This window comes from Phaseolus vulgaris, chromosome 1, assembly GCF_051622355.1.
Source record: "Phaseolus vulgaris cultivar YP4 chromosome 1, ASM5162235v1, whole genome shotgun sequence".
In the NCBI taxonomy this organism is placed as follows: domain Eukaryota; kingdom Viridiplantae; phylum Streptophyta; class Magnoliopsida; order Fabales; family Fabaceae; genus Phaseolus; species Phaseolus vulgaris.
The window spans coordinates 46304542-46448720 of record NC_143498.1 but is presented as its reverse complement, the minus strand read 5'-3'; the positions used below and the strand labels follow the sequence as shown (position 1 = coordinate 46448720).

The following is a 144179-nucleotide window of genomic DNA, read 5'->3' as shown; positions in this document are numbered from 1 at the left end:
AAAACACTCATTTTACAACCTATTAAAATGTATTAAAATGGAATGTTTGCGTATCTTCACCTCATGTTAACAAGCAATTGCTTCACAAAAAGGCTACTTGCAATATTTTTTTTTTTCACAGTACACCTACCTACGAGTTCAACATCAATTCCATTCGCGCACAAATACTTTAAGAGCTGGGTTATTTCACAACTATATCAGAGTGAGTTAGTTAAACCTTAAAGAGATAAAGTACATATACTCATTCAAACTTCACCCTGCATATTGAAATATGCAGGTTCTTGGTATCAGATAAAAAACTTTCACACACAGAGAAGATCAAAAGCTTCGATGAAGATGGAGTAATGTAGTAGCTAGAATAATCTAAATTGTTTCTAATATATGCACGCAAAACATGAGATTGTGATGGTGCAAGGAAGGAATAACATAAACATATATAGAAGAAGATTCTGATTGATATGTGTGTTAAAACTGACCTGTGATAATTGCAGTGAGGTTGGCAGCATCAATTCCTTGGGTAACTTGTTCTGCAGTGGAAGCTGATCCAAAGCCACTTGGACCAGCCCTCCCTGTTACTAACGAAAGACCCACCATGTCTGAATAAAATGTGAAACCGCAAGCTATTCTGTTCTGAGTTATGACACAAATTGAGCATTGTCTGAGAAATATATATAGAGAGATGGAGGTAGGGTTGTATTAAGCAATTGCAGACAATAGTTATAAAAAGTTAAAGCTATAATGAAGTTGGGGCAGTTGCCAAACGTAAATCCTTCTCTAATTTAGAACTGCATTTAATTATGAGCGGTGAACACTGTTCACACATTCAACCACTTTCCTACCAATCAACTCTTCTTCATTTATGGTCAAGGTGCCTCAAAACTATTATAGTTACTTCTTTTTAAGAACTTGTTCAACACGCCATATAACACTAAAATTAAAAAACTTGTTTAATCAATATACCTGCTTAATTACAGTGCTCTATGACATGCTTTTTCAAGGAGCGTCTAGCTTCCAAACTTCTTATATCTTATTTTCAAAATATACATCAAATTACATTGTATTGTTTACTTTTCTTTAACTTAAGGTAAGGGTTTATTTATTTCTCTTTTATATTTATTTTTGTCTAGTCGAGTTTTATTACTAATGTCAAAAGTAAAAATTCATCAAAAAACTCTCGCATCAACTTAGTCAAAATATAATAATATATAAATATTAAATGAATATAAAATATTGAGTTTATGAGAAGTATTATCTGCAATTATATTTATAGACTCGAAAGAAATTATTATAACGTTATTTGTAACCAGTTGAATTCACATTAGTGTTATTAGCCGTAACACACAGGTGTGTTCCCGCGACGTTGTGTACATCTGCATTTTTTAGTTTTTATTTTTATTATTATTACTAATGGGAACACAGCGCACTGTGTATGCTTTATACGCATTGATGATGTAAAATTAACAAACATACATAAATAATGTTGGATGAGTCGAAATTGAAAAGTAAAAATTAATATGTAAAAGAAAAATGATGAATTGATTAAACAACCTGTTTTTTTCTTCTTCTCTAGTTTAAGTCTCTCTTCTTCAAGCTTTTTCTCTTCTTCCACTGATAGTTTTGAGATTGGAGAGTGTGATGATGTTACGTTGAGGATTGACTTGATGGTAGATATAAAAGAATAATGGCTTTACCAAATAATATAGTTGCTTGAAATAGAGTGAAAAAAAAGTGTTTGGAACTGAGTTATTTTATTTTATATGTGAGATTTGGTGAAATTATGCTCTCTCTTTCTTCTTGTTGTTACTTTAAAATAAGAAATAAAGGGAAGAGTGGAGAAGTTAGTCTCTGTATAAAAACTGTATATTAATATTAATTTAAAAATTAATAAATAATTTTATTTTTCTACCAGTAAAGTGAAAACAAATAAAATAAAATTTTAAAATTAAAAAACTGCTTATTTAATAAAGAAGAATATCAGTTTAAAACATAAAAGTAATCAATGTCTCCACCCTCCTACTAGTTAGGTGACAATAAAATAAAATCAACGTACCAATCTCTCTATTCCTCCTATCAGTTAACTGAGAACAAATAAAATAAAATTAAAAAATTGTTTTATTAACTTCTAAAATTACAAAATGTCCAAATAACCAAAATAAATTAATAAAACAAAATATTAAGAAAGGACAAAATAGAAAAGCAATTTAGAGCAGTTAAAGAGTGAATTCCCTTTATATAGGTATATAAGGTATATATATATATATATATATATATATATATATATATATATATTTAAATATAAATTCAGGTGTATTCTTATGTAGGAGAGATATGTTATTGAGTTTCAAGATATTTGAAGAATGAGAGAGATTAAATAAGAGAGAAAAAAATTTAAAAACTGCTCTACATTCAAAACTGTTTAACTGTTTTAAATAGGAGAATCAATCTCTCTACTCCTTTTCAGTTAAGTGACCACAAATAAAATAAAATTAAGGTACCAACTTGCCAGTTAAGTGAGAACAAATAAAATAAAATTAAAAAATTGTTTATTTAATAAAAAAGAATATTAGTTTAAAACAGAAATGTAACCAATCTCTTCGAGTTAGTTAGATAACAACAAAATAAAATTAACTACCAATCTGTTCACTCTCCTGTTAAGGGAAAACAAATAAAATAAAATAAAATTAAAAAATTGATTTATTAACTTCTAAAATTATAAAATGTCCAAATAAGCCAAATAAATTAATAAAACAAAATATTAAGTAAAAATAAAATATGAAAACAATTTAAAACGTGGAAATTTTAACTCCATTTATATATAGGTATAATAGGATTATTATTTATAAAATATGTAGTTAACTGCAAGTTATTAATAATCATATTGCTCATGAATACTAACGGCTACCCTCATTCAGGATACATAGTACAATATACAAATGTAATAAAGTTTTAGTAGTATACTTTTTATTTTAAATTTAGTTTTAATATTTTACAATAAAAACGAGAAAAATAATGGAACGTAGAATAATAAAAAAGGTAAATAATTAAATTTACTAATTGAAGATTATGTTTAAAAATGACATATAGTGTTTATTTTTCTATTCTGGTAAAAGAATTATATGATATTACTGAAATTTAACGTTTACAATATAAAATGGACAATAAGATAAGTTTCCTAAAAAGTTTTTTCAATTCATTACGAAATAGTAAAATCAAATATCTAATCCGCAATCATATTAATTCAAATCCATTCAAGTTGAAGTTGATTTTAATAGATTAGTTTCAAATCAAAATTCATATTTTTAAGATTTTAAATTCAATTTAATTAATTGAAAATAAAGAAAGTAAATCTTCAATGTAAAAATTATTTGATCAAGATAATTATTTGTTCGTTTGAGTTGGCACATTTATACCCACTTTATTAGAAAATATGTCTTTGGTTCATTCATACTAAGGCCAAGTTAAATATATATGAATTTTATTAAGAAAGCATGGCAAAAATAAAATGGAGATTTGGAATGGAAAACTAAGAATTGTGGAAGAAAGTGATAGAATCCAAATATCGGTTTTGGAGGGACATGACAAACACAAATAACAAGAAGTACGTGCCTTGAAGGTGGAGAGATTTGTCCCATATTTGAGGAGAAAGGAAGGAAGGAAAGTGGTTGATGGAAAACATTTATTGGAGAATAGGGAAATGATCAACTATTGAGGAGTGGAATCTACAATGTAGGAGATTAGTTTGGATGGGATAAGAATTTATACAAGTATTAATAAGAAACAAACCAAAAAGAGAGAAATAGATTTTGTTCAACAATGGAAGAGTTCAACTTGTTAAAAGCAAAACCATTGTAAAAGCATCAAATTCTAAAGCTAATAATATTTCAAGTACTATATATTATAAACCCTTTCATTGTTATCTAAATTAATTTAAAATTCAAACAAATTTGATTTAAAATCTAAATTTTAAATTCAAATCATTTTGTTGAATTTGGATGGGATATTATATGAATTAAATATTTAAAATTTTAATTTTTTTATTGTACCCATTCTACGAAAATTTAACCTTTTTTTATTTATCTATAATTTAATTAAACACTTGTTTACTTTATAAAATACTAGGGAAAATACAGACGCAATCGGACTAATATGTCCATATTTTTCTCTTTTATTCAATTTTTGTGATGATAGAAGTATAACATACATACATAAATAATTTTGGATAAGTTGAAATTAAAAAGCAAAAAATGAAGTGTAGAAAGTGATTAAAAGTAGAAATTAGTTGATTTTATATATGAGATTTGGTGTGAAAATGTGTGAAAATATGCTCTTTTTGTTGACTTAAAATAAGGAACTAAGAAAAGATGTGTGTGAATCATATAAAGATTGTATATTAATATTAATTTAAAAAATTAAAAAATAATTTTATTTTTTTAAGTAATTTATATAAAATAACAATATCTCATTGTATTAATAAAATGAAATATATTAAATAAAGATAAAATCAGAAAAAAAAGTTATGTATACGAAAAATGGTTATTATAAGAAATCCCCTTTATATTTTATATATATAGGTATAAATATAATTTAGTAATTTTTGGTAAGCAAATTACCTTAAAATTATTTTTGTAAAATGTATTGTATTAAAATATAAAGGAAAAAATAGATATAGTATCATAAACACCATCATTTTCATTCAATAATTAAAATTGGAAACCATTACCGAGGCACAATAATTTTGTTGAAAATAATATCAACAAAATGGTTATAGTAATAAATTAAAATTTGATCCAAACACGTTATTCCACATTTATTGTTAAATAATTTAAGATATTGATGATCTCAACACACATGGTAGTAGTCACTTAGGTCGGCTAAAACAAATTACAATATTTAATGCTCTCTATCTATCCTGCTAAAAGCTCCCTTCCCAAGGTGAAAGAAAACTAATTAATCTCATAAATAATTATTTAGTTTTTAATTTCATTTTCACTTTAATTTTAACTTATATTATTACATTTATTTTTCAATGAATTATATTGGTAGACTTCAATTTTATGTGAATTGCGACCTATACCAAACTACCTTAAATTTAAGCGTGATACATATAATTTAGAAGTTGGACCACACAATAGAATACGGACCAAACAGTCTAGAATACGACAATACAATGAAGTCAAGTGAAGATAGTTGGTGTTGTTTTTATTTGTTTTCCCTTCTGGGAAGGTAAATAAATGAACCACACAAGAATCCTCCATCCCAAAAACTTTATCATTCAAATTTTGACATAAATTCACTCATCATTCTTATTCACAATGCTCCTACTTCATCCAAACTAGATCATGGTGCCATATTTATATTTAAAAAAATCACATCCTTGAGATTGTCACCATGTTTATCTAGATCAAGAGGAACTTAAAAGGAAATGTTTTAAAACCATATAAATAATTCATTCAAATTATTATAATTTTATTAAAAACAAATACATCTCAAAAATACATTTAACTATTACAATACAAATCCTACGTGTTTATATACAAATTTAGAGTTTTTCAAAGCATTCCTAATATATGATTAGAACATATAGAAATACAACTATTTACAATATAAGTTTCAAATCAACACCCTAAAGCTCTTCAGATCCTCCGACACCTGTATGGTCATTTGCTCGTGTACGTAGTACAATTATCGTAGTTCAAACACAACAAAAAAATTAAGAGTAAGCTAGTGAAAATATAATTTCATAATATGCACAATTAAATCAAAAGAGAAAACTAAATTATATTAATCAATTTCTCAATTATTCAATCTTCTTGAAATTCCAACGTAAAACAATCACATAGATTTCACATGGATCTATACATCCAGGATATTCAACAAACATAATAACATCTGACGCCTTCAGAAAGACACGTATTAAGTAAGTCCTACCAGAGACTAACATTTGATCCAAAGTTACCAGCATCTCATATGTCACAATGTGCATGAACTCACACATCAACTTCTTACCACTTGATATCTTAGTCTATTTAATTTAGATTACCAGTGAAGCTTAAATATCTTTGTTACCACATAGGCATCAATACTTAATACACAACACACATCAGTTCATACATTATCGCAAATGTATGAATTCAATAATTCAATTTCATACCATTTTCATCATACAGTATCATTCAAAACATTATCCACAACATTCAAAAGTCTATTTAACATGAAAAACAACACTTAAATACTATACCATCAAAATATAATATTTTTACAATTTTAAATAATATATAAACAAACAACACAATATATAAACACACAACATCCCTACAAAAGAAATTGAATATTGGGACCACATCCATATCTTCAAAATTTAAGGGCCTAATGCAAGTTATCTAAACAGAACAGAAATAATAAGTTTCATATAGGTATATTTTTAGACTCTAAACACTAACCCTAATATGTTATATGTACTATCTTCTCTAAGATCAAAATCTTCACCATAATTTTCAAATCCTAATTTAGAATTTTAGTCATTCTTCTCGTGCATACTACTACATAATTTGTGGTTATTATTGTGGATCGTGTTCCATTTGTACCTTTTTCTCACCTGTTCACGATTTGTCGCTTGTGTCCGTGCTCGCATTCGTGGTTCATCGTGATTCCTAATGAAGTTTGTGTCAACCATCTGTGTTTTCTTCTAGGTATTAGTATTTGTTTTGCTAATGCAATGCCTCATTATTTTAATATGAGAATAACTTTCAAATTTAATAAATTGGAGATAATCGATGATTGTTATTCAAATTGTTTGTGTATATTTATAGTGATGGATTACTATTATTATTGTCGTGGTGTGTTGTGTTGTATAGTTTGGGAGAGAAGTTATACGAATTGTTTTTTCTTATTTTTGAGAAAATTTATAGTATCGCAAGCGCAAGATTGTGACTACTTGGCTTTTTTCTTGGTTTGTTGCCTTTGTAGTCATACTTTTTTTTTGTTTTATCTCTATAATCTGTTTGAAATAATGTATGTGTGACTTTAATGCATAAAATAATTCTTGTGGAGGCTAAGTTTTGCTTTAATTGCATTTTAGGCTGGACCAAAGTAGTTGTTGGCAAGCACCATTCTTTCCTTTCTTCTATAAAATGCCCATTTTGTAAGGTTTAGTTAAATAAATTTCATTTTCATTGAACACCAATTTTTTTTTTAACAATTATGTTTATTATCTCATCCATCTTATTATTTTGTTTGTTCTTTTTTAGATCCCTAACAATCTTATTCCTTGTTTTGATACAAATGAGTTTATTAACACGATCAATGCTAAAATGAGATTGAAGAAACGCCTTGCGGGAGATGGTCGTAGGCGTTGTGGCCTCAATCCGAACGGTGCAAAAGAGAGCTTGTGTAGAGGATCTACGCACTTGCACTTTGGATTAAAGGAGGAATTGCAATATCGATTACTGCAAGCAAGCAAACCAGAATGAACAAGAAAGGGATCTTGATGAACCCTAAAACTAAAGATGCATAAGAAGAAGATAAGCTGTTAAAAACAGATACGAAGGTAAGGTAAAAATATTATTTACTTCAGTCAGTAAATGATGTAATTACAGTGGTACCCTTATAAAGGGAGCATGGGCCAAAGGCATGGGCCAATGAAATAAACTAAACCTAACAACCCAAAGTAACTACCTACCTACTTTATCACCCCCCCTCAAGCTGGGAGTAAATATTTTTCATTCCCAGCTTGGATTTAAGTTGAGTAAACAAAGTTGGAGCAAGAGGTTTTGTGAATACGTCGGCAATTTGCAGAGAAGATGAAATTGGAAGGAGTTTGAGGAGCCCAGTAGTGACCTTTTCTCTGACAATATGACAGTCGATTTCAATGTGCTTGGTACGCTCATGAAAGACTGGATTGGAAGCGATTTGGATAGCAGATTGATTGTCACAAAAGAGAGTCGCTGGTTGAGTGTATGGAATTCCAAGATCTTGGAGAAGGAAAGTAAGCCACTGTAATTCACAAGTGGTAGTGGCAAGTGCCCTGTACTCAGCCTCGGACGAGCTCTTGGAGATAGTCTGTTGTTTCTTCGATTTCCACGAAATGAGAGACTCTCCCAAAAAAATGGAGAAGCCAGTTACGGATTTTCTGGTGTCAGGACAGGTAGCCCAGTCCGAATCACTGTATGCACGTAGATGTATGGGGCTGTTGCGGTGAAGGAAGATACCAGAACCCGGATTGCCTTTGAGGTAGCGGAGAACACGAAAAACAGCTTGTTGATGAGCTTTAGTTGGAGATGAGAGAAACTGGCTGAGGTTGTTTACACTGAAAGTGATGTCTGGTCTTGTGTTGGTAAGATAAATAAGTCTGCCAATCAGACGACGATATGTGGAAGAGTCTTTCTCAGAAAGGAGAGTGCCTTCAGAAGATTGCAGTCGAGAGGAGTGGATCATTGGAGTAGGCACTGGAGCAGAATCTAACATTCCTGTCTCATGGAGTAGATCCAGAACATACTTTCGTTGACTGAGATGTAAACCACTGCTGTTTCGAGCAACCTCAAGTCCTAGGAAGTACGTGAGGTCTCCAAGGTTCTTGATCTTGAATTGTTGATGTAGTGTGGCAGTAATGTGATTGATTTCCTCGATATTGTTTCCAGTAAGTACAAGATCATCAACATAGACAAGGATAGCAGTTAGTTTGTTTGTATCTCGTTTCAAAAAAAGGGAATGATCGGCAGAGGATAAAATATAGTTATGGGAAATGAGAAAAGAGGATAACTTAGCATACCACTGTCTTCCGGCTTGGCGAAGTCCATAAAGAGATCGCTGAAGTTTGCAAACATGTTGAGATGTAGGGACAGACAAGCCAGGAGGGGGTTGCATATACACTTCTTCGTGTAGATCGCCATGTAAAAAGGCGTTGTTGACATCTAGTTGTTTTAAGTACCAGTCATTAGCAGTGGCAACCGCAAGCAAGAGTCGTAAGGTAGTGAGCTTGGCGACAGGAGCGAATGTATCGAGAAAATCAAGACCTTCGAGTTGAGTGTAGCCCTTGGCTACTAAGCGTGCCTTGTAGCGATCAAGAGTGCCATCAGATTTGTGTTTGATTTTGTAGACCCATCTACAACCTATTGTTGTTTCCCTTCAGGAAGAGGAATGAGCTGCCAGGTATGATTGGTCGTAAGAGCATCAAGCTCTTCTTGCATCGCTTGCTGCCAACAGTCATGCTTGGAGGCCTCATTATAATTGCGAGGCTCCGTGTGTGAGGATATAGAAAGAATAGTGTTTTTAAAAACAGATGATAAAGCTGAGTAAGAAAGAAATTTGTGAATAGGGTATTTAGAACTTACATTGCTTGCACTTGGTATTTGAGTGTGGAAATCCTCTAAGTACGTGGGTGGTCTGCGTGGTCTATTGGACCGTCTAGGTGGTGTTCTAGGTACGGTTTGAATTAAAGAATTATCCTCATGTGGAGTAGTATCCTCATGTGGAGTAGTATCCTCATGTGGAGCAGTATCCTCACGCAAAACAGTATCCTCAGGTGAAGTATTTTCATATTCAAAAGTAAGATCGCAATTGGTATCATAATTTGAAGGTATAGGTAAAGATAAACTGTTGGGACTGTCATTTTTATCATTTTTCGACATGTAGGGAAAATGATTTTCGTAAAAGATTATGTGCCTTGAGATCTCAATACGATGATATTTTAGATTTAAGAAAATGTATCCCTTTGTATGAGCAGGAAATCCAAGAAAAATGCCATGCACAGACCTATCATCTAACTTTTTTCTATGTGCAGTAAGTGTGCTAGAGTAACAAAGGCATCCAAAAACACGTAAATTAGATATATCACAGGGTTTATCATGTAGTTTCTCATATGGGGCAATGTTTTGCAGCAAAGGAGTAGGAGTACAGTTAATAAGAAAAGTAGCATGTTGAACAGCAAAGTCCCAAAAAAGAGAAGGTAAATGAGCTTGAAAGATTAAAGCACGAGTGATATTTAAAAGGTGTTGATGCTTGCGCTCAACAATGCCATTTTGTTCAGGCGTTTCAATGCATGTTGTTTGGTGAATAATGCCTTTCGAGGAAAAGAAATCTTTCATAGAAAATTCAGGACCATTGTCCGTACGAATGATTTTAGCAGTAGTATGAAAATGATTTTCAATGTAGGCAATAAAACTAACAATCTTTTGTCTAACTTCAGATTTTGCATGTAAGAGAAAAGTCCAAGTATAACGAGAAAAGTCATCTACAACAGTCAAAAAATATCTGAAACCTTGCATAGAATTTTTAGAACAAGGACCCCAAATGTCCATGTGTATAAGATCAAAAACAGCGGTAGTTTTCGAAGTGCTTAAAGTAAAAGGAAGTTTCTTTTGTTTGGCACGATTGCAAATATCACACAAATGTATTTTTCCAGAAGAAATAAAAGGATATTGAGTTCTCAACACACGTAATCTTTCATCAGAAAGATGTCCCAGTCTATAGTGCCACAAATTAAAGTCCTTAGAAATGTTATGAACAGAAGGAACAGTGTTAAGTGTGGCAGAAAAAAGGAAAATGGCAGAATTAAACATGTACAAGCCAGCTTTGGCACTAACTAAACCAATCTTCTCTTGAGTTATGCTGTCCTGTATAATACAGTGGGTAGAGAAAAATATCAAATGGCAGTTCAGATGCAGACAAAGTTTGGAAGTAGAAATCAAATTGAAAGAAAATTGAGGTACATACAAAACATCTTTAAGAAAGAATTTTTTATTGAAAATGACAGTTCCAGAATATTCAGCATACACATGATTTCCATTGGGTAAGTTAATGAGAATAGGTTTGATTTTCCTATAAGCAGTAAAAGCTGATAAAGCAGTGCATACATGGTCTGTTGCTCCAGAGTCAAGAATCCATAAATTTTCAGTTTTAATTGCAGAATTTAAAATGGTATTACCCGTTGAAGATTGCTCAAAAGCTTTGTGATTTGAATCTGCAGAGAAGGATCCCACTTGATTTATTTGGGCAGCACCACTGTTGCTATTTTGTTTGAACATCTCAGATAAGATCTGATATTGTTGAGCTGTAAAAGGACTGTCTTTGTGTTCCTGTTCTTTTGCACAATGCTCAGAAAAACTATCATCAGCAGCAGCAACTATCATATTATTAGCTTGGTTATTTTGACCATTACCATAAAACCTATATCCAGCAGGATAGCCATGTTTCTTGTAGCAAGATTCAATGGTATGGCCACTTCTATTACAATAGGTACAATGTTTTCTATTTCCACTATTTTTTAGGGTTCTATTATCTTGACTGGGAAATCCAATTTTTCTAAAACATGTATTCTCAGAATGTCCAAATTTACCACAGAAGGTACAAACAGCAGAAGTATTCACATGTTTAGTGTTAGCACTATTGATATTCGAAACAGGATAACTGCTAGCTAATTCTTGTTGAACCACAAGGGAGAAAATTTTCGTTATAGGGGGAACAGGATCCATCAGCAAGACATGGGATCGAATGTTGTGATATTGATCATTTAGACCCCTAAGAAACTGCATAGCTTGATCCTCACATTTTCTTTGACATATGATAGAGGCAACAGTACATGTATCTTGATGAGTACACAGAGGATTAGGCCTAAAGTTGTCTAATTCATCCAAAATAATCCTCAACTTAGTGAAATAATCAGTCACGGATAAATCACCTTGGTTTAAAGAGGCAGCCTCAAATTGTAAATCAGAAACCCTAGACAAATTACCCTGAGAATACCTAACTTTCAAATCATTCCAAATATCCAGTGCTTTTTCCATCCATACAATACTTTGTCTAATAGGTATAGAGACAGAGTGGACTAACCAAGATGCTACCATATTGTTACATCTGTACCAGGAAGGGTAAGAGGAGTGATCCTTCGCCGGACAAGGGTGCGTTCCAAGAACCAACTCAATTTTGTTTTTTGCACTCAACGCCGTCAACATGTAGCGACTCCAGGAATGGTAATTCGAAGGTTCCAGCAGCGGCGACACTAACGGTGTGGCTGGATTTTCGCTAGGATGCAGGTACAGGTAACTTCCGATTGATGGGGTCGACTGTTCCGTTTGAGTGGGAGTTTTGTTTTGTTCTTCCGCCATATCTGTAAGGAAAAACAATAAGAAAAAGAAAAATAGAAGGGCGTGAAGCAGGAACCGATTGCGAAAGAAAAAGAGCAAAAACAAGAAATTGAAACAAGAAAATCAGAGTTACGCAGCAGAGCTCTTCAATCGAAGAGCTCTGATACCATAACACGATCAATGCTAAAATGAGATTGAAGAAACGCCTTGCGGGAGATGGTCGTAGGCGTTGTGGCCTCAATCCGAACGGTGCAAAAGAGAGCTTGTGTAGAGGATATACGCACTTGCACTTTGGATTAAAGGAGGAATTGCAATATCGATTACTGCAAGCAAGCAAACCAGAATGAACAAGAAAGGGATCTTGATGAACCCTAAAACTAAAGATGCATAAGAAGAAGATAAGCTGTTAAAAACAGATACGAAGGTAAGGTAAAAATATTATTTACTTCAGTCAGTAAATGATGTAATTACAGTGGCACCCTTATAAAGGGAGCATGGGCCAAAGACATGGGCCAATGAAATAAACTAAACCTAACAACCCAAAGTAACTACCTACCTACTTTATCATTTATTACAAAGGAAATGAAGTGCCTACTAAAGTATCTAATTATGTTTGTGATTATTTTGGATGTTACATGTAGTAAAGCATAAGATATAAATGATAAAATAAGTTGAAAAACATTTTTTCTAATCGGAGTTATCTCTTTGCAACATTGTGTCTCGTTACCAACATCCTTCTCAATTTTCTATGTGCCATTAAAAAGATATTTATTATGAACTGATGGTGCATATAGAGTTGTAACTTTTTTCTATATATGAAAGTAATATTTTCTATTACAAGTATAATTTTAGCCGTCATAAAAAGAAGGTGCAAAATTAAGAATATGACATATTTTAATATTTTTACTATGATATATCTTTTAGAGTTGTGAATCTGTCACAAAAAATCTTCAAATTTTCTATAGTATCTAAAACCGTCATAAAAAATCTATTTTAATCGTCATAAAAAATATATATTTTTCCATTAATAATGAAATAATTAATTTAAAATTTAAACAAAGTTTAGAAAAATTCAAGAAGAAAATGTTTTTATTATTATTTACATAACACTTTAATACTATATTTTATATTTTATTGTTTCATTAGGAGTAAAATATTTTCCCACTAATTGAACTAGTTTTAAATAGTTATAAATACTATTTAATTTTAAAAAAAATACCTACATAATATATAAAATATTTACAAATGTGAAAAACAGTTTAATTGAGTTTTTAGTCATTAGAAGTGTGTCATTTTTTGCAGCATGAATATAATACTATTTTTAGTCTCTTATCAAAGTTTAAAATCACATTTTTATGTTTAATAGAAACTAACTAAATGTAATTTCAATCCCAGTTTCATTGAGGGGTTTTTTTTACTACTGTGTCTTCATGCTACTTGTCCACCACCATGATCCAAAACTCAATAATCAATGATGGAGATGGAGGAAATAAATGTGAAATTGCCATGAAAACATTTTTATAAAAAAAATAAAAGTGAAAAAAATGCAGGATTATGGTGATGCAAAAACAAAGTATCTGAGGTTGGGAGTGACCACATATTAATGGAAAACGGTGAGAAAGCTTTGTTGCATTTTGGCACTGACGAGTGACTATGACTACACTTTAGCTACTTGCAAGAATAGTAGGAAAATTTATGATCTTGGTGTATTTTTATAGACAAATCATATTCCAATCCACAGTTTTAGTTATTATTTTAATTAAATTAAAATCGTATTAAAAAAGTTGACTTCATTCTTTTTACTTTATGCTTGAAAATAAGATTTTATTTTCAGTATGATGTCCGCATTCAATGTCTTAGAGTGATTAAATTTTAAATATTAATTAATTTTGAAGATAATTTTTAAATATTTGTATTGAAAATTGAGTCTATATTTTTTTAATATAATAATAAATCATATTCAGTTTATAATTGTTTATATAATTGAGTATCTCAATTAATAATGGATTATCTTGATCAAAATTAGTTTTTATAAATAATTGATTATGTTAAACTAGTTGAAAAATTAAAATTTTATAAATAATTGGTTATGTTTAACAACCCTAATACAAACTGTATTCTGATAAAAATATTTTCTGATTTACATGAAAAATATAATAATTAATTATATTTAATTATAATAAATTATTTGAGTCAATAATAAAAAATAATAATATTTCAATCTTCTTTAAAAAGGAAACTATTTCATTATTTAAAAAAAACCTATTTTCAACTAATCACAAAAGTTTTATTTTTCCGAAAAGATTTCTTAAAGAACCAAGATCATTAATTAATATTGAAAATATTAAAAGTTTTCTATTATAATTATTTTGAGGAATGTTTGTATTTCAAGTGATATTTTTTTTCTTGTTATAATTATATACACCAATAAAAAAAAAAATCTTGTTATAATACACCAATGAAGCGTGGTTATAAGTACTTGAGTCTTTTAAATATGTTGTGTTCTTTTTAGGGGAGTTTTCAATAATACTTGTAAGATTTCATGTTTTAACTGTATAAAAGTTCTTTTAACTAAATAATTTAACAAAATAATGGATCAATGATGTTTGAAATAATTAGGACGTAAATTTTTATGGAATCAACGAATATAAAAATTTATATGTTTTTTTAATCTTAATTAATTTTGTTCATTGTAACTATTATTATTGTTTATTTTTATACTTTCATAAAAAAATTTAAGAACATTTTAATAAAAAAATGACAGTTTTTTAAACCACTTCAGTGCTAATTGTTGTTAGTTACACTTTATTTTACAAATTATGCATTAAAACATGACTTTTTCAAAGTTATACTTCTAAGGACAACTTATAGTGTAAGTATATTTTTTAATATTTATTATATCCATACATAATGAGAAAATTGACACCAATTTTTATAAATTGTCATAGGAATGTTTAAATTTTAGTTAATCCAAAAGCTCTTGGAATGGTTGAGAGAGCAATGTTGCAATGGGCACCCATGAAGTACAATAAAAAAAAAAACTTACAATCACACCATACTATAATCAATCATGCAATTCATTTAATTCTCCACATGCTTATGCGTTTCCTTCAAATACCACCAACACCAGAAGACTCCAAGATACATTAAACATCCTTTGTATTTGAATAAAAAAACAAAACTAAAGCTAACTCTATTAAATATGATTTTTGTCTTATGTTCTCATTTTAACATTTAGAAAGAAAGACCCTCTTTCTTCATGTTGAAGAAAAAGGTTGAATAAAAAAATTATAAATAAAAATAAAACTAATTTAATTTTTTGTTTTATAAGTTATTCTCATGTACAAAGATAGAAATATCTTATTAACTAAAAAAAGTAAGATGAGTTATGTTTCGTACTTTGTAAAATATGTTAAGTACCGTCATAATCTTCTTTGTCTTTATCAAATATCATAATAGAAAAATATTTTTAAGATGTCTCAATAATCAAAAGTTTTATATATAAGCATTTATAAATGAGAAGAGATAATATTAATCCATTAACTTTAGCTAACAGATGACGGTTGGACTTTGTAATCGAGCGGATACTTGTTATTAATGATTATCATAAGTAAAACGGCTTAATCAATTAATTTTAAATGATAAACGATTATTTATAGAACACTGAATAACAATTATATGACTAATTCAAATGACTCGTTCACTATCTCACTTGATTAATCTATAAATACATACTCACTTCAGGAAGTACAATCTTATCTTCTCATATTCTTAACTCCTACACTATTAAGGACTTACCATCTTTGTGATCCTACTGACTTAAACATCGGAGAGTCAATTGTCAATTTTAGGTGGACCTCCCTCTCTCCAACTAAAAGCTCGTCCCCTGAGAAACATCTTGTCCTCGTCGAGTTGCACTCTCAAATTCATTTTCGATATAAATAATTTTTAACTTACAAAAATCTCCATATTTTTTTTTTGTGAAAGCAAAAAATACAAGTGTTGATTATTAACGACTTTGTCATTGACTTAACTCTTCATCTGTCGAGTATGTTTGGATAAGGGTGTCTAGTATTTGTGGGGATAGAAATGCAATGAAAGTTTGAAAATAAAATGAAAGATGCAAAAGACACAATTATATAGGGATGGTTTGTAAAAAAAATATACTTTTTATAATTTATATAGTGTGGATTTGTGAAAAAAATATACATAATATTGTGATATTATATGTTAAATATAAAAGTATTAAATTTTTTTCTAATATAAAAATATAATAAAGTAAATAATTTAAATTTTAAAATATATTATTATTTTTGAAATATAATTTTATTTATTTATTAATATTTTATAATAGTGTTTTATTTTAACTCTAATTTATATTTTAATTTTTTTTATATCAAGTTATTTTTAAAATTACTTTTTAAATTCTCTTCTCTTCTTTTCTCTCCTTTTCTCTCCTTTCCCAATCTCTCTTTACATTTGTTTTTCCAGTTACATAACATTTATTTTTCTATTTGCAAAATTTAAACTCAGTATATTTTTCAATATCATCCAAACCTGTTGATAATATATTATTTAAATTATTTTAAAAAAATATTAATTTAAAGAACTTTAAACTATAATCTCCATTGCACCATCATTCTCACTTATCTAAACTTTACAAAAAAGTTAAAAAGACCTCGTTATTTAATTTATTAGTATAGTTATATTAAGCGTCTGTTAAATAATCTCTTTAAAGTCATTTTTTCTTCTAATGGTACCATTCTCACTTATTTATAATATTTGCTTAATGTGATTTTTAAAGAATTTAATATATATACACATGTATATACTAAAAGAATGTATATTATAATGCGATTTAACAAAGTATATGTGTGTTTCTTTTCATCTTTACCCAATCTTTTCATTAATTAAAATTTGACTAAAAGGAAATGTTGAATTCATGTTCAATAGTCTTTTTAACGAAAAATCAAACACAACTCAATTCACTGAAATAGTGAAAGAAAAATAATTTCTTAAACTATAAAAAAATAAAGTACAAAGCTTACAAATATACTCTTATTATATAATTTTTTAAAACTTAAGACATTTCAAAGGTGTTGGAAATATATGTGTGCTCAATATTCTATTATAATGTAGCTATTATAATTTTATAATACGTATATTTTTTAGCATAGTATTTATTTAATAAAATCATTAATTATAGTTTAAGATTTATTAACTATGATACTAGGAAATATAGTTTTTATAGTTTTAATTGAAATCGTTTTTAGGGTTATTAATAATATAATATTAAAAATTACCATAAATAAATATGTGATCACATTTATTAGACAAATATTAATATATCTCACTTATTAAGTTATATATTTTTTCCTTAGTTAATAGAAAAATCTTAATAAAAATATATTTTTTTAAACTAAGATTGTCATGTTAATCAACCAGTTGTTTTTTTTATATATATTTTAATTTTATAATACTATTTTCCTTAATCATGGTTTATAATAAATTTAAAATCTTTGTCATGATAAATTGAATGAAGAAAGAAAAGTATTTTTAAATTCAAAATTATAAAGGATAAAAGAAAATATTATATTTTTTTAATAGTGATGGAAAGTGAAATTACTTCATACAATTTGAATAATAAAAAATATTTTTAGATTTTGACTTTAATTATTAATTTAATTTTAAATATGTGAAATCATACAGAAACTAGTGTTATGAATTTTGTTAAAAATAATAATTTTGATATTTAATTATTAAATTACAAAATTTAATGTGATAAAATACTTTATTAATTTTAATTTAAATATTCTTATACTATTTTCTAATACTAAATTATAATATGAAAAATTATAAAATATTTTGATTGGAAGAAAATCTATAGATTTTGTCAAAGTTATTTAAATTTTGATAAGCTAAATTACAACGACAAGACAATCGAAAGTAACAAATTGAGTTACATATAAAGATGATTAAAAAATATATTAAGAAGAAAATATTTATTCATTAATGAGTCTAGTGATTATATATTTAAAATCATATTTTTGTTTCATCTGTCCCTAATACTTTTATATTTATTCAATAACATAGCTTATTATATTTCATACATATTTATTTAAATCAATATCAGTAGATTAACTTTAAATCAATCTCAATCTTATATCTTGTTTTGTTCACTATTTTTCTATTAATTTATTAAAAATCATTATTTACTGTCATTATTCTCAACTTTTAAATTAATTAACCACACTTTAAAAATAAAAAAAAATGAAGTAAATTACTATATCTCGCAATAGATCTTATTTGAAAAGACAGTCATTTTATTCTTCTGCATCAAACTAAAGTTTATTATACCGAGAACATTACATTTTTTAAAGGGCACATGTTAATTTGAACTTTTTATAAGAATTAATTGTATTTTTATCATTTTAAATATTCTTCTTATTTATATTTATTCCCGTATTTAACTTGAATTTAAATATATTTATTTCATACACCGATTTATACTAACAGTTTATTATAAATATTTCAAATTATTTTGATACATGTTAGTATTTTAAAAAGGATATTGGAGAAAAGAATAATAATTAAAATAAATTTTTTCTTTTACAATATCAATAAAAGGGTCCATAGCTCAGTGGTAGAGCATTTGACTGCAGATCAAGAGGTCACCGGTTCGAACCCGGTTGGGCCCTTTAAGTTTATTTTTATATTTATAATTTTTAGAAGTATTCTTAAGTTAATTATTATTTTGGAATATAAACATATATATTTATTGTTTTATCTAGCAATACAGGGTTAAAATGTGTTGCGCGTATGTAATATTTAAAATAAATTAAATAAATATTCCAATTTTTTATTATTGTGTCTTCAAAATTATTTAATTTTTTATTAACAATAAAAATAAATGAAAATTGGAGAAATTTACTACTACTCTGCATTTTTTATATGATTTTTTTCATCAATATTAAAATGGTGTTGATCAACACGATTTCACTTACAAAATAACTTAATTTTTTAGAAGTAAAATTGTGTTTGGCAAACACGATTTATATTGATTCTATTATACAATTTATTTATTTCATTAAAATGAAATAAAGATTCCACCAATTTAGTAACTTTCATCGAAGACGGGAGTAGTTTTAAAACATGAATTTTACAATTAACTGTAGTTTTTGTTACATGTATAACTATTATTATGTTAAGATTTTACAATTCATATAAAATTTCATTTAATTTTATTATGACTAAGAGCTTAAAATATACGTTTAAATTTTTAAAATACTAAAAAAATTACAAATTTATTAAAAAAACGAATCTCATATTTTATAAATTTTACATAGATACAAAACTTATTTTAAAAAATAAATAAATATACTAATATATGTTTAATATAATATACAACGCAATTAAGAACATGTGTTTAGTCAAATGAAATCATTTTATCCTAAAAGATGATATGATTAACTAGGGTGCTTCTCCCCGCACCCAACAAATGGCTTTTTGCACCCGTCAGTTTTGGAAAAGACCTCTTTATCTTTTTTAAAAATATTTCCAGATTACTCTTTCCAGAATATGTTTGGAAGATACTTTCTAAAACAAAATGTGTTCTGGAAAGAATATTCCAGAATGGTTTGTTACCTAATGGATTTCCTATTTTGGAAACACACTTTCCTTACAAAAAAATCCTAATCTGAAAACAACTTTTACTTAGGAAACTCCTAATTTTGGAATCACAAAAAATTATCAAAAATAATTCTGATATTACGAAGAATGTAAGGGTGCAAGAAGAAAAATGTATGGGTGCAGGAAGAAATATTCATAACTATTTCACCCCTACATTCTTTAAAATACCAAAATTATTTTTTCACAGTTTTATGTAATTATGGAATACATGTATCGTAAGCAAAAAGTGTTTATGGAACAAGAATTAGTAAGCAAAAAGTGTTTTTAGAATAAAAAATCTGGAAGATAAAATAACATTCTGAAATATATTTTTTTATTCTGGATTGATAAATCCAGAATTAATAAAATATGTTATGAAAATATTTCGTATTTTAAAAGGGGTAAAACAATCTTTTTTAAAAATAATGCGGTGCAGGAAGAAATTTGCTATGGTGCAGGCCAACTATATTTCGGATGTTAGCCCATCAGACCCAACTTCTTTGGTGCCGTCTCTGCCCAAATATTCAAGCTCTACGAGGTTTAGGAGTTCGGTTGGTGTGGCTTTGGATGTTGTTAGCGTTGGGGTGGACTTGTTCTTCATTACTTGGGCTAGTTTTCTTATTTGTTGTGGATACACCCACTTGGTTTCTTGACAAGGCAGATTCTCCCTGCACCATATCATTTTTAACTAGCACCCAATCACACATAGTAAAAGTCCAATCTACCCTTAATAAATCATAGGAAAAGTCCAATTTACCCTTAATGAATCTTAAAATGTGATAGACACCCAATCTTATGCATCCAACCCTATTCTTCTTCTTGTTCATTTGTGCTTGAAGCAGCAACTGCAGCCACTCTCAGCCACCGTCATCCACCGTCGTCTCTCTTGGTTTCCTTCACCATCAGTGAGCTTCATCATCGCTGGCAGAGCAGCAGCCGCCACCGTCAGCTTCTGAAGTCGGAGAAGAAACCATCGTCAGAGAAAGGTACTCTGTCATGCCTACCGGATATTTTTATCCGTAATTCATTATTGACTTCCGCACGTTTTTATCCGTAATTTACTATTACATTTCGGATATTTTTATCCGCAGTTCAGGACTGGGTTCCGGATATTTTTATCCGCAATTGAGCACTTGACTTCCGGATTTTTTTATCCGCAGTTGTGGAAGAATGACTTCTGGATATTTTTATCCGCAGTTGAGCACTTGACTTCCGGATATTTTTATCCGTAGTGAGCACTTGACTTCCAGATTTTTTTATCCGCAGTTGTGGAAGAATGGCCTCCAGATATTTTTATCTGCTGTTGTGGAAGAATGGCCTCCAGATATTTTTATCTGCTGTTGTGGAAGAATGGCCTCCGGATATTTTTATCCGCAAGAGACATTTGACTTGCGGATAATTTTTTCTGTAGTGTTATTGTTGTTCTGCGCAAGACAAGGGCATAATGGGATTTTAAAAAGTTTGTCGGGTGCCAGTCACAATTGATCGGGTGCAGGAAGCAATTGCTCTTGACAAATCTGTTTGGGCTTTTTGAATTTTGTTGAGTCTGTTTTATTTTTCTGAAGTAAAAATATTGTTTTTTGTTTTTTAAAAAAATGTATATTATTTTAATGACACAAAATCAAAGATAAAGAGTAATTAGTAATTATTATATGCAGACTTATTTACTCTCACATGGGCAATTTTTTTAACCACACAGAATATTATTATTATTACCTAAGGGAACATGTGTTATGTCATATATCACATTTTATCATGCTATCTTATATTAGTAGACTAATTAAAATTTTAATATGTATATTAACTTGTTATATATTTTGTAATAAGTAATATATATGTATAATTTTTTTTATTTAGTTATATATGCATATATTTATTTTTATTTTGTAATAAGTAACATCACTTTACAATTAACCAAACCACCTCCAAATTTGTAAAAATATCAAATTAGTAATAGCAAATTTTCTATACCTCCAAATTCTCCCTTTAACAAAATGAACCTAAACAACAACCCCTTACGAACGTCCTATCAATTGCGAACCTCTTACAATTTGTAACTGTTTTTTAAATAACTAATAAAATAGCAACTAGTTGTGCATTTTCTACTATAAACCATTTATCTCGTTGGCTTTGAACATCATCTTCATAATAAATTTTTAAAAGAGAAAATTATAAAAAAAAATTAAATTAAATTTTGCTTCTACGTAAGTTAAAAATAAAAAATTTGAGAAAAATAGGAATATGTTTCTTCATAAGAATTTTTAGAAGAGAAAAAGGAAACAAAATTGATATTTATATAAGTTAAAATTACTTTATGCATAAAATAATATATAAAAATTCTCATATATTTATGTAGATTTATACATTTAATCGGTTAATAAATTGTTTAGATCTACATCGACTAATGATAACTTAGTGCAAATAAGTCAATTTTGTAAAATTGAGTTAAACTTTACTTCTAGAGATGGTATCAAAGAGTGATATAAAATTTATCCTAGTTAAAGTTTGTTAGACTTATCAGACTACCTACTATCGGATGAGATTCTCATCGGATCACCCATAAATATATAGTTTTAAGAACGAGTTGACAATATCAACGTGAGATGTGTGTTGGAATCCCACATCAACTAAAGATTAAGATATTTCATAGTTTATAAGTGGGTGCAAACCTCATTTATAAATGGTGTTGTAAAATTGAGTTAGATTTAAAATTTACTTCTTAATATAAATTAGTTAATTTAATTTATAAAAAAAATGATAATTTTAGTTACTTTCATACTTTTCTCTTCAATTAGATTTTATGGAGAAATTCTTTAAATATATATGAAACAATTTCCATAAATTAGTTTGTGTTAATTGTAATTGAAAAAATATATTTTCTCTCTCAAAATATTCTTAAGAAGAAGTTTGTACAAAATATCATTCCAAACACAAGGGACAGCTAGGTATCATGTGTTGGAGATGAAAATTCTGAAGGTTAAAGAGTGTACTAATAACACTGATGATACACTCGAGCATTGCAAAAATTGATTACTCATTTTCTATCCATATACATTGTAGTACCAATGAGAGTTTATGACCTATTTATAATAAAAAATTACTACACATTCCCTAAACCCTAAACACTCCCAACATTTTAGATTTGAAGTTAGCAAAACATTAGAAGGATTTAAGCTGAAACTTATCTCTCTCGTATCACTTGCTGTTGTACAGAATTCTAAGGCATTTGCTTAATTTATACGTCAAAGGTTTCGATTGATGTTTCAACCAAGTTATTTTCACTTTTGATGTTACTTTTCTTTAGGTTGTTGTGGTTTGGTGTCAAGACTTAAGACTCATTACAACAGAACTTTCAAAACAGATTAACATTATTATCAAGACAAAACTTTAATTTTGATTGAAGGGCACTAACATATTTAAAGAATAACAAAACTTGGATGTAAAGCTTTTGTATATTATTCTTTAAATAAAATTAAAATTTCATTTATGTATGGGTAATGATTAGGCTGAGTGCATTCGGATCTAACATGACCAATCAAATTTTACTTAAATTCAATATTTTAAAATTTTACATTCAAACATTTGACTCATCGGATGAATTAGACAAGGATTATTAGTTGTAGATTAATATTAGTGAGTTATTAAATTTAATTTGTCAGACAATTTTATTTTATTTTAAAAAGATTTGATTTATTTCAACAAAATTGGCTAAGATCACAACATTTTGATTGGTTTGAAAATTGAATTCAAACCCAATAGTTTATAAACCCAATTTTGTTCACCCAAAAACTTGTTTACATGATTTAATTCATTTGTTTCTAAAACTAATTGTGGATGCACAGTAGAAATAATAAGAGAATCAAGATAATAATTATATATGTTATCTCATAATAATATTATTATGATAACATATTTAAATATATTTATTTTTTTAAAATAATATAATAAAAGAATTAAATAATAACAATTATATTTGTTATTTTCATAATAGTATCACAACAGATATTTAAATGATAATAATCATAAATGTTATTTTCAGAATAATATTATAACAAATTTAATTAACAACAATTATATTTGTTATCTTAAGAATAATATCACAACACATTTAAATAATAATAATCATATTATCTTTAGAATAATATAATAATTATTATATTTATTAAGCTCTGATAATGTTAAGAATTAAAAAAATGAATATAAGATTGATATATAAAATATACATATAACATTGATTATAAATAAAAATAATAACATAATAGAATAATAGAATAATATAAGCTATGGATTATAAACAACTATGGGTTATGATTTTAAAAAATCTTATTTGTATGTAAAAGGATTTTGCAAGAAACTTGATTTTATAAGACAAAACTAAATAATAAACAATTAAAAAAGTAATTGTTTAATATTTTGTTGCATATATTAAAGTCCATAGTATATATATATATATATATATATATATATTTGGAATTCCCTAATTATATATTTCTAATTATTCAATTTTGAAAAAATTAAATACAAAATAATATAAGTTAGAATTTAAACAATTGAATTAAAAAAATGTATTATATAAATTATTAATATAGTATAATAATCGGTCTTTGTTACTCAAGAAAATCCATGTTAAGTTCACATTAGACAAGACAACATAGAAGCAAATGCAGGACAAGTAGGCAGAGAGAGTACCGCGCTTTCTTTTTACCAAGTGCAAGACAGGTGTGTTTATTTCTTTTAAATTTAAATAGTTTTCATCCTTCAATATTAATTATTATTTAGTGCGTAATTATTTTATTTGAATAATTTTTGTTGGGCGAAGGGTATAAGGAAATAAAATAAGACTTAAAATATTATAAAAAAATATAAAATTAGCAAAGAGGGAATTGCAAAAGAATTATAGCGAGTCAGCATCCAATAATTCCGTCCCAATTTGACGGTGTCGGTGATTCACCAAAATCAATCTTCCGTTCTTTCTCTCTCTCTCTCAATTCCCAACGCATTATACTCATTCATTCATTCCTTCCCAAACTTTCTTTTCTTTCTCAAATTCCGTTTCAATTCTCTGCACCCTTCAGTTAAAAAGCAAAATAAATTCCGATGGCTTCGCGGCGGCTCCGGGACCTCCAATCCCAAGCGGCGAACAAGATCTGCGTCGACTGTTCCCAGAAGAATCCGCAATGGGCGTCAGTGTCGTACGGAGTCTTTATGTGCTTAGAGTGCTCCGGCAAGCACCGCGGCCTCGGCGTCCACATCTCCTTCGTTCGATCCGTCACCATGGATTCCTGGTCCGAAATCCAGATCAAGAAGATGGAAGCTGGAGGCAACGATAAACTCAACTCCTTTCTCAAGCAATACGGCATCGCCAAGGAAACCGACATCGTTGCCAAGTACAATTCCAACGCCGCCTCCGTCTACCGCGACCGCATCCAGGCCATCGCCGACGGCCGCCCCTGGCGGGATCCCCCCGTCGTCAAGGAGACCATTCGCTCCTCAGTCTCCAAGGGAAAGCCGCCCCTATCCACCAGCAACAACGGCGGATGGGATAATTGGGACGCGGACGATGGGATCGGATCGGCGCGGGCGGGCTCCGATCTGCGGCGGAACCAATCCACCGGCGATGTACGGGGGTTCGGCGGCGGCGGGAGCGTGGCGAGATCGAAGTCGACGGAGGATATGTACACGCGCGCACAGCTTGAAGCCTCTGCTGCCAATAAGGAGGATTTCTTCGCGAGGAGGAGGGCGGAGAATGAGGCGCGACCGGAGGGGCTTCCGCCTTCGCAGGGTGGCAAATACGTTGGGTTCGGATCCGGCCCCGCCCCGAGCCAAAGGGTTAATCAGCAAAACGATTATTTATCTGTCGTTTCTCAGGTCACTATGGGAACTGTTTATTTTTTTAATGGGAAATTGTCTGTTAATAATATTAATATATATCGTTGAGAGCTGTTCCATTAATGTATGTATTTTGTGTGTGTTTAGGGATTCGGTAAATTGTCGTTGGCTGCTGCTTCTGCGGCTCAGTCCGCTGCCAGTGTTGTTCAGGCCGGGACAAAAGAGATCTCTGCTAAGGTAATTGTTTTGTTTTTCTGCTTAATTTATCGTGGAACGAACTTAGATATAATTTCATGTGTTAGACATATAGGCATTTTTGCTATTGTTCGCGTAATCAAGGGTACCCAGTTCTTAGTTAGCCAGATATTATGGAGAAATACCTTAAGAGATTAAGCGGTATTCAGAACAATAGGCAACGAAGGAATTTCTGACATGCTGAGATTTAAATCATAGCGTAAGACAATTTCCAAATTCTTTCTAGCAAGTTTCATGCAAATATATTTATTTGCAATACAAGAATAGGCTATTATTTAAATCCTACATCTATGTTCTTTATTGTAGGGGATAGGATCCTGTTATTTTGTTCAGGAACATATTTATGGAATCTTTAAAGTTTATAACAAAAATACACAATTAGATAAAAATACTCTTAACTTTTCCGTGTTATTATTTTTGTGTCATTTTCTCAATGTAAGTAATACTGTATTAATCACTATTAATTATATACAAGAGTATGCAAAAAATAATTTTAAAATTTGAAAAATTATTAGTTTGTAACAGAAATAAAAAAATTAAAATGACTCTTATTTTGAAAGAACGGGGAAATTAAATATTTTGTCCATACTCATGTTCAAGGATTTTTCAATTATGAAAATTAAAATGTTCTGGTAACACCATACCATGTGAGAGGGCCTGCAACATGCCTCTGAAAGTAGACCTTTCTCTCTCTCTCTCTTCATATTTATACTTCAAGCACGTTTGAGAAATATTACATTTGCTGATTTCAGTAGTTTTTGTTTTGGGATAAAGTTGTTTGCAATTTCAGTTATATGTATGGGACAATAACTTAAGTTTATAAAAACTTTTTTTTTTTTTTCTGAAAAAAAGTTGTTTTCATGAATTTAAAAATTGTAGCTTATGTTTATTTTTCAATGGATTATTTTTCCCTCTAAGCTTAATAATTCTTTTTTTCTTGTATAAAACCTGATTTTTTCTTATTTTTCTAAACGAGATTAATGATCTTAAAACCACTATCTAACAATTTTTCCTAAACAAAGTTTAATTCTCACTATAATCAATTATAGCACTAATTAATTATTGAAATAATTTATTTTTTACAGTCATCCCAAACACTCTTATTATGTATGTGGATTGATTCTAGGAAAAATGATATTGGACCCTGCCAATTTTAAAAATGGTATTATTGTTATTGTGACCCTTCATACTTTATGGGACACATTTAAGTAGCAGCCAGCTGTGGCCCTGCTTCATACTGCTGAAAATGGTGGTTTCACATTTCAGATTTAAATCATTCTGTACTCTTACTGATAAAAACAATCTATCTACACTTGATTAATAAAGCAATACTAATGGATGATTAAAACTTAAAAATGTGATGCACCTTAAACCTCGTTATTACCCTTTACCAAGTACCATGTATCAGAAAATAAAAAACCTTTCCATTTCCATCTGTCAATTCTTTTATTTTAAACTATAACTAAAATTGACAACAGACTTTTCATTACAAATTCACTACATTCTCCCCCTCCCTCCCCATTTCTGCAGGGGAGCTTTTCTTTAAAAGTATTATCTTTATATGCAGTTTAAGTTAGTTTAGAGCTTCATCTGGTTTTAGATTTGGGAAAAGAAAATTGTCGTGCCTAATAAAGTTGATTTTTTTTTCAACCTACATCATGGATGCCTTGTGAATAAAATTGATTGATAACTGCTTTTCACTCTTATTGACAAAGTTCTTTTAAAAAATTGATTGATAACTGATTTACTCTTTGGGCAAAATGTTATGAATATAATTGATTGGTAACTGTTTTCACTCTTTTGGAAAAATTTTATGAATAAAATTGATTGGTAACTAATTTCACTCTTTCGGAAAAAAGTTAAGAATACAATTGATTGGTAACTGTTTTCACTCTTTTAGCAAAAATTTCTGAGGGCTGCTGTTGCAAATGGTTCTAATAAGACTAGTATGTAGAGCTTTGCTTAAAGTGGCCTAGTGATGCTGTTTGTGAGTGAATGTTCGTAGTGATAACAGAAAGTGCCGAGGGAGTTAAAATTTTGGATTTAATGTGAGTAGAAATGTGCTTTTTGGATAAGTGCATGTAGAAATATTCTGTTATTTATTGGGTGTCAGATTAGCTATATGCTAACTAGATTGGCATTGATGAAGATGGTAAACAACTCGTTAGATTTGCAATGTGGTGTTGTAGTTTGCTTAAATCCTATTTTCTAGGCTTTCATACTGCTGTCATTTATTTCCATATGGGGATTGAGTCATGAAGTTTGGACTTTTTGGCATGTGTCATTGGGCCAAGGAATTGTGTATAATTTCATTCTGTGGTTTATTCTGTTTTAAGAAAGGTGGAAAAAGGCGGGAATCTAATTACTTATCAAACTTCTCACAGCAATTTTGTTCTTTGCATTCCATGGTTATTCATTTCCCGAATTAACTGTATTTCTTGTTTCAGGTAAAAGAGGGTGGTTATGATTACAAGGTCAATGAAACTGTCAATGTTGTCTCTCAGAAGACATCAGAGATTGGACATAGGACATGGGGTATAATGAGAGGGGTCATGGCAATGGCTACACAGAAGGTTGAGGAATACACTAGAGATAATCCAAATGGGACATCTGATAACTGGAAACGAAATGAAACTGATAAAAACGGTTTCTATCAGGAGTTTAATCAAGAGAACAAAGGCTGGAATTCTTCTGGCAGAGAAGGACAACACTCAACGGGTAGACAAACTAATTCAAGCTCTTGGGACGATTGGGACCACGAAGATTCTAGGAAGGAAGAACCTGCAAAAGGATCGTCTCATCAGTCATCAGGCGGGCGATCTGATACTAACAACTCTAGCTCTTGGGATGACTGGGACCATGAAGATACAAGGAAGAAAGAAGCAGCTAAAGGGTCAGCTGCCCATAGCAGTGATGGGTGGGCTGGTTGGGATAATAACAAAGATGAAGGATTTGACGATTTCTATGGGAATGCATCTAATAATAAAGCTGCTGGTCATAATGATAAGGCGGGTGTTGCCTGGACAGGAGGAGGTTTTCTCTAAGGTTTGTATCACACGGTTCTACCGAAGTGGGACAGGTAACGTAGATAAAAGAAAAAGATCTATTAAAAATTTACAATTTTGTCTGAATGGCTTGCATTTGGAAGCATTTTTATTAGCCCAGTACGGTTGTTTACTTGAAAAGTAATCTCAACACAATCCAGAATTTCTATGTGTGCCATTAGAAACATCATCTCACATGGCCAATTCATCAATGCTTACCCTTTTTAATTTTAGCGAGCATCACTTCCGAACCTTTTCACTTTCCAATTTGTGTTACTTGTTTGCGTTGTAGAAAATGAGGTTTTGTATGTAATAATGTCAGCATCTTTATATTTGAATTTGTTATTTTTTATTTATTGTGTTATTATTTTTAATATTTAATATCTTTGTTGTATCTCTGATTTAAAGCACTCATGTACTATAATTAGGCTTACTATATATATATATATATATATATATATATATATATATATATATATATATCTTGAACCAGGTTTGACCTTATCTCTATCATCAGGATCAAAGTTTTGTTGTAAGTGACAACAATACAGTACCTATTGGATGATGGCATGCGAGCCGAGCAGGGATGCTGTTTAACCTATTGTTGTGACCTGATTGTCAACTATAAGTTTGTTGGTCACTATTGAATTCATGCCCCATTTGTGCTGGAAGAATGATATTTTTTTGAGGTTAGCCTATTGTCTTGCAAGTCTTTCTTTTTCATTGTTCTCCCACCCTCGCTTGTGTAATTTTTATGCATTTTTTTGGGGACTTCTGTACGGTTGGAAACGTAGTTTTATATGTACAAGTGTCTAAAGAAAGGGCAAATTGCCCAAATTTATAATTACTTCGACCTGGAAGTGTGATGAAACATTATTGTGACACGATAATTTCATAATTCTGGAGTTTATAACAGCTTAATTTGCCTTATTTGTGCTTTTACTTGCTCTATATATGAATATGTGGTTCTTCTTAGTTATTTCCACATAATGTGTCATTATCCATCGTATAAAAACGCCTCCACTTTCGGGAGCATGCCTAGATCTTAAAGCATAAGTGGCGAAATGCTTCCACATTGCCTTGTTGGTTTTCAGTACTTTCTTTTGAAGGTGGAGCAAGAAGATTGATTTGCAGGCTACGCTGCTCAATTGTACACAGATAATACTTTTTTGAAAAGAAAATTAATTATTATACTTTTTAACAGATTAAGTTTATTTATCGAATTACGTAGTTCTTAGATGTGTGCTATGGAAGAGAGGTATTGCCAGTAATCCATTCCTTTGTTGCACATGGTTGATTCTGTATACATATTTGATATCCTTTTTGTTCCGGTGCTTAGAGCAGATATCCAAAATATGTATTATGATAATTCAAGATTTTTTTATGAAAAAGTTAGGTGTTACTATACGTTATCATGTTACAATCTCTTATCTCCGTAGGTTTCTTCTATTAATTCTATACATTGGAAAATAATTTTAGGGTGTATATTTCTCCTAATTATTTCTGAGCGTGATGAAATGAGTTTAGATTTGTTAAGAATTTGTTTCGATATATTGAAAATCCATATTTCAATAACAGACAAATAATATATTTATGATTGTACTCATTTTTTCTGTCTCGAACTAAGATTAATAGGTGACTTAGTTAACATAGAGTAATCCAAACTAGTCGAGGATTGAAATATTTTCGAGAAATATGCAAGATCAGAGACGAGGTCTTAGGTTGATGAGGTTAATAAGTGACTTAGTCAACATAGAGTAATCCAAACTAGAAGGAAAACTATGACATGTTGTAGAACATCATGTTTTTTACAAGGTGACAATATTAAATCTATTTTACACAAGGTTGAATTACTTAATTTGAAGTTAGAACAAATTTAGATTGAGTCACTTGTAATCTGAATAAATATGAGGCTGGATATTGGAATGATGTACACATCAAGATAGAATCACCTTTAATTTTTATAAGTTTAAAAGACCAAGACTTGTATCCTTTATAAATTTTATAATCTTGAGTAAGTTTAAAAGACCAAGACTTGTATCCTTTATAAATTTTATAATCTTGAGGCATGATGTTGGAATGCTTAAAAAATCGAGACCAAATAACTTGAAATCTTAATAAATTTGAGCCTGAATGCTGAAATGTTGTACAAATTAAGACCATGTCATTTAAAACACTAGTGATTTTGATTCTACACTTCGATCATATGATGTATAAATTAAAACTAGTTACTTATAACTATAATAAATTTGAGGTTAGACATTATAATGATATACAAATAAAGAATGAGTCGCTTATAACTTTGAAATGATGCACAAATTAATATCAAACTACTTGTAATTTTAGTAAACTTTAAGGTTTAGATATCGAAATAATGTACAAATGGTGAATTCATATTAGATGGCCAATGACCCAACTCTAACTCCATAAAAGGTTTCTATTTTTTTCTTCTAGATCCACGGCATTCAATTCTCTAGGATGTGTTTTATCATTTCTTTGTTGTCAAAGTTCAAAATCAGAAAGAACATCAAATTTAACATTCAAAACATAAAACAATTAAATTTAACACAATTGTAGTACAAGTAAATTATAAATTAAAATTTTACATTACCTGGACAATATTCTTTAACTATATTTTTTTTTATAATCATTAGGAATCTTCCTCCAACTCTAAAATGTCACTTCCGCATTTTCTTAAAATATCAACGATTTATTTAAAAAAGCCATCAACACTTAACATGTGTTTGAAAACCCAAGTATGTGTTTGGAAACTATTGTAACATCCGTTAAGAAACCTAGTAAAATTTTAAAAAAAAAATTGTAGTGCTAATCCGTTTACTTCTTATATGTTCACATATATTGTGTGAGAGTTAAAATCCAAATTCTAAAGACACCGACTTGCATCGTATATGCTGATTAATTATAAAATGGTTGGATAGGAAAATTCTCAACTGATGTAAAGTCGTTTTCCTGTATAATTACGACATAATATTGAAATTAATCTTGTGTACTAATTTGAAATCCTAAAATTGTGTGTCAGAAAATCGCATAGAAACCCTAAAAGAATAGCTTTTTTTATTGGATCTTTTGCAGCATCAATTTCTTTGACTATAGGGAATATTTTTGTTGGATGTCATGCATTTACTAAATTCTTATCAAGTTGCTTTTCATGCCATGATCGCTTATAATGCCTAAATTATTTTGGTTTAGCACTTTTACCGATAATTCCTTCTTTCGTGCCAAAATAAGAATTTTGTCAATGATTTGACGAATTTGAAAGAGATGCAAAAAGAAGGTATAGCAAGTTGAAAGTTTTCTTATCATTATATCAACATTTATATTTCCAGCTTCAAAACCTCTATCATAATTGTATGTAAACTTTGTCCCATCATTATTAATTGATTCTATATTTATTATCCAAGTCATATACACATGGAACCTTATCAAGATAGCATTGTCTAAGAATATCTTTAACTTTGTACGTATAAGATTGAAAGAAAAAAGATGTATTGTCTTAATTCAAGTCGCTAGACCACACTAACAATGTTTAACTATGGTTAGCTTGTAAATGGACTCACTCTTATTTGAATTAAATTATAAATTATTGTCTAATATATATTTGACACATTTGCTATTCTTTCATTACTAGTATAATTTTATTATTATTTTTTTAACTTCAAGTCTTTTAAATGAAATGACTAAAATTAATTATTATATTCAGTGTCTTGTTTGTTTTTAATTCAAAGTTTCATAATAGTTTTGTATTTAAATGATGTCTCACAGAATTTAAAAAAAAATGTGTATATAAACGGTTATTGACCTAAATTCTTAAATAATACGAGACTATATTAAATGTACCAAATTATTATTATTATTATTATTATTATTATTATTATTATTATTATTATTATTATTATTATTATTATTATTATTACAATTATTTATATTTGTATTATTTGTCATATCCCTTATTTTACCGCTCCCTAAATACTTACAAGTTTATAAATAAAAATTACATACAAGTCTTTATAACATAATCAATAATTAGATATACAATTACAATTCAAAGAATGTTTGTCCTGCTTGACGTGTCAATTGGCTTTAGGTAAAAACTGAGTTTCTTGATAATGGTCAACAGTACAAGATTTTCAACTCAGATTGATTATTTCTTTTTTAATGTTAATATATGATATCTAATGTAGTGTATATATCAGAATCAATAAATATATATATATATATATATATATATAACGTTTATTTTAATATTAATTATTACAAATTGATTTATTAAGAGGTAACAAAATCATTAAATAGAAATCCATTTTAGAAAAAATAAATTAATTACTATAATAACTAAATTAGAGATCATTTTAGAGACTAAAAAAATTATTGGTTTCTAAATTAGTTTTTATTATTTATAAATAGTTTCTAAATTGGTACCTAATTAGCTATCAAGATTTTAACTACTAATTATTTAGATTCTAAATTTGGTAGCAAAAATCTTGGTAGTTAATTAGATACCAATTTAGAAACTATTTATCATTAATAAGAAACAAATTTAGAAATCAATAATTTTTTTAATCTTTAAAATAGTCTATAATTTAGTCATTATAGCAACTAATTATTTTTTGTCTCTAAAATTAGTTTCTATTTAATGATTTTCTTGTAGTGTAAACAAAATATATATAGTTCATATTATCATTCTTTTGAAAAATATTAATATGATAGGTATCAACATAAAAAATAGTGAATGCAATATAATGTTAACGTAAAAGAAAACAATTTAAAGAAAAAAAATACATTAAAAATAAAAAAAATATTTTTTTAAGAAGCACAATGAGATACATATTAATTAGAAACAAAGAGGGTTCACAATATATAGATAAGTGTACATAGGTCAAGTTTAGTTATTGATTTAAACTTAAAATTCACATTTTAATATAATAATAATAATAATAAATTGATTTTTTACTATTATATTTTGGAGTGTGTTAGAATGAGTATTTATGTTACAAATGTGTATGAGTCTATTAAATCTTATTTATGGGGTTACAATACAACAATTAGTACTTTTTAAAAATAAATTAACTTTCTCTCAACGATAATTATGTTATAAGCTTTATCCAAGTATGATATGTTATTTGTCTTTTGCAACTTTCACGTAACTACTTTAAGGAATTGCTTCATTTATAACTCTTTCTTTTATTTTCTTGTATAAAAACTATTTCACAAAAACATCCATTGAGATAACTTATTCAAAAAGTGTTGAGACTGATTTCATCTTTTCAAGATAACTTATTGAAAAGTGTTGAGAATGATTTCATCTTTCAAGATAATTTATTCAGTTTAAAGTCTCAAAACATATAATTTTCTTAAATCATAAGTATAATGATAACTTATCTTAAGTTTTATAAAAAGAATCTTGCAAATAAAAGTGTTCCAGATCACAATTTCATAAATTTTATAATAAAGTATCTCATATTTTTTACATTTCTCTGTTCTAGTACCATTAAAATAAAATAAAAATATTCCAAATGATAGTACTCTTTATAGTCTCTCGAGTTAAGAAAATCGAATAAAAATCCTAAAAGTATTGCATTCTTTTTTTATTGGATCTTTTGAAGCATCACAGAATTTCTTTGACTATATTTCGGTATGTTTAGGGAATACTTTTGTTGTATATCATACATTGCTAAATTCTTACCAATTTAACAATTTTAGTGATAATTACTTCTTTTGTACCCAAATAAGAATTTTGCCAATGATTTGACGTATTAGAAAGTGATGGAGAAAGAAGGTTGGAGTAAGTGATGGTCACAAATGATTTGTGCACTTTTTTATGGAAAAAAGGAAGAATATTTTTATTTGTTTTTTTTTATTGTTGGATATCATGATTGATGTAGAATCTTTGTTATGCGTGGCTAGATATTATGATGGTTGTTCCTTTTTGTGTTTACTCACATTTTTTGTAGTTGAGATTGTGTAATGCTTCGGAGTCCGTAAATCTCGGATTGGGTAATATATGGATAGTTATGGTTAGTGAAATCTGGCGTCATAGAAATAAGATAGTTTTTAATGAGGAAATTCTGGATTTTTCTGAAATTCTTTCTTTGACTCAGTTTTTGTCAGGTTATTGTCAAGATAAGGGATAAGATCCAATCAAAAAAAGAAAACTTGACCTTACTTTATTTCTCATCCATGCTCATGATTGAACTTGTGTCATGGTAAGGATTTCCACTGCATCTATCTTTGCTTGATTGAAGATAACCTTGTTTCTATGCTTTCAGATACACCATATCACAGATACCCATAAGTTTTTCCACAATCTATTTCCTTCTTTATTAAAGAAGATACATGAGAATTGTTCAAAATGATTAGTCAACTCATTGTGGTTCACCGAGCTAATTCCAAGTCAATTATTGCACAAATTACACACTGTAGTTGATACCTTACATTAAACAAGAATGTGTGAAGTTGACTCCTATTCCCTCCCACATAACACACATAATGTATCCCTCAACCTCAAACCTTTTTTGTGCAGGTTCAACTTAGTTGCTATCCTTATAAGGCCCTCCATACATAAAACTGAGCCGATGACATAACCTTTAGATTCCAAAGATGTGCAAACAACTCGATTACACCCTCAATTCCATGGTTTGCTAACTTTTTATAAGCATATTTTATTGAGAAACTATAGGACGAGGGTCGTTCCATAACCATAAATCCTCCTTCTCTGAAAGTAGGAAACTTGTGACAAGCATGACATAAAATCTTTTGCCATAGGTGTTTTTTCATTCGAACCACTCCCTTCTATAGCCAAAATCCCACTCCCACCTCTCACTAGACCACCTTCCGAAGAAACCAATAGGGTTATCTTTAAGCAAGGAGTTATTGTAAATTATGGAGTATCTCTCTTTTGAGTTGGGAATTTGCTAACCACTCATCTTCCCAGAATTTGAACTTTTCCCCGAATCCTACTTGCCAAACCAGATTTAATTTGAACCATTTGCTTCCCTGATATGAGAGGCTAACTTTGTATAAATCATTCCACCATCTAGATCTATACTTTTTTTGAACCAGTGTACTTGAGTTTACCATGCTCCAAGATCTATATTTGAACTCTAGAACATCATTCCACAGTTCAGACTCAGGGGATCCCATTCTCTATAACTACTATTAATCCTCCACTACCACATCTTTCTCATCCGACATTAGGATTAGGTTTACTTGTATAATAACTTTTATTTATTATTAAGTTCTTATTTTTTTCATGTAATACCATAAAAATAATGGTTTTTCTTTATTATGTTTGTCTTATATAGTGGATCTAATAGTAGTGATCCATTTGTTGACGGTGGTGTGATCTCATTTGGTGTAAGACATTCATCTTCTTCTACCACAATTGTTAAATAAGGGATGAATTAAATATCATCCACTTCTCTAATAACCAACAATCTACTCTATAACCTTCCTATAAAAATTCTAATGTAGAAATAATATCATAACTAAAATTTAAATTCTATGATTAATGCAAATTAATTTGTTGTTTGTTATTGACTGAAAAATATCACTTTGACACCTAATAACAAACCACGTCTACTCGACAACCAATTATAATAATATAATAATATTTTTAATAAAATAAATAAATTAAATATAATTAAAATATTAATTTATTAGGTTGTTAAGTGAATTTTTTTATACGTGTGGTGTCAACTTATCATTACTATTAAATTACATTGTTTGAATTTGTTTATAAGAAAATTTCTCGATAAATATAGTAACTTATTATATTAGTTATAAGAAGATTTCAAGAATGTTTTATGTTGCAAATTGAAATAGTTATTGTTGAAATATGAAAGAAATATTCATTAATTGTTTAGAATATTATTATATATAATGTATAATGATATCTAAAACTATTTAGTTGTGTTGTTGTAGAAAAGGTATAATTTTAAATCAAAGTATAATCGAGTCATACGCTAGGAAAGTTTAACCTAATGTATGAATGACTACTCCAATCAATTGTGTAAACTTAGGGGAATAAAAGCTAAATTAGAAATGACTTGATTTTTTTTGATAATAAAGAATTTTAATAAATGAAAATATTAAAGAGTAGTTCAACGTGTATACAAAAAGCTAAAATAATTAAATCATAGGCTCATGCTCATAAAAAACATGTATCTAAGTCTAGATATACGTACACCCCATTTCTCCAAAGATTAAATGTCATTGTATAGGTAGGAGAATTTCTCAAGCTAAAAACATTGGCTAAAAAACGTTTCTAGGAGCACCTCACACCATAGCAAAAACAAAATTTATATAAAAAATCTTCTAGGAGTGTCTCACTCCACACCAAAAATAGAAATTACATAAAGACAAAAAAAAAAAACCAAGACTCATTCTGACAAGATTCCACCAACACATATATTACAATAAAATCATTAAATATAAACTAATTTTATATACCAAAATAATTAATTACTATATTAACTAAATTATATACTATTTTATAAATTAAAAAATTATTGGTATCTAAAGTTGGTTATATTATTAATAAAAAATTATAAAGTAATTTTTAAATTGGTATCTAATAATTAACTATGAATGTTTAATCACTAATAACTTTATATTTTAAATTAGTCTTTGTTAAACTTTTAAAGACTATTTTAGAATCTAAAATATTTATAGGTCATTATTTTTCACTTTCATACGAAAAAATTAATATGTAACGTTTATTTACATACTGAACTAAATTCGTATATAATCATTTTTAACTTACATACGAAATTTTTTTTTTATATAATAACTTTTATTCTTTTATACGGAAAAATCCATATATAATAATTGTAAATAAACACTTTTTTGTAATGATGAGACCGTGATGAGTTTGGAGTTATTTTTTTACTTCTATTGAAAACTTAATTTGTGAGGCCGAATAAAATTCACTGATTCTAGGATGGTATTTGATCCTTAACATGTTTAGCGAGGGTCAAATCCCCTTTAAGTTTGTTCGTGTTTACTCAAGTTAGAGCTTAGCTCTTTTAGTTTGAACTTGGTCCTCGCTTTTTAATTTTTTAATGTGCAGTAAGCGAGAGCTGAGTTAATAGAAGATTCAGCCTTAAGCGCCCACGGTGTATGGGACGTTATGCCCACACTAATTATAATATGGCGTCTTTTTTTAGTTTTTCATCCATTTTTATTGTTGTGATATTAGTATAAAAGACTTTGTTATTTTATATATAAGGTAATGTGGTTTTACTTAAACAAACATCCTTAAGAGAGAATGTTTTTTAGATGTTGTTTAAGATTTGATTACATTTTTTGCCTACAAATGAAAATGCATATTACACTGGACTGTCATCTCCAATTGAAATTCCTACTCTACGAGATGATTCATGATTGTTGATCATGCGATGCTCATCATGCACCTTGCATACCGGAGCATCATCTACCAATGTCGCATCATGTTGTTGAATAACCAATATAGATGACAACACCTCATGTTCTGAAGAAGATAAAACATCTCCAATAGGACCTAACTCGGCATGTTCTGGTTTCCTTTCTGCCAATTTAGCAACCATATTCGATGGGAATCGACCTTTTCCAACAATTATGAGATCATAATCCCCACTTTTTCCTATTACTAATACGTCTTCCACAACGTCCTCGCTAAACTTCTCAATGTATTCCACCATGTCATTCAACTTGCTTTCAAACTCTTTAATTGCCTCCTCATCCAACTCCTGTAATTCATCAATGAGAGTAATACAATGTTAAGCATATCTTCAAAAATCTCTTTTTATCTCCATTATAAAAACAGAATGCAATTTGTTATGTATAACTTGAGCTTGTTATGCAATTTGTAAGTGTTTTAGAGCGTTACCCTTTCTTTCTGGTGATTCACTTTGGCAGTGGAGAAGCTGTAACTTTCGTCGTTGTTTTGGCCAGGTGAGAACCTTAAAACGATGTTGTTCTCATCCAACCCATCCTTTTCAATAAACCTTACAACACTTACTTTAACTGTTGGGTGTTCAACCATCTTCTTCCCCAACTCTAGAGCTTCACGATCATCTGGGCCACCGAAGAAGATGATGCACACTCGTTGGGAAACATTGGAATTTGGGATTGGAGTTTGTGGCAAATTACCATATCCACGATCCACAAGCACGACCACTGAGCAAGGTGCATTCATAAGTACCTTCTGGTTCGTCACTCTCCATTCGTGGCCTGCGTTTTCTACCACTTGATGTTTCTGGTTGTCCCCATTCACTTCTGTCCTCCAGTGTTTGTGGAAGGGCAAAATAATCATGGTCACCGTTTTCTCCTCCGCCACGTGGCAGATGTCCTCATGCATGGTGGAGAGAGAAGACACGGTGGTTGTGGAGCGAACCATGACTCGGCCTAGTTGACTGTAGGCTTGAAAGGCTCCTGCAATTCGGTCATGCCACTGGTCACGATGGGAGCGGTTGAAGAAAGGGAAACCATTCCTACGGGCACGATGAACCATGACGATAGAGGATGAACGCTCTGTGAGCTCAACAAGGTGCATCATGAACAACTTTATGAAGGACTTTTTTATGCTTCGAGTTGATTCAATCAAATTTATGATAGAAGGGATATTGGCTGGTCCATGGAGACATGCCAAGACTCTGAACTTCTTAATCACTTCATCCCTAGAACCCCGGGAACTGTCACTTAGCTTCCGCGGGGCTTTCATTGAGTTCCCTCGAGCTGGTTTATAGATGGCCATCACTATTGGTGTTGTGATGAAGGTAGTGAATAGAGCCATAAGAACTAAAATTGCAAACATTTCAGCATTTAAAACCTGAAAAATTAACACCATTTATCAAAATTAAACCATCTCCTTCTCCAACTGGACACAAAATAACTCTTCTTACTCTATGGAATCAACTAGGAACTCGAAACTAATTATTAATTATCTCCACCAATATATCTACAATATGTGAAAAACTATTTTCTTAATCCTAAAAATAAATAAAAAGACTATTAATGAAGATGACAACATGTCTACGTGTTGATATTTGGTTAACCATTTTTACTGTAAGTAAAAATTAAGCATAGTGAGGGATATTGATAAGAATAAAACAGATAAAGAAATAAGTTGAAAATGTATAAAATTTGGTGTGAACAAATAAAATTGATTCTAGCAAAATGATTACAAAATGGAAAGCTAATATAGATATAATCATGATGAAAATATGTAACGTCTAAGAGATATTAATCAAAGCATTCAATATGTGGTGTCCTATATGTTATTTATTTATAGATGATATTGGATTGATTGTCTCTTTCCTTATTTGGACTATGTACTGCATTTCTTTATTTACAATTTCACATTCCTTGATAAGATGTTCTGACTCCCATAACTTTACACCTACTCTTCTCAGAGAAGTAAATGATAAAACATTAATAGACTGTGCTAACTAGTTTTAGCATCCTAACTTATCACCGAATCTTGTCTACTTTTTGAAAGGTAGGAGTGGCAATGCTATATTTGTTTTTATCAAAATCAGATATAAATCAGATGGAATTGAATTGAGAATAACAGGTTTTATAGGACAAAAAACCAAATGAAGTTCTTCGTTGTGCCTAAGGAACTATAAGGTAATAAATGTCACGAAATTTATTGATACCATGTTCTTTTGGGCCCACGGGGGAATCAAGAAAGTCTTAGTTCACAAGATTATCGTTTCAGGAATCACGAAAAAAAGTTTAAACGTAAATGACATGCCATTTAGACCAGTCACAATTTTGATCTAACTTCCCATCTTATACGACTTGGACTTGGCTACTCAACTGCAACAAAACTGTGACGGCTGCAATAAAATACATTTCCACTTTGAAGGTAACGATGTTTTGAAATATAGTGATGATACACAAACACCCCATTTTCTACAACACCTAATAAATAACATTTTCTTTTTAAAATATTTAATAATTCAGGATGAATTAATTAGAAAAAAAAATTATTAGGTGTTCAAAGAGTGTAGGAAAATTGAAAGGCTTACTTGTAAAAAATTCCTTTGAAATATTTTACTCAAGTTCGTCTACTTTGGCTAACCTATCTTCTTAACCCACAAAATCCACCATGTAAAAGTCAAACAAATGACTTGTACAACAAAGGGGGTGACTATTCAAAAGAATTTGGTATAATTATTCTAGTTCTATATCATGTGTAACTAATCTTCTTCTTTATATTAGAATAATATTCAAAGATTCACCCTAGGTTCTCGATTAAAAGAGACAGGTGTTGGAAGGCAGTGGTATTTTATTCTGCCACGTGGTATTTAATCAGCAGCCTCCTATTGACATAGAGAAAGTTTTGATGTTGAGAGATTTATATTATCTGCAATAGGTCTTATTTAAAAGCAATATAATATTTATAAGGAATATAGAAAAGGAAACTTCAAGGAGAGTGAAAGATCTCTCCTAAAGTGACAAATTTTAAATTGTGATTGAAAGAGGGGTTTATAATTAATACGTGAACATGTGTATGGAGCAAGATTAGTGTATGTGAACATGAGTATATGTAAAAAAGTATGAAAAGAAAGAAAGTGACCTTTTTTTCCCTTCCAATGTTGAGTACGATGAGCTCAACGAGGCCTTTGGTGTTCATGAGAAAGCCAAGTGTGAGAGATTCTCTGGCGGGGATCTTGCAGAACATGGCGACGGCGAAGGTGCCAAGAATTTTCCCGGCACAAGCCGTGGCTATGACCAGAACCAGAAGTCCCCACGCGGAAGCGCCACGTATGGTGGTTACATCGGTTTTCAAGCCACTGGAGGCAAAGTAGAGTGGGAGCAACAAACCTAAAACAAAATCCTCGATCCTCTCCATTAGCTTCTTCGCGAAGTTTCCCTCCTTTGGAATCGTTAACCCGAATACGAAGGCCCCGAATATAGAGTGAATCCCGATCAGGTCCGTCATAAACCCCGACACCAACACACCCGCCAGTGTCAAACAAACATAAAACTCGTCAGTCGCGTCGTTTTCGCCCTTCCTTGCCACAACCGCCATCGCCGGTCGGACAGCCACCATCATGAAAACCACGAACGCCAGCCCCGAGAGCAGAACCCACACCGATATCAGAGGACTCTTGTGGGACCCGCTGCCGTTGCCCGCCAGAGCCACCGCCAGCGCGAGTAGGATCCACGCTACTACGTCATTGAACGCCGCCGCCGCCATCGCGGTCTCCCCCACGCGCGTCGTGAGGAGCTTCAGCTCCGCCAGGATGCGCGCCAGTACCGGGAATGCAGTGATGGAAAGCGCCACGCCCATGAATACAATGAACTGCGCGAAGCCGGGCTCGTCTGCGCCGTCCACTGTTTTGCGGAGGACGACGGCGATGCCGATGCCGCTGACGAAAGGAAGAGATATCCCCACGGCGGCGATGCTGAAGGCTCTTCGGCCGCTCCGGCGAATGGAATTGAGATCGAGCTCCAAACCTACAAGGAATAGGAAAAAAAGAAGACCTATGCTTGCTACAGATTCCAGTGTTGGCGTGCTCCATGAAGGGAACATACGATGCAAATAAGTTTTGTTTCTTCCCAGTGCCGATGGCCCCAGCAAAACTCCACCCTTCACATATTAACAGTAATTTTAAAACTAATCACATCGAAAAAAGAAAGCATGATTGAGTACGAAGTGTTTCAAGTGCATTAGCGCAAACTTTGTTGAATTTAATAATATTAATTGGAATGAGTGGGACATACCAGAATCTCTGCAATGACTTTGGGTTGTCGGAGAGGTTTGAGAAGTAAAGCGAGGGAGCGAGTGACGATGAGGACTAAGATGATTTGAAGTATTAGGAGTGGGAAGGCATAGTCTAAAGGATTATCACCTTGCCACGCTCCATTAGAGGATGTCTTGATAGATGTTATGTTCAACGGCATGGTTATGCTTATTCTTCAAAGCTAGTTGTATATTCAGAGCCTTGTGCTGCTATCACAACGCTTTGCATGTGCGTATTTATAGATGAAGGAGAAGGTGACAGCTGCTGTTCGGTTTATATTACCTGCTGTTCGGTTTAGATTAAGGGTGATTATATCTTTACACCCTGTTTCACTTTACCCCTACAACAAACAAAATATTAGTATTTCTAACAAAATAAAAAAAAAACATCTCATACAAAATGTTAAAATAAATTTTAAAATTAAAAAAATTATAAATAATTATAAATAATTAAAATATTAATATTTATTGAATGTATTTTCTTAGATTAAACCTCTTAAGTCCTATCTATTTACGTAACTCTCATTTTTTCTCCTCATTATTATTTAGTTGGATGAAATAATATTCTAAAGATAAAAGATATAATAATTATTATTTAATATGTTATAATATTATTTTGGAGATAAAAGATATAATTGTTATTATTTAATTTATTCTGATATTATTTTGAATATAAAAGATAGAATTGTTATTATTTAGTTTATTATAATATTATTTTAAAAATAAAATATATAATTGTTATTATTTAGTTTATTTTAATATTATTTTGATGAAAAACTTCATAAGTAAAGGATGATCCCAAAAAGTAAAGAAAAATATTATTCCATGCAATACAGACTACACTGATATTATGATATTTTATACTCTCAATGACTTGATCATCGGAGTATTGTTAACCGGTGAAGTTCGCCTCATCTCATTGTGATCTTCAAGCATGTGACCACTTCCAAGCGTTCGACCTCAAGTTTTGGCGAGAACATTTGATGTCCGCCATGGGACAAGTAACACTGGTCCTGCTAACCACCTGAAACACTTATACACAAACCCTAATAGTTAGACAAGAAATGCAGATAGCCGATGGTCGTCCTACAACAAATAATGGAGACAATGCGAGCTTTCCAATAAGCCAACGAGAAATATCGCCAGGGACGAGATCGCCTGCGCAAAGAAGCCCGAACGAACCATGAGAGATTTGTGAGAGAAATAGAAACTTCCAGAAAGATGATGGAAGAGGTCGCTTGAGTAAACGAGGAGCTACATAAAGCAAACGAGGAGTTGTGCAAAATCATGCACAAACAAGGGTGGTGAAATGTTTGAGCCCGTTCCCCAAACATATCATCACGAGACTACCCCCAGCCATTCTCGCAGGAGATTATAGAAGAGCTGATCCCACATCACGCCAAAGATCACTATTTTCCGAGAGCCATCTGAAGGTGTTTAGGGCTCAAATGATCATCTCAGGTGGATCGGGCGTCATCCGATGCAAAATGCTCATGGGCACGTTCGCAGGGACAACCCTCCAATGGTTCAGCGGAGTACCGAACAACTACATCACTTATTTTCAAGAATTTTTCAGACTTTGAATGAAGAGATGGTAGTCGCCACATTTGTAAAGGGACTTTGGGTCAGTCCCTTTAGTGATTCACTACTTCAAAAAAAGACGGAGTCCATGGCTGAAGTACGAGAGCGAGCAATAGCCCACATTGAGGTCAAAAAAGCAATTCAAAGAAAAAATATGAGAGAGCAACAGGAGGATAAGGCCAAGGAAGAAGACAAGAACAAAAAGTGTTTTACTCCTTATGCTCAATTAATTTTAGCATTGTCATTTTCATTCACATGGTTGATCTCGCAACATACTATACACTCTTTTCAAGTAAAGTTATCTATTATTACTCTTTATTACTAATACTAGTTTGAGAAATTTTATTTAATTTTCATATATTTAATTATTAATCCTTAATATATAAGAAATAATTTTTACTTTTGAATTTTTTTTAAAAAAATCAGTTATTGGTATTTAGAAAATAATCAAGTAACAATAATTCAAATTTATAATATCATAATAAATTTATTTTTAAATTATACAATCTCTTTAGTGTTATCTTCCATGAAGATAGCAACATCCAGAATAAGATTTTGAGTATCTTGTTAAATTTATTGATTATGAGATATTACTAATAAATTTATGAGATGTTTTTATTTTTTATTTTTATCTCCCTTTCTAAATTATAAAAAATCACTTGGGAGTAATTATAGTAAAATATATTTTTTATTCCTTCAGTTTTCTCGAACCATAATTTGTATGGTACTCATTAGAAACTAAAATGTTGCTTCATCATCATTATCATAATGGACCTCTCAATCGTCTATTATACTTTTATTGCAGTTGTAGTATGATCTCTTTCATCATAAAGAAATTATTTTTGTTACTAGATATAAAATGTGGTAGTGTAAAAATGCATGTCTAGGAAAGTTCTGGCAAGAAAAAACTTTGTATTTAAGCACGTCCATTAGTGACTCACCTCTCCTTCCTAGGAATTGACCTGGTGTACTAGTTAACGGTCCACAATCATTGTTTCAGTAAACACTATTATTCATAGTGCATAATCCGATTTTAACTCTATGGCAACAATATGATATACATATAGCAAAGAACTTGATCGGACACTTTGATAAATTTTCCATAACCCATGTGTCAAGAATGGAGAAATGATTATGTTGATGTCCTAATGTAGCTCAGCAATAAAAGGCAGTGCACCACCGAACTTTCATACAGGATCGTAGAAGTGTTGAGCAACAAAACATATTGACTAGAAATTCTCGCCAAAGGAGCTATCCCGAGGACATGAAATGTGTCAAGTATTAAATTCTATTTTAGAAGTTTCTATTAAGTTATGTTTTGATTAAATATTTTCAAGGCCACACTCTTTTTATCCTAAGAAGTGTTTTTAATGAGGTCGTCTTTTAAATAAAGTGATTATTATTGGAAAAATATTTCACTCTACAAACGGACCGACTTGGCTGAATCCTAAGATCCGACCAACATGGTTGTCACAGCTTCTACAAACAGGCTGACTTGACCAAATCCTAAGATCAGACTAACTCGACCGTCACGACTTCTACAAACGGATCAACTTCATCGAATCCTAAGATCAAACCAACTCGATCGTCAACGGTTACTACAAACGGATCAACTTGGCCGACGACTTCCACGATCGGACCATCTTAGCCGACGATAACCACAATCAGACTACTTCAGCCAAGGTATGTTCAGTAACTGCTATCAAAATTTTACTCTGACGATTCACGATGGATCTGTTTGATTAATGCTTCATGTCAAGTTTATTTCACAAGATATCAATTAAGTTTCACCCAACTATTTTGATAGAATCCTTTCGAAGAAAGTAAAAACTTAACAAAAGATTGGTGAAAGCTTTGCAGAAGCCTGGTAAACAACTTGGTCGACGACTACAATCGGACCAACTTGGTCGAAAAATTATGATTATACCGCATTTATAACTGAAAGACTCACGTCTTGTCATATAGTGTCTTGAACCATGTGCAAAACTGCTTGTAATGCAAACATTGACTATAGCCTCATCGCCTCGCTCGGCTCGACGCTGGGGAGTTGTGTGTTATTCGGATTATATCGGTAAAATGACCAATATGATCTTAATAGAATATAAACTCGATGTGAGGTAATCGGGAAAATAATTGTTATTGTTTAATTTGTTTTGATGTTATTCTGAAAATAAATTATATGATTGTTATTATTTAGTGTGTTGCAATATTATTCTAAAGATAAAATATGTGATTGTTATTATTTAGACTGTTGTGATATTATTCTGAAGATAAAAGATATTATTGTTATTATTTAATTTGTTAAGATAATATTTTAAAGATAAAAGATAATATTGTTATTATTTAGTCTGTTTTGATATTATTCTGATGAAAAACTCTATAAAGCTCGGAGACCACCTCCAAGCGTCCAACCTTGAGTTTTGGCAAGAACAAATTACAAACATCATCAAACTTAAAGGAGACAACTAAATTTCTTTTATTTACAATATCTTTTCAAATTATAAACATTACGCTAAAGAGTCAAAAGATGCAAATATTTTTTTTATTAATGTAATTGTATAGGGCATCTCTCCCCAACTTAGAATCTTGCTTGTCCTCAAGCAAAGTAAATGAATATATTTGAATTTAAATATCAAACAGCTTAATTCATTAAACAACAGATCAAATTAGAAACTTATGATGCTTCCAAATTCAAATATAGAAAATTATAGACACAATCAATTTCCAGGATCAAATCAAAACAAATAAATGACAATTCATCAAGGAATATCTTCTCATATGCTCACGGGTAAGTGTTTCTCTATATTTTCACTGAATCATAACAAATCACAGTTGCTTTTCATTTCATCTTCAAATCACAAACATATTAGAAACATGAATCTTGAGGTCTTTTCCAGGGTTGTAATGAGGCTGGGCTTCCAAAAAATATTGGTTTTTCTTAGATAACAAAAGCACATCTTAAAGAAGAACATACCTACAATTCAATTATAGAGAACATATATGTTATCTAATTACCACTTTCTTTTGATATCACCTTTTTCCTCATTTTTTTTTTCATGATTTTCATGAAATTTGTCTATCTTTCTTTTCTATTTCTTTTTCTTCTTATGTTTCTGTTTCTTGTTTTTTTTTTCTTTTTTTTTCAATAATAGGAAAAAATTCTTCCTATTTTAAACTTTTTGAACTTTCACAATTAGAACCAACCATTCCCTTTTCTATATGTATTGCATCTATGTTCTCCTTCCTTAGACATGCTAAAGGGTAGGAAATTATATCAATAAAGGTTAAGGTGCAATATTAACAAAAAAATTCTTGGCCCAAAGGGGATAAAAAAATGGAATACTAATATAAAGGTTGGCTTTTTGGCCTTGGCTCCTACTTAACACAAACAAATGCCTCAATCATCTTCATGCTCTTTTATGATGCAACAAAAATAAAAATTAAGCAACCACAACTGTCAATTCATCAGTAAAACTCTCAAAAACTGTTTCAGGTTCACACACTCACTTGGTTTAAATGGTCTCATTCCTTTTTGTCTTGTCATTATTTGTCCTAATCAATTATCCTGTTAAATTTTCATGTATCATAATTTTAACTACATTTAAATAGGGATTCAATCATATTTTCTTTTCTAACCTGTGTCTAATTCATCTCACTACTTAATATTTAAACACAAATTCTTTTTTCCACAATTCAAAATTAATATTCTAGTTCTTTTTAATTTGAAAAAAAAATAAACTAGAAAAAAAACAAATTAAAACTGAAATTTAGTCAAGAAAGATAATTCAAGACTTAAAATTACCAAACTAATAAAACAGGAAATTTATTCAAAATAAGCAATAAAAACAAACCAAACAAATAAGCAAATAAACAGAAAACAAAATAACCGAAAAATAAAATAAATAAAATAAGAAAAAATTCAAATAACTGAAAAGAAAAGAGAATTAGAAAGATAAAACCATATTTTTGCTCAATCCTCTCTTCTTAAGAAATCATCCAGCTTTTTGTTAAAAAATATATCTACAGTCTTGCTTCATTTGCTGGATCTGCCCCCCTGAATAATAGAACCTGTCCCTAGGTCAAAAATACATAACCTACAAAATGATTAGGAGGCATATAGGATTTTTTTTTTATTATTCTTATTTACTTTTATTTTTTATTTTTTATTTTAAATAAAATCAGCAAAGGTAATAAAACAACATAAAACTAAAATGTGGACTGGGTTGCCTCCCAGTAAGCGCTCGTTTAACGTCATCTAGCTTGACGCCTGTTTATTTCAAGATGGACAACTCTCTTTGTTGCATCATGTTGTATGCATTCTTCCTCGTTACAAGAACATCTTCAACCACACGATAAGGATCTTTGATGGATCTTTTTGCCAACTGCATCTTGGTGGGTTGAACCTCCAAATCGCCTAAATACAGTGCAGCCTTGTCCACAGATAAAACGCCTATAGACACGGGAAGATTAAAACCTCCTAAGTTCTTAGAATTTTGAAGCAAGTCCCTTTGAGTCATGATACTGCATCTAGCCTCCAACTCTCTATTTCTCTCTTCAATATAGCTCCTATTCTTCAGAAATCTCTCAAATGTTGAATCTTGCTTCAGATTTCCTGCAAAATAATTCCTAGGGAGCAATTTGTCAAAGAATTTTCTGTCCTTCTCTGTTTTTGAAGGAGGATGAGGATATGATAAATCTTTTTCAAGAACACTTCTCTCCTTATTTTTAATTTTTTCTTCCTCACTTCTTTTCATTTCTCTCTCTAACTCCTCAGTCTCATCTTCTTTTTCAGCTATTACCTTATTGCAATGCTCTTTTGGGTTGGTTTGGTTGTCAACTAAAAACTGACCACTTTGTATTTCTTCAAATTGTTTAGCCACTTTTCCCATTTGGATCTCTATATTCCTGATTGTTGCCATGCTATTTTCTTCCATTATGACAAGCTTTGTTAGGGCTTCTTCAACTTTACTCATTCTTTCAAGCATGAATGGATCCTCAACTTCAGGTGAATTGTTCAGATAAGAACAGTGTCCATTAGGATGATCACCTCCACAAAAATCACACATGATTGAGTGACTCTGGCTTTGAGATGACTGCACAACATATAACTGTTGGGACAATTTAGCCATTTGTGCGGTTAGTTGCTCAATCTGTTGTGTCAGAATTTTATTTTGAGCCAAGAGTGCATCTTCTAACGAACCTTCCTTCTGAGTATTTTGTTTATCATGTTGGGATTGATAATCAGTTGACGCCAATGCAGCAATAATCCTTGTCGCTTGTTCTACATCAAGAGTCATCGTTGTGCCGCCAGCTGCAGCATCTAGGAGCATCTTTGTGTCAGATCTGAGACCGGAGAGAAATATGCTCAGTTGAGCAATATCTTCAAACCCATGATTTGGGCATTTTCTAAGTAACATTTTAAATCTTTCCCATGTCTCACAGAATGATTCATCTACTCCTTGTCTGAACACAGAAATTTCAGACTTTGCTTTGATGTAGCGAGAAATTGGAAAAAATCTTTGCAGGAATTTTTCCTCTACGTCCTTCCAACTAGTGAGACTCTGATTTGGAAGTGATCTGAGCCAATCCTTAGCCTTTCCTGCCAATGACAAAGAAAACAAACACATATAAGCATTTTCAAGATCACTTGATTGAAAGCCCATTGTTCCCACCAATTCATAAAATGTAGACAAATGTGAACATGGATCCTCATGATCCATTGCTTTGAATTGATGAGTAATGATGATAGTGAGAAAATTAGGATTTATTTTCAAGGCCTTAGCGGTAGCAGGTATTGCGATACTAGAATAATGCCTTGGTCCTTGGTACATGACATAATCTCCAAGTGTCCTCTTAGGAGGTGGTGCTTGCTCTTCTGCCATGTTGCTTTCTTCCTAAAACATATTAGTGAGAAAAAAAAAACAGAATATTTTTTTTTAAAAAAAATAAAATAAAATAAAATAAAAACAAATCTGCAAAATAAAATAAAAATAAAAATAAAACACTAAAATGACGTTAAGAGAAAAATAACAAAAATATTAAAAACAATATATACAGATAAAACCAAAACTAAAAACAGAATAAAAGAAAACATAAAAACAAAAAATAACGTACATAAAAATAAAAAATAAATACTAGGAATAAAATAATAAATAAAATAAAGCTAAACCAGAATAAAACTAAAAAATATAATTGTAAACAACTAACAAAATTTCTAACTAACTTACGTAAAAATAAAACTTAAGACTAGTAAAAATAATAATTAAAACAAATAAATAACAGTTACGTAAATCTAAATAAAACTACGTAAACTAATCTTAAAAAAAACTAAAATAAAATATAATAAAACAAAATCAAAATCAAAACAAAATAAAATAAAAATAAACTAAATTAAATAACGTAAAGAAAAGAAAAGAAAATAATATAAAATCAACAACTTTCTTTTTTTTAAAACAGCAAATCTATAATAAAATAAAATCAAATCTAATTTTAATAAAATAAACAAAATCAAAACAAACAAAAAAAATAAAAATAAAAATAAAATATTTACAATATTTAGGAAATTATACTCAACAAATCAAATCTGTTCCCCGGCAACGGCGCAAAAAAACTTGATGACTTTTTACGGCAAGTGCACCGCGTTTATCAGAAGTAATAATTGTCCCTAAGGACGGATATCGATCCCACAAGGAACAGTGAATTATCAAGTACAATAATCGCTAAATATAGAACAAAACAATTAAAAGTGTATTGAGAGTGGTTGTGTTGGCGATGCACTCTCTCACTCTCATGTATTTTGATTAACATGTCAATATTAAGTTTTTTAATTGAAATTGATGCCCGTATAAAAATCATTTATATCGATTCCTCGCATATAAATCCTTAAGAATGTTCCCTAACTATCGATCCCTCGCATAATTATAAGAACAACTTAGAACGAAGCTCGGACGTTTAATAGCAATTAACATTTCAAGTCTATTCCTAGCACTCAAATATGTTAAGTATTGTTGTTTAGGTCCGAACCCTAAAAATACCTCCCGGTCAGATTTAAGATTCTCAATTTGTCACGGAAAATTAAAAGTAAAACAACAATACCTACCAATAATCAATCAAGAACTGAATATTAATATATAAAATATCACCTCAATACATAAGAGTTTGAGCAGATTACTCCCAATCCCAAAGGGTAGAATTAGCCACGCATACTTCTATCACCTTCCATTCTCCCAATTGGGTTACAATTCACTCTATGGTGTTTTCTTCTCAATCTGCCACACTAAGGTTGAGCCTCTAGCCCTCTATTTATCCTAGTTTTCTAGGGTTAGGTTGTTTCCTATGTCGCGCTAATGGGCTAAATGATAAAACATAAAAAAGGCCCAATCTTTCTTTGCATCTTTTCCATTCTGGGACCTTTTATCTTTATCTTTTTAGCTCAAATCATTCATCTTTAATCCAAATCTCCAATCTTCCTTAGAAATCTGCAATTAACACCAAATTTGGGAATAAAATACTCTTATTCAAATAAAGATCATAAAAAATGTAAAAAGGTATAAATTCATAAATTAGGGATTATTTTATATGTAAATTAGCAATAAATCCTCATAAGTGCCTATATTTTAATATGAAATATTACTGAAATTAGACACTTATCAGGCATATACACCATTAGCTATCGATTGAACAATTGATTCTTCTTCTTTGATCGAGCTTTCCTTTCTTCCTCTCTCGTGCTCGGTTTTCATTTCTTGATCGGAGCACACCTGTAAAAGGTTCTTCGATGATCAAGTAAGTACTCAGTGTTTGAGTGTAGTTAATGCATTTATAGAGTTTGTAGTGAACTCTATCATTCATAGGTCGTATTTAATTTGAATCATAACTTAAATGGACACTACTAGAAAATTATGAAATAGAAACCAATTTTAGAGACTAAAAATAATTAGTTGTTATATTGACTAAATTAGATATTATTTTAGAGACTAAAAAAAATTGGTTTCTAAATTAATTTCTATTATTGATAAATAGTTTCTAAATTGGTATTTAATTAGCTACCAAAGTTTTAACTACTAATTATTTAGATTTTAAATTTGGTAGCAAAAACCTTGTTAGCTAATTAGATATCAATTTTGAAACTATTTATCAATAATATAAACTAATTTTTTTAAAAAAATAGTCTCTAAAATGGTCTCTAATTTAGTTAATATAACAATTAATGATTTTCTCTCTCTAAAATTAGTTTTTATTTAATGATTTTCTTGTACTGAAAATTATCTATCGCATATCTTCTTAATTTATCTTTGTGCTTTAACTTTAACTAGTCGAATGACCTCCGACATCGAGTGATGTAATTTATTTGATTCGACCATACAATTAATAATATCTATTTAAGAAATAAAATATCATCATTATTAAAAAAAACTAACATTAATATATAATTATTACAATAAAGTACATATTTCATCCATTATCAAACAAGTGATAATATCGTAATTATAAAATTACTACTGTGTTTTATTTTATTTTGTTTTATAAAAAAAAAGTCAATGTAATATGACGTAAAACACTAGTAGTATTTTTTTCCATTATTGGTGGTGAAAATTATTTCCATTATTGGTGCTAGAGTAATGACTTGAGTTCGAATAATTCAAACTTTAATTGAATTGAAAACTGTGTATTAATAAATTGAGTTCAATTAGAGCTGAGCAACACATTTTATCCAAACTAAATATGTTACATCACGTATCAGTGAATTATTGTTCTATTAAATCAAATTGACTTCCAATTAGGGTGCAACATGTTCTATATTTAAATTAATTTATATATGTTAGGGTATTTTGTTATCTTTAATGTTTTAAAAGGGTAGAGGAATGAATTGTAATACTTATTTGACTAATAAAATTGTCTTATGTAAGACTTTTATAAAAAAATTAACATCTAATACAATTTCAAAAGTTTAAAATAACTATTAAGAATATTGAAATTTTAAAAAAAAATTGTTCATTAGTTCTTTTATAACTGAGGAAGAGGTTAAAGAATAACTAGAAAAATAATTAAGAAATAATGTAAGAACTGAGTAAATTATGTTTAAAAGTAAAATTAGTTTTAATAGTATGAAGTATAATATTTTATTAATTAAGTTAAATAAACTTATAAATAGAAGAATTTAATTATTTCAACTTATTTTATAAAAACAATCATCTTTCTAATATTTATTTTCTCTACTTTCTTTTTTAAAATTATATTTTATCCAGAGACATTATATGGTTGAAGTTTATTTGATGTTGTGTGTGGATTGATATATATTATCAATAAAAATTCTTTTGGATTGAGTTCAAAAATATTAGATAAAACTATGTTGAATTGTTGTCTTAATTGACATTTGAAATTATGAGAATTGTGTGGAAGATAGAAGAGTTGTGGTCATATTATAGATGGACGAAAGATATATTTAATTTGTTTACAATTTTAAACGACTTTTAAATTTTATATTTGATTGTATTATGATTAAATTAACTTGGGTTTTTATTTGAAAACTTAATGAAAATAATTGTATAGTATGTTTTGAAGTGCAATGGTTATATAGAATTATATATACGTTATGTTATGATATTAGGTGCATAAATGTTTTATAATTGTTGAATAGATTAGGGTGTCAATTTGAGATGTTTAAGTACTTTGGAATTCTACAAAACTTACAAGTTGGATCTTAGGCAAAGAGGAAGTGAGTTTTACTTTCAGAAATTCACTCATCAAATGAAAAAGTCACTTAGTGAATTTTGACCGAAAGTGAGTGAGGAGAATTTTTTTTGTTAAATTCACTCAATAGTTTTATAGGCACTGAGCAAATCAATGTTTTTTCGAATTAAGTTTAGTGTTTCCATAAAAGTAATGTTAACTTTACAATGGCTTTTGAATCATTTAAAAAAAAGTTTAGAACTCTAGTTATAACTCTTTATTAATGAGTAAAGTTTAAGTGGTCATTCAGTTGAAGTTTTTGTATGTTTTGAATTTTTAAGATAACTAAAAAAAAAAATTTATTGGAATTTCTCATAAAAGTTGTAACTTATTCTCTTAACTTTCTTATAAGTTATATTTGAGTATAAATGTATTGGTAGAACTTAGCATTAGTTTTTATCTTTAACAATTGTTGCAAAATTATGGGTATATTTTACATCTTTCTCTTTAATATTTGAAATTATATAAATTTTAGAATTACTAATACTTTTTTGTAATCGATTCAGATTGATAGGTAATGATAGTGTGATGGTGAAATAATATATACCAAGGATGTAATAATTTGTTGTGTAGTGGTAAACTGCATTGAATTTGGTGATATCGGTAATGGATTATCTTGACTCCTCTATTTACTGGACTCATCAAAATACATTAGGTGATGAGAGTCATTAGAGGTTTCAAATACTTGACTTTCAATTTGAAAGGAAATTGGATCTTGTAAGTTAAAAGAAGTGAATAATGTTATTTGCCTCTTTCAAGTGTCAAAGAAGACAATAGTGTGATAGGTGTAAAATCTCTAAACTCTAAATTCAACGCATTATGTATCTTTCGAAAATCATAAATGTTTATGTGATGAGTTGGATGAGATATGAATGTGATTTTAGTGGGTTTTGACAAAGTAAGATTGCATGCTATGTGATAGGTGATAGGTGATGCCTACACATTATATGTATAGACTTGATTTAGTGAGTGTAAATGAATATATATTTGTTATAGATGTTATAAGTGTTTATTAAATGTACAGTTTGAAAAATAAATTGCTATTATTTATTGTCTTTATCATTAATTTTTTTGAATTACTAGTTTATATTTTGTTGCGTGATTTGTGTTGTGATCTTAATGTGATTGTAGTATTTTTACACATGTGAAAATATTTTGTAGGATAAACTAAAATACGATATAGATATTATTGATGGATTAATTTTTTTTAGTAATATATATAGATTATATGAAAAGGAAATTAAATTGTTTTAAGTAGAAAGTATGAAAATGTTATAGATAAATATAGTAATTTTGTAACCTCCTAATTATGAAAATGTTAGTCTGCATTGAAGTTGATAACTTATCAAAATATATCATATTTGTAGTGTGGGAGGTGATTGAAGATAATTTATTGATGGGAATCCTTAATTTAAAGTAACGTGTAGAGAAGGGTTTTGCATAAAAAATGATTAAATTATAGTGATGACATTGGTTGCGGTTGCGGTTGCAGTTGCGGGTGTGAGAATACATCCTCTTGGGCTATTAAATGGTTGGAGGAGAGAGAAATTAAAAGTAATATATGACGGTAATGACTCATCGTATACTGTGTGTTGCGATTAAATAATTAGTGGAAAAACCCACGATGCCTACCTCCTAATATTGGAGATATAGCTTATTTATCATCTAATATTTATTATTTATTTATTATTTATTTACTATTTATTACTTGTTGCCTATACTTATTAACTACGATTGTATTATTTATAATTTATTATTTCTTATTTTGTAATTTATTATTAATAATTATAATTTCAAATTATTATTTATTACTTACCGTTTGTTATTTATATTTCATATTTATTATTTATCAATTACTATTTATTTTTTATTATTTATCATTTACCACTTATTATGCATTATTTAACTTTATTATTTCCCATTGCTTATTATTTATTATTTACTATTTTTTTAAATAAAAGCTTTCATGTTAGGTATCACTATGCCACTTAAAATCTCAACTAGGCTTACACCTCAAGTAACAACAATCATTTACCATCACATGGAAAAAAATATTATTAAACAAAAGAAAAAAGAAAAATACAAAAATACAAAAATACGGGGGGACTAGACCAAAACCCATATGTTAACAAAAACGATACATAAGTAGACTATACCTATTCATAAAGAATTCTAAGAACAGACAAGGTGGAAGCCTATTATACCAAAGAAAAGGTTCTCTATGAAAAAATCCTAAATTAGCCAACTTATCAGCACACGCATTTCCTTCACGAAAAATATGAGTAACTGTAAACCTAATTTTCCCACAGTAATTAAGACAAGCATTCCATCGATTACGAAACATCCAAGGAACATTTGTCCTAGCAGTAAACGCAGCACAAACCAAAGCAGAATCACATTCCAGCCAGACATTAAGCCCCATCTTTTGAGCTTCCTCCATAGCATGTATAACCTCATAAAACTCAGCAACCAGAGCAGTATGAACTTCAAGAAACGCAGAAAAAGCTCCAATAAATTCCCCCATACTCCCACGAAAAATACCTCCGCAAGTAGCAAGACCAGGATATCCCCTAGCAGCCCCATCAATGTTAATTTTTACCCAGCCTGGTGAAGGAAATTCCCATCTAATAGGAAGAGGACATAGAACTTTACCAGTACGAGTGTTAATACCAAAAAACTTTAGCACATTGAAATCAAACATATCATTCTTCATTGAAGCTTTAGACGAATTACCCACTAGACAAGTTAAGTCTTTAATAACCAAAATAGCCCTAGAAACCTCAATCTTATCCTGAAAGCGAGCATAATTCCTCATACGCCATATCATCCAAATAGAAAAACTTATCACAACTAGCTTAATTAATTTAACCAACGGACTACCATCACTCTTAATAAAAGAAAGAAGATCATCCTTATTAGAGAAATGATAAGTAGGAAAAATGTGTTGAACCCAACTCCAAATACGCAAAGCATTAGCACATTCAAAAAATAAATGTTGAATAGATTCATCGTGTACACATAGAACAAATATGCAAACCTTTATTTTGAATATGCTGATCTGTAGGAAGCCGCCCATGAAAAACTTTCCAAAGGACAAGAGTTTTGGAAGGCGGAATATATGAAGACCAAATAAATTTACTATTTATTATTTACTATTTACTATTTAAGATTTATTGTTTCTTTTTTATTATATGTTATTTTTATAATTTACCATTTAAACTTACAATTTAAATTTATTATTTAATATTTATTATTTATTATATATTATTTTATTATTTTTAATAATGATTTATTATTGAAAATTTTTATTGACAATAATATATTATTTTCTTTTACTTTTTATTTATTAATATTTTATTTTATTTTTTATTATTTATTATTTATTATTTATTATATATTATAACTTATTCATTAATTATTATTTTTTATTTTTTATTTATCATTTATAAAAATCTTGTAAAAAGTAATATTATTTTCAATTATTTTTATTATTAGTATTTAGTATTTCATATTTATTTATTATTTAATATTTTCCATTTCTAATTTTTATCCTTATCATATTTTATTTATTATATATTTTTATTCCTTTTTTCACTCATTTACAATATAGAATTTATTTTTTTAACATATAATATTTACTATTTACTAACTTTAGTTAACTTGTTGTTCATAATTTATTATTTGCTGTTTATTACTTATTGTCTATTAGTTACATTTTATTATTTATAATTTTTTTTATTTATTTAATATGTACCATTTATTATTTCTATTTCATATTTATTATTTATTAATATCTTTTTTTTTATCATTTACTATTTTTTTTATATTTACTATGTTTCATTCATTACTTATTATTTATTATTTGTTACGTATTACTTATTATTTATTATTTATTATTTTAATTATTAAAATAAAAATTTAACTAAAAATGATAAGCAAAGATATATCAGTTTTTTCTTATTTTCTGATAACTTTTTTAAAGCACAAGCAAGCCTATCAATGATCTCTTAGATAAATAATATTGGTGTACTGTTCTTACTAACTTTTTTATTACAATTAAAGGTCACTAGATTTATAAAAAAAAAATATTCGTATAATGCATTATATTTTAATATAAGTTTATAGTAATTATACACTAACAATTGTTTTAAAAAAATCATATTTGATTTAGATAACTACTGAACAACTTATTTAGACAACGGTAAAACTTATCAATATTTTTGGTTGAATTTGTAAAACTTAACATTTCTTATTGCCAAATGATATTTTTTTTTTTTTGCAAATCCATTTTTTTATTATCCGATTAATTTTTATATTTTAAATTGAAATCTAATGTAACATTATTTTAGAATTAATTTAATCTTATAAAACTCACTAATAAAATCGAATTATTTATACATTTATATTATAAAATGTTTGAAAATTATTTAAAATAATAATTTTCATCATAGTAAAAGAAATTAATCTCACATTACTAGAAATATAGTTTGAAAATATGTCTATTAATGAATAATAATTCTCACTACAAGTCAACTTTTGAATTAGTTTATTTAAAAAGATTAAAATATTATAAAAGCCTATCATAAATCTATTAAAGGATTGTTTACTATGCATCCTACCTCTATAGTTTGCAGTGAGAATCTCAAGTCTCCTATTAATTTAAGTATAAGTATGGGAAAAGTCTTATCTTTCACACTATTCTCTTTTTTAATTTATTATTCTCAAGCTTTTATTTATTCCATCACATGATATATATTAAAGAATATTGAAATATATCTTTTATTTTTGAATAATTTTTTTGCCGACTGTGGTTTATAAAATATATAATTGTTCATTAAATTCTTCTACATCAGTATTTCTATGTTATAAATTAAAATATATAATTTAAGTTTTGAAACTCTTAGAATACGTTTTCGTTCTTCGTTGTCTGTATAAAATATTTTTCCAAAGTAATTTGTACTGCTCAATATTTAATTTTTATAAAAAATGTATTGAGTATTGAAAATTATTTCAAATATAATATTATAAATAAATGGTCGAAAAACTATTTTCTCAATTTCTTAAAATTGTAATATACGTGATGGGGAATTGCAGTGAGGGAAATACCGTTAGTCTAATAGTAACTTCTTCCAGAGTAAACGATAATGGAAATCCTTAGAAGGATGAAAAAAAATACAGTTTTTTAAAATAAAACTCAAACACATTCTTACTATTTCTATGTTTATTTGGATCTTAAAAGAAATTTATTTCCATAATTTCAAATTACATTTCTTTCAATCTTAAAAAAAATATTATAGTACCTTGTAAAAATAAATAGATTTTAATAGTTATACTATGAATGTATAAAAAATACTTTTGACATTCATATCTGTTGGAGATCCCACATCGACTAGAGATTAGAGCATTTCATTGTATATAATTGGGTGCAAACCTCAACCTTATGAGTCGGTTTTATGGGGTTGAATTAGGCTTAAAGTCCACTTCGTAAGGAGTAGAGGCACACGGTTTGTATATAAGTGGGGTGCGAAATTGATGTAGTAGACAGTCTTTAACACCTATGACACCATAAAGAGATTTGTTGTGTCATGTAAGAATAGTCGACACGCTGCCATCTGAGTTGTACTTTATTTTATAGACCCATTTGCATCCGATGGGTTTTTGCCCAGCAGGTAACGGTGTTAAGGTCCACGTTTGATTTAGCTGCAAGGCGGAAAGCTCTTCGTTCATTGTTTTTTGCCAATTTGGATCAAGAATAACTTGAGCATAAGTGTGAGGTTCTTTTTGTGGTTGTGATGTTAGCAAGATATGCACTATGTGTAGAAGAAAATCGTGAATTAGAAAGAAAATTATGCATAGCATACCTGGTTCCATTCGGCCGATCTTGGGCAGTGGTCGAGTGATTGGCTTGGGATCCCGTTACGTAGTCTTGAAGTCAGGAAGGTGGGGTTGATGTGCGACTGGATCGTCGAACAGGAAGATCGGTTGGAGAAGGTTTGGTAATGGGTGCTAGACTTCTTAGCATGGGAGAAGAAGGTCGGTCTATTGGAGGTTCAGGTGTATTATGACGAGTAGGAGAAGAATGTTGGTTTGATGGAGGTTCAGGTGCATTGTAACGAGGAGGAGGAGAAGGTTGATCGAGTGAATGTTGGACAGGAGTGGGTAAGTCAATGTCAATAGTGGGCAAAATACCTTGTAATGGAGTTGAGGATTATGTTTGGGAATGTTGGTAGAATGGGATTTTATAGTACTCCATTTTTTTTAGGAGTGTACACAAGTGCTTGATTTCAAACTTGTGATTCATAAGAAATAACTAAGATTAAATGGATAATGAGATTTTATTGTGATTAATTCTAATTCAACTTCATAAAACTAGCTCATGAGGTGAAGGTTTGCACTCACCTATATACAATGAAATGTCATAATCTCTAGTCGATGTGAGATCTCCAACAATTAATGTCTATTTTAAATATTATTTTAATTTTTATTATTAACAAAAATAATTAATTTTTAAATTTGTATTTAATTGATTAATTATATATTAATTTAAGAACTATTTATAAATTTTATTAATAAAAAATATTTTACATATTAATAATTTTATTAATTTTTAAAATATTATTTAATTTAACTAATATAATAATTAATTATTTTTATTTTTAAAGAAATTTTATAGAATTGATTTTCTTGAAATAAGAATAAACATACCAACAATGTAAGAGTCAACTTTTAAAGCTTGAAACCGATGTTAAATCGATGCAAGTTTTTATATTCGCTTCCTTTTCACACAGAAAATCCTGTTCCCAGACTAAGCCACACACATAGAATAAAACCTACAAGATAATCAATAAGTCTATATCAACGAAAATAAACCAAGTCTCACATTGTTCTTCTAAATACAAAGTATCACATGTTTCAATTCTCAATATTCTTATTGTTTGAATTGAAGAGTGAAAAAAAGAGGGGGGAAAGAAAAAGCAAAGTGCAAAGTAGAATTGTTTAAATTATAAAGAAAATAAATGTAATTTTTTTTATTTTATTGATAGGATAAAACAAAAAATATATAATAATTTGAAAATGTTAAATAATTATCATATTGTCTTGTTATTGAAAATGGTTTTAATTAAATAAGAGTAAATATTTAGATACATATTATCTTTTGTAAAATAATAAATTTATCTCTTTTTCAGTTAAGTACTACTTAAGAAATAATTCAAGATTATTTTATATGGAGACAAGTCTTGATATCACTACAAGAAAATCATCAAATAAAAATCAATTTTTAGATACCAAATAATTAGTTGCAATAATAACTAAATTAGAAACTATTTTAGAAACTAAAAAAAATGTTTCTAAATTAGTTTCTATTATTGTTAAATAGTTTCTAAATTGGTATCTAATTAGCAACCAAGGTTTTAACAACCAATTATTTAGATTCTAAATTTGGTAGCAACAACCGTGGTTGCTAATTAGATACTAATTTAGAAACCATTTAGCAATAATAGAAACAAAAAAATTATTTAATCCCTAAAATGGTCTTTAATTTAGTCACTATAACAACTAATTATTTTTTGTTTCTAAAATTGGTTTCTATTTCATGATTTTCTTGTAGTGTGTATTTTTCTTTTGTTAAAAATTTTTAAAAAAATTATGATAATAATATTTTTTTTCTTCCTTGTTATTTTAAGGAACAAATAAAAAGTATTTCCTTGTTAAAATTGGTTCAATTTTATTTTGATTAATATTAAATTATTAGAGAAGAATATGTTGCAGAACTTGCAAATTATTTGTTTCCTTTTCGTAAAAATGTGTAACATTTTTTTTTTTAATTATCTGACTGGTTTGCAAAGTATTTTGATAATTTATAATATTACTTAAAATAAAGTGAGAACTAAAAAATGTATAATAATGTTTTGATGGTGATAGTTTAAACAAATGAAACATTATGTGTATTTCTTAGGTGAAATAAGCAAACAAACTAAACATATATTATTTCACATCACATAATTACTATATTTTGAGTGATATCAAACATAAAGAATTTAAATCTCTTCTTTATTTATACACCACAGGTATAACGAAAATGTAATATAAAAGAAAGTGTAAGAAGGACAATACTTATAAATCAAGGAATAAAGTATCTTTTCATACAAATGTCATGACTTTAGACTGATGTTGAACTTTCTTTGCATTTTTTCATAACTTAGCCAATACAAAGAATCAACCCTACATTTCATGTGTTTTCACTCATTTTCTATCTTCAACTGTTTCCACTTTTTTTCATCATCAATAGTTTACCTCTTCGTCGGCACCATGTTCGTTCTCCCTATTATATTTCATCTTACCTTTTGGTTTTCTAATATTTATTTATTTGTTTTGTATGTTTTATTTATTTTAATGTAGGTATGTTGTACAGCGATGATTTCATTTATTTATATATATGTGCAATGCTTTTTATTTTATATTGATATATGTAATTATTTATTTTGTTTTTATTTTTATTTTTATTTTGATATATGTATATAAAATATATAATGATAATTAGATGTTTTTTTTTTAATAAAATTTATCACTTTTTACAAAAAAAATAATCTGATAGCTTGATGATTGATAATGGTAATAAGTTTAAAGACATAAATATTTTTCAAAATTATTAATATTAAATAAGTTAATTATCAAATTAAAATTTATTTATATATTAAAACTTGTAAAACTGATTTTCATAAATATATTATAAATAAGGATATAATTTTAAAAAACTTTATAAATATTTTTGAATTTATAAAATAATTATAACTATATAGAATATTTAAACATTTTAAAATATTAGTTTATAGATACTCTACATATAATATTTATTCTTTATAAAAAAAACAAGTAAATTTTTTTTATAAATATTATTTTGAATTTATAATATAATTATAAGTATAAAGAATATTAAATATTTAAAATACCACTTTAAAATATTTACGTACAATTTTAATTTTTTTTATATTAATTAAGAAAACTTTATAATTATTATTTTGAATTTATCACATAATTATAAGTATAAAGAATATTTAAATATTTGAAAATACACAAATTTTACGTATAATATTTAATTTTTTCTAAAACTCAGAGTAAAAAAACTTTATAAATATTATTTAAATTTATAAAATAATTATAAGTATACAGATTATTTAAATATTTGATAATATCACTTTACAAAGTTTATTTATAATATTTAATTTTTAAAAAAATCAAGTAAGAAAACTTTATAAAAATTGTTTTGAATTTATAAATAATTATAAATATAAAGAATATTTAAATATTTTAAAATACACAGAGTTTACCTATAATATTAATTTTTTTTCTAAAAATCAAGTAAAAAAGCTTTATAAATATTATTTTGACTTTATAAATAATTATAAGTATAAAGAATATTTAAATATTTGAAAATACACAAAGTTTACTTATAATATTTATTTTTTTTCTAAAAATAAAGTAAAAAACCTTGTAAATATTATTTTTAATTTATAAAATAATTATAAGTATACATAATTTTTAAATATTTTAAAATACTACTTTATAAATACTCTATATATAGTATTTAATTTTTTTCTAAAATCAAGTAAAAAAAAATTATAAATATTATTTTGAATTTATAAAATGATTATAAGTATACCACTTTACCTAGGTTATGTATAATATTTAATTTTTTTAAAATAAAGTAAAAATTTAAAAGTGTAAATAATATTTTTTGATGAATTATTTAATTTAATTTTTTATTTTACGTACTATAATTTCTCTAAAATGTGGTTCTTTAGACCTAATGATTAAACTTATATAATTGACAAAGATTTGTGATCATGACTAATGATAACCAATTGTCTATGTATTTCGAAAATTTCGAGATGTATAGTACGAATGACATGAATCTTGATGTATTGGTGTCAATTTCACACTAATTTCACAAATACAATAGTAAATCAATTTGCGGATACAAGTAGCAACAGTGACAATTCTTTGCATGATTAAACATGGATTGAATGTGTTGTATGTGTTAACCGAGACAAATAAAGTTATATCGGAGTTTATTCTACAAAAAGAGCGAATTGATCTTATACTTGGTCCATACTGAAAGATATTGTAACATTATTCACATGGGTCTGGAAACATTTATTAATTTATGTCAACCAATAAGAGGAACGGGGATGGTTAAAGAGGCATTTCAATCTATCGCTGAAGAACAAATGGCTAAATATTTACACATCATTGGCCACAATGTCAAGAATCAAAGTGTTTCGTTCTTCTTTCATTGATCCGGAGAAACAGTTGATGTTGAAGGAAATATTGATGTTGCGGGGAGAGTTCTTAATTCAACCAGTTGGGACCGAGGTTGAAGTTCATATCTTAAACAACAATCAATTTTTTCCATACTTTAAGGTATGAATATGAGAAACAATAGTTAAATATTTAATTCATGTTGTATGTAATACAAATTATTGATAACTGTGAATTTGTTGTGTATTAAGATTGTTTAGGTGTCATAGACACCACTCATGTCCATGTTAAAGTCCTTCGAGTTGATGCTCCTCGTTTTCACAAAAGAAAAAAAGAAAAGACTGGCCAACGCAAAACGTATTTGTTGCTTGTGATTTTGACATGAAATTCACGTATGTTCTTGCCAGGTGAGAAGGAACAAAGGATATTGAAGGATGCCTTTGTACGAGAGGATCTATTGGTCATTCTGAAATGTTAGTTGAGTGTGTTTTCAAGTACAATAAATATTCATTTGGTCCCATGACTTATAAGTAACAAATGTTAATGAATTGTTGTAGGCAAATACTACCTTGGAGACACAGGTTTTATATGAGGTTGTCGCTTTGTCATCATAGCGAGTGGGTTATGCTATGGAAGAAAAAACTGCAATATAATAGACGCCATGTTGTTGCAGAAGAAGAACGAAACTCCATATTTCGTGAACACACACGCACACTCCGTCGTACATCGACTTTCCAGTACTCTGAGTCTGATATATGGGAAATGTTAGTGGGGATGAACATACAGGATGAAGATTTGTTGGATAGCTGTTACGAATTCGTTTGTGGTCATCTTAATGCGGTAAAACAACTCTTGACCTGCCGCCTCTCGAGCGATGAATGAGAAAGCTAGCGAAGATAATGACTACAAATCCCTATACTACATAAAAAATTTGGTTGTATTTTATTATGCATATGTTTTTCTTTTCAGATATGTAATCTTATTTATAAAATGAATCCCTAGACAAATTAAGTACTTCTATGACTCTTTTGTATAATACATATTTCAATATATCATTCATATAATTTTTCGAAACATTATTATTATTATTATTATCATTTCTTTCATGTTTTCTTTATATATACATTTGTATTGTATGTTTAATATTTATTATGCACGAACTTTAGCAATAAATTTTGCTTTAATGAATTAAAATATTGCATTAATTTTATTTCATAAATATTTTTTCTTTATTAAATTATAGCTCCAACACATTATCAGAAATAATTTGTTCAAGTACCATAAATAATCTTTTAATTGCTTACAACTATAACTCAAAAATAAACAATCCACAATTACAACTTTGTTCTTAATAAAGTTTATGACAATCATAAATATGGTCCAAAAAATTTACATAATTTATATTTTTTTAAAGTTAGCTCGAGCACAATACCGAAAATATTGTTTCAATTGCTGAAAATAATATTTTAATTCAAGACAATTATAATTCACAAATAAGCAATCAAATTAATTTTTTAACAATTTTTAAATACAAGGACAAATGTGTAAAGTACATTTTTATCAATTAAAAAAGTACAATTTCAATCGCATTCATCACATCATTCACAAGCTTTCATAAATTTTTCCTACATTTCCCACTCTATTTACCTTAATCTAAACACTCTAACTTTTTTACCCTTTCACTTCAAATTATCTCAAATTCACTCTTCATTTTCATTTCCTAATTCAAACAAAACATAAATGACAAGTAGGGTTTTAATTTCGATGAAATTGAAAGAATTGAAGAAGAAATTCTTTGCTTAAGAGAATTGAAGAAAAGTTATTTTTGAAAAGTTTGAAATGGAGGTTCTTAATTGAAACACAATAAGTTACATAATACATGTGAATTTACACAACAAAAATCACTTTACAAATGTGTCTTCCATAAACAACTTTTCTCCACATTAGGGGCACGAAAACCCCAATTTTCAATCATCCATATTGTATCTCCTTTCTCCATTTTTGTGATGGGAACTAAATTACCTAGGGGATTTAAGGTCCCTAAATTTACTAATCTTTTATTTGGATAGGAAATTTCATAATTTCCAAGACATTCCAATACATTGAATTTGAATTAATTTTATTTTAAATTGTTTAGGTTTTTTAAGTAAGAAAATTCAAATTTAGTGAATTTTAATTTTCTTGTTTATATAAAGTATTTTTACTATCATGAAGTTTAAAAAATTATTTAAATATTAAATAATTGTTAAAAATTCAAAAATATCAATATTCATAATGTTAGGTGACATTGGTAAGGGGAGTGTAGCTTATATTCGTCTTAGGAGGAGTTGGGAAGGGGAGGATACTAATGCCTATAAGCAGTTTTTGAGGTGTAAAGCGCAGGCTTCTGCACTTGTTACTGCTTGGGAGTGCAGGACAATAAGATAGCCACCAAGGTCAATTTGGAAAAGCGTGAGATCGTGTTAGATAGTCATTTGTGTAATTTTTGTAGGGTGGAGGAGAAGTCCTGTCGACATTTGTTTTTCGATTGCAGATTTGCTTGGCTAGTTTGGAGTCACTGCTTTGAATGGATTGAAGTGCAGTTTGTGTCTCACAATGTTCCTTTGCTGAATTTTTCCCAATTCAGACTAAAAAATGCTTCTGGGGATGTATGGGTAGCGGTTTGGATTGCAGTGGTAAGCGAACTGTGGAAGCACAGGAACAATGTAGTCTTTAATAGAGGTGTGGCTGACATTTCAAAAGTTTTGCCTTAGTTCAATTAAAGGCTTGGTCATGGGGTCATTGTCAAGTCTCATGCTATGTTTTTTCTCATTTTCTGATTGATGTCTTGACCCTCTAATCTATATGAAGATTATTTGTTGATGTTTTTTCTAGGAGTTTGTTTTTTAGGTTAGATAGTTAGGTGAGTTGGCTTGAGTTTTTTTATACGGATTTAATCACCTTAAAGTGATTCATATTTATTGATTTTTTATTGTCGATAAAAAAATGACATCTGTAAAAAAAAAACACGATCATAATTAATATTGATGGGAAGTTTTCCATCTAGTAATAGAGAAGAGATCCTACCAAACTATTAAAAAAAAAAAAATAACATTTTTATTGAAAATAAAAAAATTCAATGCAAACATCGAAAAAAAAAATTACAGCAGATGTCAACTCAAAAAATATAATTCACAACCGCAGAAAAATAAACATCGACAAAAAAAAAATAATCACGACAGATGTCAATTGAAAAAATCTAATTCACAATCGCTAAAAAAATAATCTCCCCAACATTGGTCAAAAAAGCTTAACTAATATCGAGAGAAAAAAATAACGACACGATCCAAAAAAATTCTAAAAATAATTAAAAAAAAACTCCTATTAACATCAATAAAAAAAAATTAGTTGACATCAACTGAAAAGTAATCATCCTATCAATGTTTTAGTCTTGGTCTAGCCCATGACACCACTACCAAAATCAAACTAAGGGAAAACTACTAAGAAGAAAACATGAATTTGAGAACATACCATATTTTCAAATTCTTACTTTTTAGATAGAAATTGAAATTCTATAATTTTAAACACCTAAATTACTCTACTAAAATCCTAAAATTTCAATTATTTTAAAAAATAAATTATCCAAATAACATATTTTATCATAAAACATGTTAAATTCTCTAAAAAAAATAATTGTCTTCTTAAAATTTACTATCAAATACATTATAAGTTTTATGGTTAAGTAGGGGAACTGATATCTAAACACGTAGCTAGATAACAAATTGAATGTGGACATGTTTTAAAAGAGTATTTAAAGATGAAGTATTGACATAGTTCACTTACCAAGAATGTTTTTAGAATCTTGACTTCAAATTTAATATATAATTGGGATCAAATAAAATGAAATTTTCATAAACAACTCCCTGAAAGAGAAACTAGAGTAAGTCTAATGAATATTAAAAAATATATAACAGTAAAAGTATGATGATTATCTAAATCAATTTTAGCAATTGCAGTTTAAATGTTTCACTCAAATTCTAGAATATGACACAGTTGAGTGACAAAATAAAAAAGATTAAACAAATAAAAATAAAAAATATATAAAATGTTGATAAACAAATTAAGAAAGATCAAGGTGAAATTTTAAAATGAACATGAAATGGATGACAATAATGATGTGTTATATAGATACAACAATAAAATATCTTATCAATCTATTTTAATTATTAATCACACATTTTCAAAAAAAAACCTGTCCATGTAATTTTTTTCTTAAAAAAAATGTACTTTTCTTTAAATTTCATACTAATGGTATCAATAACCGTGATTGTTATTATGCCTCAAAGATTGTCATACATCATTTTAAAATTTACATTTTTTAAGGAAAGGTAATCAATTCAAAAAATTACATTTATTGAAATATAAAAATTTAAATAACTAAATATTGAACTTACTTCAATAATATTTAACTAAGATAATTACAAAAGCTATAAATCAAAATGATTATTAGAACCTGAAAATCGTTGAGTACTTAATCTATAAAAGAAAGAAAAAAACCAAGCCCAAATCAAGTAGTTATAGTGCTAGATCGGTTCTATTTTGGGCCATTGAATTTAAGGCCTTTTTGGTAAAGAGTTAACCAAATAAAAATGAAAACAAGATTGGCGTCGCCCGGACTCGAACCGGAGACCTTCAGTGTGTTAGACTGACGTGATAACCAACTACACCACGACACCAACTTTGATAATGTTTTAACTGTATTTTATATTATCAATATTTAACATATTTATATTATTATTTAACATTAACTTTAGTTATATAACGACAGAAAGAAAGAGTAATGACTTTTTATATTACATATAACTTTACTGTATTATAATTATTAGTTATAAAAATTAAAATATTTTAATTACTTTTTATTTTAAAAAATGAAAGCATTGTGTATAATATTTAAAATTTTATTTTATAATAGTCTAGTATTACAATATCAAAATGAATATATAAAAATAAATAAATTAAAAAGTCTAAGAAAAACGTAATTATTTTCAATAAAAATATACATTGAATGAAAAAATAAAATTATCATATCAACTTACATTAATATATTAATTTTTATTCTGATTTAAATTTAAATTATCTGTAATTAGTGAAAAGGACTAAAAGTGATTGTTAAAAAATAATAGAATTTTAAAATTAATAAGTACTTTCCTACAGAAACTAAAAACAGTCAAAGTGAAATTTACTAAAATCTTATTTAAACGTATGAAATCTAACAATGATCAATATTAGTTTTTTTTTTACTGGATCACATTTGACGTTTAGGTAATGGCTAAAAATACCTTTAACGAGACAGAAGTTTTTTGTTTATTTTTAGATTTCAATTTATATTAGTTCAAGGGGAAAAAATATAGAAGCATACATCAACACTCTATAAAAAAACATTGTTACTATATTAAATAATAAAATATATTATAAATCAAATCATTAAGTGCGTAATTATTTTACTGGATGACAAGTCCATGTGCAAGTTCACACCCAAAACTAAATCATTTTCAATTTTTACATACATATATATCCGAGAAGCTGTCAACTCGACTAAACTTTGGGGCCGGAATGGGCCCAAGGTGTGATTTTAGTGAAAGAGAATAGGGTGTTTCTACCTGCACCCCAACAAATGGATTCCCGCACCCTATCATTTTCTTAAAAGACCATTTTATCTCTTTTAAAAATTATTTCAAAATATAGGGTGAAGAAGTACCCAATAAAATATTCAAGGTGTCGTAAGTAAGTCATCTCAGTCCCGACGAAATCCCATAATAAAAACCAGCAATTTGTTTTCTTATTAGAAAAATAAACGAAAACAAGATTTACCTAATAGACATTAAAAAGCAAACAAGCATACGAAACATCTTTCTTCGCACACTGTTAAGACATAAAATTTAAAATTACATTATAAACAAACTAAAAACTTAAAATATAAGTTTATATGAAAAAATATATAAAAATCAATTAATTTGAACTGACTGATCACCACAGAAAGTTAAAAGCCCAAAGTAATCTGTTATGACTAAAATATTACCAGTCAAATTAAGATTTGCTTATAAATAAGATATATAAGATATAGTATATAAGACAATCAATAAAATCCTCTGAAAACAGTTACTACACAATCTACCTTATTAGAATCAAACTAGAAATCATAATCAGCTAAACTTTAATTCATCCACTCATTTCATTGGAAGAAAATGAAATCAGTTACAATTAAGAACAAATCACATAATCATAAGAAACCACAATTTACATTGATTCTCATTAAAACCCTAACTTAAAAGAGGAGAATCAACCACCAAAACCGTAGAGAGTCCTGCCTTGCCTCTTGAGGGCGTAAACAACGTCCATGGCAGTAACAGTCTTCCTCCTAGCGTGCTCAGTGTAGGTAACAGCATCACGAATAACATTCTCAAGGAAAATCTTGAGGACACCGCGAGTTTCCTCGTAGATGAGACCACTGATTCTCTTAACACCGCCTCTGCGAGCCAAACGGCGAATGGCCGGTTTGGTAATTCCCTGAATGTTATCACGAAGAACTTTCCTGTGCCTCTTGGCTCCTCCCTTTCCCAAACCTTTCCCTCCCTTTCCACGACCAGACATCTTTACACTCTTCTTTCTCTTCTTCTTCCTCTCCTTCGGATTCTAACGGTTTCGAATTGAGATGTGATGCCGCGAGGTTAGGGTTATATAGAGCCAGCATTCCATGGGTGAGATTTGTGTTTTTGTCTGCGTAGGGAAAATCCACGCTGGTCGTTCATTGTCATCTAATCCACGGTTGGAAACTGCGATCCGTGTCATTGCCATTGGTTCGTGCGCAACCGTTTATCGTGCGAGATCGACGGTGGATTCGAATCACTAATCTACTAATGGTTCGCTAAGTTTAAATATTGAGAATACATTACAATTATAAAATAAATCAAATCCATTTCCAAAATACAATATCTATGACTTCTACAATTTGTTTGTGACTATTATCTATAATCTATAATTTCTATAACTATTAATAAGAGATTTGTTTTTAACTGTTGTTTTATGTACATATTTCGTTATTAATTATATATTTGTTAATACGATCTATTCTATTTTTTTTACTTACTATTTTTTTTAATTCAATTATCTATTTATAATAAAAAATTATCTATAATAAGAATATTAGTCATCTACTAATATTTCTATTCTATTCTTAGTTATTATTTTATAATGTGGTTGTTATATTCAAATATTTATAATTAACTTACATAAATATTTATAAAAAAAAATTATTAAATTAAAAAAATATAGATATGCATGTTCATGTGTTTTTTAATAGTATCTATAGCAATATAGATGACGATTCTCTTTTTTTTACATTTATAAGTTTATATTTATATTTATATATATATATATATATTAATTCAAAAATTGTTATAAATTTAAAGTTGAAATTTCATCATTCATAGCTTGAATCCTTGAATCGTGTTTAGCCTCAACATAATACTAAGGGTAAGAGATTGAGAATCGTTAATGAAAAATCAATTTTTTTTATTTAACCTTACAACAAGCATCACAAACAATATTTTTAGAAAAAATCAAAGTGGGATGAAGTTGTTTCATGACCAACATTCTTTCAATGGATAAATGTCTTAATTTGCATAGCCATATATCAATGAGTAGTTTATTACAAGAATTGAAAGCTTGGAGGGATTCGATATAACAAGAGATGCAATGGCTTTTGAATTTGTAAAGATTCACTTCAACATTCACTGTATCAATCATCCTCTTGGTGGTGATATATTGTATCATATACTTATTAGCCATGAAAAACAATTGATATGCATGAAATTAGTTTATTTCAAGAGAGATCAAATTGTATTTGAAATTCGATAGATATAACACATCAACTAGATCAAGAAACTCTAAAATGTGTATGATACTATAATATTTAGCAATCAACTGTTCTCTATTGGGAAGACTATAAATTATGGGTATAATTTGTCTATATTCACTATATAAGTCAAGAGAAGATGCAATATGGTCAGAAAAATCATGAGTTAAGAAGGCAAGTATTGCGATTAGGATGATTGTTTATGGTGCAAACAAAAGGTAAAAGACTTCCAACAAAATCAATTTTAGGAATAAAACCAAGTTTTTTAATATGAGTACTTTGTGTAGATGAAGAAGATCTTGCAGTGGATGTCTGCTACAATAAATTAATTAGAGTTTGATATTGTTGTGAAGTTAATTTCAATTATGAATTTTGTGTTTCCTGAGTTGTGACTGTCATTATTGTTTTTATAGTTATGTTGTTAGTGTTAGCATCATGTGCCTTGTACAAATGATGCCCAAATGGATATACATATTTCTTGGAGTATTCCACCTCATTGTGGTTGTGATTCCACAACAATTGCATACCATCTTGCTTTTGTCACCATGTCAACCTCTATTATTATCATGAGAAGTTTTACCCCATGTCCCTTTATTTGATGAGAAATTGTTTGAATAACCATTTTTTTGAACAATCTTCAACAGTTTGTTCATTCTTTCCATAATAACTACAAAGATTTCACAAATAACAAGCATCAAATGCATTAACCAAGTTAAGATCATTTGTACTAGTTGTTCTATTGAATTATTTTTCTGATTGAGTAACGTATGAGAAAACTTTGTTAATTGAGGGAATGGTTGATAACTATTTTACAAGAAGTGTACCGAGTCATCAAAAGTAATAAATTATTCCTAAGGAAGAATATCGAACCCATAAGAAATAGTTACTTAAAATCCTAATCTTAGCATTCACTAAATGTAAGAATATGTACAATATTCAAGTTGCTTCTTTGAATCAAAAACAAACAAAAAACAAAATTTGAGGAGAAGAATGAGGAAATAAAAGCTACAATATCTCATAAAATGAATTTGGAAGCAAATATTATGCAAAATAAAATAATTATGGAAAGTTGGAAACATTAACAAAATCTAAGCTACAATGTTTTCCCGAGATCCTTGGAGCAGAAAAGCCTATAAATGGACCCAAGCATCAAGGAGAAAGGGGGAGCTTCATATGGTTTTATTAGTTTCTTTTCTTCTTTGTAATTATTTTGTTTTGCCTCCGCATGGAAGGCTAAACCTTTTTGGTCGTTTCCTTTGTAATTTCCCATTGAGTTTTGAGGTTTTGATCAATAAAAGTTTCATTTTTTAAATTCTCTATAGCAGTTGTTTTAATATTCTAATCTCCTGGAAAACTGGTTTTTGTGAGAGGTTGTACTTGAATGCATGATTAAGAGTCTTCCTTATCCTAAACTTTGATTTCTTAGTTAGTTCGTAATTTTCTAATTAATTTCTTAGGTGCATGATTCAAGAGAGAGAAGATAAGCACTCCCATGGAGTATACGCATGGAACAAAGTAGGTATTGATTCAACCAATAGACACGCATGTTTTAGCGGTGAGTTCAGTTGAATAAGATTGGCAATGTTCAATTTGGTTTAGCTCTGTTGGAGGATTGAGAAATGATTAATCTTTAAAGAACATGTGAAGAATTCAATGGTAGAAGAACTTGAGGATCAACCCCTTTTTATTTTTGTTTTAATCTCTTTTATATTTTATGCGCAACTATCTCAACCCATTTTTTTTTATTGTTATTGTTAATTTTTATTACTTGCAAATAGATTCTAAACACTGATTTACTGATTTCACTATTGGATTATGGGGATTGAGTGATTCGTCTAGGATTAAAGAATTGGTCAAAGTCATGGAATAATATAAATGACGCTAGTATTAAGGAAAGACAATAAAAGTGCACAACTGAGCTTTGAAGAGCTCTAATACCATGTAAAATTCATGGCATAATTTATTCAAAGACAGAGAAAGAAACAAAAGATATTTAGAAGAAAAGAATTATTATTTCAAATATTATTATTTACTCACATATTATAGCATTTGTTACAAGTTATATACATAATTCAATAATAAAAGACAAATTTTGTATAATAATATTTATTTTAATTAATAATAGAGATAAGGTTAATACTAACTGAGATAAGAACAAAGATAAAACTAATAATCACCTTTTGTCATACTGCTTGATTTTCTGTGAGCACTGAGCTTGAGTTTTTTAGAAAAACTTCTTTGAAGTTTGTTTGACTTGAGGGATTCTCCCACATATGTAGCTCTTTTACTTCATTGTGAATCTTTATTGTTTCTCTTATCAACTACTGGTACAAAATCCCAAACAACCATAATGAAAAAGCATTTGACATTTAAGCATCTCCTCATTTGTGTTGGTGCAGATCTTATTAGCAATCTCCTCTAGATGGTGGACAAAAGAGTATGTAATGTTATTGACCTCTTCATCTCCATTCCATATCCAAAATGCATCTTTCCTGGGGTATTCTTGTTTATCAATATCGACAGGAAGTTTTATGTTCCTTAATTCATTTTCAAGTTCCCCATGAGACTTTATCCTTGTTATCTTTTCAATGCAATTCAATGTGACGCCAACTTTGTTCTTGACACTCACCACATTCTCATTAACTCGATCATGGAGATCCACAAAAAATGTTTCATCTTCCTGCAACAATAGCTTGATATTTTCCATTGAGTGTGCCACAAAAAGTAAGAGATCTGCCATTGTTGATAGTGATTTCAACATCTTTTTGTAGCAGGCATTATGAAATGGAACGAACCAAAAATTTGGCTCTAATTCAGCTTCCATTGTGACCTCTTCTAATTGACTCACCATAGATTTCAACTTCAGATGCCCTTCTTTTGAAGCTTGATAGCTAAAAGATGACTTATCTTTTTCATTAGGAATGATAATGGCAATATGGCCAATGCAATGTTGAAGAGATCTCAAACATTGAGCAAGTTTAGCTTTTGCTAGAGTTGAAGCTCTAAAAGGATTAAAAATTATCTCAACAGCAACGAAGCAAAGGAGTCCAATTGTGGCCTCAACAATTCTAGCAAGTGCAAATTTACTTGGATCTTCATCGTGGTTTATACCAATGACTAATAAAGCTCCTGTAACTGCTGAAATCCCACCAGCTTTACCATACATTCTACTATACATAAGAAAAGAAGAGAAAAATACCCATGGTAGAAGAAGTGAGAACCTTATATCCATAAATCTTTGAAAAATGAAGCAACAAAGGACCCCGTAGATTGACCCCATTGCAGTTCCTTGTCCTCGTGCATTTGCAAGTGAGAAGGTTGAATGTTGGCCAGTCACGAAGCAGACAGCGACTGTGAGTCCTGACCAATATCCATTTTCCTTGTTATATGTCAAACCCAAAAACACTGCAACTCCTAATGAAAGAGAGGACTTAAGTGGAAAAACCAAATTACTTTTCGAGGGAAATAAATCCATCACAATGTCTCTAATATTGTTGATGCCCCACTGAAAGTTACCATTTTTCGAAGTTTTTCTCAGCATGGGGTCCATTTTCTTTATAATGGGTGAGCCGTCTAGGAGTAGATGCATGCAGTATAAGAAAAACGAGGCTGGGAGATCTTTATAGGCCATTGACAAATTTTTGGTCAAAATATCTTTTCTCATCTCTGATGTTGTGGTTGCATCAAAAGGAGTAAAGAATTTGGATTGTCGTTCTAATTGTTTGTTGAATTCTCCTATGCATTTCAGTAGTATACCTTGGAGATCCTCATCAATGACCTTTACAGGAAAAGTACAAGTTGATAGAGCAATGTCCATAGATCTTATCGGTAACTCGAAGTATTGTAGTTTATCTTCTGGATCAATCCAATCAGATTTGAAAATTCTTGTTTGTAGTTGTTCCCAATCGAGTGCATTCTGTTTCATAAAAAACATGAAAACCAAACATTTAGCTCCTAGGAAATTAACTGTTTGGTCCTCAAGCCACAAAGATAGGGCTAAATACCATGATTTATATATATTTACATTAACTCACCAGTTTATTTCTAATACTCTGAAGAAGCTTGACTCCTGAAGTAGAGAGAGACTTAGCTTGACTGAAGTAACCAACACCAGCTGAGTTGTTTGAGGCACATATGACCTTTATGTTGTAGTTTAACCTCTCACTTATATTATCATTGTATAGTCTACACAAATTTCTCGTCTGAAAGTAAGGTTAATTGTAATTAGTGTTTATTTACTGTCCTCAAATATCCATGAAATCAATGACAAATTGAAGTTTTATAACAAAAGCAGAACACCCTCTTGAATAAAATGCTATAATTTGTCAGTAGGATAACATGCACAACAAAGTACTTGTGGGTTTACATTGTTAATTCTTTAACATGCTTTACCTTCCAAATTTTTTTCTTTTAATATAGTTGTCTTCCAACCATTAGTGTTGTCTGGTTGGTTCATTTTGTTCCTTCTTATTTGTCGATATGTTAGTGCAACATATTTGAACACGGACACATGATACTTTGTTCGGCTATCCTACAGCTTTTCGAAAATTTGTCCTTATAAATTATTTCAAATTTGTTGCGAGACAATGTTGATGAGAATTAAAAAGAAATTAAGTAAAATATAATGATTTTCAAAAGAATAATAATTTTTTAACGTAGTATTAAGATTGTTTTAAACAAAATGTGCAATATATATGTCACAAACAAATGAAAATGGTAAAAGGAGGTTATATAAAACAAAAGTTTACTTGTTTCTTATTTGTTTAGTTGTATATGTTAAGGAGGTATATTTTCATAAAAAAATACATTATTCTCTTCCTTTATGATGGGTTAAAATAGTAATCATGAGAAAAATAATACTTTTGACAACCATCAGATTTGTATTTAAATATAAATATATAATAAAAAATAAATTTATAATTAAATAATGTAAAAAAATATATTAAAATAATAGTATTAAAAATTATAATATAATTATATAAAAAAATAAGATTGTAACTGTATTATTACCCTAACCATAAATTTCATGTAGAAACAATCACACGGCCCATATTGCTCCTGTGGAATTGTCAACTTTTTTAATAGTGTGGGGGAGTGTTGTGTCCACTGTTCTTTCATTTCCCTTCTTACTTTCAAGTTGGGTAATTGTTCAATCTTACATGCCAGATTTTTGGAGAATTATCATCTCTTAAGATAAGTTTGGTCCAGGGATTTGTTTAATTTATTACTGAATTTGACTATTGGGGTGCTAATCCAACTCCTATAAATACTCATTCTCATCGTTTTCATATTCCTTTTTTTTGTTCAATCAAGAATCTATTATATATGTCTATATTCTTTAAAGAAGTGACAAAGACTAAAATTAGGGTATAATTTTACAAATTATATATTATACAATAAAACAGTTTTATTTTTTAGCAATGGAGTTATTTTAACTAGCAAATTCCATTAGGTCCCAAATTTTCTAACTTTCGCTCTCCCAATAAAAGTTAAACACATATATACAATTTGACATACAATTAAATGATTAAATGATGAAATTAAAAAAGAAGTGAATGCCAGTGCCAAAGTATTCCTTAATCCTTCCTTTTGGAATGTATATAAGTTTCTTTTCATATAGTTTTGAGTTTTGTTGACTTATGCTGTATGCTAATAGAAGTATCAATCAATGCTAAAACAAGGAGTCCAGGTAGGAACCTTAATTCCTCCTTTCAAGATATTTTCAACCTCGAATGAATTAGTTAATTGATTTTAACTTTTTATTATATTAAACTATACCATAAGTTAATGTTAAAAAATTACTCCATTATCATGTATTTTCAAAAAGATAATTTTTAACATTTTTTTCCTAAAAGAATTGTCAAAATAATAAATTTATTAATTTATCTAAATTATTTCTAAGAAAATCACTAAATAAAAACTAATTTTAAAAATAAAATAAAAAATTAGTTAATATATTAATTAAATTAAATTTTAAAGACTATAAAAATTATTAATATCTAAAGTAGTTTTTATTATTAATAAAATTTATAAACTAATTTTTAAATTAGTATCTAATTAACTATCAAGGTTTTAACTATTAATTTTAAAAAGTATTTAAAATCTTGGTAGCTAATTAGATATCAAATTAAAAATTAATTTATAAATTTCATTAATAATAAAATTTACTTTAAATATTAATAAATTATGATTTTTTTATTAACTTGTCCCTCATACTTGAAAGCTAGTGCACATAAACAAAATCTTAAAGCAACACATGAATCTATCATTAACAATAAAATTTAAATAAGTTACTAACATCTAGATCAAATAAATATGTTAAATTTTTCATAAAAAAAACAAAAACAATTATTATTTAAACTACTAAAAACTATAATAATTAAGTATCATCTTCTCTAAACCTCAAAAATATAATTATTATTGTTCTATTTTAATAAAAATAATTTATTTTTTTTAGAGATTATGCCCACTAAATCCCTGGCCCACACGGTTTCTAGATTGATTAAACACGGGTTCTAGATTGATTAAGCAGGACACAATAAGTGGACCGTGAATTAAAATATTTAACTCCTTTCGTACTTTTTTGTCCCTACTAAATTAAGATTTTATGGTGACTTTTTTCTTCATAAGACACGACTCATTAAAAACACCAAAAATATCATAAACAAATTTATCATAAGGGTGGTGATACTTGACACCACAAACAATATTATTATATTATATTTATTTTATTTTTAATTTAAAATATTATTATATTATTATAATTGGGTGTAAAAGGTATGATAGGTTGTTTACTATATTTGAGTGAGGTGATGATATTTCTACACTTTGTTACACCTTATATTTAACAAAATATTAATATTTGTAAAAAAAAAAATTAATAAAAATATAAACAAAATGTAAAATATTAAAATAATTTTTAAAATTAAAAAAATTATAAATGATTAAAATATTAATATTTATTAGTGCATATAAGATTTAGAAAAAAACATTTTCATTTGATGTTAAAAGAGAGAAAAAGAGAAGTGAATGACGAGCTAGTTTGATAAAAACCAAACTAGAAACAGCAACATATTGGTAAGAAATTGAGTAGGATTATGAAGTCGTCGTTGATTTTATAACAAATATATTGTTCATTATTAAATGTATATTCATGTATGTAGTGGAAATGCATGAGCTACATCACCAAGCTAAGATCATTGAATTTCAGTATGTAAAGAAAGTAAGAGAAAATTGTTAATACCTGAAAGTAGGCGAGGCGAGGGCAAGGGAGCAACATGGCGAGAACAGAAGCCGCAGCTCCAAGGGCTGTGCAGCAGACCACATGAATTGTGTGCGTGGCGAATCCTTCTCCACCATCAATGGAAGTCCTAACGTAAACATTCACTAGCTGTCCAAACGCTATCTGCTTAGTGACCAAGTGGGTGGATTCAACAGGCAACGCAACGAGAAACGCAGAAGCTGCCATGGCGAGTGCAGCCACATGGCTGGTGAAGTTCTGGGGTCCTATCACCTGCACACTGACCAGGGAAAGTATCATGACCTGAATGCTGGCGCAAAGCACGTGCCAGCAACCTCTCAGCGTATCACCGAGTGTGCCATCTGAAACTATGAGGAGCGTTGTTGAGTATATGAAAGCTGGGAATGTGAGGTAGCGTCGGAGTGGTGCAGGGCCATAAAGGTAGCTGCAACCTGCTATGCTGCATGCCAAGGTGGTTCGTAGTGCAGACCTTACACGGCTTCTCCACACCTCTGATCTCGTGTTACTGATTGAAGATGTTTCTGACATACCTAATTAACCAACACTTCCTTCAGAGCTAGTTTACTCACTCAAGATGTTTCTCACATAGCAATACAAGAATTTCTTCACCTTCTTCTACACCTATTTAATAACACTTTGCCTCTATCATCCAACAGAAAATCTTAGCCACTAACCTTGTCAACATTAATCAGAACATATTCAACCAATGGAACTTGACCGAAAGAGAACCACTAATTAAAACTAACCCCAGAAGGAAAAATAAAAAAATAAGACAATTTTAGAAGATACAAAATAATTTAAACTTTTACTTCTAAATGAAACTTGATTTTTTTTTTTAATTTTTTTTTTAAATTACTTATTCAAACAATATATTTTGTCACCAAATATTTTAAACTTGTTATAGAAATAGTTATCCTTTTAAATTTGTGTATTCAAACACTAAGAGAATTAACAAAATAAATACACTTCTAAATAAGTTTGTATTTATTATAATTAATGAAAACACTTTAATTTACTTTTTTTTATATAAAATATGAAAGATAATATCATCTCATTTTCAAGACTAGAAATTTTAACAAGCATATTATTAAATAACAATTAATTAAGTTAAAAATAAAAAATAATTAATCATTAAGTTAGATACTATTTATACACCAATAAAAAAATCATTGATATCTAAACAATTTTCTATTAATAGAAATTTATAAATTAACTATTTATACACCAATAAAAAAATCATTGATATCTAAACAATTTTCTATTAATAGAAATTTATAAATTAACTTTTAGATAGACATCTAATATTAGCTATCAAGATTTTTTACACTAACTATTTTAAGTTTTAAATTAATATTTAATTAAATTAGTAACTAATTTATAATATAAAATAATTAATAGCTAATGTTAGATAACAATAAAAAATTAAGTTATATATTTTTATTACTAATAAAAAATATTTTAGATATTAATAATTTTTAATATATAAAATAGTATTTAATTTAATAAATATAAAGAGTAATTATTTTTTATCTAAATTGATTGTTATTTGATTATTTTAAGTGATTAGATTATATAACTTGATTTAAAGGTAAAGTAATCTTAGCTATTAATTAAAAAATTAAATATAGTTGACTTTAAATTTTAAATGTAAACCACTTGAAGTTTCGTGATAATATTAATGAGTTAAATATATATCTAGTGAAATATATATATATATATATATATATATATATATATATATATATATATATATATTTCTAGTATGTGGAAAAAGAATGATTTTTATTTTAATAAGTGAAGTTATTTTTTTCTTTTAAAACTAAAAGTTATTGTCTTTTATTCTTAATATTATATGATAATAACTAACTAATCATTTATTTAACAAAAAAATTAACAATACGTTCCAGGTGATACATAACAATATAGTAAATAATATAACTAATTCAAAAAAATCTTAATATCCCTGAGAAAATATTATTCATCTATCTTAATATTAACATTATAAAATTTAATGTTTATTTATTAAATTTTAAATTAATAAAAACTTAAAAAAATAACTAAAAATCACATATTTCATAAATATGAACAATTATTTAAGTTTTATAAAAAATATAAAAAAAAGTTAGTACTAGAATCAAAATCTATTAATTTTACATAAACTAAAAAATATACTTTAGGTTAGTCTCAGTATTATATGATAGTAATTAACTACTTGTTTATTTTTTAGAATTAAACAATCGTTCCAAGTGACAAATACTAATATGGTAATTAAATAATATAATCAATTCAAAAGAACTCTTGCTATCTGTGAGAAAATATTATTCATCTATCTTAGTATTAATATAATAAATTAAAAATAATTATTTAAAATTTTAAATGAATGAAAAAATTAAAAAAGCTAAAACTAAAAATCACATATTTTATAAATATTAAGTTATTATTTTAAATTTTATAAAAATAAATAAAAAAGAGAGTTAGGAACCAGAATCAAAATCTATTAATTTTACATAAAGTAAAAAATATATTTAGACCTAAAGTAAAATTTACGTTTTTAAAGATTTAAAATAATTATTTATGTATTACGATGTGATATTTGACACTTATATATCAATATTCTACTAAATATTTAATATAATTAACGATGTGACGTATAATATATGCTATAAAATATGTTGTCATAATATAATTACATAACATCTTTGTCCATTGCTCTATCCAATTCTGTAAATCTGACCTTCTAGATATTATGACTCTGCAATTTTTAATATTAAATTAACAATATATACACTAATAAAATCAAACTTAAAAGTAATAAATATCAATTCATCTTTAATTTAAAAAAAAAATTAATTTATTAACTAAAGTTTATTATATCATGCACTCATTAATATTAGTATATATAGGTAAGTATTGTTTACTTTATATATATAATGGTTTGGTGATTTTTTAAAATTTTATTCATATTTTTCTTCTTCTTCGTAAATATGTTTGAAATGTATTTACTATAATTTTGTTTTTAATTGGCAAGTGTATGGCAAAATTCATTGGTGGGCACCTCAAAAAAGTCTTCCAACTTAAAGAGATACTTTATGATCTACCCTTTGTTCTATGGTTAAAATGCAATAGGGGTGACGCTTATGTTAAATCAATTGGGAGTGGAGAATTTTTCAAAGATGTGATAAATATAAGCAAATGATCCTTTGTTATTTTCCTTAGGGTAATAAACAGCCGTTTTATGCAGAATTATGGGTGCCATTATTGTTATTGAAAGAGAATAATAGATGAAATTATGATTCGAATGTGCTTCTTTTTTAACTGTAGTGCCCTTTACTGATCCTCGTATAGTTCCTTAGGATCTTTGGAATAGATGAGACAATTGCATAGTTTTAACCAAAATTATGTTCTTTGTGGTGGGTCATATTTACTTGTCATCTTTTGTGGACATAAGAGACTCCCTTATTCTAGCTACCATCATAAATAATAAAGACAAAAAAAAAATTAAAGATGTTATAAAAAAAAGATAAACAATGTTCTTAATGACACATAAAATAATGTTTATTATGTCTAATATTTTAAGTTTCCAGACCAATAAGATCATTCACAATTATATTAAATTATATTAATATGATTATGAATTTCTCTATATTATTACAAGAAAATATTCTATTACTGATGAATTTATTAAACAAATTATGTTTGTTAATAATTATTAAAGAATTCTACTGATAAATAATGATAAATAAGTGTATTGAATAATTTTAAAAGATAAAGCATGATCAAACTCATTCTCATATATTCTAACTCTTCAAGCAAAAGATTCTTCAAAAATTTATAAAAATAAACTATCCAACCGTCATGAATATGTATGATAAGCCCACGTATATTCATTACATTATGGCTTAACCAGATTCCATGAATATTATATAAGATCATGTAGAAAGGATCCAAATATTATTCACGTGTTTTTCTTAATTATCATGCTTCTACAATAATGATAAAATTTTGAGATGATTTATAAAATAGAATTTCATAAATAATATATGATAAAAATATCGTCTTATTTTACAATTTTAAAGTCAACATCCGATTATATCAAATAAATGTTAGTTAAGCAAGCTGATGATTAAATATCCATGTTACTACCAACAATAATAAAATTTTGAGTTGTTTTGCAATTTCCAAGTCAACTAATGGATTACAAACATTTGATATTGATTTCTATTAAATAAAATGTTAGTTAAGCAAAATATATGAGTAATAAAAAACTTAAATTAGTACATCTAACCCAAACCAAAAAATATTTTAAATAAAAATAATATTTCAACGCATAAAGAAATGTCTTGTTTGCTAAAAACATCTTATACGCAAATATTAAAATGTCAGGTGAAGAACTTGCAAATTTGTAAAAGCATGTGAATTTTTAAGGTGTAAGATAGGAACATGATACAATATATAAGACTTTATTAAAAGATAATATAGTTAAGTTCCCTATCTAGCACAATTTACACTTTTATTTCCCTAACTAGCACCATTTTGCTTTTATTTTCCTATCTAGCACTCTTTTGTTTTTATTTCTCTATCTAACACCCTTTTATTTTTTATTTCCCTATCTAGCACCATTTCAAAAATAAATAATTAATTAATTAATTTTTTTTATATAATTTTAATTTTGAATGCATTAAAAAATAAGTATTTTTAATGTTTAAAATAGTTATAAATATAATTAATGAATAAAGAAATGAGTTTTTACAAAATAAAATAAAAAAGTAATAAATTAAAAATGTTTAGTTTAAAATTATTTTTTTAAGAATGAAGAAAATAAGAAATTAAACCCTACAACAACATAAAAGTTGAATCTATAAACATAAATTAATATTTATTATTATTATTGATGATGTAATCATGTTAATTTCAAGTAAAAAATACAGGACATAATTATAAAAAAACCAAAGTCAATTAGTATTAATTAATAGTGGACACACAAATAATATTGAAGTGTTTACCCTAAATGCAAAATCCTAAAAAAAAACTAATGCAAATGTTACACTTAATGCTTAAAAATGAGAAGAAAAAAATGCAAAAATAAATAAGTATAGAAAATAAAATCAACAATAATAAAATAAAAACAAAAAACAAAAATAAATAAACAATGACAGAAAAAAATAATAACTAAAAACATATAAGATATAAAATAAAGGAAAAACAAAATAAGATAAATATACAAAGATATAAAAAAAAATCTAAACAAAGATTAAGATAAGAGATATAAGACGATACTAAATAAGTAGATGTTGATCATAAAAAGAAAAATAAATGAAAGATAATCATTCATTTAATATTTTCTTCAATGGTACATTAAATAGTTTATGCGAAATGAAACATAATTAAGGACGAGAAAAGCACAATCCAATAATGTTGGGACATGTTCTTTTTGTGTGTCCTGGTGTTTAACAATATGAACATTTTTTTGTTCGATCATGTTGTTCTCTTATATCAATATCAGTCCTTATTCGACTTGACTTAGGTTTCCCATTTGAGGTTATTTTCATGTCGGGCCTTGGGCATAGTATTTGACTAGTGTATGCAGGCCAATGCTCTTCATTTTTTAGTTCCATCAAATAGTATTTCGTAACATGAAAGATCTCTTGCAATGTTGTTATTTTTATTTTCTATATTTATTTATTTTTACATTTTTCTTCTTCTCATATTTAAGCATTAAGTGTAGCAATTGCATTAGTTTTGTTTTTAGGATTTTGCATTTAGGGTAGATAGACACTTCAATATTATTTGTGAGTTCAATATTAATTAATACTAATTAACTTTGATTTTTTTATAATTATGTCTTATATTTTTTACTTGAAATTTACATGATTACATCATCAATAATAATAAAAATAAATACTAATTTATGTTTATAGATTCAACTTTTATGTTGTTGTAGAGTTTAATTTTTTATTTTCTTAATTCTTAAAAAAAAAAATTAAACTAAACATTTTTAATTTATTACTTTTTTATTTTTATTTTGTAAAAACTCATTTATTTATTCATTAATTATATTTCTAACTATTTTAAACATTAAAAATACTTATTTTTTAATGTATTCAAAATTAAAATTATAAAATAAAATTAATTTATTATTTATTTATTTATTTTTGAAATGGTGTTAGATAGGGAAATAAAAAATAAAAGGGTGCTAAATAGGGAAATAAAAGTGTAAATGATGCTAGATAGGGAATTGAGCCCAATAATCTCATAGTTTTTTTATTTTTTTATACAAAATCACTATGTTACTTAACATTTCAGCTCAGCTGATATTTCAAGTAACAATAATTATTAATAACATAATTTTTTTAAAATATTAATTTATATTTTAAATTTAATTTTATTAGAATTTGCATAAAAATTTAAGTAGTATAAAGTTATTTTTAAAATTAGCTTTGTAAAGTGAAAAGAGAATTAAAGAGGTTTTATTTTTTTATTCTTGTTTTATATGTTGTTGTTTTTTTCTTTCATGTCTTATTTTTCTATTGTAGAAAAGATAGGGGGAAATAGTAAAAATAAAGAAAATATTAAATGTAATAGGTAATGTGATACAAAGAAAATAATGAAGAAATAGATAAAAAAAAATATTTTATTAAGTGATATACAATAAAAATATTTGAATATTCTTTTTGTTAAAAAATAATTTATTCTTACATATTTACAAGTTTGTCTTCATGCTTTTCAAAATATAAAACAAAAACAACTTAAATATGTTACAGAAGAGCAAATAAGAATGAGTTGAGACTTCAATTTATCGACACATTGTTTCTTTAGTTATGTGAACATCTTTTTTATCTTAGTATTCAAACACTAAATACCCATTATTATGATTTTCACACAACGTCGTATACAATAATGCGTCTACTAAAATTTCGTCTATCCATAAAGTGGAGATAATTTGTTTCGGGTTACAATGTACATCTTATAACTTATAAGCATTAGTGCTAAAAATATATGCAAAAAGTATTGTATCCATATATAAAATCTCCAAAAATTATTTTTTGAGATTCACATTTTTTTTTTCTTATCCAATTTACAACTCTTTCCAATAATAAAATATTATATTTAATTAATAAAAATAAACAAAAATTTGAAATGAAATAATAATATCTTAATTGTTAAATAAAAGTAAAAAACAATAATGGTCTCAATGTGATATTTTTCATCCACCCCTTAAAAGTCATTCTTCATCACGATGTTGTCATTGAAATCTAATCCATTTTTAAATATCTTGGACATTAGGTATAGGTAGACATCAACAAAAATGTTTCATGCTGATAAAAAAAAACAACATAAATGTTTCATACATTCACTTGTCATCACTATCACTTGATTTATCAAGCATTGCTATGTGAAACCTTCCCACACAATTAGATACACTAATGTCTAAAATCAATTTCATAATTGATTATTACGAAAAAATATATATTTATAACACTTATTATTAGACAAAAAATAATTAATTACTATATTAATTAAATTAAATATTATTTAAAGATAACAAAATTATTGGTATCTTAAATTGTTTCTATTATTAATAAAAAATTATAAAATAATTTCTAAATTAATGATCAACGTTTTAACTATTAATATTTTAAATTGTAAATTAGTCTCTTAAAAAATTAACAGAGACTAATATAAAATATAAGTAATTAATAATTAAAATCTTGATAGCTAATAATTAGATATCAATTTATAAATTATTTTATAAATTATTAATAATATAAATTAATTTAAATACTGATAAGTTTTTAGTTTATAAAATAGTCTAATTAGTGTATTTAATAATTTTAGTAACTAATTATTTTGGTCTAAAAAATAATTTTTATTTAATAATTTTTTTACGTATATTTAATTGTTATTTTTATAATTACATGTTCATGTATGTATTATAAGGCATGTCCAAAAATAATCAACTATCCCTTAAAATAATAAATTATTTTCACTTTTGTGGCTTGAATATGTCACGTGAAAAAAAAAACAAATTATCACTATTATAATTTTTCATATTGCAATAATCAAACTATCACTATTATAATTTTTCATATTACGATTTTTTTATGAAAAACCTTTCTTGTAGATTTGAATTTAGTTCGTAAGACATTTGAAATCCTACAAAAAGTACAATAAATTTTATGTGAAAAAGACAGCACGGAAACTTTCCACCAAATTTTTAAATACAAGGGAAACATTTATGCAACTTTAATTTCATACGTAACTTTCATGTTAATTTGTAGAAATTATGTCTGCAACTAAGTTTCATATTAATTTATTTCGAAAAAAAATTAGAGGAAATTTAATGTGAATTTTAATATGTATATATATTTCAAAATAATTTATATTTGACAAATAATTTTATATATAATTTTTATATACTAATATAATTATAATTTATTCAAAAATAAGTTTGAAACATAATTACATGTTTTGAAAAATTACCATAAAAATGTTAAAAAAATTAGATAAAATTAAATGTTTTATAATGAAAAGTTAAAAAATATTATGATTTTTTTAACATACATATTGTTAAATTCATAACTTTAACTTTTATCTCATGTCAATAAATAAATTATATAATTTTGTAGTTAGAAAAAGTAATATTTTTAAATGCAAATTTAAAAAAATTATGATTTTTTTTACATAATTATTTTTAAATTCTAAACTTTAATCTTCTCTCATATTAATAAATAAATTATATCATTTTTTATAGTTAATAATTATAATACAAATTTATTACCTGTTTCATAAATATTCTGTTAATAAAATTCAAATATACTATAAAAAAAAGAATATAAAATACAATAAATATATATATATATATATGTATTAATAATTACTTATTAACTCTAGGTAACATTCCGAAAATAATTTAATTATTATATATTTTTATATAAATTTAGAGTTTTTTTGAAATATTCCTAATATATGATTAAAACTTATAGAAATATAAATAGGTACAAATTTATTATAAAAAAAAACTTAAAAGTTTTTAAGATTCTCCTATATTTATAATAAACTTAACGATATTAATTCATTTTAATGAATATACTTATTTTTATTTCTTTTTGCAATATATTAAGTTGGATATAGACAAGTTTTAAAATCACTATCAAAAGTAAATATATAAATATTCATATTTTAAGAATTTGTAAAACATAAAATTAATTTGTTCACTGTTAGGTATGATTTGATTTTTCATTAAATGCCCACTTGAATTAAACATCGAAGTCGAATTTCATTATGTTTTAGATCGATTTTTATATTTTTTTATTACCATAAAATTGTTAAAAAATTAGATAAAATTAAATGTTTTATAATGAAAAGTTAAAAAATATTATGATTTTTTTTACATAATTATTGTTAGATTCATAAATAAATTATATAATTTTGTAGTTAGAAAAATTAAATATTTTTAAATGCAAATTTAAAAAAATTATGATTTTTTTTACATAATTATTGTTAAATTCAAAACTTTAATCTTCTCTCATATTAATAAATAAATTATATCATTTTATATTTAATAATTATAATACAAATTTATTACCTGTTTCATAAATAATCTGTTAATAAAATTAAAATACAATATATATATATATATATATATATATTAATAATTACTTATTAACTCTAAATGTAACATTCCGAAAATAATATACTATCACAATACACATTCTATATATTTCTATACAAGTTTAGAGTTTTTCAAAACATTCATAATATATGATTAAGACTTATAGAAATATAAATATGTACAAATCCATAACTCAAAAAAAACTCTAAAGCCTTTAAGGTTCTCCTCTACCTGTATGATCATCTACTCGTGTACGTAGTACTGTCATCGCAGTTCACAACACAACAAGAAAAACAAGAATAAGCTAATGAAAAGAAATTTCATAACATATTTAATTCATGCAAAAAGAGTCAATCAAACTAATCATTTATAAACATTTCTTTAAATGTTGTCATATAAATTTTCAATATCAATTTCATCATTCATATAGAATACACATTGATCTATTTTCAATCACAATCATTGAATTTCATTTCAATCTCACTTCGTCTTCCAGAAGACCCGTATTAAGTAAGTCCTACCAGAGACTAACATCTGATCAAAAGATTAGCAGCGAATCCAATAGAAATGATCAGGATAAGTTCAATACACCTCAAGTAGTGCATCTCATATGTCACGATGTGCATGAACTCCTCCATCAGCTTCTCACTGCCTAATATCTTAGTCTATGTGAATCATCAGTGAAGCTTGAAGATTTTTGTTACCATATAGGCATCAATACTTAATACACAAACAAACATCAGTCCATACATTATCCCAAATGTACAAATCCAATTTCATACAATTTTCATCATTCATATATAATACATATCATTCTATCACATAACATTTTAAAATTTATAACATTCAAAAATCTTTCCAACATTAAAAACAATATTTAACTTCCAAACTATCAAAATCTAATATTTCTACAAGTTTAAATAATATATACACAAACAACACAATATATAAACAAACAACATCCATGCAAAAGAAATTGAATATTGGGACCACGTCCCCTCCACTATTAAAAATTAAAGTTAGTTTCCCTTACCTAAAATTCCTTATTTTGATGGAAATTTCTACCTCAAACTAGGGAATCACTCCAAAAAATTTAGGATTTTAGAGCAAGTTATCCAAATATTACCAAATTTTTGTATAGTATGAGCTTAATCAAATTGATAAAAACACTTTTCTCAACTGGTCCCAGTAAGATTGATGACTAAATCATAGAGTAAAACAAAAAATAAGAGAACTTTAAAGTAAAAATGAACTTACTATTTTTGATAATCTAATCGGATAAAAATGCAGTCAAACTCCTCAGTTACCGTAGGATATGATCATATTTTGAAATAAATAGATGAGATATGAAAAGAGAAATTAAAGAGAAAAGTCAACTGGGTCCACTAAGATGAATGACTAAATGATAGGGTAAAACAAAAAATAAAAAAAATTTAGAGTAAAAATAAACTTACTTTGTTTAATAATCTAATCGAATAAAAATGTAATCTGACTCCTCAGTTACGCAGGATGTCATCAGATTTTGAAATAAATAAATAAATGAGGTATGAGAGAAAAATTGAAGAATAAACAAAGAGGAAAAGAGAAAGAAAAAAAAAAACAAAAATGACAATGGGTTGGGTTTGTCTTTATGTTTTGGGAACAAGGATTACACTAAATATATGATATCATATTAAAATATAATAAGTAATTTGTTCCAATTTCAGTCCATTCTTTATTTTTAAAATGTAATATAAATCAAACTATTAGATTGAGAAAAAAAAGTAAATAAAAATTCAAAGACAATTTTGATCAATTTAAATTTTTTTTTACCTATTTACGGTATTTTAATTAGTTTGCAACGTTTATGCTATCCGTTTTACTTTAGACGGTTTTTTCATCATATAAGTGTAATTTTGTTTGTAATTTATTAATATAAATAATTTTTTTAAAAATCATAAAAATGGACAAGTTGAATTTGAAAACACAATGCTTTCAAGTCCTTCTCTCTTTAAAATCGTGTTTTGTAACATATTAGTTTTAAAGAAAGTTGTCATATCACGATATCAGTTCATACATGGGAATCTTTTGTTTTTTTACTGAAATTAGCCATGTAAACACGATTTTGACATGATTTTTTGGGTGTGTGAATAACAGACCCAAACATGATTTCAATTGTTCCTTACAATTCGGACAACGTTCTTCACGCCGATTTATTTAATAATGTCATCCAACATTTTATAAATTTTATCAATTGTTTTTTAACTAGCAAATGCATAAATAAATTTTAGAGAAACAATTCCCTTTTAGACTTTTAGCTAAGAAAATTAATATAGTCCCTTTTCTCGCGATCCATCTATTACTAATTATATTATATTTTCTTCCATGAAGTGATATGAACCTTCAAAAACATATATAGTTGTTTTACCTTTTTTTTCAATTTCTTTTTATAAGCAATAAAAAATAATTAAATATGAACTATTTGAGAGGTGTTTTAATCCTTATACATAAACACAACCTTTAACTTACATTATGAGATCATCTTCATACAAACTAAATGGTCAAAACACCAATAAGAAAAAGAAAAAAAACGCAAAATGTGACTTAGATGTGACCCGTATCCAAGCCTTTAATTGAACCAATGCAAAAACTTCCAATATATCCACTACATCCCCTTTAAAAATTACTCTTTTTCTATGCTTCCAACCCTCGTTGACTATTGCGATCAAAATCACTCCTCAAACCTCATTTACCAAAGCATGCACATTACACAACATAAACTGAGATAAGTTTAACAGTGAGATGTTGTGAAACGCATTCTGCACCCTCAACCATACAGAACAATGGTTCCACAATAACCATGTAAATCTACACTCGAAAAACAAATGGGTACTACTCTCCTACTCAACCTCTTCCTCCAAGTACTTTACTCTATCTTATGGTACGGAGGTGACTTAAATCCTAAACCATAACTTGAAACTAAATTAATCATTTTCTTAAATGTTTTGCTTTTTGACACATTAAAATGTTATAAAATCACCATATCTTTCCATCTCTTGATAGTAGGAGATCCTTTTCGCCAAGAACTAAAGTTGGATTTAAATGGGTGTGTTTCTTAATCTTGAATAACTATGATAATCCTTAGATTTTTTTTTATATGATCTAAGTCTAAAACTAAGTAATAAGTGTTATATTAAAACCAAAAGATATAATTAAAACCAAAATTTAATTTTTAACTTCTACTCTTTATTAGTAGAACAACTAACAAAATAACCACTAACAAAATATCAATAACTTATAAAATTTGTATTATACTCGTTGTACATAAACAAAGTCTCCAATTAAAGTTTTCTAAATATGAGAAAGTTAAAAAATTACATCGATTTTAAGAGATTTATTACATTGGTTCCATCATTGACGTAGATACTAATAGTTTAGAAAGTCCTTTACATTTAACATTTATTTTATAACCAATGTAATAGTCCTTGTTTGTTTCATTTATCAACTTCTGCAATATATATTACATCAAAATTTTTTTTTTCTGTAATTGATGTAATATGTTCATTTTTACATTAGTTAAAGTTATAATCGATGTACTATCTAACAGTTTTTTTAGAAAAATATATACTTTTTCAACCTATAATTTTAAAAAACATACTACGTATGAGTAACAATAACAAAGCACAGTAAAAATCATCAAAAAAATATAATATCAAAAAAATAATTTTAATTCCAATATTCATCTCAAATATATATGTTCAATAAAAAAAATATTATAAAAAATAAAATATAAATTCTCTCAATCTAAACTTTCGAAATATCTAATATATTTATCTTAATCTAAATAATATTTATAAATTTGAAACATAACAAAAAATAATCTTAAAAACTAACATATTTAAAATTAAATTACAAATATTTAGACATATAGATTATCATCAACAATATTAGCTATTAATATAACAAATAATAAAAGTAAAAAAATGTAAAACACTTATCCGAAATTGAAGCAACCCAAATGCATATCAGTGGAGACAACAAAAAAGGAATCAACCCAACTCGTTGTAGATACCAAAGTACCTCTACAAGCGGCGGTGGAACAAAACTCAACACAATCCAACACTAAAGATCTTTGTGATCCTAAAAGGCAAACACACAACTTGAAAAATGAGATAAAGAAGAGAGTAACTAGCAGCGACAAAATAAAAAATGCAAACTCCCCTTCAATCTAAAAAGCCAAACCCAATAAACGAAAAAATACAATGCAACAATATAGACTATAGCGCGACAAAACACAAAAAGAATAAGACTAAACCCCAACCAACAATGACAAATTCTTCTTAGGTTTGGAATTTGCACATGCAACCAAATGAATACATCTTTGTCAATGAAAATACACCGTTGATATCCTTGCTTATTCTGGGATGCTTGTCGTCTTGCAATACTTTCATAACACAAGATACAAACATATGTACGAGCATAACAATTGCATCTACGAAACGAGTTCATATCGAAGACTCCTTAAACACTTGTTTTATTTGACAAACCCCATGTTGGATACAACCTATTGTTCAATTCTTGAGCCAATTTATGCAGTCAACAACAATTGTTTATGATCATTGTGCAACTCATTATGGTTTAAGATATATCAAGGTCCCTCATTTGCTAGACATTTTCTTTCCCTCTAGTTATACCACTAAATTAAAGACCTTTAGTGATTTTGATTTCGAGCATAAGGTGTTTAATCACCCGATAATGCATCTATTTGGGATCACCCTTAATTTCATGGAAATTCAAGAAACATAATATTGTTTTCCATCCATCTTCTTAAGTAAAATACAAAACTTTTGCCTACTATGACAACCAAGTTGCTAGACATATTGTTTCGAATCCCATCTAATATGCTTTAGGTTATAATATACAATATAATTGGATAGATTTTTTTGCCTTTTATCCAAATCCAAATCCTTTTTTTTTATAGATTTGTACATGGAAAAAATTATAGTATGTTATCTTTTTCTATTCACAATCTTGTTTTTCTCCCCTTCCTCTTCTTCCTTTTGCTATTCACATATAGCTTGCATATTACAATTTTCTAGCCACGCTTTAAAATAGGTGTTTATAGATCTCATATCGTGTGTTTTTCATACTACCGAATTATAGGTATAATGTTTGCACATGGTTATTTTATCATACATTTTTTAATCAAACATTTAAATTTGCATATATTTTATAGAATTTATTGTACCTGATAGATAGTGACCAAGTTACTGTAAAAGTATTTATATTAATGATTGATTGAATAATTTAAGTGGGGAAATGTGGTGGAGGGTATTGTATTACATTACTAATCACATTTTGGTATTATGACAGGAAATTGATCAGTGATGTAAACAACAAAAGTTGTTACTGACTTATTGGGTCGGCTCAAAAAAGTCGGGCCCGCTAAGGGCCCACGATTTGGAAAAAATCAGATCTTGAAACGTGAAAATTATGTGTAGCCAACTGGCAACGACTTCTCGGACTAAAAGAAGATTCTGGAAGGACTTCAAACCCTAATTATATAAGCTATCATATTCTCCATAGGTCTCTATTGAATCACAGTGGTGTCTCGCTGTGGTTTATCATCTTCTTCCTTCCTCTGAGATCTATCGTTTTTTCTTCGACACACGCTGAAAAACAATGGCCGGTAAAGGTGAAGGTCCTGCTATCGGAATCGATCTTGGAACCACGTACTCTTGTGTTGGGGTCTGGCAACATGACCGCGTTGAAATCATTGCCAACGACCAAGGCAACAGAACGACGCCGTCTTACGTTGGATTCACCGACACCGAACGTCTAATTGGTGACGCCGCCAAGAACCAAGTCGCCATGAACCCTATCAACACCGTCTTTGGTAACATTTCTTAAGCACACCCTTTCTGTTCTACATTTTTACCGTGCCAATGAATAGTATCGTGCTTCTCTTTTATCTATTTATCTATGTTTTAGTTTTTGATAATAATAATGTGCATATAATATGTCCTGTTATTTAGATCTACGGTGTTGTAGAAATTTGGTTACATTATTGACCTGTTTTATTTAATTATCTCTATTTTTAGTTTCCATATGAGAAACGTCCAAGTTTTGGTGTCTGTAGTAAGGTTTTTGTCTTTTGTAGCTATTACCGAGGAAGAATATTTAGTTACATAAAATAAATTTTCTCTGTATCGGGTTAGCTTTTTTGTATAGTAACTAATTCTTAAAAAAAAACCGAGGAACTGAAATTTAAAATAAGAACAAATGCGGATATTTAAATATAAAAGGAGGTCATCTATAGGAACTATGTTTTAGAACGGAGACAATTATACATACTAAGTGATAGTTTAAATACGTAACCTTGATCAATTATAATAGAAGCGCTTATCTTTTCAGTTCCAGTTTGCTTGAAGTTTTCGATAATATTTGAATTTTGTGTACTTAGTGAGGTATGCGATGGCTTATTTTTAGGCTTATTTTTGTATCACAGATGCAAAGAGGTTGATTGGTCGTAGATTCACCGATGCCCCTGTTCAGAGTGATATCAAATTGTGGCCTTTCAAGGTCATTGCTGGTCCTGCTGATAAGCCAACAATTGTAGTTAACTACAAGGGTGAGGAGAAACAATTTGCTGCTGAAGAAATCTCTTCAATGGTGCTCATGAAGATGCGTGAGATTGCTGAGGCTTACTTGGGATCTACAGTAAAGAATGCTGTTGTTACTGTCCCTGCTTACTTCAATGATTCTCAGCGTCAAGCTACTAAGGATGCTGGTGTTATTGCTGGTCTTAATGTCATGCGTATTATCAATGAGCCTACCGCAGCTGCCATTGCATATGGTCTCGACAAGAAAGCAACAAGTGTGGGTGAGAAGAATGTGTTAATCTTTGATCTTGGTGGTGGGACATTCGATGTTTCTTTACTTACTATCGAGGAGGGCATCTTTGAGGTGAAAGCCACAGCAGGTGACACACATCTTGGAGGAGAGGATTTCGATAACAGGATGGTGAACCACTTTGTACAAGAGTTTAAGAGAAAGAACAAGAAGGACATAAGTGGAAACCCCAGAGCACTTAGAAGGTTGAGGACCTCATGTGAGAGGGCTAAGAGAACCTTATCTTCTACTGCCCAGACTACCATTGAAATTGATTCTCTATACGAGGGAATTGATTTCTACTCCACCATTACTCGTGCCAGATTTGAGGAGCTCAATATGGATCTCTTCAGAAAATGTATGGAACCAGTGGAGAAATGTCTAAGGGATGCTAAGATGGACAAAAAAAGTGTGGATGATGTTGTCCTTGTTGGTGGTTCTACCAGAATTCCCAAGGTTCAGCAACTACTCCAGGACTTCTTTAATGGAAAGGAGCTTTGCAAGAGCATTAACCCAGACGAGGCTGTTGCTTATGGTGCTGCTGTTCAGGCAGCGATCTTAAGTGGTGAGGGCAATGAGAAGGTTCAAGATCTTCTCCTTCTTGATGTTACTCCTCTGTCTCTTGGGTTGGAGACCGCTGGTGGTGTGATGACTGTCCTGATCCCTAGGAACACCACTATTCCAACAAAGAAGGAGCAGGTTTTTTCAACATACTCTGATAACCAGCCTGGTGTGTTGATCCAGGTCTTTGAGGGTGAGAGAGCAAGGACCAGAGATAACAATTTGTTGGGCAAATTTGAACTTTCTGGTATTCCTCCTGCTCCCAGGGGTGTTCCACAAATTACAGTGTGCTTTGACATTGATGCCAATGGTATTTTGAATGTCTCTGCTGAAGATAAAACCACTGGCCAGAAAAATAAGATCACCATCACCAATGACAAAGGTAGACTGTCGAAGGATGATATCGAGAAGATGGTTCAAGAGGCTGAGAAGTACAAATCCGAGGATGAAGAGCATAAGAAGAAGGTTGAAGCCAAGAACGCCTTGGAAAACTATGCGTACAATATGAGGAACACAGTGAAGGATGAGAAGATTGGTGGCAAACTGGATCCTGCTGACAAGAAGAAGATTGAGGACGCTATTGAGCAATCTATCCAATGGCTGGACAGCAACCAGCTTGCAGAGGCAGATGAGTTTGAGGACAAAATGAAGGAATTGGAAAGCATCTGCAATCCTATCATTGCCAAAATGTACCAGGGTGGTGCTGGTCCAGACATGGGTGGTGCTCCTCCGGCAGATACTGAATATACTCCTTCTGGTGGAAGTGGCGCTGGCCCCAAGATTGAGGAAGTCGACTAAATCACACTTCTTGCTTTCCTCCATATCAATTGTTTTTTTGTCGAGAACTTTTTTGATGTTTTTATCTGTTGGATTTTAACTGCATTATTTTTGGATACTCTTGGTCTGATATATTATTCTGTCATCTTTAGCTACCATGCTTGTTATGTTATGTACTCAGTTCTTTTATGGTTATAACATCGTATTTCGCACTATATATTTTGACTATTTTTTCAAATATTTTTAAAGTTTTCTATATATTTGTTAGTTATATTGATAATATTAAAATTGTTAGTCACTTACAAAATTGATGTACTTTATTTTTTTATAATTTTTTAAATTTGATCTATTTGTTATTATAAGAATAGAATGTTAAGTTTTGGAATTAACTATTATGCTAATAATTCTATTTTTGTGAGTATTAAAGTTTTTGAATCCCACACATTAGTATGTAGCCGAAATAGTTTCATAGTATTTTAAATAAGTTTTTTCATACCTTTCATTTTTTTAATATACTAAATTCATTTTTTATCTTCTTATACCTGAGGTGTGGTTAATTATTAATTTTTTTAATTATTTATTCTAACTAATGCATTATTTATATTAGTTGTTACATTTTTTGACATTAACTTTCCAATACATTAATAATAAATACTATGGTGCACATCAGCATATCTTGTCTATTATGGTTCATCTGTAGTAAAAAAAATGTAGTATTTCAATAGAGAACGTTGGATCTCTCTTACGATCAGCTAATGAAGCTATTTTAATGAACGAGCTATTTGAAAATTACCTTTGGAGTTAGGACATCTATTGAAACTTTGGCAGATTTAGTATTATATTTAGTATTCGCTATTTACAATACTGTATAATGACATATCTTAGGTTGCATTGCATAGGCCTAAAAAGGTTTCTATGCTTTTTTAATATTAAATTTTAAGGATACATAAGGTAATTGTAATTGTTTTAATTTAGCCAATAGTTGAAGGTTACATGTGTAGTTAATTGCGTGAAATAGTAAAAGTAATTGTTGTAGAACCTACCACATTGATGATTACTCTTCATTTAGAAATATTACATCAAAATATGTGAAGATCTCTCACCATGAGGCTAAAAAATCTGAATTTGGAAACAATTTAGTCGCGTTTTTCAACTCAAAGACACATTTAAAGGTGACATAAATCATAATATTTTATTAATATTTTTATTTTTATTTATTGTAATATAATTAAAAATATACTAATAATAAATCCTTTTACTTATTTCTTTTCTCTTCCATTTACTTTGAATAATTTGCCTTTTTATTTTCTATTCTCTGATCCAAACATGACGTCATTTATGGAATTTTTTTACTTAGTCTATTTGAGTACAGAACCTCGAAACCTAAAATAATACTTTTTAAAGATTTTGATTGAAAATAGAAAGATTTGAAACATTTTTACGAAGTTCTATATTTCAGATATAATATGATGTAATAGATTTTTTTTTTTAATTTTGAAATAATTAAATAAAATATTATAATTAGGTAGTATTAAGTTTTATATCGTACTTTATGATAATTCATTTTGTAACAAGACATGTAATATAATAAACAAAATCTAAAAAATAGTTTTGAAATACTGATTTTAAGAATGGTAATAATTATAAGTATTCATAATAATATTATATAAATATTGCATACATTTAGAATAAAATTAACAGTTTAATACTTCTAATAAGACAATAACTGCTGTTGTTAGCATTCTTTACAACGTCTCTAATTTTTGGAGAGGAAAAATAAAAACCATTAATATTTAATTAATGTCCATTGAAACTTAAATTTGTTTCAACATCAAGATTAATATGCTATTTTTAATTTATTCCTTTTACAAATTTTAATTATTGAAATTCAAATAAAAAAGTTAATAACAATAATTTGATATTCCTTGGTCTTGTTTGCTAGTCTTGGTTACAATTTGTTTTTGAAAGTAGACGTTGGGCTAAAACTGAGGCCTTGGGATTTGGTAACCTTCGCCCACTCTTTTGGGCTATTTTATAAGTTATTTCTTCAAACAAAAGTAAAAACAAAACTGTTATTCGCACCCCTCATTGCTATTTAAACTCCAAGGCATTAATATTATATATTTTGACAAAAAGGATCCTCACAGTATAAATACGTTTTCATTGTTTATTATCATTTCACAGTCTGTTACTCGATGAAACTTTTTTTTATAGTATACTATTCTGCTATGCAATATAAATAAGTTATATTTAATAAATATCTTCATACTAAAATATAAACTAAGGATTAAAGTAAAAATATATTATTTTTGTTAAAAATATTGCGTAAAGATTCACAAGCTGGTTTAAAAAATGATTTTTTTTTTCTGTACTCTTTTAAATGTGATATTCCCAATTAGCATAATGAACTTTCCGTTATTTTTTATATTTGTTGGAAATGTTTTTTTATTTTATTCCAATGATAAATAAAATAGAAAGAGACATTTAAGAAGTGTGTTTCAACTCTTATAGATGTTCTCTCGTAATTTAGAAGTTCATCAATTCAATACATTCTAAGTGACCCATATAGTTAAAAAAAACTTAAACTACTAAATACCCCGCACTCCACAAATAAACCCAATAGAAAAAAAGTTATGCACAAAGCAATATTGCAGGTCCTTAATGATTGCCCTTCCCCCTTCCAACTATGGTTTTAGATCCTTGCATAGAGATGAAAAATATTGGCCCAATTGGGATAAAATTGCTTAAAAAACAGAACGAAAGAACTTCCATGGGAGTGACACATATTCCTCCACTGCATATAATCTTGCAACACCAGCCAAGTTGTCATTGACAGCTTATAACAGCTATTTCACTTGTTAGAAGTGAGTCTATGCAATGTAGATGTTATGTGCTGCCTTTTTGGTACGTTGAGATTTATACACCAGCAACCATCTTCCATACCTTAACAAAAACAATATAAACTTAAGCTACTGATAAGAATATAGTAAACCATTGTTTGGCTAAGTGCATAGAAAACAGGAAGAAGCCTACTTCAAAACCCAAAACACGACCACCGCATGATATCAATGTTGGAAGAGGAAAACACATGACAAATCCTCAAAGAAGGTCTAACCACTTGGCAGGTTCTATTATTCCTTAACAATACTTGGAACTTCTATTAAACCATAACATAGGTGCTTCGACATGCCTCCGAAAAACCAACATAATATATGTAGCAACGTAATACCAAGTATGTAAAAACCAACATAACCCAAAAAGGAACAGAGGACACCACAAGGTGTGGACTTCCTAAAGAACTACTCCTTCTATGTATAATGAACTAATCATCTCCTGTACATACCCACTATCCACCTTTCGCAAACAAGAAAAGACAACAAAGTATGCTAGGACAATCGTTCCTTCTAGCAATAACTTTTAATGCATAGGTCGAGATTAAGATGTCAATCCGAGAATGAGTAATTGAATGTTCGTACCTTGTGTTTCATCCATAACCATGATATATGTTGTGCCAATTGAAAAATTTCTTCAATGTCAGGAACCCTTTGCTTGAACATAATTGAGTTTCTTTGCTTCAAGAAACCCCTAACTACAACTGCCCACTTGCCTTTCCAAACCTGATTCTACTTGATGCTCATATGTGCTAAGTAGAAATCTCGAAGTGACACTTTAAGTTCTTATGTTGGACAAATAAGATACATATCCATCTAAAGCAGAGATCCCATACACGTTGTGCAACAGAACATCCTAAGAACAAGTGCTGAGAGGACTCTTCCAAGGCTTGGATAACACACAAATAGATGAGCTAACTACCACTCCTCTCCTAATAAGGTTGAGTCGAGTTGGCATTCTATCCAGCAGAAATCTCCAAGCAGTCGTTAAGACATTAGGCAACACTTTAACTTGCCATAACTGTTTAAAGACACCATCAGAAGGACCTATGTCTTGATTAACCAAGAACTTATAGGCTGATTTCACTGAAAATCCCTCATTGGTAACCCCTCCCCAAACTTGAATGCTTGAGACCTCCCTATTCAGTGCCTCCTGAGATAATAACCTTAGCATTTCTTCTTCTTGTTATTCTTCACAAAAACCTACCTCACCCACCGTTATCCCTTGATCCATAGACAAGGAATACAACCTAGGATACAGTGTGACGAGATTACTTCTACCAATCCAGGCATCCTTCCAAATCTAACTCTGTCCCCAGCTCCAACTTTCTATACTAAAGCTTTTTGGAACCATCCTTCTTGCTCTCCCTCACCACATACTTTAGATAAGTCTCTCCACCAACAAGATTGAAATTTTGAATGGATATGACTTCGCCTTGACACCGAGCCATATTTTGAGAGAATAATATCTTTCCATTTCCCTTGCTCATTGCTCACCAACCGCCATTTCCATTTTGCCAAAAGAGCGTTATTAAACAATCTGATATCTTTGATCCCCTGCCCTCCTGCCTCCAGAGATTTGCAAACATTCTCCCAACTTATCCAAGATATAGATTTGCGGTCTCTTTCCCATGCCTAAATAAATATTCTTTGGATACTAATAATACTATTACATACCGATATCGGAGCTTTATAGGAAGACAAAAAAAAGAGAGGGGTAAAGTAGTGAAAACTGATTTGAGTAAGCATATTCTTCGTGCCAGAGATAAGAATCTCCCCTTCAAGCACTAAGTCTATCATTAATTTTATTCAGAATTTGCTCCCAAAACAGCTTCTTTCTTGCACTACCTCCTACAACTAGCCTTAGATATTTAAAAGGTAACCTTGTGAGAGTACAATTTAGAGATTTCACATAACATTCAAGGGAGTTCCTCTCAACATTTATTCCTGCCAACTTTGATTTGTGAAAGTTGATTTTCATACCAGAAGCAAGCTCATAACACCTTAGTATAACTTTAATAGTAATCACATTGTTGTATGAATCTTTGCACATAAAAAGAGTATCATCAATGAATTGTAACATACAACATTCAAGTTCATTCCTCCCCACCTTCACACCTTTAAGCAGATTCTCCTCTAGTGCTTGTCTCACTAACCATACTAAGTCTTCAGCTACAACAAAAAAGAGGAACGAGGTTAGGGAGTCTCCTTGCCTTAACCCTCTGGAAAGATAAAATTCCGTTATGGGACTCCCATTAATCAGAATTGACGCCGATGTTGACTTGAAACACCCTTTAACCCACCTGATCCATTTACTTTGAAAGCCCAATCTCTGTAGCATATCATACAAAAAGTTCCACTTTACGGAATCATAAATTTTCTCATAAGTAATTTATTTTTTTATATTTGCTGGGAAAGTAATTTTATTTTTTAATCTTAATTTTACGATCGGTATTCTAAATATTTCATTTGTACAATTTTAGTCTCTCGTGCTTAAATTGTACAATTGAATCCTCAATCTATCACACAATTGTAATAGTTAAAATTTTATTTGTATTCGGTGAATCGCTTAAAAATGACTATTAAGGCCGAAACCTCATTTTTACGATTCTATTAAGATTCGAGAAATTAAATTTATACAATAACCTCTCATATGATCAATTTATCTATATAAAAGAATAAAAATATAATTGATATTTACTTTAAAATGCTCCTTAAACTACACAAAATATTAACATGAATGTTTAACTTATTTTCATGAAAAGTGTACTCGAATTTCTTTTTCATTCCATCATTTATTATGTTTATAATTTATATTTTTTTTGTCTATTCTCTACTTGGACACCTATTTTGGGTATAAATTTAATATTTATCATTTATATTTTTTCTTACTTGGAGGAAGATAAATATACATCTTATTTTTTGTCTGCAAATGAGTTTGAAAGAAGATAAGGATGAAAAGAAAAAATAAAAGAGGAAAGAGAAAAAAATAAATATGAAACGAGGTCATGAAGAATTAAAATAAAATGAAAAAAAAAACTTTTGACGCGTATACACGTCACTGTATGCAAAAAAAATCTTCCCACAGCTGAATTTTTCAAGTTTCTGGCTAAATAAATATATTTGCCACTCATGACAAAAGAAGAAAAACTGAATATAATGCATTGTTTGAAGTTGAACTAAGTCTAACACTAATCATAATTCATGTTAAAATTAAAACTGTGTTAAATAAATTCTACTTATTATATGGATATTGATTTTTTTATCAAAAAAATAAAATAAATAACGTCGGTGATGTAATACATCACTTCTATGTCCCTGCTTCCTTTCCCTCAGTCCACCACTGCATGCACCATTGACACTCGTCACTAGTACTTCCCATTCTTCACTCTTCAGTTTTAGTTTTTCGGGAAGAAAAATAAATGAATTTTCATCTTACGCATCAACTTTATAGAAATGAATTAAATATCTAAATTTAAATTTTAAAATGATATAAAAATGATTTTACATCAATATTTCTAAGATGAGCAGAGGGAAAGGAAGAGAGGAAAGAGAAACATTATATTATTGTTACACACCAAACAGAGAATCACTGCACCCAATGTATAAGCTTATAATAGAAAAAGAAAAGTTTCCTTTCGCAAACAACAGTTTGAAAACTCTTAATTATATACAACTTTTATATAACGATTTTAAAAAATAAATATATATAATAAAAAATAAATTTATAATTAAATTATATGAAAAAAATATTAAAATGATAATATTAGAAGTTATAATATAGTTGTATAAAAAAATTAAGGTTTTATTAATGTATCACTATCCAAAAAATAAATAATATGACAACTTATTATAATAATATAATATTTTAAATTAAAAAATAAATTAAATATAATTAAAATATTAATTTTTTAATTGTTAAGTGAATATTTTTACTATTTGGAAACCTATTATCATCCTAACAGAAAACGTACACAAAAACCATGCATGCACTTTTTTAAGACCAAGTAACATTCCTCCTTAACTTATGGTGAGATAAGATACAATGATAAGTTTATGCTTAAATGAGTGAAAGGAAGAGCTGGATAGAGGCTTTCTCAACGTGTTTGTAGTTTGAAAAAGAGTCGATAGATCAATAAGCTATGGAAGCTTCTACTCTTCATGGTTACATAAGAAATAGAGATCAAGCTCAAAATGCTTCGACTTTATGTGGATGATTGGATCGGTTGCAAGGAGGAATGTGTCAAGATTATGAGAATAGATTGTGGGTGTTGGAGAGAATATGCGAAGTTCATATAGAAGAGAAACAGTTCACTTGATTTTAGCTAAGACTACAACAATACTCCTATACCTATAGCAATAATATCGATGTTTTTTTATTAAAATCTATTTCATAATACAAGATTTATTATGAGAGTTATTTTCCCTACTTCATTTGAACACAAATGTTTTTCCAGTCCCTAAACCCAAAGTTGTAACACTCAAAACCAAGCCCTAAACAGTGTACAAAACCCTCAATTCTAAACATTAAACCATTATACGGTATACCACAAATCTTGAACCCTCAATACTAAATCACAAACTCTAAACCACAAATCATATATAAAATCTCAACCTAAACTCTAAATCTACATGTCCTTAATATTTATAATATAAAAAAATATTTTTAATTTATCCCATAATCTATTTTTAATCAATATATTTTAGAAACATTGATTATTTTATCACAACTTCAATATAAAAAAAAAATACACAAAAATCTTCATTATTTTATATATATTAAAGCCAGTATAGTCCTTGTTGCATTAAATGTTTTTTTTTTCTTTCAAAAGTTAATTAAATTTAAATTGTTAATCAAAATCGTCTTTACCTAGTAGGGTTTTTTCATAAATACTTTCAAGAAAAGTCGTGTGGTTGAATAACAAATTCAACGTATTTGTGTAATACTAGATCAGTACAACTTCGGAAATGAAGTATTTAATTAGCACAACTTATCTAAATGTGTAATATTGTTTGAACTTGCTGGATCGCTTGAAAGTTACATTTCTGTAAAAGTTTCCCATTTATTTTAATATTAAAATAGAATGAATAGAAAGATAATCTGAGATCACATATCAAAGTGGTTTAATTTGGAATGCAAGTTAACATAAGAAAAATTTATACGTGTAGACCTAAGCGAATGTGGAAGGGTAGGAAAATGGTCTTAAATTGTATTTGGGACCACGTGTCTGATGACAGCATGGCTCTGTGCAGAGACATTAAAGTTTCATTTACCATGCTCAACTGCCCCTCACCCGTCAGTTTACTTCTCCCCTATAAAAAAACAATCTCTCCAAATACTTCGCCACACAGACTCAGAGTAACCAAAAGAGAGTGCAACTACTCATTGTCAATTCCTAGTGTGTGGGAGTGAAACAAACAGAGAGAGACATGGCTAAGTTGTGTGTCTTGGTCTTGGTTCTTGCTTTGGCTGTGGCCACAAGTGCCAGAAACGCACCCACAGATGCTGGCCTCAAGGACCAGAAGAACTTCCTCACCTATGGTGGAGTTGGTGGCTATTCCGGAATTGGGAGCAATGGACTACCTTTTGGAGGAGTTGGTGCCGGAATAGGTGGTGGTTTTGGCGCTGGCGGTGGACTTGGTGGTGGCCTCGGCGGCACTACTGGCATCGGTGGATTAGGAGGACTCGGTGGTACCGGTGGAGGAGTTGGTGGTGGTGTTGGTGGCGGCGTTGGAACCGGCATCGGTGGAGGCAGTGGTGTTGTTCCTTTCCCTTGAGATCATTCAGAGTGCATGCATGCATGCAGGGGTTGTAGCTTCTTCACCTTTCTTTGGATTACCCTAGTCTTTTCGTTCAGGAAATAATGTTGTTTATGTTCGTGTTAATCCGCAAGCATTGTAGTGTTTCAGGTCTTGGGAAAGTGAAAAATAGTAGTGTATCTTGTAATGTGTCATTCCATCTTTCATTTGCTTAGGTTTTGTGTCAACCATAGCACTCTATATACGTTGTTCTTTTACACATGGAACATTTCATTTTAGCTTCGATGTAATCAATATATGAGTTCAACTTCTTACTTTTTCTAGACTCTCTCTGTATCTCCACTTGCTGGTTCAACTTTCAAATGTTTTAAGATGGTATGTGGTAATGAATAATTTCATTTTAAAATTCTTTATATCTATCTATCTATCTATCTATCTATATTGGAATTAATCAATTTACTTCAAAAATATTTATAAACTCCTAATCTCCAGTATTGATTTATTTTCTTAATGATTAAAAGTAGGTTAATTTTATTATATAAAGAAATATTATTGTAGTGACTTGACTATTATATTTCCAAATATGTGTAAATGACTTAAGAAAAGCGAAATTATAATACAAGAAAAAGAAAAAGAAAGTATAAATACACACACTTAAAAATTATGTATTTTTTTTTCTGTTAGTTTTAAGTATCATTCCTTGCTGATCACATTATATTTTTTTCTGAAAAATGATTGCAACATTATAGTTTTAAGTTTGAAATTGAATAATAAAATATCATATTCAAATAATAATAATAATAATAAATATGAATAAACTTTTAAAATATAATAATAATATATTTAGTTGTATATAAAATAACAAGGGTGTCAAATATCATTTCTATTCGAACTCAAAATTTTGATTTCCTTAATTAAGGAAATAAAGTTTAGAATGATCGGAAATACCGGTGCTTGATTAGCAAGTGATGAACAAAAAAAAAAGGAAAGAAAATATCAAAATTTAAGGAAATGATAAAAAATTTAATGCAAGTAAAAATCAATTTGTAAAAAAAAAAGTAATTAAATAAAAAAAACTTTTTGTTTCACCTTACTCCACTAAAAAAATTCAGAAATTTTTGCTGGTAAAAAATAAAACTCCACTAAAAATTATTATCCCAACAAAAAAAATCATTACAAAAAATATGAGTGTCATAATATTTTATTTTCACAAAATAACTAATAATTCAAAATTTACGTGAAGCATATATTAAATTTTCTAACTGGTGGTAAAACTCACTGACACACAAATTTTTAAGTTTTTGTATTCATCTTTAACCATATCTCTCAATAAGATTTTTATATTCCATTTTTATAGTTGATATAATTCAGACAACCTCATTCAATCTCCACCATAGATTCTTAATTCTTTATTTTTCTATTAATGGTTGAGATTCCAAAAAATGAACTGTAGAAGATCTTGATCGAATCCACAGCGCAGGAAGACTCTGCAATGACATTAAATTTTCATTTACCATTCTCAACTGCCCATCGCCGGTTAGTTCATTGTCCCTCCATAAAAAACACATTCTCCAAAATTTCGACACACGACACAGTTACTCAGAGTAACCAAACAAAGGAGAGTGCAATTACATAGAGTACATTCCTAGTGGTGTGTGTGCCGATAAAAAAAACATTCTGTGGAGCGAGACAAAGAGAGAGACATGGCTAAGTGGTGTTAGTTCTTGCTCTGGCTGTGGCCACAAGTGCCAGAAGTTTCCTTTTGGAGGAATAGGTGCTGGAATACAGGTGGCGGTGGACTAGGTGGTGCCACGACCAGGATAGGTGGAACCGAAAGTACGGGTAGTGGATTTGGCGGTGGCGTCGGTGGTGCTCATCCTTCAGATGAATATTCATTCATGCACATGCATATATAGCTTCTTCCTGTTTCTTTGGATAACCCTAGTTTTTGGTTTTCCTTAAGTGATAATTGTGGTTTATGTGCCTGTTGTTAATTAATCGTTTATCACCACTTAATAAGAAAATAGTAGGATGTCTTATAACACGGCATTATCACATATTTTTTGGATTACATTATTATTTTATTTATTCAATAAAAAAATATAATAATTTTTATTTTTAATAAAATTTATTAATTAGTTTTTATTTTCTTCGTTATAATTTTTTTTTTTTATATTAGAATTGAAGTTTCTATTCAACCTTCAATGTAAATCTTTATTATATATATTACTTTAAAAAAAACTTTATTTTGATTAAAAACAAAAAAACAACTAAAGAATTACACTTATGCCATGCCGTAGCAACAAATGTCTAAAAATAAATGAAGACTTATTAGTAAAAAACTATTGTAGAATGATTATTTTTTACGATTAAAGTCTGAAACAAACTTTATTCAAAATATACTTCATATATCCTTTATATATAGCTACGAAACTTCCTGATCCTTTCCTGCACAAAGTTCTCAAAGTTATAATAGGGGCCATTAGGTTTATAGCTACATGTTTTTATTGTATATATCAGAAGAAGAAAAAATCTGGTTTTGTGGGTGTCCTTTAGTTCTTTAAAGAGAACAGATAATGGTGTTGACTATTGAATGTAGTATCTGCCATTTTTTCTACAAGAATCAGTAGGGATTTACTATTAATTATGAATCTATAGGTACATGCCATGGCCAGCAATAGTTGGACCAAAAAGAAAGTATACATTAGGGTAAAACATTTGAACTGTTCCCTAAACTATATATATATTAATCGAGGCACTGCAAGCGTGGTTCAAAAAATACTGATTAATTATCACTATTTCTGGAATTGAAAGAGGGAATGTTCTTCTCTCGTCTTTCTTCCTACAGGGAGTTTCTCGCCATATTATAGGGTGGTCCAACATAATTCAGTCCATCGCCATGTATATGAAGGCACCAAGAGAGGGGCAAACAAAACATTAAATTGGAGAATTTCTAGTACCTACCGATATTAACTTATGAAAAGTTTAACTATTTTACTTTTTCTTATAAACATTTATTAAGAAATTGTGTATTGAAGTTAAGACTACTGAACCACTGCAATCATCATTCAAATCATACTGCAAAGGAACTATTCCAAATGTTAATGATCTGGTAGAGAATAGTAAATACTCCAAGGATGGGTGAAGTATTAAAGAGAGATTTTGAACACATACACTTTAAATATTAAATAGGAATGTCAGAGTTTGGTGAAGTTTTGAATGGAAGAAGAAGTTGGAGAGGTCCAGTTAAAAACTGTGCAGATGGCACCAGGTCATGTTAGATGTACAAACGAGTTGCAGCATTGGTAGCTTGCTGCTGGTAATAGTTGCACGTCAATTGAATGATCGAATTGAAGAACCTGCTGCCTCGTCAACCCTAGTAAATGTCCATCACCTACCTTCTCTATTGCAATTTGCCATATCTAACAAAAGCATGTTTGCATTACTGTGGTTGTTCAGTGATGCATAATATTATACTCATCATATATATACCATGAAAGCATGGAGACGTAATATTATAATAATACGTGAGATGAAGAAGATAGAAAGTCACAAGTGAGTCTTCATGTTTTCATATAGGAACTATAAAAAAAAAATTAATGGAGATTAAATAACCAAAAAAGAAATGGGATTTTATTAAACATTTTTTTAAAATTTTTATTAAGTTTTGAAAGTTTATTTTAAAATCTTAGAAATATTCTAACATCCTTCTAAAATAATGGATTTTTGTTTAATCAGTTTTAAAAATTTATTCTAAAATTTCAACAAAAATAATGAAGTTTTTTTTAATTTTTATTAAGTTACACTCGTTTATTTCGAAATTCCAAAAAAAATCTCTAAATTTATTTTAATTTTTTTCCCACCCTCTCTTCTCATTTGTCTCTTTTCTTCATTTCCCTCTCATACTAAACTCCATATCAAAATTCTGGTGTACTTTGATTCAGCTGTGCAAATTTGGTGCATTAATTCACTAAAAAAAATTATAACTAATTGAGTTAATATAATTCTTATAATTAATTTAATTAACAGAAAATTTTAATCTTCATTAAATTAAAAAAAAATGATTAAATCTCAATAAAATATTGAAGATTTTGGAATATACTTTAAAACAACAACAACAAAATATTCAAGGTATTTTCAAACTTACGTAAATAAATTTATTTTTTATTTTATATACTTTCCCTAACTCTAAACTCCTAATCTCTCATTCTCACCACATCTAAACTCTCTCATTGCACGCTGTTTTTACCTTTGCTCCACCATGTAACTTGCTTCCCCTGCTACGGCTTCTCTACCAAGTTTACTTGGGTTGGGAAAGAGAACATAGCAGACATAGATGTTAATGAAATTGATCTAGAGAAAATCCTTTCGGCCTTTCCCATTTGCAGATGAAGGTGGTTTTATTTTTATGAAAATATAAATGCATGCTAATTAATGTTTTAGGTTATGTTATACACTGATATGGACACGGATAAGACACGGATATACATATAATCTTTAAAATGTAGAATACGATGATACAAATTTATATATTATGTAATTATAAATTATATGATTTGACAATAAAGATGTAGGTGCATAAATATCTTTCAATATTTTTTGGTAACGGAAAGATGTTTTTCATAACTGGTTTAAAAATATTTATTATTTATTTTTGTAATTATTATAAAAATTTATACAATAAGTTTAAGTTTGTAAAAAATTAATATATTTATATTTTTTTAAAATTATATTAGAATCATGTTAGAATTGTAAAAAGTTCAACAAATATTTTTTTAAAATTTAATACTTTACCAATACGTATAGTACGAGTATTTACTCTGTATATCCGGGATATACCATTTAATATGAGTGTTTGAATGTTATAAATTTAGTAACATTTCTAATCAAGTTGGTGTCAAATTGTAATAGCAGATATAAGGTATTGGATGTACACTAGATTATTGTCATTAACATTTGTTAATTTTCTCTCAAAAATGGATAATTTTTTTATTTTATTTTTGGAAATAGGTAAATTGTATATGGAGGGAGAGCGATTTGATTTAATTGTAAGGAAATTACAAATTTTTCAAAATTAGAAGAACTCATATACGAGTTCCCTTTGAAATCGTATTATTCCACCAATACGAATTTAGTTAAAATTAAATTATAATTTGAATAAATAAATAAAAATTAAAAATGAAGAAATTAATCGTATATCTAATTTACCATTTCGAAATCAGTTTCGTAGACTGAATGTACGTTTTCTATTCTTTTATTATATATAACTAAAAAAAATAACTTTTTATAATCATTATATATATAATTGAATAATGGTTAAATACGTTTTTATAGAATATTTTATATAGATATATAATTGAAGAATGGTTGAATAGGTTTTTATAAAATATTGTTTATTATATTTAATTAAAAGATTTTAATATATTAAAATTATTTTAAATTTTAATAAAATTAGTAATGTAATACTTTAATAATTTAAAAGAATATAAATAAATTATTTTAAGAAAAATGATCAAATTAAATCTAATCTATATGATTCCTAACTCATAAAATTTAATCGAAAATAAAAAAGTCAGAACGTAGAAAACTTTAATTCTGATAGAAAATAGATAACAGAAAAATACTATAAAATTTTTACTGTATTAATATTCTTTCTTGGGTGTCAAGAAAGAGCACATTACCAACAACTGCATGTAGTTAATAAATTTATTTGCAAAATACGATATGTGTAATTGGATAACATTTCAATTTTGTTTTATTTATTTATTCATATATTATTATTTATTTTTTAATCTTGATGAGAAATGGATCACATTTGTTCCTTTGAAATTGAATATAAGAAAAACATACATTTAGTAGTGCCTAATTTATATTTTGCACAGTGATATTGATATCTTACATGGGACAATTATATTGAGATGGTATATATTTTAATCAATGCAATTTATTCTCCCTGCGTATTCATATATTTTATGAAATTAATAATATAAAAATAGAATTATAAAATACGGAAATATAATACAAATAAGAAAGTTAATTAATATTTAATTTGTATATTAAATTCAAAATTAAAGTGAAATTTTTTATACAAAATTTTGTGAAAAGTTAGACTGTGAAATTAATTCTAGATTTTGATTTAGAAGTTGTTTGGTTTGTATATTAAGATTTTATATTTCAAAAAATAAAGAATAAAAAGTTCCACAAAATGCAATGTTGTTTCGCTACTTACCTAACTAGTTAAATAAAATATTTAATATTAGTCATGTAATTTAGATCATGCTTAGGAACCATTCTTTTATGTTTTGTTTGGATTGGGAAGTGAAAAATTAATGGTGCAAAAGAGTATTTCATGCGAGTGAGGATTTGAGAAGAAAGTATGAAAAATAAGTTATTCATGCGATGGTTGTAAGAGTATTTCAAATTATTTTTTAATGGTATAAATTGTAAGATTACAAATTTATTCTTGTAAAATAAATAGAAAAATAAAATATTAATTAATTTAAATCACATTTTAGTTAATTAAAAAAATTTGTATTATACTATTTAATTTGTATTATATTATATTATATATATATATATTAAGTATATAATTTTATTCATATAAAAATATTAATATTAATGATGATTTTTTTATTATTATTATTACGAACAAGTTAATGTATTTTAAAAAGTAAATGAGTATTTAAAATATGGGTTGGAAAATTTTTGCGTATGCTTAAAATTTAATAATATTATTATATATGAAAGGAATATTAAATAATAATCGGTAGCATAAAAACCTGAATATTAAATAATAATTTTAATAATGTTAAACATTAAAAATGACCTAATATAAAAAATAAAATGTTAATGACAATAAATATTTATAATTTTTAAATTTGAATCATTAAAATAGATTCTCATTCATAAAAAATATTTACATAAATATTTTTAATTTAAATCAGTATCTCAATTCAATAGTATAATATAAATATATATATATATATATAATTATTCTAAATTTACAATATTAAAATGAATACTCATTAATAAAACAAAAAAATATTAATTACATTAATAAAATAATTATATTTTTATTTCTATTTAAATATTCAAATTCTTATTAATAAAATCAAATCTGAATTATTATAATATATCAATTGAATTTTATTATTTATATTTTTAGAATTTCAATATTTAAATGGATTTTGTATTCTCATTAATAAATAAAAATCTAGATTATTATAATATATAATTGAATTCTATTATTTATATTTTTAGAATTTAAATATTTAAATGAATTTTCTATTTTTATTAATAAATCTAGATTACTATAATATATAATTGAATTATAAATAATATAATATAAATAAAATTACTAAAATAATAACCTATAATTTCAAATAATGTATTTTATTAATTCTGATTAGCAAGGATTTTTTTTTAATATTTCTAATAATAAATACAAACAGAATATTAAAATAGAATGAAAACAAAAAAAATCACCTAAAAACTCAAAGGAAAAATCATAAAAAATAAAAATTGGAAAATCTGTAAAAAATTATGAATATAATCGTTTATGTTTAGCCTAAAAAAGCAATATATTCGATTATCCATTATTTTTAGGACCATAATCGACTATGTATTCCCTTAAAAATAACCTAATCGATTATATTGAATATCTGGCTAGCATAGTCGATTATGTTTGTTTTAATACACACCACATAATCGATCATCATTCTCAAAATAGAGGCTAATCGATTATGTTTTTTCATACATAATCGATTATATATATAAAATTTTAATACAATTAATTTTTTTCTTATAAATATATACATATAATATTTTTATTTTATTATAATTGTATTTATACTTTTATAATTTAATTATATTTTTTATAATTTAATTACATTTTTATGTTTTAATACATGTGCAGTGGATAGTTAAAAAAAATAGATGCAAAAATAGATAAAAAAAAGTTAATGTGTATAATTAATTCATAAGAAATTTTATAAAAAAAAATGAGGTACATATGTTATTGTTGCATTTCTATGTGGTTTTCTCTCTTCACCCTCTTATTTCTCTGCACTTGTGAGAAGAAACCTCCACCTTGCAGCAACCCACTCCCTCGCTCCTTCACCCTCCTTAATCAACTAATCCAAACAAGGGGTGCACCCTCACTTCCGTTTGCAGGAACAGTGCACCCCTGATCCAAACAGGCAATTAGGCTCTGAAAAGAAACATGCACGATACTCGATACTTGCATAATTGACTATTTTGCTTTTTAATATTTTGAATATCTATGTTCATAATATGACAAATGTATTTTCAAATTTGCTTGTATAAAACTGATAAGTAACATCCGAATATTATTTTGTAGTCTTATCAAGACATCTAACAATAACTTGTGGACACTGAGATCTAGAGGCGTTTTTTACCTTCTGGATGTAAATATCTAGAATCTACATTGAATGCTTCTAAATATCTACGTCCGTAACCATTTCCCAAAAAACGAAAACAAAAATAACCTACACTATTACCACTACATCCACCACACAAAAACGAAAATGCTTAGATGGAAACACAAGTCCATTGCACCTAACAACAACATCTCACCCCTTACCACCACCTCCGGTCAAAATGTCTCCACCAAAGCAAACAAGCTTCTCCACAAGTTTTTTTTAAAAATAAAGGTGACAAAGATAGTTTGAGATTTTAAAAAAGATGTTGGATACAAATCACAGTTGAGGAAGAATTAGTTATATAAAATACTTAAGGGTATTTCTTCCTCTACCCGTGCGTTTTTCTTCCTGCACCCATACAATCTATGTAATACCAGAATTATCCTTGATAATTTTGGATGATTCTGGAATAAGGATTCCATAAGCGTATTTTTGAAATAGAGATTTCGTAAGCAAAATGTTTTTCTGGAATAGGAAATCCAGAAGACAAAAAAATCATTCAAGAATATTATTTCTGGAACACAATGGTAAATTCATAATTCATAAACTATGATCTGAAGAAAGTATCTTCCAGAAATATTCCGGAAAGAATAATCATGAAGTCATTTTTAAAATGAGTAAAATGGTTTTTTCTGAGAATGATGAGGTGCAGGAATTCATTTCTTTGGGTGTAGGGAAACAGCCAATACTTAATTTCATTTAGGCCCATGCCATTTTCTTTTACTTCTTGGGCTTAATATATAGGATTTGTTGACATCTTCATGTTTTCCTCTTCACTGTTTCTTTCTGCAACTTCATATCTTCTTCTGCCACCTCCATACACAATATGAAAATACATTTTTATCCTTTTCTGTCATCCCCATAAACTAGTTTCCGGATTATGTAATCTGGAACACATTTGAAAAAGACTTATGGATTACATAATCTGGAAGCTAAATAAGATTTCCAGATTATGTAATCTGGAAAGTAATAATGCGTCTGAAAAAAGGCTTCCAGATTACATAATCCGGAAGCTAATTGTAAATTTGAAAAATGACTTCCAGATTACGTAATTAGGAATATTATAGAGGTACATTTTTGGAAATTAAAAAATATATGGAGGTGAGAGAAGAAGGTATGAAGGTGTAGGAAGAAACCGTCTTTCCTCTTGTGTACCCCTTTATTTCAAAAACTATAATTTTTTTATTTGTTTTTTAATTTTGGAATTTGGAAGGGAGACTTTCCGATAAAAATATGAAATATTTGTTAATATTTATAATTTTTGGAATTTTGGATTTTAAATACAAATTTTATATTATAAATTATATAATTTGAATTACACAATCTAAAATACATTATTTTTTCTAAATATACTAATTATTACACAATTTAAAAGATAATTTTGAATTTGGAGATTATCAGCAATGGAGATCCGGTCTCAAAAAAGAAGCGTGGAAATGCTCTCCTACACAGAAACGAAGCAAGAGAAGAGACAGGGGATGAAACCTAGGAAGATAAGATACTCCTCTTACATTACGTATCGGTGTCCGATACGAGTATCAGATACTAACATTTGTATGATACCTGTAGGACACGTATATGTGAAGTGTCTAATTTAAAAAATATTTGTTAGATTTCTGACAATTCTAATACGGTTTTAACACAATTTTAAAAAGGAAAAATACATTAATTTTATAAAAATTTAAATTTTATTGTATAAATTGTTATTATGATTATAAAAATAAAAAACAAATCCTTGTGAACCATCATGAAAAATATTTGTCTACTCCAAAAAATAATCTGTAACATACTTGTGCACATAAATCTTTATTGTCAATTTATATAATTCATAATTATATAATATATAGATCAGTGTCCTCATGTCCTACATTTTAAAGATTTTACATATCTCCGTGTTGTGTCGTATCAGTGTCAATGTTGTATCAGTGTCAGTGTCTTTGTTACATAGGATAGTACTCTATGGAGGGGGTGTGGCTCTAGGGAGGAGGTGCGCTTGAGAAAGATTGAAAAGATAAAAAAAAATGTTGCGTATTTATTTTTTTCGTTAAGGATAAATGGTATTTTCACCAACCTATGGGAGTGCGGGAGGAAAACACGGGGGTGTAGGATGAATTTTCTGGGTTTTAATAACGAATGGGCCTTTGGGCCCAATCAATCAATGGCTTTAACTTGTGCACAAAGGCAAGTATACGTATATATTTCATTCTAACTTTTTCTCTCACTTTCACGTATTGAGAAATCGTAAAGACATGGGTCAGGGAACACCGGGTGGTTTGAACCGGCAGGGTCTTCCGGGGGACCGGAAGCCAGATGGGGGCGACAAGAAGGAGAAGAAGTTTGAACCAGCGGCCCCGCCAGCTCGCGTAGGGCGGAAGCAGCGAAAGCAGAAGGGGCCAGAGGCGGCGGCGCGGTTGCCGACGGTGACGCCGCTTTCGAAGTGCAAGCTACGGCTGCTGAAGCTGGAACGCATAAAGGACTACCTGTTGATGGAGGAGGAGTTCGTGGCAAACCAGGAGAGGCTGAAGCCGCAGGAGGAGAAGGCGGAGGAAGACCTATCCAAGGTCGATGATCTCAGGGGTTCCCCCATGAGTGTTGGTAACCTCGAGGAACTCATCGACGAGAATCATGCCATTGTTTCGTCCTCGGTGGGCCCAGAGTACTACGTTGGTATCTTGTCTTTTGTCGATAAGGATCAGCTCGAGCCTGGATGCGCTATTCTGATGCATAACAAGGTGAGGTTAGGGTGTGATAGGGTTTTTTTTTTGTTTTGCTCTTGATTGGTTAAATTTTATATAGCGTTTTGATTGAATGTTCTTTCTTTTGTGATGGATTTGGGGGATAGGGTTTAGTGGTTAGATTGTGTGCTTCTGGTTGGCAAAGTGGGGGTTTGTTGCGTGGAAATGGTGTGTGTTGTAGTCTGGTGAATAGAAGAATTGGGTGCTGTATAAAGGTTAAGATCTTTGAACTGCTCTTCATGGCAGAGCTGTCTTGTTTCAAAGAATCTCTATACCTATTCAGTACACATGCTTCGGATGTTCGGAAATGTGAACATATAATTGCGTCTTTAATTGGGAGAGAACTGTTACATTTCACCTCTGATCTCAAAATTTGTTTAGTTGTATGTTTGAATTTGATTATGTTTTTTGGCGAAATCCCCCTTTCAATTAGGTTTTGATTTTGCTTTATAAGCTGTTTGAAAAATATATTAAATTAATCAATGAATACACTTGGTCAGTAAATAAATTTAAATTGATTATGTTGAGTACATGGAATGGAACACATTTAATAACTTTTTGATACGGTAACATTGTATTGTAAAGGACTGACATGTCATAGATAGTGGTGCTTGCTGAAATGATTAACGGGCATCCTATCTATTAAGAGCTGTTGAAGGTATGTCTGTTCTTGTGGACAACATGTTGGAGGAGATATTATATGTTGCTGTTGCCTGGTATAATCTAGGAATGCTTGTCATTGAAGTTGTTTTGTAATCCATGACACCGGAAACTGGAAAGAGGGTGAGAAAAGTTGTGAAAAAGTATTTTTGTTGGACTGTATGTCTTTTAGGAACATATGGGCATGGGAGGTTATCATGACTGTTTTTATGTTTCAAATCAGTCATCTTTTCTTGCACATTTGATATTTGATTAGATGCAAATTGTAATGTTTTTTGTGATCGTATCATGTATGGTTCTTTACCAGGTTCTCTCTGTCGTTGGGCTTCTTCAAGATGAAGTTGATCCTATGGTCTCTGTCATGAAGGTTGAGAAGGCACCTTTGGAATCATATGCTGACATTGGAGGTTTAGATGCCCAGATACAGGAAATTAAAGAAGCAGTTGAGCTTCCGCTGACACATCCTGAACTGTATGAAGACATTGGTATCAAGCCTCCTAAAGGAGTCATTTTATATGGAGAACCTGGAACTGGGAAGACATTACTTGCAAAGGTGTGCATTTTTTGGTGTTTCTTATAGGGATCTAAATATCTTTTCAATTTCTTATTTTCTCTGTCTAATTACTGGCTTTGAAATTCTGTTCATGTCTACGTGCTCAAAAAGAGGTTTTAATTATTATCTGGTTTATATGATTTGTGGATTATAAATTTTTTTTAGTGTCTGTCCGCCAAATTTATTTATCTGTTGCTTTTCTATGTTTTCTTAAATTCTGTTATTTGTTATTAATCAGTGGTTTTACGGATAGTGAGGACATTGTGTAAATTTCTTGTTTTAGACCTTCAGCTTTTCATAATCAATTTACAGAAGAATTGTCTTTTTTTTTTAATGTTTAATTATCTACCTGTGATTGATGAACTTGATAGAATTAAAGTTAATAGGAATTAAGGGAAAAAAATTGAGAGAATAGAGATTGAATAATATTTTCCAAGCATTTTGAGGTATTATGTTACACGATGTGAAGCAATGGCATGTGTTTATACTATTATTAGTTCATAATCGTAGGTAAATGAGGAAATAAATAATAAGACAAATCTAATAAGGAAATATGGAAACTAATCCTAAAAGATACAAGATACGTTTTGTTCAGAGTTTTCTTCATTTAAAAATAGTTACTGTTTTCAAAGCTTTTTAATTAGGCTAAAATTAAAATTTGATAGTGTTAGGATTTAAGAGTCCTATGCCAAATTGTTTACTCTATGTTGCGTTATCAAAAGTTGGTTAATAACTAGCAGCTTGCTGTTTGCATATAGAAACAACCATCAACAAAACCTGAAGTAAAATTTATCTGTTAAAAAAAGTCATACTTGATGCTTTAGCTGTTAAAAGTCGTACTTGATGTTTTGCATAATGTTTACTAGAATTACAGTTTTATCAGTATGCAATTATGATACATTTGTTAATCCATGTATCAGTGTCAACTTTGATGTTATTATTATGTGTGGCGTGCTTACACAAAGCGAATCAGTTTGGTCTAACACAGCCTTTTTACTTTCAGGCCGTGGCAAACTCGACATCAGCAACCTTCTTACGAGTTGTTGGTAGTGAATTAATACAAAAATACTTGGGAGATGGTCCAAAACTTGTAAGGGAACTTTTCCGAGTTGCTGATGATCTTTCCCCATCTATTGTTTTCATTGATGAAATTGATGCTGTTGGTACGAAGAGGTAAGTTGTTGAACTTTAGCTTCAGGAATCACTATACTGCTACAATATCCATTCTCTATTCGCTTTAGTTTTTGTTTTGTTTTTGTTTTTGTTTTGGGGACAGGGAGTGCTATCATGGACAATTCTGAGTATGTCTCGTGTATTCTTTGCAGGTATGATGCCCACTCGGGTGGAGAACGTGAGATTCAGAGGACTATGTTGGAGTTGCTGAACCAGTTAGATGGTTTTGATTCAAGAGGAGACGTGAAAGTCATTCTTGCAACCAACAGAATTGAAAGCCTTGATCCAGCCCTGCTGCGACCTGGTCGAATAGACAGGAAGATTGAATTTCCTCTCCCTGATATCAAAACAAGAAGACGCATTTTCCAGGTAGGTGTGACTAGTATTGTGAAAACATACTCAGTTTTCACTGTTATATCTTAATATGCATATTCTACTTTAATGACTAAAAGTTGTTGTACCTGTGAAATTTAGATTCACACATCAAGGATGACATTAGCTGATGATGTCAACTTAGAGGAATTTGTTATGACTAAGGATGAGTTCTCTGGAGCTGATATAAAAGCAATATGTACTGAAGCTGGTTTACTTGCATTACGGGAACGCCGAATGAAGGTTAGAATTATCTTCTTTATATTTGTATAGTTATGGCCAAAACAATGTAATCCTATAGAAATATATGATGGCACTCTGTTGCTGTTAGGAATTTCAGAGTTATTAGGATGGATAAGCTCATTTGATGTCTCAAATTCATATATTAAGATAAGAAAATATGGCATAAGTTGCTTGGATATTTTAAGTTTAGACAAAACCAATTTTCTCAGCCTGTACACACCATTGAAGAAATTGGCAGGAAAAGTTGGAGGGAGTTGAGGTGAAAATATTGAGAAAATGGAGCTTGAAAACAATCTTCCCTAAAAATATGTTTCTTGTAATTTAGAAAGATTGCTTATTCTCAAGGTGGAGGGGGAGATCACTGTAATTTCCCTGTCCCTGAGAGTGGAGACTGGATATTATATTTCCTCCTGTTTTCTCGGTTTGGATTAATCATTAGAAAAACCTATGGAAAACACCAATCAATTGGTGACCCATATAAGATTTTCTTCGGTTTTCCTTGCTATAACAGGGGTTCATTGAATTTAATCCGTCAATTTACGTTCAATACTGGAGCAGAAGAAATGTGCCAGTGAGTGCAAGATATTAGGACAAGTCTCAATTCTTTTTCTTTTTGATTTGAATCATTCGGTGAATCCTAGTTGTGTTCTTGAGGCTCCGAGCATACTTGTTCTTATGCACGATCTTCGTATTTCATTGGTAACTTGAGCATTCATTTGGAACTAATTGTACTGTATTTTGAATTGTTTCCTACTTTACAGGTTGAGGTCTTTTGCATGTTTATATTCAGTTTTCTATATGTTATGTTTTTTCCCTAATTTTGTTTACCCTCATGACCAATTTTTTATCTTGCTCTCCAGGTGACGCATGCAGACTTTAAGAAGGCTAAGGATAAAGTTATGTTTAAGAAGAAAGAAGGGGTGCCAGAAGGACTTTATATGTGAATCATCTTCATCATATACCCCGGCCTTCTTTATTATGTTCTTTTGTGCTGTGAACGATTTTTTTTTTAATTACGGTCGATTATGGGTTGAAATTATTATATGGGATTTGATCTCACTGAATTATAGTCACGTATAGTTTCTTTGATTTAAAACTAATGGGAAAAATTCCTGCCATTTCTTCCTTGTTAGTGTATGTTTTCCTTCCTATTAGTATGCTGCTTCTGCAACAGATGAAGCTGGCTTACGTAAAATAATTGCTGAATCCGGTCAAGTAACAAGATCAAGCTCCTGGTAGCGTGTTCATTTCCTTGGAGATATCTGATCAGGTTTGCTAAATTGGGAATTGCACGCTATGAACAAATTCAATTCTGATATTGTCCACTTGACTTTTAACACAGCCATCCTCATGACGGATTATGTAATTATGTATGGCGTGATTAGGGTTTTGAATCTACTATAGCAGCAATCCTCAACGGTAAGAGAAAACAAAAAATAAAATGATTTAAAAAATTTTAGTATTTACTGTATCTTACCTATTTTCACTCATTTTTGTTTATAATCATGTTTTGTTTTTTTCTTCAATCTAATTTCTCTTCATTTATAATAATTTTTGTTCCGGAACTTATATTTTCATCCATCCTAATTTTTACTTCTATTAATCTCAATCTTACTATAATAGTTGTTTGTATTGGATTTATGTGTCTAATATAGACACTTGTACAACGCAAATAAAGTGTTCAATTTAAAATTAAAAAGTATTTGTTAAATTTTTAATATTTTTAACATAATTTTAAAAAGAATAATATATTAATTTTTTTAAAAATTTAAATTTATTATATAAATTTTTATTAAGATTATAAAAATATAAAATAAATTATAAATATTTTTTTATTAAAAATAATTAAAATATATTTATATATATAAATTTTTATTATTAATTTATATAATTTATAATTATATAATATATAAATTCTTATTATTGTTTTACAATTTAGAAATTATATGTATTTGGTGTTATTGTTTATCTTATTCTTGTACAGTTTTTCAGTTTCCAGTTACAATTAAACCATGAAATTACTTCATTATTTGAACATAGCTAAATAAACGTTAACAGTTGTATTTAGAAAGTACAAAGTGAAGGGAGTCGAGCTCTTTAGAAAGTACAAAGTGAAGGGAGTCGAGCTCTGAGCAGACTAACACATAAAAATAGGGTACTTCTTTCTGCATCCTATCAAAAAATTTCAGTACCTCGTCAAAGAGGTCAAATACTCTATCTAATTGGTTCTTATTTTGAAAAATACATTTAAAGAGATTAATCTGAAAATTCTATTTTAGAAAATGTTTTTTTAGAAATTTTGTGAAAACACTTTTCATAATACATGACATGAATTCTAGAAAAGGTGTTCAGAAGAATTTGTCAAAAAGACAATCTAAAAGCCATTTAGAAGAAAAGATAGTCTTTTCAGAAATTGACAAGTGCAGGAAGAAATACCCAATAAGTATACTTAGTAGAGCATTATTTTGGGCCCAAGAAATTGAAGATGTTACAGTATCAATTTAATTCAAAGCATTAATACGAGAGAGTTTCTTCCTGTATTTTTACATTTTTCGTTCTTTCTTCCTGTATTCCTACATTTTTCGTTCTGCACTCAACAACTTTTAAAATTTCAAAACTAACCTTAACTTTTTATTTGAAAAAGAGTACCTGTATGTTTTGAATTACAGATTTGTGAATCTGAAATGCATTTTTTTGCATTACAAATTCTGAAATCCAGAAACATAACACAAATCTACAAATTTGGAACACCAATCTAGAAGATTTATGGATGTACAAATCTCAGAGTTTTGCAGATTCAATATTTCTGAAGATAAAAACAAAATGCGGATTTCCTGTTTCATAAATCTAGCGGACTGCTGTCTGGAATCACAACATTTGTATACTGCAAAAACGAAAATCCGCAATAAAAATGGAACTATAGGTTTGAAAATGTTTTTTTTTTACTTACCTTCTTCACCAAACATAGAACCGCAAAGAGAAATTACTGAATTATCATCAAGTCGCACACCATCGATCACCACCAAGAGAAATGTATTCCTGCGTCAAGAGATAAAGTAGCGCCGCTGTTGAGAGAATAATGCAGTCTGTCTGTGTAAAGGAAGAAAAAAGAGTAGAATGTGAGTGTTGTGTGCATTTTAGAATTTTTAAAAATATTAGAGATAAATTTGTCTTTACATAACATTATGGGGGTGCAGAAAGAAAAATATAGGATATAGGAAGAAACTGTCTTAATACGATGTGAAGTACATGAAGCAATAAATTGCTGTTGTTGGAGTGAGCATTTGTTTTCTTGCAGCGCGACCTAGCCCAGAACGCTATTATGCTTAACTGAATCAAGGTTATTTCTTCCTGCACCCCATCATTTAGAAAAAAAAATTGTTTTATCCCTTTTAAAAATGATTTTCAGATTATTCTTTTGGAACATATTTTCTGTAACATATTTTTTTTTTTTTTACAGAAAGGATATTTCAGAATTATTTTTTTGTCTTTCGGATTTCCTATTTCAGAAACACCTCTGCTTACGAAATCTCTATTCCAAAAACACACTTTCTGTTTACAAAACCTCTATTCCAGAATCACCTAAAACTGTAAAAGAATAATTTCAGTATAATTTCAGTATTTCAATGAATGTAGGGGTGTAGGAAGAAAAGTGTAAGGATGCAGGAAGGACTGTTTCTTCCTGCACCTCCATATCTTCTTCTGGCACCTCCATACACAACATTGGCACCTCCATACACAACATGAAAATACATATACACAACATGAAAATACATTTTTATCCTTCTTGTGCCACCCCCATAGAATAACTTCCAGATTATATAATCCGTAAAGTAATCATGCATCTGAAAAAAGACTTCTGAATTGTATAATCCGAAAGCTAATTACAAATTTGATAAATGACTTTCGGATTATGTAATCCAGAATATTATAGAGGAGTAGTTTTGGAAATATGAAAATTTATGGAGGTGCAGGAAGAAGCAGCCTGCAGGAAGAAACTCCCTTGAATCAAATTCAGAAGCTCGAGTATGAAAGCCCAAGTACCAATAGACAGTCCAGTCTACGAATTCTATGGTAAATATGATTTGGACTAAAAAAGCCCAAGATACACATGACGACGACCTTGTTTTCAAATGGAAATGCGGTGATGAATAGCAGCATCACACAAAGTGACGAAAAGAAAGAAGAAGTGTTGAAGAGAACGAATTTCAATTGCTCCCTCTTCCTTTTGTCCATCCAATTGCCTTTCGTCTAGCGGGTACTTCATGTTTATGTTTGGTGATGGCACAGGTTGGAGAGGATGAGGACTTGCACAATCATTTCTGGACTCATTTCGGATACTGAAACCAAGTATTTAATCATCTGCGTAACTCAGATACACATTTATTAAATATCTTCGGTCAACTCCCTTCATGCCGTTACATTCTTTCACGATTTTCTTTAGATTGAATTCTTTTAGAAATGTAGTAAATAGAATCTCAACCTTTTTTTACTGCAATCTTAAGATTTACTGAATGTTCGTCACCGTTGTGCAACTAAAATTGTAACCACATTAATTGTATTCATTTGCAGTTTCCTGTAATATTATAAGAAACACAATAAAACTGCCAAAGTCACCCTTTTTTAAACCTTCATCAGTTTTATATTTGAGTAATAAAGACACTCAGATTTTATAATAATGTCAATTATAATAGACATTGAATAAAAAACATCTAAACTAATATAAACTAAAAATAGTACTAAATTATATTAACAATTTTTTTTGACTAATATTAATTAGGAAATGACATTAACTTACATCCACAATTAATAACTACGATAATGTGAAGTAAAAAATAATCACAATTATTTCTCAACCTCCATCAAACCAATGGTCTTTCCTTCTCAATCAAACTAATAATGCAAAAGTCGAAATTAAACCTAACGATAAAGAGAGTACAAAGTGAACAATACTTAAATTTTAGAGTACGAAGAATTAAAAAAAATATCAGTTTTACTTTCTAAATAAAATTTGAAATTCTCTTAACACTAAAAGACGATACTAGCCTAAAATTTTCATTTACTTGTATATTTCTTATCTACATATATTTTCAACAAATATTTTGAATTTTCTATAAATATAAATCTCTTAATTCCACGATGTAGTGTACAATTTTTTTTCATGAAATGACATTAATTTAAAATAAATGTTAATGTATTGAGAACCCTGCCCTACATTATAACTGGATAGTAAAATAATTTTTTGTTGAAATAGAAATTTTTTAAAATTGCATCATGATACATTATTATAATGCAGTTCTTTTTAAATTTTTATTCAAATGTCTCTTCTTTAAGAAGAAATAGATCGTACATACTAACAAAATAATCGTTTAAGACTGCTTGAATTTCAGTCCATAAATAACAGTGACGAAGTTTCACATGCTACTGTAACACCTAACAGGAAAAAATGGTAGTAGAAGAGGAATCTGAAACAGAAATAAAACTAAACATACGAAGCTATCACATGGGCCTCCACGTTAGGTGTAGTTTACCTATGGTGCCATTTATCCGGATCCTCTTCTCATATTAAAGACTCTCGAAAAGTGAAAGCTGAATATAGGGAAAGCAGGATAAAAGAAGAGGGAAAACTTGGTTGCAATAATTTACGTGTTAGCTGTGTATATAGATTAGCTTGCTACTGAAACTACAAAACTTTGTACCTGTAATTTAGGTGTCGAGGAAAATCTAACCTGCAATGCACACGGTCCATTGTTAATTAAAGTTATCATTGTTTTGTTCAATATATTCAGGACTTACAATTCACACTACCATTGTAAGTGCTACTAGTCAAAAGCTATACGACTTATGCCGCTCCATCTGAATAGTCACCCCCTTCTTTGTAACTATAAGAATCATTTTTTTTCTCCTGGATGTCATAAAAAATTGAAATATTTAGAACTAGCCATATTTGCATTGTATATTTATAAATTTTTATACGTAGCAAGCTGCTGGAATTAGCATGCTCCCGAAGCTTATGACGCAAGAACAGAGTAGGCAAAAATTAAAATCATTAAGAACTAGACTTTTTTACAGAGAGTGTTAATAACATTCCCTGCTGCACTTTCTTTTCAATACAAGACAAATTCACAGGAAAAAAAAATGTTAGAAAATTCACATTTTCTAAAATTTATTAAAACCTAAATAATTAAGAGAAAGATAATCTTTTAATAAGTTTTGGTTAATAATAAAAAATTATTCAAAAGAGTATATTAGAAAGCGTTTTTACATTTTACCAACTTACGTTACCACCAAAAGAAGCAAGTATAGTAGAATACTAAGATAAAGCAATTCACCTGACTAATGGTTTTGCTGATTCTCATGGCCCCTATTGTTACTGGGCTTGCCAACATTTGGTTGGTTCATTGCCTGATTCTGCACACGGAAATAGACCTCAATTCAATCATAAACGTTCATCTCTCTGTTCGATTAAACAATAAAAATATAAGCAACTTTGCTAAACTTGAGTTTTCTTTCCAGTTCTTTGAGAGAGCTTTTCTTCCCAATTAAGAGGGAGTTATAAATAAAATCAGAATTCAGTATCTGAGGTATAAGTTATGAAGAACATAAAACATAATTTTTTACACAGAACCAGAGCATTATTGGAGCGATCTCTAAGATGGGCACTACAAGATGCACCAATGTAAAATAGTTTGTCCCGGTGGCAGGAAATCTAATGGACCTCACGTGCAACAAATTACTTCACACGTCATTTAAGAAAATCCAAATCTGAAAGAGCAGTAGAGGACAAAATACCTGAATTACTTGAAACTGCATTGGGTGGGGACCAAGATATTGTTGATAAGGATCCGTGAAGTTTGGGAGACGAGACTGGTTTGGATCAGGTGGACCAGCTGCAACCATATGATTATCTGACTGATTTTCTGCTTGCATTCTCGATGAATTAGTTGCAGGAACACGCGGCATGTGGAAAGGAGGCATTGGAAACCTTGGTCCCAAATGAGCAGCTGCTGGCAAAGCAGAACCAGGTAACATATTGGGAAACGGCATTACAGGTCTGTTCATTCCCATTTCCATACCCATACTCATTCCAACCCCCATTCCCATTGCTGGCATGTACTGCTGTATTCCAGGAAACATCATAGGTACCATGCCACATCCCATGGACATCATCTGCATAAGAAATGAAAGTATGTAATCAGGGAAGGTGAATAACTTGATACACTGTATAGAATATGAACATTCTAATACTAGTGTGCACTACAATAAATAATATTAAAGCTCTTAAGTTTCATTCCAAAGAAAACTTATTTTAAGAATGCAGCAGTTAATTACGTTGTCTTTCCATCCTTGGATTTGACAAGTCCCTTTCACTCTTCCTCCTAAAATCCTTTTGAAGATTATAAGTTACGAAAGTTTAGATTCTGATAAACTATCCGTATGTGAATTGCTCTGTAATATCCTAGCACTGGAAGATGGTGCATTCAAAGTAAAACATGTTGCATAAACGCAATACATGAACTGAGTATAGATTAATCAGTCTAAGGATATTTTTCTCACACAGAATACAGTATACATGGAAATGAATTATAAAACAAACTGTATCAACAAAAAAATGAAAAGTCTACCTGCACTTGTAACTGTAATGACTTCAAGTACGAAATTGCTTCATCCAACATTGAAGCTTTGTCCGACTATGAATTCAAAATAGGGACCAAAATTAGAAAGAAATTATGAAGGATATAAAATCTAAATTCTGCCCATTGTTAAGAAGTTAGAATTTTAAAAGTCCGTCTACCTTATTACATCGAGGTATAAGTTCTTGCAGAGCTTTCATCTTTTCATTAATCCGATCACGACGCCTCTGTAAATGCCAAGTGAAAGCTTTTATGTTCTGAGAAAGAAAAGCGTAAAAGATATGAACTCGAAAAAGAAATGAAAGTACAGACCCTCTCAGAGAGATTATGGACCTCCGCTGCACGTGATCTCTTTGTAGATGTTGATCCTCGAACTTGTTTTTTTGCTTCCGAATCAAAATCCACATCCTTTTTTTCCAGCAGGACAAAATGAAGTAAGAATATACAAGATGCAAACAGTGAAATTTAGAGAGAAAAAAACTACTAGTGAACTATTGACCTGCCTCATACCCAATTTGTTGAAACAGGCTATCTTTTTTGGGAAATCAGAACTCGGTTCTAGTTTAAGAATACAAAAATATTGAAAAGGGAAAGATTAATAAGAGAACAAGAGACTTAAAATTGATAAAAGGATATGCATATAAGCTTAGCTAAGATAAAGAATTTAATTAAAATATATCAAAAGTAAAAAAAATTGATAACGGTATTTTAATTAATCATTGAAAAGAGTATGATGTAGTCATAATTATTATAAAGAGTGTAATTTTTATGTATTATTAGTATAGAAAATTCCATTAATAAGATATCATTTTAAATAGAAATATAAAAATAATTATTAATAATAAAATAAATTTATGATTAGATATTATTGTTAAAAAGATTAGTATTGAGAATCTATTTAAATTAAATCCTATTTTAAAATATCTTCCATCATTTCCATGAAACAAAAGTATTCATAGTCATCCATACACGTGTCGTGAATGTGCGCAGCCGCGACGGTGAAAGTGACGGTATCAAAAGAGCACACGGCCACAGCACCGAAATGAATGCAGCAGGACGGGTAATGCTCACGTAAACCCACGTCACTCACCCTGCGCACGATAGCGGATGCCAACGTACACGGAATTTGTAAGCTGTAACTATGATCTGATAACGCTGTCAATTCAATTACTCACCTCGCTCTGAGACTCCCATTCCTCCGCCTCCCGACCCTTCCGCTTCCGGTCCTCCGCCGCCGCCACCTGAACCGGCTCGCCAATGCTACTCGAACCTCCCGGCGACGACGGCGCAGTCACGTCGCACATCATCGTGCTCCTTCCGCCACCGGCACTTGTCGAAGGCACAGGAGCGCCGGCGCCTCCTTCCTCCGGTTCCGCCGCGTTCCTCACAGTTTCCGAAACCGCTGCCGTGGCCGTCGGCGTATCGCACGAATCCACAACTGTGGATTCCCTCGCAGCGGCCTTCACGCTCTGCTCGGCGGCTCTCGTGTTGTGCCTCACGAAGTACGCGAAGTTCGGCGTCTTCGGTTCCGGCGGCCTCGGCAGCGGAATTGGAGGTCGAGGCGGTGCAGACATGGGGCGGTGGTCCGTCAGCTGAGATGTAGTGAGAGTTTGCATGGCGCTGCTGTTGTTAACGGTGGGCGGCGAGTAGAGGAAATCGGTGCAGAAAGCCTGATCCAACGGAGGTTCATCGTCGATTGGATAGTGAAGCCACGAAGCCATTTCGCCTTCTCGCATGAAGAGATGTTGATTGAAATTGTCGAGCTGCGGTCGAATCTCCCTGGCCGTGGAAGGACCGGCGGCGGAGGCATCGTGGGAGTTTCTGGATGGCGGCGTCGGTTTTGTGAGAGAACGCTGGTTCTGACTCTGCATCACGACCTGGCCGTTATGCCATAGCAGCTCCATGACGTCGTCGTCTGCACTGTTTGAATTTTCATAACTCCAGGTGAATTAATTAATTAACTAATCAATAAAAGAAGAAACGGACAAAAGAAAAAAATTGTGAAGAGCGACGAGAGAAGTTACATACACAGAGGGTTTGTTTTGGCGAGGAAATCCTGAAGGCGTGAGAATGGGGTATGGGTTGTGGTCGTCCATTTGGATATCGAAATCTGGAACAAAGTGATTGTGATTGGTCATGTTGAAAGTGAAAAGTGGTGAGGATGAGAAGAGAAGTGGAAATATAAAGAATGAAGGGAAGTCGGTGAAGGTGAGAGAGGACAAGGAACTTACAGTTGTAGCTAGTTTGAGCTGAGCATGGTGAATGGTGGACCAAGTGGTTCTGATATTTTAGTTATTAGGGTTGGTTGCAGAAGAACAACGTGCGGTGTGTTGGCTGCTACCTACCTGCTCTTCTCTCTCTCTGTGGCTTTAGGAACAAGAGAGTAGCCACACTTCACAAATACACACCCACACCACAGATAAGATGCGAAGCTAAAGGACGAAAGGGATTTTTCACTGTTATTCACTTCTCTTTTTTCTTTCTAACATAACAAACAACTATATTTCTATTTCTATTCTCATCACACACAAAAATTCATAAATCAAAAACCATTTTCTTTTCTTATTATTTTCTATGCTAAGTAAGATCTTTCAATATGGGATTAGAATGTTAATTATGGTTTTAGAACTCTAATTTAATACAAGTTTAGCACATAATCTTAACACAATATTATATAGATAACGGAAATAGCTTAAGCAATGACCATTAGAGTAATAATTATCATTAAGGCTTTGTTTGGATTAGGGAGTGGAAATGAGGAAGTGAATTTAAGATGATTTGAAGAGAAAGTGTAAAGAAAGTTAACATGTTTGGATTAAGGTAAATAGAGGGGAAAGTGTAGGGAAAATTTATAAAAGTTTGTGAGTGATGTGATGAGTGTGATTGAAATTGTAATTTTTTTAATTGATAAAATTGTAACTTTACACATTTGCCCTTACATTTAAAAATTGATACAAAATTAATTTGATTGATTATTTGTGAATTATAATTGTTTTTAAATTAAAATTATTTATTCGAAAATTGAAACATTATTTTCGATACCGTGTTCGAGCTAACTTCGAAAAAATATAAATTATATAAAATTTTTGGATCATATTTATGATTCATAAACTTTATTAAGAATAAAGTTGTAATTGTGAATTATTTATTTTTCAATTATAGTTGTATGCAATTAAAAGATTATTTTTGGTATGGAACAAATTATTTCTGATAATGTGTTGGAGTTATAATTCGATAAAGAATTTATTTTATGAAATAAATATTAATGTGTATTAATGCAGTATTTTAGTTTATTAAAGCAAAATTCATTGATAAATTTTGTGCATAATAATAATAATAATAATGTTTCAGAAAATTATATGAATGATACATTGAAATATGAATCATTCAAAATAGTCATGGAAGTCCTTAATTTGTTTAGAGATTCGTGTTATAAATAAGATTACAGATTCGAAAAGAAAAACACATGCATAATAAAATACTACCAATTTTTTTACGTAGTTTAGGGATTTGTAGTCATTATCTTGACTAGCTTTCTCATTCTTCGCTCGAGAGGCAGGCCAAAGAGTTGATTTACCACATTAGGATGACCACACAAGAAGTCGTAACAGTTATCCAACAAATCTTCATCCTGTATGTTCATCTCCACTAACATTTCCCAGATATCAGATTCAGAGTACTGGAAAGTCGATGTACGACAGAGTGTGCGTGTGTGTTCACGAAATATGGAGTTTCGTTCTTCTTCTGCAACAACATGGCGTCTGTTATATTGCAAATTTTCTTCCGTAGCATTAGCCACTCGCTGTGATGACAAAGCGACAATCTCAGATGAAATGGCTTGTCGCTCAGCAATATGACATAACCTATCTGACTGATCACTATCCCTTCCAAGGATATCAGTTAATCCTTCAAACCTTGTGTTAAGTCTTTCCAGTTGCAGATCAATGACGTCCACCATGGGGGCTTTTCTTTTTGAGCCTCTTGAAGAAGAAGTACCACCTGATGGCTGGGATGGTTGGGATGGCACCAATGGGGGTGTCATATTAGGGTCAGGGCTGTATGAATCAACATTAGGATCAACTGAGCGAGGAGTTTCACATTGAGTAGCATTCAATCCTGGCCCCTCTAGGATGTCCTCCATATTGTGATCATTAAGATCTACATTAAAATGATGAGACTGAGTTCGACTTGATGACTGCAATGTTGTTCTCCCACCTTGGCCGGTAGCACGATCAAACCCCCATAAGTCTTTCATCAACTTGTAGTGCCTGATGGGATTAACACGCCACTTTGCGGCTGAGGGCTTTGCCTGTTCATTAATGAAAAGAAATACACTCATAATCATAATTAGTGGTTAATGTATGCGATAAGTGAACATCTAAGTTGAATACATTACCTTTATCAACATATCCCACACTTCATCCTCGGCCTCAAAAATTTTCGTGGTTGGATTCCAAGCGAAACCACTCAGTCCACTAAATAGATCATGGATCTCACGCCATTTGTCCTTAAGGCTTTTCTGCCTGTTCTTCACATTATTTTTTGTAATCCCTACCAATCCACTCTGATGTAAGGATTTAACGATGTTTGTGTAACCCTGCGTCGTCCAACTACCATCAATGCGGTTACCCATAGATGTCTCATCGATCATGGCATTCAACAGTCGAAAATCCATGTCGGTAGTCCATTTCTTGTGTTCACGGACAGCTGCAGATGACTCTGAAGCAATACCCTTCCCGTGATCCATGATTAAACCTAATAAAAAAGGTTAAACTTTTGCAATAACATAAATAGTTTCATACGTAAATATTAATAAAGATGGAATGTCAACATTAAACCATGAAATTGTTCTTACAACAGTATAAATATAAGTTCACGGATGTTACATAAAATTAATTATTACAATAACCTGCCCACATTTCATTCGCTATAGTATCCCTAATATGTGACCCAAGCCTGTAGTCATCCTCACGAGTTTGTGAGTGTGACGCATCTATATCTCCTTGCATCAACTCACGGTCAACTTCTTCCAACAAAGAGTCATCATTATCCACCTCGCGAAGAAAGTTATGAAGAATACAACATGCTAAAACAATATCGGTCATAGTGTCCACAGAATAATGAGGCTCTGTTCCACTAGCGATAATTGGAAATCTCTTTTTGAGGACACCAAATGTTCTTTCGATAACATTTCTTAGTGAGGAATGATGGTTAAACAACTCACGGGCATTTTGTGGACCTCTTCGGGAATACTCTTTTAGATGGTATCGAACTCCGCGATATGGAGTTATAACTTGGGCTTTGAGCATAAAACCCGCATCTCCAAGGTAGTATTTGCCTACAACCATCCATTAATAATTGTTAATTATAAATCATATGACCAAATGAATTTTTATTGCACTTGAAAACACACTCAACTAACCTTCCGGAATGACCAATGGATCCTCTCGTACAAACGCATCCTTCAACATCCTGGAATCAGAGGCCGTTCCTTCCCACCCAGCAAGAACATATGTGAATTTCATGTCAAAATCACAAGCAGCAAATACGTTTTGTGTTGGCCAGTCTTTTCTTCCACGAAAACGAGGAGCATCAGCTCGGGGGACTTTAACACGAACATGAGTGCCATCTATGACACCCAAACAATCTTAATACACAACAACTTCACATTTATAAATAACTTGCATTGCATACAACATTAATTAAATATTTAACTATTGTTTCTCATATTCATACCTTAAAGTATGGAAAAAATCGATTGTTGTTTAAGATATGAGGTTCAACCTCAGTCCTAGCTGGTTGAATTAAGAACTCTCCATGCAACATCAATATTTCCTTCAAAACATTATGAAAGTGACGAGACACTGTTTCCCCGGACCGATGAAAGAAGAACGAAACACTTTGATTCTTGACGTTATGACCAATGATGTGTAAAAAATTAGTCACTTGTTCTTCAACTGTAGATCGAAATGCATCTTTAACCATCCCCATTCCTCTTATTCGTTGACATAAATTAATAAATGCTTCCGGACTCATGCGAATAATGTCACGACATCTTTCAGTATGGACCAAGTACGACATCAATTCTTGCTGACGACGCTCTTTTTGTGGAATAAACTCTGGTATAGCATTATTTGTCTCAGTTAACACATGCAACACATTCAATTCATATCCACATGCAAAGAATTGTCATTGCTGCTACTTGTGTCCGCAAATTGATTTGCTCTTGTATTTGTGAAATTAGTGTGAAATCAACACCAACTACATCGGGATTCATGTCATTCGTGCTAGACATCTCGACATTTTCGAAATACATAGACCAATGGTTATCGTTATCCATGATCACAAATCCTTGACAATCATATAAATTTAACTATTAGGTCTAAAGAACCATATTTTACAGAAATAATAGTACTCAATTTTTTTTACTTTTATAAATTGATATAGTCATAATTGTATTACAAATTCAAAATAATATTTATAAGGTTTTTTTTACTTGATTTTAGAAAAAAATAAATATTAAAAAATAAATATTATACGTAGACTGTCGTAGTATTTTAAAATATTTAGATATTTTGTATAGTTATAATTAATTTTTTTTATAAATTAAAAATAATGTTTATAAAATTCTTTTACTTGATTTTAGAAAAAATAAAATATTATATGTAGACTACGTATTTTAAAATATTTAAATATTCTGTAAACTTATAATTATTTTATAAAAATTTAGAATAATATTTATAAAATTCTTTTACTTGATTTTAGAAAAAATAAAATCTTATATGTAGACTATCTATAAATTAATATTTTAAAATATTTAAATACTTGTAATTATTTTATAAATTCAAAATAAAATTTATAAAGTCTTATAGTTGATTTAGGAAAAAAAATAAATATTATACGTAAACTATCTATAATTATTTTAAACCCTGTTCAAAATAATATTTATAAATTTTTTTACTTGATTTTAGAAAAAATTAAATATTTAAATATTTTGTATACTTATAATTATTTTATAAATTTAAACTAATATTTATAAAAAAAATTACTTTATTTTTAGAAAAAAAATAAAATTTTATACATAGACTCTATGTATTTTCAAATACAAGAAAAAAATTAAATATTAATAAATAAAATTTAACTAGTAGAAAACTCATTCAAAATTTTATTAATACTCATTAATATACTCATCAATATGATTAAACTTGAAAAATCAAAAGTCAGCAGCATACATCTATTAACATAAATAAAATAAATAACTAAACATTACAAATTTCTTCTTCTCAACATTTCATTCTCAGATTTTATTCTCCAAATTCTAAATCTATCTAAAATTTACCTTCAGAAACTCTAGAAACGTAGACAACAAAGATGCAGAACCACCAACGACCACCGTGAATCAGCCGTCCACCGAGTACCACCAGCGGAACCACCACCCACCACCAGCAGCAAAACCGTCCAACGACCACCAACAACCGCGCATATCCACCATGCACCTCCGACGAGCACCTCCGACCGCTGCTAAGTACTCCCTCAACTCAAAACAAATAACTTACCTCTACTTCTCTTCCATATTTATCATCCCTCTCATTTATTCATCACCCACACACTTGAATTTATCCACCAAACAATGTACGAATCACTGTTTGTGCTGTGTTTATGCAGGGAATCTCATGCGTGAGAATCTCGTGGAGGGAATATTGGAGCTGAATGGCACGGGCATAGGCAGCTATGGCACATAGGTTAAGTGAACGGATGGGTAATATGGTAAAATGAAAAAGTTTCTCTCCAAATCTTCTCATCTTATTAGGGAAGCTTTTTTCCCTTTCTTCGCTTTTTTTCTCCCCCTAATCCCCGCTAACTCCCAGATACAAACATCAGAGTATTTCCTTTTCAATCCGGGTGAACAGTAATCACCCGGATACAAACACAACATAAGAGTTTAGCATTAGTCATGAAATATGGTAGTAGCATATATGACGATTAAATAAGTTTTTTTTTTTCAATATAGAATGGTGAGTGTAAAAATAATCATTATTATATGTTACCCATAAATGAAAACAAAAGTTGCCGTTTGAAAAAGTTTTATTTTTAAGGACATTCGTCTTTAAAACTTCCTTGAAGTGAAATAAATTCAATGTTTATAATTTACACTACAAGAAAATCATCCAATTGCAATTAATGATAGAGATTAAAATGATTATTATTATTAGACTAAATTAAAAACTATTTTAAAAGACTAAAAAATTATTGATATCTAAAGTATTTTTTATTATTAATAAAAAATTATAAAATAGTTTTTAAATTAGTATCTAACCATTAGGTACCAAAGTTTTAACTACTAATATTTATAAATTAGTCTTTAAAAGACTAATTGATACCACTTTAGAATATAAAATATTAGTATTAAAAGTAACTAATTTAGAAACTATTTTATAAATTTTTATTAATAATAAAAATTATTTTAGATATAAATAATTTTTAATCTTTAAAATAATATTTAATTTAGTTAATTAATATAATAAATAATTATTTTTGTCTCTAATTTGATTGCTATTTATTAAATTTCTTATAGTGTTAATAGTGTATTTTTAGAAATAGAGATATCAATGTAATAAGTATTAATTTACAAACAATTCCTTAATTGAGGAAAATTTAAATATACATTTATTTTTGTTCAAAGTTTAGATGAGTACAAATTATAAGTTAGAATTATTTTGTATAATTAAGTGAAAAAAATGTAATATGTCATAAATCCAAAAGGTTTATAAAAGTTAGTAAATATGTCATTCAAGTATTTTTTTATGTAATTGAGTGTTTCAAAGTCTAATATTTGTATGGAAAATTATAACATATAACAATTAATTAATGTACTAATAAATTGATAAAATATAATGAATTATTTCAGTTCTACAACATTTGCCCTTATCATTATATTATCGAATACATGCTTTTCATAACCGTTTGTTTATTTATTACACAAGAATGATTCAGAATGAATATGATTAATAGGTTAATTCATATACATAAGTAAACAAACATTATGTATTTAATTCAATACATTATGTCTTTAATTCAATACATTTAACATTAACTTCTGTTTACTTCTTCTACCCTTTAAAAATATAAAATTCTAAATAAATACTAATAAGAAAAATTGGATTACGAATTTGTACCGTCTTGGATTTGATATCACATATATCGATAAAGTTTAAGTTGAATGAGAATATCACATATATCGATAAAGTTTAAGTTGAATGTATTCCATCTCAGCCTAAATCATGAGAAAATCTATGATGAAGTGAAATTAACCATAAATTTTGGGACTATTATTATAAATCCCCCACATAATTATAATCATATAATAACATTAATTTAGATAAATATATTATAATCTTATAAATGCACAATTAACATGATTTTAATGTACAATATCTCGACCTCTTTGAATGTTCTGATTTATATACATAATATTCAAATTTTATGAAAGAATATTGTAATATGCAGCTTTAAAATCTGAAGAAACTAGGGACAAAGATTCAAGTCCATGAAGGCGTATAAATAGATGTCCACTCACATGGAGTACTTTCAACTCGAATTTTAGCATTATATTCAATATATACACAGAATCTGATATTTTTACTGATGTGAGCATCAAAGTATTTTAGTATTTTCTGTAGGTGGAGCCTCCTCCTTCCTCGGAGGCTGAATCACTAGAGCTCGAAGGAAGCCCACTTGGAGCCCACCCAAATTTCGACCGACCTCATTTTGGCGAATACAGAATTATGTAAGATTTATGTAAGATGTATCGATTTTCATAAGGGTTAAAGAATGGGGCTACCAAATAAATAACAGTTTGCATTTTCATAATTTAGTTTAGTAATTTTTACATGTATGAACTAATTATTTACCAGGGTGTTTGCTTTGAAATATGAAATGCATAAAGCATGATAAGTGTACTGCTTAGTACCGAGTGATACTCAACATATTGATTGGGAAGATGATTGAATCTTCATTCATGGGTTTGATGACCCCAAAAATAAAGATAATGATTTTATAACCACAATATTTGTAAACTGGACATATCTATCACTGACTTGAGCATCAGAGTATCTTTGCAGCTACTCACTCCCAAAACACTGAGAGATCAAAGAGACGAAAAGATGAAGGACCGCATAACCGAGAAGATTGAAGACTTAATACAAAAAATGCAACCTTATTTAATAGTGCAAGAATAATAATAAAGTTGAAAAGAAAAAAAAATTAGGAGACAATCTTGAATAAGTGAAAAAATGTTGAAGAAAGATTCAATAAACAAATAAAAACAACACGAATACTCAATGCATAGGATCAACACCAAAACAAAGAAAGGGATAAAATGATGGAACACAGGAAAGGAAGAGGAGAAACTCAAAAATATTAGAAAAGATAGAGGTGAATACCTTAACATTAATAGGGGTCGAGAGGAATGAAATGAGGGTAAAGAACCCAAACACCGAAGGGTCAATTTGTCAAATAATTTTGATAGATAAAAAAAAATGAAAATAATAAATATATAAAACAAAATATATAAGTATTAGTATGATATATTGCATGCCGATAAGTTTACCAAGCTACAAAATTCAATTACCATATTTTTCAAAGTGTGCTTACTTTTATGAATAAAAAAATGGTAGTGTCATTTTAATGATTTTATAATTAAGATATTGATTTTGTTGGTATATTAGAAACATGTGACATGTTTATGTGTTGAATAAAAATTAAGTAATAGATAGCGAATGCATAACAAATATCGAATAGATCGTTGGAGATCCCACATGACTAGAGATTAGAGCCTTTCATTGTATATAAGTGGGTGCAGACCTCAATCCTATGAGTCGGTTTTGTGGGATTAAATTAGGCTTAAAGTCCATTTCATAACATATATTTTAATTTTAATTTATTTATTTTAAAAAATATGGGATTAGTTTTTTGATACAGCGCATAATTAAACAATTAAACGCTCATGTATTTATATTTAATGCTAATATACTAAAATTTAATAATAAATCAACCTCTTAAAATATGTTATAAACAAAGTTATATATATTGTATAAAATGTTTACGCATTATAAAAAATTCAGGTCAAATTTTAGTATTTATTAGTTTAATTATCTTCAACTATATATAAATTTTAGATTGACTGCATTTAAAAAGAAACTTAATTGATTGGATTAAATAAGTTTAATATCTCATATATATATATATATATATATATATATATATATATATATATATATATATGAAATTGTTATCTCCAAAATTATTTTAGTATTTTTTATATTTAATATTTAATAAACATGTTACCTTGAGTCTTCTGTTAGTTTTGAATTAAGAGTATTAACATGTTAATTTTGATAATATTACAAATCAGTATAAATAATTAAAAATAATTTAAATTTAAATCAATGTATATCTATATTAAAGGATTAATATTAAAAAAAATTGTTTAAAATACTAACTTTAATGTAAACAGTTACAGAAAACTTATCTTTCTCATTTTTAGAGGGTGTGATGTGTAATTAAATTTTAAGATTCCAAAGAAAATCACTCCAAAATTAAATTGTTAATGAATATTTAACTTAAGCTATATTAGATTTTGTGAGTGAAAACAATATTACTTGTTTAAACAACTCACTCAAGCAATACAATGTAATATATTTGGTTCAATGAAAGATTATTAAGCTGTATTACTTAACTTTATACACATAAAAGCCCTTGAGTTGAAGATGCTATCAATTAAACTCCTGTTGACATACTCATTTCCTTTTTCTTCATATAACTAGAAGAATTAACAATTTTCATATTTCTCCTTTCTGTTTTCTCAGTACATCCAAATTAAGAAAAAAAATCAGCAATTATTGGGACACAAATTCATAACATTTATTAGAATTTTTTTACCATTGGATCGTGATGAGTGTATGCTTAATATATTGTAGTAAGAGGTGGAAGTTGGGAAGGGTGTAAGCATGGCATGTTGGGCAATTGAGCAACATTTTGGGGTTCCCTCACCCATTTCTGCTTGTTCTACTCCAATTTTCAATAACATTCTTTCTCCCCACTTCTTAATCCCAACATCAAATATATTATGTGATAGCTTATGCACTTTTAAAGCACGTTACTCTCAATTGTTCAAAATGGGTATAATAAAAAAATGTAATTATAGTTCCTCAACATTTTTAATCTTCTTTATTTTCAATAATTTTACATTTTTTTTGCAAATATACAATTATGTTATTTTAATTTTTAACACATTTTGTTAACTAGAGAATAGTTGAAGGACAAAAAGTAGTATCGATAGTTTTTTAACTAGAGAATAGTTAAATACATGAAATGAAAACACATTTAATACCCACAAGGGTTCATTATAGATGGTGTGTGTGGCGTGAGTAGATAGAAAAATAATATAAAGTTTTATAAAATTATATTGACCAGGAAATTATAAAATTCTTCTCAACGAGATTTCATGAAGAAGAATAGAGGTGACAAGGATGGATAAAATTTGATGATAAAAGAGGACAAAAGAGAAAAGTTGTTAAGATTCGAAGAAAAAGAGATAAATGAGGCAATATGAGATTTTGCTAGCTCTAGAAGCCCGAGTCGAGATATATTTAACTTTAAATTTATTAAAACTTTTTTGGACTAAGGATGTTCTACACTTTTTTTTGAAGGATTTCCATTTCGATAAATGGAATCTTTCCATTGAGTAGTAATCTTTAGGGTTTAGGATTTATTTATCTTAAATGACAAAGAATCTACAAGAATCAAAAAGAGTATAAAACCCTTACTAGTAGGTTGTATTTACAAAGTTATAGTAGGTTGTATTTTTACAAAGTTATTGTACGGTATGATTGACTAATGGCAAAGTACCTTCTTAGAAGGAAGGTTTATGCTGTATAGCACTTTTGTCACAAATAGTTGATGATGAGGTAAACACCCAAGAAAAAGGGGTGTTTGATTGTAAAAAAAATTGTATATTAACATATCATAAAAAATTGTCCTTCACCTTATTTCTTCCAAAAACTATTAAAAAAAAATAAAATTTCTTTCTCTTTAATTTTTTTTATTAAATCATTTAAATCCTCTTATTTAAACCATTTCGTAATATGATGAATAGAAAATATGTTAAATAATCTTACTAAGTCCTTTATACATATTAAAGGTTTTGATAGGGCTTTCACTAATCAAGATAAATATTGAACTAGACATTAAACATCTTTTATGGTAATATTCCATTTTTTAATACAACCAGATTCTGCCCACCACATTAATAAGAAAATCTAAATTGATAAAGTTATATGTTTCTCATAATCAACTTTTACTCGACCATTTGTCTATTTAGGAATACCTTTTGGAGCCAACCTAATAAAAAATATATATGAGAAAAAATTATAAACAAGTTTTCAAAAAATGTTTCTTATTGGAAACACACAAAAATTAGTTTTATTGGTAGGATTTGTTTGATTAACTTAGTTTTACTTTATTTCCTTTTCTTTCCATTAAAATGGCATATGATATTGTAATAAAGGTAAAGAGAATTCAAAAAGAATTTTTTTTTAGGAATGAAGGGAGGGAGAAAAATACCATGGGTAAGGCGAAAAAGAGTTTGTGATAATAGAAAAGAAGAAAGTTCAAGGGTTTCGGAGATCAACTCTTTAATAATGCTTTGTTGGCAAAATAAAGATGAAGTTCAATGGTAACTAAAGAGAACTTATGGGTAGAGAGGTTCTATAGTCCAAGTAAGGTGGTAGGAAGAGGCTTTGTTATGAGCAATTAAGATGAGAGAAAAGTCAATATGGTGGCAAAATTTAAAGAAGATATATAAAAATGTCAATAAAGAAAAATTGTTTGATAAAATAGTGCATTGTAAGATTGGGAATGTGACAACGATAACATTGTGTTAACGTGTGGAGGGAGGATTTGAGTTTAGCATATAATTATCCTAAGTTATATGTTAACTCATTGCAACAAATGAATGAAATTCCATTTAACTTTCTCAATGGACTTCAATATGAACTTTCATCAATGTGCATCTTGAAATGAAAAATTCTAATGGCAAAGTGGAAGATTCTCTGGTCAATTATGACATGGTGCATTTTTGGAATGTAATTATTTTTGTCTCAAGGATAGAAATATTGATCAATATGTTATAATTGAGAAAGTGATTTTTTTAGGGTAGTTATTATTAAAGATTATTGTAAAATATGACACTTTTTCTTTCTTAATGATCTTGTAATCCTACCTATTATTTAAAACACGACTAATTTAATTTTATCAATTGGCATACGTAAGATTGAAATTATTTGTAAGTCATAATTAGGGATCACAATGAGATTTAAAGTGTATTTATCTATTAGGAATGACAATGGATCAAGTACAAGTAGATCTACCCGCTCTTTGTCTTGTCAAAAAAACTCTCCTATTATTAATTAAATACATATAAAACATATTCATAAATGATACATACAAATGTTTTTTTTTTTAGTTTTAAAAAGGATTATCTAAAAATAAAATTTAAAATATAGACTTAAATACAAATATGACCATAAAGTATAATCCAAATCAAATTTTATAATAAAATAGTAGTAAAAATAAATTTATTTTTTCTAAAAAAATAAATTCAAAATAACTTCAGCATCGCTAAAATATAAGTTCTAAAGAATGATCTCTTTAAAAGACTTCAATTTTATAAATTTAAATAAGAAATATAAATATATAAAATTTTGTAAACAATTATTCAATAGTTAATGTTTCTCTTCCCCCAATAACTTTATTTTCATAAAAAAAATCTTATTAAAAACATCACTAACAATACTAATAGCAAATATCTACGACTTAGATATTCATTTAATGTGTCATAAATTTTACTCACATTTATAGATGGAATGTTTTTTATTATCCCTAATGACCAGGTGTATAGAAAAATAATTATTTATTCAATATTTGAAATATCACTCTAAATATAATATATCCATCAATTGTGAATTTATGAGGACTTTATGGATGTTAATGGACATTTCATTTTAATACTTATATGATTGAGTATAACTTATACATACTTATATATTTATATAAAAATAACTTGTGCTCTTAATTATTTGCTCACAGTTTTTACGATCAGAAATATATTAATTTAAGTTATTTCAACAATGTAAGAGAAAAAATATAGGAGAGAAAAAAAGGGAAGAAGACAAGAATATATAGTGATGCATAGAATTTGCTTGTATTTTTTTTTTTTTCAAGTGAGTAACACCACCACAACATTTCGTAATAACCACTTGAAAAAACTACAATTTAAATATTTTTATACGTTGGACTAATCTTAATCAGTTAAAATACTAAGTTTTGTTTAACGAGGGATGATTTAGAGTTATAAACATTTCTTACCTGTGTATGTACAATTTAATTAAATTCATGTTAGGTGGTCAAGTTAAAATTTCTTGTTCCTTCAATTCATTCATGACTAGGTTATAGTAGGTTTTCTTCTTCGAAAAAAATAATAAGACAAGTTTGTTAGTGTAATTTAGGTAAATCGAAAATATACATTTTTTTAACATTTATTTTAATTCATAATCTCTATAATACACATTAGAGTTGATTTAATGATAGAGGTTTAAATAGAATGATGAAAGTTTTGATTTTATTATTATTATGATCATAATAAATGATAATGGTATGAATAAGGTGACATTTTAATTTGTGTACACCTATACATTTTAACTTTTATTTTTTTATCGAAAAAAAAATAAAGACATTTTTTGGATGTCTCAACTCTTATACATAAATCCAATCTCAGACTATTTTTCCTCTAAACTCCTTATACAAACAAAAACACATGAATAAGAGATTCTAATACAATCAACTATAAAAAAAAAACCATTAAAGATAAACCATTAAAACCATGTTGCTCATCAAATAAACCACCAAGTATTTTTTGACAGATCTCATACATACCAGTGGCTCAAGAGACCAATCAGAAAACGAAAAACTTGCACTGCAGGCTTTGAAATTTACCCACGATCAAACCTTCAATTGTACCATTGTGAAAATTTCAACATGATCTATCCTGTCACTTTTAAAAATCTTCTTACTCCTATGTTTCCACAACTCACCTACAACTGTTATCCACACACAACCTCAAATCCTATTAACACTTTCATTCACAACACTCATCTTAAAATATTGTTAACCATACTTATCCCCTTTCTCACCAAATTCGCTTTAGACCCTATCTTATCTTCGAAAACCCTCCATACTGTGAAATGAGATGATGGCTGGGCCTTTATCCTCCAAAAACCCACATACAATTTCTCCCTCATCCCCTTGAGCATCTTCTTTAAGAATTTTGTATGCAGATTTGACTGTGAGCACTTTTGTCTCACCATCTTTCCAGACCAGGTATCCTCCTTGTCCACATTTACATACTTCTCTCCCAATAGATGCCTCAACTGTTGTTCCTGGTTCCTTCCCCATCCAAACAAGTTCCTTCTCCATTCAATC

General features: G+C 29.0%; 9 protein-coding genes, 2 non-coding genes and 1 pseudogene across 21 annotated transcripts in view; 6 read left to right on the top strand and 6 right to left on the bottom strand.

The window, feature by feature from the left end:
• LOC137814371 (short-chain dehydrogenase TIC 32 B, chloroplastic) overlaps positions 1-751 on the bottom strand; it is a 5547-nt gene extending 4796 nt beyond the window's left edge. The window contains exon 1 of the mRNA XM_068617071.2: positions 477-751. Within this exon, the coding sequence (XP_068473172.1) occupies positions 477-594 (118 nt within the window). The 5' untranslated portion in view covers positions 595-751. The remainder of the gene's footprint in view (positions 1-476) is intronic.
• A 17955-nt stretch (positions 752-18706) lies between these two features.
• Positions 18707-18778, top strand: TRNAC-GCA (transfer RNA cysteine (anticodon GCA)). Its single transcript has one exon. It is a non-coding gene; the product is annotated as a tRNA-Cys (tRNA).
• A 5673-nt stretch (positions 18779-24451) lies between these two features.
• AGD6 (ARF-GAP domain 6) lies at positions 24452-29806 on the top strand. Of its 4 annotated transcripts, none has more exons than XM_068617068.1 (4): positions 24452-25616; positions 25725-25814; positions 28280-28911; positions 29394-29806. In XM_068617068.1, the coding sequence occupies exons 1-3, from the start codon at positions 24846-24848 to the stop codon at positions 28874-28876; spliced, it is 1458 nt and encodes a 485-aa protein (XP_068473169.1). In that variant the 5' UTR covers positions 24452-24845; the 3' UTR covers positions 28877-28911; positions 29394-29806. The 4 variants fall into 4 exon arrangements, with proteins under 4 accessions (XP_068473169.1, XP_068473170.1, XP_090160089.1 ...); XM_068617069.1 differs by having other exon boundaries at positions 24578-25616; positions 28280-28877; XM_090303963.1 differs by having other exon boundaries at positions 24578-25616; positions 28280-28877; positions 29370-29806.
• Positions 29807-38091: 8285 nt separating this feature from the next.
• On the bottom strand, positions 38092-42914 carry CHX20 (cation/H+ exchanger 20). The gene is made up of 4 exons (XM_068617067.1): positions 42611-42914; positions 41460-42476; positions 38763-39704; positions 38092-38622 (listed from the first exon to the last, which is right to left on the bottom strand). The coding sequence occupies exons 1-4, from the start codon at positions 42788-42790 to the stop codon at positions 38224-38226; spliced, it is 2538 nt and encodes an 845-aa protein (XP_068473168.1). The 5' UTR covers positions 42791-42914; the 3' UTR covers positions 38092-38223.
• A 6681-nt stretch (positions 42915-49595) lies between these two features.
• On the top strand, positions 49596-49701 carry LOC137816797 (small nucleolar RNA R71; annotated as a pseudogene).
• A 19142-nt stretch (positions 49702-68843) lies between these two features.
• TRNAV-AAC (transfer RNA valine (anticodon AAC)) lies at positions 68844-68917 on the bottom strand. Its single transcript has one exon. It is a non-coding gene; the product is annotated as a tRNA-Val (tRNA).
• Positions 68918-70372: 1455 nt separating this feature from the next.
• Positions 70373-70957, bottom strand: LOC137814368 (histone H4). Its single transcript, XM_068617066.2, has one exon. It carries the CDS (start codon positions 70830-70832, stop codon positions 70521-70523), a length of 312 nt encoding a protein of 103 aa, XP_068473167.1. The 5' UTR covers positions 70833-70957; the 3' UTR covers positions 70373-70520.
• A 3131-nt stretch (positions 70958-74088) lies between these two features.
• Positions 74089-79959, bottom strand: LOC137814366 (uncharacterized). Its single transcript, XM_068617064.2, has 3 exons — positions 79340-79959; positions 76131-76298; positions 74089-76012 (listed from the first exon to the last, which is right to left on the bottom strand). Exons 1-3 carry the CDS (start codon positions 79883-79885, stop codon positions 74414-74416), a joined length of 2313 nt encoding a protein of 770 aa, XP_068473165.1. The 5' UTR covers positions 79886-79959; the 3' UTR covers positions 74089-74413.
• A 14385-nt stretch (positions 79960-94344) lies between these two features.
• LOC137814367 (heat shock cognate 70 kDa protein 2) lies at positions 94345-97393 on the top strand. The gene is made up of 2 exons (XM_068617065.1): positions 94345-94845; positions 95458-97393. Exons 1-2 carry the CDS (start codon positions 94632-94634, stop codon positions 97197-97199), a joined length of 1956 nt encoding a protein of 651 aa, XP_068473166.1. The 5' UTR covers positions 94345-94631; the 3' UTR covers positions 97200-97393.
• An 8014-nt stretch (positions 97394-105407) lies between these two features.
• LOC137814364 (uncharacterized) lies at positions 105408-106152 on the top strand. Its single transcript, XM_068617063.2, has one exon. The coding sequence runs from the start codon at positions 105500-105502 to the stop codon at positions 105845-105847; it is 348 nt and encodes a 115-aa protein (XP_068473164.1). The 5' UTR covers positions 105408-105499; the 3' UTR covers positions 105848-106152.
• Positions 106153-116345: 10193 nt separating this feature from the next.
• LOC137814363 (26S proteasome regulatory subunit 4 homolog A) lies at positions 116346-121131 on the top strand. Its single transcript, XM_068617062.2, has 6 exons — positions 116346-117002; positions 117973-118218; positions 119222-119391; positions 119544-119760; positions 119866-120006; positions 120867-121131. The coding sequence occupies exons 1-6, from the start codon at positions 116520-116522 to the stop codon at positions 120948-120950; spliced, it is 1341 nt and encodes a 446-aa protein (XP_068473163.1). The 5' UTR covers positions 116346-116519; the 3' UTR covers positions 120951-121131.
• A 4157-nt stretch (positions 121132-125288) lies between these two features.
• On the bottom strand, positions 125289-130120 carry LOC137814362 (transcription factor PIF1). 8 transcript variants are annotated; one of them, XR_016521757.1, is made up of 11 exons: positions 129872-130115; positions 129669-129750; positions 128816-129560; positions 128610-128731; positions 127953-128048; positions 127802-127867; positions 127632-127697; positions 126799-127176; positions 126339-126417; positions 125815-125911; positions 125289-125735 (listed from the first exon to the last, which is right to left on the bottom strand). XR_016521757.1 is itself a non-coding variant. In XM_090303929.1 (9 exons), the coding sequence occupies exons 2-8, from the start codon at positions 129734-129736 to the stop codon at positions 126343-126345; spliced, it is 1494 nt and encodes a 497-aa protein (XP_090160055.1). In that variant the 5' UTR covers positions 129737-129750; positions 129872-130120; the 3' UTR covers positions 125289-125911; positions 126339-126342. The 8 variants fall into 8 exon arrangements, 3 of the variants coding, with proteins under 3 accessions (XP_090160055.1, XP_090160060.1, XP_090160052.1); XR_011081636.2 differs by lacking the exon at positions 128610-128731; XR_011081637.2 differs by lacking the exon at positions 128610-128731 and having other exon boundaries at positions 128816-129555; positions 129872-130074.
• Positions 130121-144179: the final 14059 nt, after the last annotated feature.

Excerpts from the sequence above, each read along its gene's own strand:
- LOC137814362 (XM_090303926.1), bottom strand. The coding sequence starts at position 129,778 with ATGACCAATCACAATCACTTTGTTCCAGATTTCGATATCCAAATGGAC. Across the intron at positions 127,868-127,952 it reads TCCATAATCTCTCTGAGAGG|AGGCGTCGTGATCGGATTAA; the intron begins GTCTGTACTTTC and ends TGGCATTTACAG. Across the intron at positions 127,177-127,631 it reads CATTACAGTTACAAGTGCAG|ATGATGTCCATGGGATGTGG; the intron begins GTAGACTTTTCA and ends TTTCTTATGCAG.
- CHX20 (XM_068617067.1), bottom strand. The coding sequence starts at position 42,790 with ATGCCGTTGAACATAACATCTATCAAGACATCCTCTAATGGAGCGTGG. Across the intron at positions 39,705-41,459 it reads ACATTGGAAGGGAAAAAAAG|GTTTTAAATGCTGAAATGTT; the intron begins GTCACTTTCTTT and ends TTAATTTTTCAG. Across the intron at positions 38,623-38,762 it reads TGAATCACCAGAAAGAAAGG|GAGTTGGATGAGGAGGCAAT; the intron begins GTAACGCTCTAA and ends GATGAATTACAG.
- LOC137814367 (XM_068617065.1), top strand. The coding sequence starts at position 94,632 with ATGGCCGGTAAAGGTGAAGGTCCTGCTATCGGAATCGATCTTGGAACC. Across the intron at positions 94,846-95,457 it reads CCCTATCAACACCGTCTTTG|ATGCAAAGAGGTTGATTGGT; the intron begins GTAACATTTCTT and ends TTTGTATCACAG.
- AGD6 (XM_068617068.1), top strand. The coding sequence starts at position 24,846 with ATGGCTTCGCGGCGGCTCCGGGACCTCCAATCCCAAGCGGCGAACAAG. Across the intron at positions 25,617-25,724 it reads ATTTATCTGTCGTTTCTCAG|GGATTCGGTAAATTGTCGTT; the intron begins GTCACTATGGGA and ends GTGTGTGTTTAG. Across the intron at positions 25,815-28,279 it reads CAAAAGAGATCTCTGCTAAG|GTAAAAGAGGGTGGTTATGA; the intron begins GTAATTGTTTTG and ends TTCTTGTTTCAG.
- LOC137814363 (XM_068617062.2), top strand. The coding sequence starts at position 116,520 with ATGGGTCAGGGAACACCGGGTGGTTTGAACCGGCAGGGTCTTCCGGGG. Across the intron at positions 119,392-119,543 it reads GATGCTGTTGGTACGAAGAG|GTATGATGCCCACTCGGGTG; the intron begins GTAAGTTGTTGA and ends TATTCTTTGCAG. Across the intron at positions 119,761-119,865 it reads CAAGAAGACGCATTTTCCAG|ATTCACACATCAAGGATGAC; the intron begins GTAGGTGTGACT and ends TGTGAAATTTAG.
- LOC137814366 (XM_068617064.2), bottom strand. The coding sequence starts at position 79,885 with ATGTCAGAAACATCTTCAATCAGTAACACGAGATCAGAGGTGTGGAGA. Across the intron at positions 76,299-79,339 it reads CTCGCCTCGCCTACTTTCAG|ACGAGAAATTTGTGTAGACT; the intron begins GTATTAACAATT and ends CCTTACTTTCAG. Across the intron at positions 76,013-76,130 it reads AGAGTATTAGAAATAAACTG|AATGCACTCGATTGGGAACA; the intron begins GTGAGTTAATGT and ends TTTATGAAACAG.
- LOC137814364 (XM_068617063.2), top strand. The coding sequence starts at position 105,500 with ATGGCTAAGTTGTGTGTCTTGGTCTTGGTTCTTGCTTTGGCTGTGGCC.
- LOC137814368 (XM_068617066.2), bottom strand. The coding sequence starts at position 70,832 with ATGTCTGGTCGTGGAAAGGGAGGGAAAGGTTTGGGAAAGGGAGGAGCC.